This window comes from Pinus tabuliformis, chromosome 5_1 (assembly GCF_031772625.1).
Source record: "Pinus tabuliformis cultivar Carrire ecotype Pingquan chromosome 5_1, CPIR1, whole genome shotgun sequence".
NCBI lineage: Eukaryota > Viridiplantae > Streptophyta > Pinopsida > Pinales > Pinaceae > Pinus > Pinus tabuliformis.
The window spans coordinates 249,360,999-249,505,177 of record NC_142305.1 but is presented as its reverse complement, the minus strand read 5'-3'; positions in this window follow the sequence as shown (position 1 = coordinate 249,505,177).

The following is a 144,179-nucleotide window of genomic DNA, read 5'->3' as shown; positions in this document are numbered from 1 at the left end:
AATGAGGGAAGCTGAGTGGAGATCGAGTAGAGACATCTACTCATGCAGAGACCTCAAGTAGGGGGAAAATTCGAGCCAGGTGGGCAGAGGGATCACATGCAGCCATACCTCCAAGTAGGAGGTGGGGGGATATAGAGTGATTGTCCCAAGGAGGAGGGGAAGGATCCTTGAGGTACCCAACCTCTTGGATGAGACCTTGCTACGGGAGCCCCGATGTGGCGTAGCAGGAATTGGTTGGGTAGAGACAGATGTGGATGGAGCGGCAAAGAGAGCTACAGTGCAAGGAATCCTAGCATAGCGAGGATCATGCAGGTTGTAGCAATGCAAGAGGCACAAGTGTGTTGCACTAGTGCAGGGTAGCACAGAGAGGTGTGCAACGGTGCAAGATGCATGGAGATGTTGCAGTAGCACAGAAGTCAGAGAGGGAGAACTTGTCAGCAGCAGGTAGAGCTTCAACATCAGAGTATGTTTCTAGCCCAACAGAGTGGTCAGTTGGGAGTTTTTTGTTCTGAGTGTTGCTGGAGAAACCGTACTTGGTAAATGTGTTGCATGCAGAACATTCCAGAGTTACACGATCGAGTTCGAGAGGAAGGCTTTCTTATTGAGAGGAAGTGTTGAAAAATGTGTAACAAGAAATGCTAAATTTAGAAAGTTCTAAAAATAGATCTGCTAAAAATATCATGTCTAAAAATAGCAGTTTGGCCACCTTGGGTGAGAGGTGAAACTGCTAAAAATAGAAACTTCTAAAAATAGCATTTCTGGGTCCCTTCTTATTTTTAGCATTCCTTGGTCTAACTATAGGAAGTAAAAATGAATTTGGTCTTACCAGCAGTTTAAAATATTAATTAATTAATCTCCATAAGTTAATTAGTTATGGAAAATTAAACTTGAAGTCTTTGTGAGATCATGCAATTATTTTCTCTCTTGATATAGGAATTTATCCCTTGATTAAAGAAGATAAGGTTCAGTTCTATATTGAGAGGATCAGTTGACTTAGTTTAACTTAGTCAAGTTCAGTTATATTAATTTAACAAGTTGTTAAATTAATGAGATATAGTTTGTTGATGCTTGCATGCATGTGACAACCATTATTTTTAGATAACTGAGTATTCTCTCATGAATAACTAATGCATGGCAGTTCAGACAAAGACCCAGTTGAGATCAGATGAGGTACAGTGTACTATCAGATACTAGGATATTTCTAGTAAGTATTCCTTGCATGAGGAAGGAATCTATTTTCTTCTATGACTATGTAGTTGGACCTAAGGTGACAGCAGGTATGATTAGGCCAATTTACAACCTATATATTGAGGCCTAGGTAGTCCATGATTTTTATCTTCTGATTACAAAGAGAGCAGGATAGTTATTGAGTTGATTCTTTTTGTATGTTGTTGAGGATCTCCACTTGATTGATAATATAGTGTTGGGGTTTTATGCTGGTGCTTTCCCTAGTGATATATTATGTGTTATGTGATTGATTCCTTCTTATCAGATATATGTGTTCATGCTTGATGTTGCTCATGGTTGATTAGCTTCCGCAAATTTTATGGTAGATGTAGATCTAGTATTACACTTTAGTACATTGCATATATCAGTTCGATTTGTAGGTGAAATTTCCACATGATATCAGTGAGCTAACTGATTTGTAGAGAAAATTCTACATTAGGTGTGCTCTTTGCTCTTTGTCAAAGATTTGATTGCTCGATCCCTTACTAGCTACAGTTTTCATTGTTAATTGAATGAAAGAATGTTTCTCATGTTAATTTCATTCTAGAAATTGCAAACATACATCACGTGGTGAACCTTGAAAGGAAAATTCTTAAGAAGATGAACTGAAAAGTTACCTCAATTAACCTAATGGAGCATTGTAACTTAACACATAACATTTAGAGGTCTAGGCTAGAGACTTGTTTTGGTGTCGTTAAACATTGCAACTGTTGCTAATTTTCTGTGATACATTCTGAGTGTGATACGTCATTCCACGTATGTAAGTATATCATAGCTCGTCCACGTACCTTCGGGTATATAGGGTAGTGTTATAGCACACAAAGTATAAAGGTATGCTCTCACTATGCGGTTTCGCATTAGACAACACTAACACAAATTGGGCCTCCACGTATGTTTGGGTATATTTTGGAGGACTAAATTAGGTTTCTATCCATCCATAAGTAACCGAGTCAGCCGCCTTGTACACTGTGATACACCGAACACAACATTTGGGGAGATTGCCTGCATGTATGTTAAGTCCTTGGTTTACTGAGGCAGTATATTGCAGTTCACAGTTACTTGGCAATCCTTTTGCCTAGATTATCCCTCTTTTGTTTTGTTATGTTATTTTGATTAAAATAAAATTAATTGACCACAGATAACATCCTCCACGTCACTCCTTAGTTGATCTTAGGTTGAGACATATGGCAACAACTCCAGAGTCCACTGACTAAGGAATTCCTTTTGATGGGAATCCTAGTCTTTTTCCTCCTTTCAGAAAAATTAGTGCTCCTTATATGGCTACATTGTCCCTTCCGAGACATACCATCAGTTTTCCAATATGTTTGTTTTCAACCTCCTTGGCCCCGCAACTGAATATTCCTACAACTAGACAAAATCAACCTCCAGTTGATCCTAAAGTTGACCCTTTACCTTCTTCGTCGGTTGTTTATTCCTCCCCTTCTTCCTCTTCGCCTAGAGAAAGTATTGACACTAGAAACCTGGTGGATAAGAAGAATAAGAAAGGGAAGAAGAAGAAGAAGAAAATTCCTCTCGTTCTCATAACTCAAGGGGGTAATTCTCTTTTTCTTTCGGTACCCCCTCCAAGTAGTCTCGTCACTTCCTTTGATTGGAATGGACTAGCAAGATGCCATCTTCCTTCGTATGTGCCTTTCCAAATCATAGTACAGGTTTATAATATGATTATATCTAGCACTGTTATAGACGAAGGTGCATCAGTGAGTATCCTTTCCTCCACTGCTTGTCAAGCGCTCGGTTCATTGCCACTTGTGCCTGTTACCCAGAATTTGTTGGCTTTTAACAAAGGAACCAATCAACAATTAGGGATCCTTCCTCAATTTCATATTACTTTGGGAGAAAAAATTGTTTATCTCAATGTGATGGTAGTCCCAGGCCCTTTAGATTACAATTTACTTCTTGGGCATGACTATGTTTATGACATGGGAGCTATTGTTTCAACACTCTTTTGAGTGATGTATTTCTCGCATGTAGGCATAATTGTCACCATTGACCAGCGTTCATTTCTCGGTCCAAATATGGTTTCCAGTCAACCATCTTCCCTAAATGGTCCTTTTTCCCCAATGGTATCTTCCCTACCACGGGTCAATTATGTAGCAACTCATTTCATGCCTACATCAACTGACGATCAATTCTGTGATGTTGTGCATTATGTACTGAGGGCATTGGAACCAGATCTCTCTAATGGATTCCTTGCTACATATCCCTTCCAGAGCATTGTTCTCCCATCTGATGAGAACCTCTTGGAAGTCATGACCTCTTATGGGTCGTGATTAAGGAATCATGAGCATAGTTCCTTGTCTTGTGTCAAGATTCTTAAAAAAATGAAACAAGGAATATGAGGATAGTTCTTTTGCTGTGTCAACCTAATTAAAAAATGAAATAGGTCCCAGAGCATAGTTCCTTGTCTTGTGGCAAGCTCATTAAAAAATGAAACAAGGAATTGGAGCATAGTTCCCTGTTTTGTGTCAAGCTCGTTAAAAAATGAAACAGGGAATCTGAGCAGAGTTCCTTGTTGATCTGATAGTGAGATCTAAGACAAATAATAAGGTATTACAGACTTATCTGCATGGATTTTTCCATGTTATTCTATGCAATGGATCGATAAGATTGTGAAATACACAGACAATGAAGCAGTAAATAAAAAGTAATAGACAACACATAACACAAGAAATCTAATGAGGAGTTCACCCAATACTCCTGGGCTACATCTCCTGGTTTAGTGTTTAGTGGTGGCCTCTCTATTATGTCTTCAAGCAGAGTATTTACAACAGTGAGCTCAATTTGAGCCTCACACACAACAGATGCAATGACAAGAGCTTTACTTGAACCCCTCAAGTTTTCTCTAAGTACACAGACTCCCTCAACACTCTCTGTGTTTGTCCTAACTCTGTCTCAACATTTGCCTACAATACTGCCTCCTTTGTTTTCTCTCTGTTTGTGGCTTTTAAAGCCAAAACTACGCTGCTTGTTTGTTTCAGGTTCTCGGCACTTAGTCTCCATGACCTATGTTCGCTTCGAATCACTCTTCCATCATTATACAATCATTGCGTAACACCTAAAGGGGAGGTGGCCACCTATTCTGTAATGTAAGAGTGCCTCGGGCCTCTAGAACTCCTGAAACAACCGCTCTTTGTTAAACACTGTGAAATGTATTTGAAACCAAGAAAATCTGCCAAAAATCTATGTATCGGACTTCAAAAGTATTTAGATCCACCTCATTCTTATATTGGGTCTACCTGTAAGTCACCATCGCATATCAAAATGGCCTATCCCCTTTGTATTTTGGAAATACATTAAAAACTACAAAAATCCATTAGAATGGCTTTCTTCCGGACTTGAAACTGTATGTAATAGCCTTAAGATACCCTTTCGGGTCCGGCTTATCGCATTGGTGCTTTCTTGTTCGCATTTCATCTAACAAACGAAACTATGAAAATACATTAAAAATGGTGTTTGACGGATCTCAAGATCCATATATTATGGCTTATAATGTTATCAGGTCTGGTCCATCAAATTGCAGATGTATCTTTGTACATGCCCGCTCCTCTGTGTAGTCCCAATTGCAATACCGCAATGCAATCGATCGTAATCGCATATTGCTCATGCCCTAGGCCATTTTCAAGTGCTCTTGGTATTCGCCTATAGCGATACTGCGATGCAACATGGGCCATCAATCTGCGCGCTTGATCGACGGTCCTAGTTGACTCTGCTAATCGTCGTCGCAGGTGTCATGTGATCTGCACCGATACCCACTCTTTGCCTATGCCTATTGCAATTGCTAATCAGATCTAGACCATTGATCGGCCATATCTGACGGCTACTATGTATTCATTTGATCTGCCTCTGATACTCTGTTCTTTTTGCTGTTTTACATGTTTTCTTCTCCCGATAGTGTTTTTTTCCATTAGGAAAGGTTTTCTCATGCAATTTTCTTTGGTCGTTGGCATGATTTTTTTTTTGAGTTTTCAAGACTTAGAGAGTGTTCTTGGATCCATTTGGATCATGCCTTCCCACTGAAAAAGGCTTTTGGACCACCAAAAGTTGGTTTTCAAGCATCGTTTAAGTGAGGATACCGCTGCCTCACTTGCCCAATCTCTATCCATTTGGCACTGCTGGGTTTTGAACCTTTGAGCCCAATTCTTAGGTACTCAACATCCCCTCTGCATGTAGTTATCACCTTCCTATCTAGAACTGTATCTTCCTACAACTCATTGAGGTATTCAGGCAACAAATCATCAATGGAAGGCAATTGACTTTGCTCTTTGGGATCTTCAATTAATGAGGGTTCAAACTGTCTTAAGTTTTCTGCATTTACCACTGAATAGATGTGCATGTAAGCTGGCAAATCAAGGTGGAAAGCATTCTCACAAATTTTCTAAAGTACCTTAAAAGGCCCATAGCTTATTGGCTTCAACTTCTTTCCTTCACCTTGCATTCCGTCCTTACTGATATACAGCCAATCGCCAACTTGGAAGTTGTGCTCCACCCGGTGTTTATCATGCCTTGCCTTGTACTTGGCTTGAATCTTTTCCAACTGTTCCTGTACTACCTGGTGAATTTTTGGATCTGTTTAATAAACTTGGTTGCTTTGTCCACATCACTGTGTCCAGCAATTGCTATGTCTTTTTCAAAAACAAAATCCAAGGGAGACCTTGGTATGAAACCAAAACAGGTCTCACAAGGAGATCTCTGTGTAGAAGAATGTTTAGCACAGTTGTAAGCATGTTGCACATAACATAAATGTTCATCCCAAAGCTCGAGATGCTTGTTGTAATAACCCTTGAGCAACTGGATTACTGTTCGGTTGACTACCTCTGTTTGGCCATTTGTCTATGGATGAAAGGTTGTGCTTTTCTTTAGTCTGGTGTCCATCAATTCCCACAGACTTGACCAAAACTTCCCAACAAATCAGGTGTCTCGATTAGATACTATGGAAGTGGGTAACCCAAAATGCACCCACACGTGCTAAAAGAACAACTCCGTTGTTTTTTCAGCTATAATCTTCTTATTACAGGGTATTAAAGTACACATTTTTTTGAACCTGTCCATAATAACATATAAATAGTCATGTCCCTTTCTAGATTTTGGCAATCCCCCAACAAAGTCCATGGAAACACTTTCCCAAGGATGGGAAGGGACTGGTAGTGGAGTGTACAAGCCTAGCTTTCTATTGTTGGGCTTGCTTTTAGCACACATGGTACACCCTCTTACATATCTAGAAACTGTTTCATGCATTTTTGGCCAATAGCAGTATCTTTGCAGCTATGCAACTGTTTTACTTATACCAAAATGACCTGATATCAGAGAAGTATGTGCCTCCCTAATTATGTTAACTCTTTTTGTTTGTGGAATGCATAGCTTTCCCAAATGATACAAGAGTTGGTCCTTAACATAGTAGTCCAATTCTTCTACCTTTTTTTCATTACTTAAAGCTGCATATACATCTTTAAAGTCTATATCTTGAGCGTATTGTTCAATATAGCTTTCATGCATTACTAAGTTACGCTTAAGTATAGTAGATGCATTTATGATTGGTCTTGACAACATATCTGCAACTTTATTGTGTATGCCCTTTTTATATCTGATCAGTAAATGAAACTGTTGTAGGAAACCCATCCACCTATGGTGTCTTGATTGCTGCAATTTAGTTTGTGAGTGCAAATACTGAAGTGGCCGATGATAAGTATGTATAATTGTTTCTTTGCCCATTAAGTAACGCTTCCACTTTTTCACACTTTGGACTAATACATACAATTCTTTATCATATGTGGGATAATTAACTACTAAAGAATTAAAAGTCTCAGAATGGTAGAATATGGGTTTACCATGTTGCATCAACACTGCTCCCATGGCATAGTCATTGGCATCAGTTTCGATCTCAAATGGTTGTTGAAGATTTGGCAATGCTAGTACTAGTGTTGTACTAATTTTTTCTTTCAAGGTGTCGAAGGCTTTCTGCTGTTTGCCTCCCCATTGAAAGACCTTGTTCAATCTTGTTAAAGCATGCAAGGGAGCTACAATTAAGGAAAAGTTAGCAATAAACTTTCTCCAATATTGTGCTGCTCCTAAGAAGCTTCTAACTTCTGTAGCAAACTTGGGCTTAGGCCAGTTTACAATGACTTCAACCTTAGAGTGATCTATCTTCAATTCGCCACCCCCTATATATGACCCAAATAATTTAAAGATGTTTTTCCAAATTCACATTTTGATAATTTAACATAGAGATTTTCTTTTTTCAAAACATCTAGAGTCTTCTTTACATGCTTTAAATGTTCTTCCCATGTTTTATTGAATACAAGAATGTCATCCAAATATACAATTACAAAATCATCAATAAAAGGCATGAGTACATCATTCATAACTCTCATGAAAGTGGCAGGAGCATTAGTCAAGCCAAAAGGCATAACTAACCATTCATACAACCCTTGCTTTGTTTTGAAAGCTGTCTTCCATGCATCTTGCTCTGCTACTCTAATCTGATGGTAACCACTACGCAAGTCCAACTTTGAAAAATAAACAACTTCCTTCAACTGATCCAATAGATCATCAATGCGAGGAAGGGGATAACGATTCTTGATCATTATTTTGTTCAATGCTCGGTAATCAATGCACATCCTCCACGAACCATCTTTCTTCCTCACCAACACGATTAGAGATTCGCATGGTGATGTGCTTGGCCTTATGAACCCTTTCTCGAGCAGCTCCTGTACCTACTTCTTGATTTCTGCATTCTCTAAAGTGGATAACCTGTACATTCTAATGTTAGGCAATGGAGCATCTTGCTGCAAATTAATATCATGTACAATTTCTCTTTTGGGTGGCAGACCTTTTGGTTCTTGAAATAAGATATCATATTCTGAAACAACTTTTTCTAAATCAGCTTGTTGTTTAGCATCATAGCCTTCAAATACATTGGTTTTATCAAGTTTCTTTCTTTTACAACCATCAGTAAAATTTGCTTGCATGAATTTACAATTCTTTTCATCTGCCCTGAGTTTGTGAGAGTATAATTATTCTTGAGTTTATGAGCTCTTACAATATATTTGATTCCATATTTAACGAGTTGATACTTATTTTCAGCTCTATAGTGTTTCTGGGAAAACTAGTGTTTCTTCGATCGACTAGCCCTCTAGGATTGGAAGCTATCTTAGAAACAAACAATCAAAGAAATTTGGGATTTCTTCTATGTACGATAGATAAGATAGAGGCAAAGGAACCAACATGGATCTTCTGCTTAACTCCTTGCTTGATCTCTCTCCCCTTTGACAGAGCTTGCAACTCCTCTCCTACTTATCTCGCTTAGAGAATACCTGTAGAAACACAATGACAAAACACCGTCAAAGAATCTTCATCTATTATATCATAAGCATTGTAGAATTAGAAATAAATGAACATACAATGGCATTCACAAATAATAACATTCACAATTGCATAGTTGTATCGAAGAAAACTCAAAGAACTTTATTAAAATAGATGGGAGAATTACAACCTAGCTGTCTGATCCAGCATCATCCTACCAGCATCAAATCCCTCTTCACCTCATGAAAAGCAAGATCACACCAACAATACAATGCTCTTTCTCAGCCACAAACTATCAACACTTCCTTGCAAATTACAATGTTCTAGCCTCCTGATCTCTCGGATGAGGGATCCATTTATAGATGTGTGCAAGGGTGTGAGTCATCTCTGGGTCTTTTATTAGTGTCATTCCACTTGTTGTTTTTGGTTCCACTTGGATATTTCTTGGATCTCTTAATCATCCCTAGGCGAATTCAGAGAGGCAAGTGTCATAGGAGAAGTTTCTAGAAGATTCCATGAGCATCCACTTAGCAAACTGTTGCGGACATTTGTCCATCCTCGCTCATTGCACCCTACAGAAGGCCTCATCAGTATGCATCACACCTAGCTAGTGTAGGAGTTAGTATGCATCGCACCCTGACAGTGGAGCAATCAGTATGGTCCTGTTTTGGCCAATTCCTTATGGCTTTTCAGGTGGAACGTTTGGGGAATGATGTAATCAATTGACCATGATCCTTTAGGGTATGAAACAATACTTTTAGGGGTTAAAGAGCCCTAGTTTATCTACATATAAGATTGGGGTTGCAGTGCCCAAATATGTCTATAACAGTTGCCTCCTAAATCATGAAGTCGTAAATCTTTGATGTTGAGTGAAATGCTTTATCATGAGGATCCGAGGTTTTTGAAACTGGAAGGTGACCTGTATAAGATACAATACAATACATCATCATAATATAATTTTCATGATCTAGTTGAGGCAGGCATTCCCATGCTCAACTTTATAAATTCATTTCATGTACATAGAAAAGATAGTCGTCTGCATATGCAGACTGGTGATTCTTCAAATGTAGATTCATCATCCCTGGCTCGGATGACCATCTGTGCAGCTTCTGTGTACATTTGATGTCTTTATATCCCTGAATATATCGCAGCCCGGATGGATGAAACTAGATCCAGGGTCTTCAATCTCGTTCAATCTTCGCCCAATGTACAAGTTGATCCATGTGAAGAGATGTTCTGAAGTCGAACATGGAAAGAAATCGCCTGATTACCAGCCAATAATGTGAGCTATTAACAGACGCGAAAGGAATCACCGATAATGATAATGACCCTCAAGGTACTATAGTACAATTCATGTGGTGTGAATATATGATCCGATGTCGAACACCACGCAAAATCTTTCGGTCGAAGGCCTTTGATGTCAACCTGTCGCTAAAAGTGAGAAACTTGCGATTGAGGCATGCAAGCTTCAAAGTACTGAAAGGGGTGTTTCTAATTCAACTTCTTGGATAATGAGATGATGTCGACAAGAAATGACCCATCGTAGGAGGGCCTCAATGTATCCCACATCTATGACACGAAATGAAGAAAATGATTTTTTGGAGGTGAAAACAATCTGACGACACAAGGTTCAGGAATGGCGGTCATGAAAAATGGAGGGTGAAGGTATTGCAGTGGACGAGGTATTAACTGGATGGTGGTTTCTCAACTGAATGACTTCTCTTGAACATATCGGTGACACTAAGATGGATTGGTAGCATTAACCCCAACAGATGGATGGTGCGGAATACCAATGGTGAAATGACTAGTGAACGGAATAACCCAACCCGACTCAATCAAGGTGATGGAGTGAAAGTGTCATGTTCAAGAGCGACTTGCTACCATAAAATTCTTCAAGTTTCCTTCCCTTTTTCCCCTGTCATTGCTGACCAGTACCTCTTTATTTTTGTCAAGCTTGAGGAGGATAACATATGCTTGTTCTATAATTTGCCCTTCGGGCAAACTTGTCGCTATATTTTAGCAATTATAGCGACAATGAAACTCATTCTTGTCTAGGTGGACAAGTTTGTCGCTATTGTTTTAACGAGTTTAACGACAAAGACAACTCGGTCCTTTTCATGTTTAGGAAACTCTGGCAGTTATTTTTTGGAGCATAATCCCTTAAGTCCGAAAAAGGATAAAATAATACAAAAGGGATGACTTTTTAATCACTTTAGCTAGTTGAAAAGACAAGAACTTGAAATTTTCGTGAGATAATCCCTCAGGTCCGAAAAAGATCAAAATATATAGGAGGGATGACACTTCCAATCACTTTAGTGAGTTGGAAAGGCCAATAGCTCGACAATCTTTTCATATTTAATGAGTCTGAAAAGAGTTTAAAGGAGACTCATTTTTTGAGGAATGAGTGGCATTTAGGGTAGCAACTGGTTTCAGGTAAGCTTGGAACTTCTCAAAACATGGTGATGTGAAGAGGTTGGCTAACAGGACCACTCATTGCAGTTGTTCCTCAAAAGGGTAAACAATCAAGTGGAAGCGTATGATCGGCCAAAAGAATGGAGGTGATGGCAGGAACACAACCAAGGCTCAAAAGGCTGATAGCATTGCAATCACAAAGGTTATTTACCGAAGGCGGGATCATTTTTTAACGAGCTTGAACCATGGGGAACTATGCTCAGTGGTAGGTTTATTTTTTAATGAGCTTGAACCATGCGATAACATATGCTCAGTTGGTGGTCAAAAATGTTTAATTCACTGTTTAGCACATCATATTCTTTCGTCGGTCGTTCAACCTGCTCAATCACTCCATCAAACTGATTAGAAATACATATATACGTATGAAAAATGAATTAAAACTAACATTTTACTTGAAGTATGTGAATAGTAAACATAAAAAGTAGCTTTACCTTTCATTTTCATCATTCTATTTCAAATTTGGGATTTTTGGAGCTCTGGAGTGGTTTTCCCCCTCAAATTACACCAGTTGATTTCGGGAGATCTGGTGGACTATTCTCTGCACTATCAGGACCAGGTAGGAGCTAACCCTGAGCTCTTCATTTTCATTCCATCTTTCTTTGATTCTGAGCAAGTTTTTCATAAATTTCTGGGCCCTTAGGGTTTAAAGATCTCATTCCCCAATCATCGCACCTTGCCAGTAATGAAAGGTATAATTCATACTGAGTTGCCAACTGGCCAGTCAGTATGCATCCCACCTTGCTCAAAGGTAGGATGCGATGGGTGTAGAAGGGCATCTTTACACAATGACTTTTCATCAAAAATTTTCCTGTTTTTGCTCAAATTTGGATCCTAACTCATCTTTTGTTTTCATTTCATATTTTTGTTGGATCAAGATGGTTGTCACATGGCATGAATGCAAACATGAAGAAAAAGACATGATTGCTTTACATGACCTGGGCACAGTTTCTACATTAAGAAACTGTGGCTTGCTGAAGTTCTTCCGCATATCCAGCATGAGGCAACAAATCAGTTTGTTGGAGTATTTTCTCGATGCTTGGGATCCAATTGACCAGGTATTCTAGATTAGAGGTAAATCCATTCCATTGATAGTTGAGGACATTTACTTTCTGACGGGGTTGTCGAGGCGTGGTGCCCCTCTTTCACTTTCAGGATTCGCTCGTGGGGGTGAATCCGTGAAAGATTACATTCGTCAGTTCTATAGAGATGGATCTCAGCCCAGCAAAGATGGAAAGATCAATATCCAGGATGTCATTGATCGGCCCCTGAGGACCATTTTATTTTCCTTTGCTAGATTGGTTGGTAGCAGGGCTTTGCATTTGGCAAATAGATCTTATATGCAGTATGCCCTAGAATGCCTAGAACCAATGGTGTTCAACTGGTTGGAGGTGGTACCTCCTGTCATAAAAGAACAACTCTCCAAAGTAAAGAATGGAAGAACCAAGAATTTTGGCTATGGTTCCATATTGACTACTTTTGCCTTGGACAGGATTCCACTGATGCAACCTCAAAACATTTCACTAGGATTGCTAGCACCGAGGGAACCATAGATGCAGAGATGGGTTGATCTTATGGCCAAACATGCTGGTCAGTCACAGATTTCCTTCTCTGATGCATTTTTCGAGTGGTTCGACCATCAGGAGATGGTCTTTGCAGAGTATCCATATGTCAGGATGGATTTCCAAGGCGACCCGGATTTGGCTCTACCAGCTAGCAAGCAATGGAGTGCTATAGGTAAAATGATCCAACCACATCTTTGCTTATCAGTTTTATAATGTTTTTGTGTTTTTAAATGTTTCCAAGACTAATCAAAATTATATGTGTGTAGATATTGGACCAGTGCAACCAGTGGCATGCCCGTGGGCGGCAGATGATGCTCCAGGAGGAGAGGCTGTAGGGAGGGCCGTCCTTTGAGATCTGGACATATCGGAGACCCTGGTAGTGTTACAGGATCAGATCGAGGGCCTCACTCTTATTATTCAATATTTCAGGACTGATGAGTTACCTTTGAGTTTACAGTGCCATACTACCGGCGTGCCGAGTTGATTGATGTGTTTGATGTCATGGAAGGCATAGTTCATTGCCCTCTGAAAATTTGCCCCTGCGTTCTTCAAACCGAAAGGTAATTTATGATATGAGAATGTTCCCCACAGACATATAAATACAGTCTTTGACTGGCCCTGTGGGCAGATATTGATTTGATTATATCTGGAAAATCCATCCATAAATGAAAATATTTCGCATCCGGCGCATTCATCAATTATCTGGTCAATGAAGGGTGTAAGATAGTTGTCCTTTGGACACACTTGATTTACATCCCTATAATCGATGTACACTCTAATTGTTCCTTTATTTTTCATCACAGGAACAATATTCGATACCCAATCAGTGAGAGGAACAGGGTAAGTGAAACTAGCATGTAAATTTTTTTCAACTTCCACCTTAATGGCAGTGGCTTTCTTCGGATGGACTGGTCAAAGCCATTGTTGTACTGGTTTGACATCTGGAGACATCTTGATTTCATGTTCAACAATTCTCGATTCGATGCTTGGAATTTCTTCATATGACCATGCAAAGGCATCTCTGAATTCGTGAAAGAGAGCATAGTAAATCTCTAGTTTTGATGGAGAACAAGATTTGCCAACATGAATATTCTCTATGACATTAGGTTTGGTCAAAATATTAATGGTGATAGTTTCTTCAATGTTGGACAGATTTCGCTCAAAATCCACTGTATTTATAGTATTTGATAGAAAATCAAAAACTGAAGGATGATTAAGGTCACTTGAATGATCTTCATTGTTATCTTGAAGATGGGAACGATGGTGGCAATCTTCCCACGACATCTCTACTATCATCATCGATTGGATGATTCCTTTGTCTGTAGAATGTATACGAGACCAAGGATAGGAAGAGGTACCATACTCTAGAGACCTATCTATCCAAACGCTTGTTGAGTGTTGATTTGGGTTTGCTGCCCATGCCCAGAAAATTGATTGCTACAAAGATTCTATGGGGCTTGGGGGCAACACTTTGGGATGATCCACACTATCAAAATGGTCGGAGTTCTTCTTAATCTTATATGATGTAGAAGAGATCATATGACAGGTTTCCACCGTGGCCACTTCCGCAAGATCAGTTGGAGGCGGGAGGGCAAAAGTACCCATTAAGGATGGGTCTTTCAGGAGACCTACTCTGACATTTTGAAGCGATTGAGGACTTCCATGGATCACTGGAATGCTTCCAGAAGCTTGTGAACTATTAGGAAAGAAGGCTAGTTGGTCAACGATTGTAATTCCACCTTAGAAGGGAAATGCAATCTTTCTAAAATATGTAGACACAACGGCGGCCATGGCATAAATCCAAGGCCTTCCCAGTAAGATATTGTAGTCAAGGTTTCCATCAATGACCTCGACTTCAATCTCTATTGTCTTGCCCCACAGTTCAACCTGAAAATCACTTAAAATCCCATATGGCATGTATGTCCTTCCATCGAATGCCTTTAATGTTGTTGATGATCGCGACAAGGGTGGTGAACCTAGAGTTTTCCAGCAACTCATCGACATAATACAGGTAGATGCCCCCTCATCAATGATTGTTCGATGAACAGTTTTATTGAGGGCTTTTACCTGTATAAGGAAAGTGAGTTGGGTCGGTAACTAAGGTGCATATCCTTTATGGTTAAAGGCCACAAGATTGGAATCCGTTGGATCAATCCCACCTATTGCTGATAACAAAGCCTGCTTTTGGGAGGGGAAATTCTACAGTACTTCAAGTGTCGACATAGCGGATGGCGATTGAGCCAGGTCCTCTACTATATTATAATTTTGTGCAGCTCGAGCACAAGGATTAAATGTCGATTTCTGTATGACTCCCTTTGGCGGCTTTATAGTTAATTCAGGAATAATTGGTTGAATAACTTCTAGCAAAGTCGTCGTCGAACTACTAGGTTGATTTGTAGCCTTGTTGAATAATCTTTGTTCCTTGTCGAGATCAAAGCATCATTTTTCTATTTTGAGACGGATAGCATAAGCACTTGGGATGTGGAAGCATGATTGATAGCAACCAGATTAGTTTCTGGGTTTGGAAACGGATCAGTCAACACCGCTGAGGTACTTGAAATCTTTAACAATTTCGTAACCTTAGCTCGATGTGTACAATCTCTCATCCAATGGTCCTCGTTACATATGTAACATGGATCACGAGGTTTTTTTCGCCCAGTAGGGTTCTCAGAATATTTTTCAGCCGTTGAATTTTCCTGTTTCTTCTTATTATTTTTCCTTTTCTTCTTGCCCCTTGGTTGCTTTGGATTCTTTCCCTTGTCAGATGACATGGCATTAATCTCTGAGGCAAGAGGTTTGTCACTTGATTTTTGACTGGAAACTGCAAGGGCTTTACCAGATGGAGCATTTGCAGTTTTCGTGCTTTAGGTACCGATCACGCCATCACCGGCGTGAGAGTCCCTGTTCGATTTAGGAGGGGGAGGAACGAAAAATTCTGGTTCGGGAGAGTCAGGAATTTTGTCGTAGAGCATGCCAGACTGAGTATAGATCAAGTCTAAATATTGGGCATGAGCAATGAATTGCTCTTTAGTGACAACTCCTCCTTTTGCCATGTCCTCAGTTATAGGTTATAATGAGGACTTAATAAACCACTCAGCCAAAAGCTAATCAAGAACATATGTCTTTACCATTTGATGACAACGTCACCACTCATGAATATGATCAGATATGTGAGTAGCCATGGTCTGTTTAAAGTTGGTAAGGAGTTCTGTTCCTGTTTCGTACCTTATGGGTAACTGAATGTGGGTTAGAAAAGTAGTGGCAAGGGCGTTAAAGTTATCAGACGAAGCTCTAAGCAATTCAATACATCATTTCACTGCCGGACCAGTGAGCATTCTCTGAAAAAGGTGAAGTCTAATCAAATCATCATTTAGGGTGTTATATGAGCACCACAAATGAAAATTCATTACGTGATTCGATGGACCTTCACCTGGATTTCCATTGAATTTAGGAATATCAGAGGGAAGTTTATGAGGAGTTGTTGGCCACCAAGGGGCGTACACAATTGGATCATTCGTCAGCCAGTTCAAATTTGGTAGTTCTAGAGTTGCTACAAAAGGCAACTATTGATTCAGGTTAGGTGAAGCATACCCAGGATAAGATGGAATCACCTGAGCAGTAGGTCTTTGCAACCAGCATAATGTATATGATGCTGGTAACTTTGATAAGGTTGCTGGACATAACCAGTGTAGTATGGTTGTTGATAACCATTTTGAAAATGCGGTTGTCCATTATGCACAAAGCCTTGTTGCTCAGGGCTTCGGTAGGTTTGCTGGAATTGCGGTTGTTGGTATTATACTAACCATGGTTGTTGGACCATTTCTTGTTGTCTAATACTGGAAGATTGACCAAGATGCGAAGTGATAATACCCATTTGAGCCTGAGTCGTTCCAGGTAAGGAAGCACTAACTTGAGGTTGTGATTGAGCTGTAGAGACAAGAGGCTGTTGTATTGAAACCTGAGAGACTTGAGGTTGACACACAATAGGCAGTGCTTGTACTTGCTACATAGTCACAATAGCAGGTGTAGTGGGAATGTTCAACAAGGGTTGGATTGGTTGCATTGAATATACAACCCTCAGTTATTGAGGCAGTATTGGTACCCAACCGCTGGATGTAATTCCTGTTTGACCTGAGTTTTGTTCTAAACTCTCATACGGTTTTTCTCCAGGAGGGAACAATGAAAAAGCATACCTCCCTCCATATGGCGGCAACCTAGTGTTCAAAGGATATATCGGTCTTTGAAGACTGGTTTGCCCAAATTGATACTGGCATGTAGGATCAATTTGTCGAGTTTCAACATAAGAAATACCAGATGGGACTCCGTATGAACAAATAGGAATATACCATGTCGGCGAAACAACCCCTGAGTGGACTCCATCTAATGATTGATAACTAGATGGGACAGATGGTATACCATCAAACATTGTAGGAATGGCAGCAGGAAGTTCTGTTGTAGTTGTATCAGATGACACAGTCCTAGATGTTGATGGTTGCTTGGACATGTTTAGTCTATCCAAAAGATTTCCTAGCGATTCGACAGGAACTTGCAATGAAGGATGATTAAAAGAACCAACTTCAGGAGTAGAAGGATACAGATGAATCCCAGTTGCAAAATGTAACAGGGTACTGGATGGAGGATCCTCTACTATCTCTTCTATAGCAATCATTCCAGGTGGAAGAGGTAGTCCGTCACGTCCATAAAATATTTTTGGAGCCGAAGAAGGTATAGCTTCTGCAGTGACAGATACCAGAGGGGTGACACCTTTTGAATTATGGAACTTAACTTCCAGATGTTTAGGTAAGTGAACTTCAGTCTCTGGATCAACTCTAGATGGAGATGTTTCAGGTATAGAAGCATCTACCGTTACACTAGGATCAGTTATAATGTCCTCTTGTAACTGCAGAACTTCTTCTCTAAAGGCAGATGTACCAGAAATGGTCGAAGTAACTGTAGTCTTTGATGATGTTGAAACAAAATTTTCAAATAAACCAGACGAATTGGAATCAATTAAACGAGACCATTTTTCCTGGAATGGCTTCGTTTCCTGAGTCAAAGACAGTTGACTCGCTATTCTCCACGAACAATGGGGTTTTGATTGACTTTCTTCCGCGATTGCGAATTACTTGATCAACTCAAAGTTAAGGGGAAAATGATGTTATTACGAATTTAATAAATTTTAATGAAGCTTTGACACAACTTTGCTTTTTCAATTTTTAAGAGTCGAGAAAAAGCTAAAGATGACTCTAGTCCACTTCAATTTTTAATGAGCCTGAAGTTACAAGTGCTCAGATGGACCTTTTCTTTTAAAGAGTCGAAAAGGAACGAAAGTGACTACTCTGGAAATCTAGATAGAGGGATTACCAAACCAATCGCAAAACTACAATATACACCTTGGTGATAAATTAAAGAGAAATTACCAAGGACTTATGTACAGCAGTGAATCTTCCCGAATGTTGTGCTCAGTGCATTGCGATCGATAGGGTGGCAGACACGACTTCATATGGATAAAGGATGTAAGCCTATTGTGATCTCCCAATATATACTAGACGGTGCGGGGAGTACAAGTCTGTGCTAACGCTTGTCATATCAAAGAGGAGGAATCACCCAACCTTCGATGAAAATGATAATTACTAGATTTTATGATGCCAGAACACGTCTCTAGCCTAGACCTCTAGATGTGTTGCATTAGGTTCCAAAGCATTGTTAGGTTCATTGAGATTTATTTTAGAGTTGATCTTGTTTAAAAGTTTGCCTCTCAATGGTTCATCGCATGATTTTGATTTGAAATTCCTAAAAATGCAATCTACAATGATAAACAGTCATTGTTTATTTTGATCAATGAAAATCCTAGCTACTAGGGAAAGAAAATTACGATTCTTTCAAACAAAGAGAAAAGAGCACACACTAAATGCACTTTCCTAAATCATTTTTCGCACACAAGATAAATGAAAATGCAAATGCATGTATTTGTTTTTCATTCCCTTAATGTGAGAAATGCCAAAAAGGAGAAACAAATGTAGCAAAAGATCTGAAATACTTTACTCAAAGCGACATTTCAACAATTTCTTTTTCAAAATAGAAAGGAAGACTAAACGACACTTTTCAATTTCAATAGAAAATGCTTTCGACACTTCGAATAACAACAAATCAAATCAAATACATGACAAAAAGTTCAATCGACTATTTAGAGAAGGAAGACTCAACGACACTTCTCTTTTTGACACAAAACGACAGTTACGACACTCTTTGTACCAAAACGACAGATCGATTTAAGAAACTTTTCAACAAAGGATTGTAAATGATGGAAAAGTACATAAAAACATTTACTAATCCTAATCAATGGAGGATGATCTATGTAATGCAAGCAGGCTTCAGTAATGAGGCACTGTTCATAAGCAGTACATCAACTAAACAGAATTGAAAACAAGGAAAAAAACTCCAAATTTCAATAAGGGAAATAGGCTCAATCAATCATCGCACCCGGGCTTCACAGAAATAGGGGTGAATCGCACTTTACAGGCTCGGGAGGTGTGATGCATACTGGTTGATAGTGACAGATAGGGCGATGGGCCAGAGAGCGCAACTCGGGTGGGTTTTGCCTCAAATTTGCAGCTGATTTCAGTGATTTAAGCTGAGCGATGATGGAAAGTAAAGAGTAAAGTAGAGAGGAATGATCTTGGGAGGTTACTGAGCTACCAAAAGGGCATCTAGAATGCTTGTAAGTCAAATGTTCAATTCATAAACTAAACTAGAGATTGACTGAAGCAACATTCATCTACTATGCAATTGCAGAGCAAGAGCAGTTCGAAGGCTATATGGCTAACTTCAGGCTCCGTCTATAGTTTATAAAACAAACAAACATCTATTCGATCCCCAACAGAGTCGCGATTTTGTTTCCAGGAAAACTAGTGTCTTTTCGATTGACTAGCCCTCTAGGATTGGCAGCTATCCTAGAAACAAACAATCAAAGAAATTTGGGATTTCTTCTATGTATAATAGATAAGAGAGAGGCAAAGGAACCAACTTGGATCTTCCGCTTAACTACTTGCTTGATCTCTCTCCCCCTTGAGAGAGCTTGCAACTCCTCTCCTAGTTATCCCGCTTAGAGAATACCTATAGAAACACAGTGACAAAACGCCGTCAAAGCATATTGATCTATTATATCATAAGCATTGCAGAATCAGAAATACAATGAAGATGCAACGGCATTCACAAATAATAACATTCACAATTGCACATTTGTATGGAAGAAAACTCAAAGAACTTTATTAAAATAGAAGGGAGAATTACAACCTAGTTGTCTGATCTAGCATTATCCTCCCAGCATCAAAGCCCTCTTCACCTCATGAAAAGCAAGATCACACCAACAATACAATGTTCTTTCTCAGCCACAAACTATCAGCACTTCGTTACAAATTACAAAGTTCCAGCCTCCTGGTCTCTCAGATAAGGGATCCATTTATAGATGTGTGCAAGGGTGTGAGTCATCTCTGGGTTTTTTATTAGTGTCATTCCACTTGTTGTTTTTGGTTCCACTTGGAGATTTCTTGGATCTCTTACTCATCCCTGGGCGAATTCAGAGATGCAAGTTTCATAGGAGAAGTTTCTATAAGATTCCATGAGCATCCACTTAGCAAATTGTCTTGGACATTTGTCAATCCTCGCTCTCGCACCCTACAGAAGGCGTCATCAGTATCACACCTGGCTAGTGTAGGAGTCAATATGCATCGCACCCTGACAGTGGAGCAGGCAGTATGGTCCTGTTTTGGCCAGTTCTGGATGGTTTTCCAAGTGGAAATTTTGGGGAATGATGTAATCAGTTGACCATGATCCTTTAGGGTATGAAACAACAATTTTAGGGGTTAAAGAGCCCTAGTTTATCGACATATAAGATTGGGGTTGCAGTGCCCAAATATGTCTATAACATATAGAAAATGGCTTTTATATCATACAAGTAAGGACTTCCTAAAACAATTCCACATATATCCAAGGGAACGATATCTAACTCAACCTCATCTACAAATGCTGACCCAAAAGAAAACCTAAGTTTACATTGTCTAGTCACTTGTAGCTTTGCTTTATCACATACCCAACCTAATGGATATGGCTTCTGGTGAGGTGTGGTTAGTAGTCCCAATTTCTTTACAATTGCTTTAGAAATTAAGTTTACTTATGAGCCACTATCAAACAAAGTATCAATCTTTTGATGCTTGAAAATAACTCTAATATGAAAAAGCTCGTGTCTTTTCCTCTCATTTTCTTCACTATCAATAGTTTGTGCAGAATTACTAGTAGATGCTTCAGAATTTTTACCTTTTATACCTGTGGCTGCAATTGTTGTTTCATCACCTGAGTTTGACCCGAAATCTTTCTGGATAGCAGCAGTAGTCTTCTTCTTCTTGCCATCGAACTTCTTGGGTTTCAGCTCTAGATGCAAAGACCAACAATGTTCATCATCATGTCCATCCTTCTTGCAGTGAGTGCATGAAGGTTTGGCCTTCTGTACAGAATTTTCCCTCCTCTCTTCAATTTTTGCTTCCTCTTTTCCTTGTTTTTGCTTGCAGTGGGTTTTGATGATCCCCAAATTTCTGGGTTCACATTCTTGCCTCTAGCCTCTAGGTGGGTAGCCTGAAAAGATACCTCATCTATGCTTGTAGGGTTAAACATGAGAATAGTGTGCCTTAAATTGGTGTGTAGACCACCTATATACTTCAGCAATGTTTCAAGTGAGTCTAAAGAAATGCCTAGAATTCAAGCTATTTTTCTAAATTCTTGGGTGTAACTTTGTACACTTTACCCTTTTAATTGGCGAAGAGTTTGCCAACTCATCATAGCTTGTTGCATATAAGCTAGTGGATAGAATTGTTCTTTAATTGCATAAACAAATTCACTCTAGACAGAAAGAATTTTACCATGCTTCTTCAAGTCAGCTTGTTTCCTACCTTCCCACCATACCAAGGTAGTTCCTCCAAGGCGTAGGCTAGCCAGCTGAATTTTACTCCTGTCTAAATCAATATTATGCACCCTGCATTACACATCAATCTGTCTAAGCTAGTTATCTAGCTTCTTTGCATTTAATTCTCAATCATATATTGGCAAATCAAATTTAACATCTAATTTAATCAGAGATGTTTTCTTCTTTTTATTTTCAGGGCTATCAGGAACTGTGGATAGAGGAGCCTCTTTTCCTTTCCCTTTGCCTTCGGAATGGCCATCTAGAAAAGATTCTTCTATTCCTTTGTCTTCTTTGGAAGTGGAAGAATATTCACTTCGACCTTTCTTAAATTCTCTATACATTTCTTCTACCATGGCTCTCATGGTCATGAAACTGTCCATGAACTGAGAGTCCGATTCCAAAGGATTTTCTTCTGCCATTTTCCTCCTAGGATAGACTCTACCAATCTCTGGGTTAGTTTCAACCAGTTCTCCTTCTCCCAATTTGAGCTTTGACCTAGTTATCATTCACCAATCTAACACAAGCTTGTCTAACCGTAGTAAGCCTACTGCTCTGATACCACTTGATCTGATAATGAGATCTAAGACAAATAATAAGGTATTACAGACTTGTGTGCATGGATTTGTCTATGTTATTTTATGTAATGGATCGATAATATTGCGAAATACATAGACAATGAAGCAGTAAACAAAACATAATAGACAACACATAACACTGCAAATCTAATGAGGAGTTCACCCAATACTCTTGGGCTACATCTCCTAGTCCAGCCTTCAGTTGTGGCCTCTCTATTATGTCTTCAAGCAGAGTTTTTACAATAGTGAGCTCAATTTGAGCCTCACACACAACAGATGCAATGACAAGAGATTTAATTGAACCCCTTAAGTTTTCTCTGAGTACAAAGACTCCGTTAATGCTCTCTATCTATGTCCTAACTCTATCTCGACATTTGTCTACAATACTACCTCCTTTGTTTGCTCTCTGTCTATGGATTTTAAAGCCAAAACTGTGCTGCCTGTTTGTTTCAAGTTCTCAGCTCTCAGTCTCCCTGGCCTCTGTTCGCTTCGAATCCCTCTTCCAGCATTATACAATCATTGCGTAATGCCTAAAGGGAGCTGGCCACCTATTCTATAATGTAAGAGTGGCTCGGGCCTCTGGAACTCCTAAAACAGCCGCTCTTTGTTTAACACAGTGAAATGTATTTGAAACTGAGAAAATCTGCCAAAATTCTATGTATCGGACTTCAAAAGTCCTTAGATCCACCTTATTCTTCTATCAGGTCCGCCTGTAAGTCGCCATCGCATATCGAAATGGCCTGTCCCCTTTGTATTTTGGAAATACATTAAGAACTGCAAAAATGCATTAGAATGGCTTTCCTCCCGACTTGAAACTGTATGTAATAGCCTTAAGATACCCTTTCGGGTCTGGCTTATCGCATTGGTGCTTTCTTCTTCACATTTCGTTTAACAAACGAAACAAAGAAAATACATTAAAAATGGTGTTTGACGGATCTCAAGATCCATATATTATGGCTTATAATGTTATCGGGTCCGGTCCATCAGATCACATATGTACCTGTGTACATGCCCGCTCCTTTGTGTGGTCCCGATTATGATACCGCGATGTGATCGATCGAAATCGCATATCACTCATGTCCCCGACTATTTGCAAGCACTCTTGGTATTCGCCGATAGCGATCATGTGATGCAACATGGGTCATCGATCTGCGTGCTTGATCGACGATACTAGTTAACTCCGCCAATCGTTGTTGCAGGTGTCATATGGTCTATGTCGATACCCGTTGTCTCCCTATGTCGATTGTGATTACCGATCAGATCTAGACCATTGATCAGCTAGATCTGACAGCTACTGTGCATTCATTTGCTCCGCCTCTAATACTCTGTTCTTTCCACTGTTTCAGGTGTTTTCTTATCCCGATAGTGTTTTTCCCCATTGGGAAAGGTTTTCTCATGCAATTTTCTTTGGTCGTTGGCATGATTTTTTTTTGAGTTTTCAAGACTTGGAGAGTATTCTTGGATCCATTTGGATCACTTGTCTTGTGTCAAGCTCATTAAAAAATGAAACAAGGTCCCTTGGAGCAAAGTTCCAATTCGAGTCTTTGATTAGATCTCATAAAATCCCAGTCCAGTCTTTCACTTGATCTCATAAATGAACCTTCATTTCATCCACCTGATAGCCATGAGTAGTCTACTTAGGTGAATTTAATGAACCTTGGGGGGCATGCACCTAGAATTGAGTCATCATGGTGGGGGCATGTAAACCAATCCAAGCATGGTTTTCATTTTAAGCTTTTGTAAAAATGAAACTGAATCCAAGCATAGTTTTTCATTTCAAGCTTGTGTAAACATGAAACTGAATCCAAGCATAGTTTCCTATGGTTTAAGCTTGTGTAAAAATGAACCCATCTCCATTTTAACCCTCGTGATTGCCTTTATATCAACCTCTTCCATCAGATGAGCCTTGTTTTTTTTCCTTCCGTTGTCACTATCTGCTTGGCCGATCATACGCTTTCACTTGGTTGTTTTACCCTTTTTGAGGAATAGTTGCAACAAGTAGTCTTATTGGCCATCCTCCTCACATAAAACAACATGTTTTGAGAAGTTCCAACATCACTAGAACTAGTTTCTATCCTAGACACTACTCATTCCTCTAAATGGAATCCTCTTTAAGCTCTTTTCTGACTTGTAAAAAATGAAAAGATCGCCGAGTATTTTACTTTTTTGACTCGTTAAAAGAAAATAAAAATAGGGGGCCTGCTTTCAAGCTCTTTTCCAACTCTTTAAACATGAAAATATTGTTGGGTGCTTGTTCTTTTCATCTCATAAATAGATTGGAAATGACATCTAATCAATATAATTTTAACCCTTTTCCAGACTGATATAGATTACTTACAAAAAAGGAATACATTGATCGAACATGGTCAATAGGTTCTCTCTTGTATTATTTTATGCTTTTTTAGACTTGAGAGACAAATTTATGAAAAATAACTTGTGGAGTTTTTTTTTTGTCCCTTTTCAAACTCTCTAAATATGAAAAGGACCGGGTTCTCATTGTCGTAAACTCATTAAAACATCAAATAGCGACAAACTTGTCTATAATGACAAGACCGAGTTTCCCCTTCGCTAGGCTCATTAAAACATCACATAGCGATGGATTCACCCAAAGGGTGGAATTATACTACAAGCATATGTTATCCTCCTAAAGCTTGTTAAAACATAAAGAGGCATTGGTCAATAATGACTGGGGAAAATGGGAAAAGGGATAAATCACTTTATGGTAGCAAGTTTCTCTTGAACATGACACTTTCACTTCATCTCTTTGACTATTTGGGTTGGGTTATCTACTTCATGGTTATCATACCTATAGTCTATCACACCATCCATCACTTTTTTTTTGGGTCAGTGCTGTTAATTCATCAGTGTTGTCGACATGTTCAAGAGAAGTCACTCAGTAAACTTCATCCTTTGCAATACTCATAAACCTTCATTTTCATGATTACCATTCCTAAACCTTGTGTCGTTAGATAAATTTCTCCTCCAAAATCATTACACTCGTTTTGTGTCATTGATGTGGGATACATCAAGGCCCTCCTATGACGAGTTGCTTCTTGTTGACATCAGCACATTAGCCAGGAAGTTGACTTAGAAACACCCTTCTAGTACCTTGAGGCATGCATACATCAATGGAAAGTTTCTCACTTCCGGCGACAGGTTGACATCACAGGCCTTCAACCAAAAGACTTTTTATGGTGTTCGACATCAAAAAATCTATTCAGACCATGCAGAATATATTATAGTACCTTGCGGATCATTATCATTATCAATTATCTCTCTCTCGTCTGTTAACATCTTACATCATTGGTTGGTAATCATACGATGTCTTCCCATGTTCGACTTTAGATCACATTTTCACATGGTTAGACTCATACTTGAGCGAAAAATTGGATGAGATAGAAGACGCCAGATCTAGTTTCATCCATCTGGGCTGTGATTTCAAGATAATACTAAATCATTTGTACATGGCTTTACACAGATAGTCATCCTATCATGGGTCTATATCTTTAGATGACTATCTGATTTATGTACATGTAATGAAAATTTTATATGTTGAGTATGGATATGCCTTCCCTTAGTAATACATGAAAAATTCAAAAATATCACGATATTATGTATTGTAATTGATGCAGGTCACCATCCACTTCAGATCCTCCTCAACACATCATAAAGCATATCACTCAACATTATCATTTTCCACTTCATGCTTTAGGGGGCAACTGTTACAAGTCTATTTGGGCACATCACTCCCGAAATTCAGATTAGTACAATTAGGGCTCATCAAAACCTAATTGAGTTGTTACATGCCCTAGACAAGTCATCAAATTGAATGCTTCCATTCATGAAAGTTTCCTGGCTTGAAACCCTGCTGAAATACCTCCTTGGGACACCAACACAGCCTTGGTCACGAGTAACTGTGCTATAGAGTAGGTAGGCCCATTCAGGATTGCACTGTAGTGCACTTAGGCCCTCTTTGACCTACGTTGGGCGAGAATGAGCGAAATTCACATTGGACTCTAGGAATATTCTCTAATTCTAGAGAATTCTATAAGGATGCCTAGATCTTATCTCATTCTATGAGGTCGAATTTGGATAGGCTATGGATCAATTAACCTCCTATCCTCTCATACCTTGCTCCATGGAAACTAACTCCAATTTTGGAAGGCCATTCAATACCCTTATTTATGACAAAACCACCTCCATTTCCCTATAAATTGAGCACTCATCATAGTGATCAGGGGGCTAGAATCCGAAGTTTGTAAGGAAATTTTGTTGGTTTGGGAATTGAGTTCATGTGAAGCAATGTTATGCTGGTAGATTGGTGTGCTTTTGATGTGGCGAGGTCTGCACTGAAGCTGAAGCAGTGGCACAAGATAAAACTGTATTGGGTGATACTCTTCCTTCTACATTAATAAGAGTTTATTCTTTTTCTCATATTATTGTTCATATCTATGATGATTATGTGTTTCAATGTCTTCAATTCCATTGGTTTATAGTAGATACATCATGTATGCTTTGATCGTTTCTTGTTTTTGTTTCTCTTGATACAGGTACCTTTTGAGCAGATTTAGTTCAAGTGGGAGTGACAGGAGTGATTCAAAAGAGATCAAGGAAGCGAAAGACTACAAGTAAGTTCCTTCATCTCATCTATCTACTATAGGAAAAGGTTAAACTACTTTATTTTTGTTGTTCTAGGTGTAGCCACCCACCTAGGGAAAATGTGTCTATCGATAGATGTAAATTCCATATCACTGAGAGCTTGGATGCACTCTACTGGGATTAACCATGCTTGGCATGGAAGGTGGGTCTCCGAGGCATCTGTTGAAAAAATGAAACAATAAAAATCCTAATTTAATTTTTCCTTGAATTAAATTAGGAATTAAATTGTAATTATAATTCTCATAGCAACATGTATTAGTTAACTAAGTTAAGTTGAATTAGTTGGCTCAGTAAATTTGGGTTGGGAGTCTATGTAGAGTAATGTAGAGTGATCCTTAATTTTTAGGGGCTGAAGTTGAGTTCTGATTGAGTTCTAATTATTTAATTCAGTTTAATTGAGTTAAATTCAATTAAACTAATTCCAACTGATGGAGGAATTAGCGGGAGATCTAGTAGTGGGGTGTAACCAACACTGCTCAACCACTAAACTGAATATTCACTCATAATTAACTCATGCATGTTAGATTAGAGAAAGACCCAGTAGATATTAGAGTTCAGGGACAATGTACTATCAATTGTAAAATCATCTAAATTAAACTGGTGGTGCATGCAATCATAGGAAGGCCTACTTTTGGATTGCGAAGTTATGGATGAGGAATTTCCAAATTAAATATGTTCTAACTCCCTAGGACATTGTGCAAGTAAATAAGATCTTTTTTAGGTAGCATATTTTGTTAAGTATTGTCTTGAGCTCATTTGTGAAGCAGTGAGATAAATTTTACTTATACAGATATTGTTTGGGTTGAACAAGCATTGTATATTCTTCTCAAATTTTCTGATTAATGTAATATACAAATAACAGGGTCTTTTATCTATGTATTTCCCTAGAAAAGTATTATGTTATGTGTGATTGAATTTGTCCTTTTATGCTTCGTGATTTCATCGATCAATTTTTTGTTTCCGCTAATGAGTAGAGTATATTCATGTCAATTTGTTTTAGCATATTAAAATGAAGTTTGAATGTACAAGAAAATTCTACATGGTATCAGAGCTAGAATCACTATAGAAGAGGATAATATGAGTTTGTGTTTGCAGGAGAATTTGAATTTTTAGTTCTACTTCAAATCCAATAGGATCTATTTATATAGATTTAGACTTGGGTATGCCCTTGAGGGTAGCTTGAATTACATATCTTAGAAGGACATGATGGAGGCTATGTTGGAAGACGATGTACTTAAAGAAATCATACACAATGATATTCCTAAGCCTCCAACAACTGATACACAATATTTGGCAGAATGGAGAAAGTATGTGGAAAAGGCGAGAAATATTATCCTAGAAAGAGTTTAAGATCATATTGTCTTGAATATTCAGGATAAGGAAACTCCATTTCTAATGTGGAAGGCCTTGATGGACTTGCTTCAAAACATCAGTGGTCACAGGAAGTTGGCACTAAAGGACACGCTTAGAAAGATCAATTTGAAGAAGGGTGATACAATGCCAAAGTACTTGACCAAGTTCACCAAATGTCACAATGAGCTTGGAAGTGTCGGTACTATAGCTGCTTAAAGAAATCTGGTGAGCCTAACACTTCTAGTACTTCCCAAGAGCTGGCACAGTTACCGGGACTCAGTTAATGGGAGGGAGAAGCTACTAGAGTGGGAGAAATTGTGTTATGACTTGGTACAAGAAGAGATCCGATAGAACACTAGAGATGGATCCTCATCTAAGCATGTTGATGAGGAAAATTGGGCCTTATATGGAAAGGCGAATAAAGGGAAGGGGAAGTCATCCCATTCCAAATTAGATTCTAGTCAGGGTGGCAAGAATAAGTACATGTCAAATCTTAAATGCTTTCACCGTCACGATCTGGGACACCATGCCATAAAGTGTCAGCACAAGAAGGTCGGTAAGAATCCCTCAGGAGGAGTGGTAGGTTAATCTCTTGCTTAATAACTTGAACCAGATTTCAGCTTCATTGCTTGCATGGTGACATCAGTGATGGGTAGTGTGTGGTACCTGGGTAGTGGAGCCTCATTCCATATGACCAAAAAAAAAAGATTTCGTCAATCACTTAGAGCAGAAGGACCTCTACATGCACATCAACAAGGGAGATGATGGGAGGTATAGAATGACCGACATCGTTACTTTTACCTTTCAGATGGAGACTGATTCTACCCTCACATTAAAAGATGTCATGTATGTTATGGGTTTGAAGAAGAACATGGTTTTTCTCACCATGTCAGAGTACCATGGCTACGATGTGATATTTAGCAAGGGAAAGGATTTCCTTCATCACATAGCCTCAGGATAGGTGAAGCAGATTAGGGTTTGGCTGAAGAACCTTTACAAATGTGATGTAGAAGACTACACTTCTTTGAGCACTAGAGTAGAGAACGTGCAGATATGAGACATCAATGAGTTGTGGCATACAAGACTTAGTCACTTTGACCACGAAGAAATATCATATAACAAATTTCTATAGGACTTCACAAAGGTACACTAGAGCATAGAGACACATGTAAACAATGTACATTGGGGAAGTACATCAAAGCTTCCTTTCTTGATAAAGACAGTCGAGTGCAAGGGATCCTTGATAGAGTTCACTCATATGTGTATGGACCATTCTCGACCACATCCATGACCAAGAATAGGTATTATGTAATAATTGTTGATGATTTTTACCGTAAGTCTTGGATTTTATTCATGCAGAAGAAAGATCAAAGTTCACTAAATTTTGTGAATTTAAAACACTTGTCGAGAAAGATACTAGCATGGAAGTTACAACTCTCAGAAGTGATAATGGTGGAGAATATGTCGAATGAATTCTAGAAACTTTGTGTAGCAAAAGGCATTTGACAGGAGTTAATAACACCTCATAACCCACAATAGAATGGGGTGGCTCAAAGGAAGAACAAAAGTATTGTGGGGGCGACACAAGAAATGTTACATCATCATGACCTACCTTTGCACTTGTGGGTTGAACTATGCAACACAACTATTTATTTCTAGAACATAAACACTCATCAAATTCTCAGGATGAGTACACCAAAAGAAGTTTTTTGAAGTAAGAAACTAAATGAGACACACTTCAGGATATTTGGTTCATCAATATATTTTCATGTTACAAAATATGCACAGAAAAATCTGGAGCCAATATTTGAGTTGGGCATATTTATGGGGTAAATTGATACACCTCACAACTATCAGGTGTACATGTCATCTAGTAGGCTAAAAGTGGCTCTTAGAGATGTGAAGTTAGATGAAGAGAAGGTCATGAGATGTTCCCATGAGAGGGAGCTTCAGTTACATGCAGAAGAGGAGCTTTTATCTATAAAGGAGGAACCTCAGGATGATGTGGAACAACCACATAGAGAGGAGCAAAGAGTGGAAGCACCCACTCATGCAGAGACTTCCAGAGATGGAATGAAGAAAACAAGAGAGGGTCACAAATTGATGCATGATTACATAGAGAATGTGGGATAACCCACATCATAGTGTAGGCAGAGGAGGTGACGATATATGTACACTGGCTACATGGATCTTATGAGCGAGAGTGTAGACATTGAGCCATCCTCATTCGAGGAAGAAATGTAGTAACCAATATGGGATGATTCTATGGTTGAGGAGTATGAATCCATTATTAGAAACAATTTTTGGGAAGTAGTACCAAGACCAACACACAAGCCAGTGGTGAGTTCCTGATGGATTTACGAGGTAAAGCAAGTAGCATTTGCGAGTGCGGCTAAACACAAGGCTAGATTTGTGCCCAAAGAGTTTTATTACCTGGAAGAAATTGATTATGATAAGACCTTTGCTCCTGTAGAAAGGTACTTGTCAACCAAATCTATTCTATAACTGCCAACATAGATGTGATGGAAGTAACATCAGAAGGATGTAAAGACAACATTCCCCAACGACATGATTAAGGAAAAGGTGTATATTGAGAATCTGGAAGGATTTGAGAACTTCAACAAAGTCGCATGTGTCTATAATCAACTGAGCGTTGTATGGACTGAAAAAAGCACCCCTTGCTTGGCACACCAGGATTGAGATCTATTTCATTGGATTGGGCTTCACAAAAAGGGAAGCATATGCGAACCTTTACCATATTGTGGTTGAATGTAAATGGTTTATTATAGTATTATATGTCAATGATTTGATTATGATAGGGGATGAGACATTGATAAAATATTGCAAAGAGGATCTTGCAAGAGAGTTAGAGATGAAGGACCTGGGGCTCATGCATTACTTTCTTGGTATGTAAGTATGACAATGAAATGAGGAACTGTTTGTTTCTTAGGGAAATTATGCCAACACGATAATGAAGAAGTTCGACATGGAGAGTAGAAAACCCATGGATACTCCTCTAGAAGTAAACTGGAGTTATGTGGATGCTACTTCAGGTGAAGTAGTGGAGGGTATTATTGATAGACAACTTGTGGGTTCACTTATGTATTTGGTGAACATACAACCGGACATGTATTTTGCAGTTAACCATCTTAGTTAAGCCATGGTTAAGCCAACCCAACTTTATTGGAAGGCAACTACAAATGTGTTGAGATACCTCAGAGGCACCACTCATTTAGTCCTTGTATAAACGGATAGAGGGACTGAAGCTTCAAGGCTTCACATATGCAGATTGGGAAAGGAGTCCATCCAACAAGAAGAGCACATCTAGCGATATCTATAGTATTGGGTTAGCAACAATTTCTTGGTACAACAAGAAGCAAAGATCAGTTGCACTCAGTTCTGTTATCACTCCAAAATTTACCTAGGGTTGTTCAATGTTGTGTTTAAAGAAATAATCGAGGTAACCACAAACCTACTTTTGAGATTAGGATCTATCCTTCCTAATGATCAGAGAGGGCTCTCTCTTAATAATTTAACTTTGTTGAATTAATTGATTTTAGGCTAGTTATTTAAGCTTGATTAGGTTTTGATTTGATTTGGTGGTGGAATCACTAATTTAGATGGATAGATGAATGATTTTTTACCATTGGGCTATGGAGTCAAAATGTCAAGAAAACATGACTGAATCAAGTTCTAAAGATAGTGTCCACAGGGAAAGGTAGCTGAGTAATTTCAGATCTTTTAGGTTGGATTGTGAAGTGGTTTTTAATCGGGATCAAGAAGCAGTTAAGGATTCCTCAAACCGGAAAATGAGGGAAATGAAAGAGGTCAATCGAAACTAGGGAGAAATGAAGAATTCCCTACTCTAGATATCAAAAGAAAGCATCAAAATGAATAATTGTTTAAGATAGAGTGTAATTCAACAAATTCGGTAATAATATTCCAGTTATTACACCCAAATTTGGAAAACATGTAAGTATGTGAAATACTTAAGAAAATAACAATTTAACAAGTAAAGATACTTCACTGAAGTGGCCCAACACATGAATCCTGGAATGAAATGCTTTTATTACTCAGTCCAGTCTGCTGACTTGAAAATGTTACAATAAACCCTTAGGTTGTAGATCAATACAACCATAGAAAATGTTCAGCAATCCACCCCCAATACTTCGAATTGTGAAGTATTTATACAAAAATTATTACAAAATATCTAAAACCTAATTTAGGAATTATTCAAGGAAAATGAAATATCTTCATGCAAGAAGATAGAGATAGCTATCTAGCTAATGCAAGTTGTCCTTGTTTATTTGGATTTGTTGTTTTCTTTCACTGATATTTTGCTGCTTTATCTCTTTTGTTGTTTTGCTTTATGTTTGTTGTCCCTTTACTCTGCCTTTGACCTTTAAACTCTGTCTTTCATATGATACTCCTTAACTTAACTGATCTGTTACTCTTTATTGTTTTACCCTGATTGCTCTTGATTCCTCTGTTTCCACTGTTTTACCTTTCCTTTTAAGAGTAAATCATTCAACTTTTCCCAAGACTCTGCATTTGGTAATTTAATCTTTACCATTCTTCTGAAGATTTCATCAGCCTCTGTGTATTTTTCAAATGTAGATTTGTTGATACAGAGATATTTTACCTCATGCTGGAGATAAAAGAGATTCTCAAACGTCTGATAGAGCACTTTTCCTATTGGAATTCCTTTCATGGCTGAATTTTTTGCTTGTTCCTTTGCCACTTCTCTGATTTTCTTATCATAGTCTTCATGCCTCATCAACTTGTCATTAATGACCAAAGGATTTGGCAGGCCTTTCTGCATCAAAATATCAAATTTCACCATAAATCTGGTTATTTCCAGCTCCATGTTTTCACACCTGTCTTCAAGTTGTACCATCAAGTTCCTATTGGTGATTACTTCTTTACTTCTAGAATTGTTTCAGTCCTGTCACTTATGCCAATCTCTTCAAATTCATGTTTGTTCTTGGAATTAAGAAACTTAATGATTTCATTGGCCTCCTCTAGCTTATTACCAAGTTCTTCATTAAATTTTTGAATAGCTTCAGTTGCTTCCTTGATTAAATCCTTCTGGTCAAAGATGACTTGGATGGATGGCCAAATATCATTAACAAAGTTAATGATATTGGCCCACAACTATTGTTTGTCTTGGGTAAGTGGTTCTTTCAATGTCAATTCTTTTTCTAACTTCGGTATTCTCTCAGTCAATCTATTTGATTTTTTGTTTCATTTTTATGCATGATTTGTGCCAACTACTTTTCATCTTTGAGACCTTTTATTTGATCTTTAAGTCTATTTATTTAATTTGTTTGGATGGACATATCCTGCATAGCTTTGATTAATTTACCTACTTCATCACTAGGATGAGCTGCAGCTTTAGATCATTCTATAATTGATGTAGTTGTTGATGTAGAGGGAAGTGTTGTAGCTGCTAGAACTGTTGCAACTGTTGAAGCTGCTAAAGTAGAAGGAACTACTGTAGTAACTATAGGAAAAGCAGTGACAAGAATTGATTCCATGCTGGCCTTTTTCTCCTGCGCTAACTTAGCCATCTCATTTTCCATTTCTATTAATTGAGCAGTTAACCGAAGAATGAATTCCATCATCTCATCTTTTTGGTTTTGATTCTTAAGAACTTCCTTGGTCTGTGAATGTTTAGTAGGAGACAATTTTAGCTGCTTCTTCAATGCAGCAATGTTTGCATTCTTTTTCTTAATGAGTTATTATGCACCTTTGACATTCTTTGGATAATATCCCACTTGAATAACCAAATCTTCAAGGGATTTAATTCTATTGTCTTTAGCTTGTGAGGATGCCTTTTCTAGTTTTAACTGTGCTTTGATGTTCTCTAGAGAATTTTGTAGTTTTTGTACACTCATAGCTTTGTTTGTCATAGTTGAGTATAGCATTTCTCTAGCTTTCTTATGAAATTCTAATTGGTCTATAGGATGAACATCTTTGGCAGGAATCTCATAATTTGTTTTTTTGTAATATGTTGATGACTTAGGATGTTGTACTATGGGCTAAAAAAAGGTCATCTTCATTTTTCCTGTCTTATAATCAAATGCAGAAAGTAATCTGTTATGGCTGCCAGGAGTTTGCTTCAAGTACTGTGAATATATTTTAGCTTTTATTTCTTCATTTTTGGCCTTAATATCTTTGTATCTTTCTTTGATGTCTATTTCTCTATCCATTGATTCACTTGATGAAAAGCCTTCAACACTATGCTACTTCTGGATGATCTGAGTACTAGAAGTTGAAGGATGATGAGTTTCTTTTGAAACTAATGGAAGTTCATTTTCTTTAATTACAGTGTTTGTATCAATGATCTCAATTGTATCAATTTGCTCTTCTTGCTCATTTACTGGATTCAGCTTTCTCCTTTTTTTATACATAATTTCAAATTTGTTATCTGTTGTATCTTTGTTTGAGAAAGAACCTTCTTATCTAGTCCTTTTTGCATTTCTACCCTATAGGGCTAGAGTATGTAGAATGGAATTAGTATCCATCTGCTCCTCCATATCCATTAAGGCGTTTTTCATCCACTCTGACTAGTTGACATATCTTTCAATATTTGGCTTGGACTCATGCATAAAAGGGCTCAATTTAAACTTGAGTCTCAGTTTGTTTATGACACCCAAAGGATCATACTTCCATTTGAAACTATCACTGAACTTCATTTCCAGTAAACATATTCCTGCTTCCCCTCCAGCATCCCTTATATTGCAAATAAAAAGACCAAGCTGGTTCTTGATTTTAAACTGTGATTTCTTCTTGGCTGATAGAAAATTAACATCATTTGAATTTATGATCTGTGTGATATATTCAAGTGGAAATATCCTCATGGGGAGATATTTGGGCAGCTTATATGGAGTGAGTTAACATCCATACACCCTAATTTCAGTGTAGTTCTGGTATAAATACCAGTCTCATGTTCTACTATGTTTGGACAACTGTAAAACTTTCTTTATTTCATCACTAACACTGGGTTGATTTCTATTGCTTAGCATGTTAACCATTGGGTGAACAAATGAATCAATGAAATTCTTGTAGCTGAAATCAGGTTAATATTTTTGGATAAAGAGTTTCCAAAAGATAACAAATCTAGGATTGCCCTTAGTGTTTAGTTTTTGGAAGTTAACTGTAAACCTTTTTGATTGGAAATATAGAAACATATGGAACAATACTGAAGAGTATTTGAATACTCTTTCATCTAGAAATCTGATCAACTGATCATGGATTTTGTCTACTAAGAATTGGGCAAAATTGAAAATTGTAGTTGGAGGCTTTCCTGGGCAAAAAATAGAAAGGAAACCAAGTATAGGTTCATGTACATGTTCATTAGTAGTATATCCTAGAATATAGGACATCATGGTTACAATCTTTCTGGCTCTCTCAAAGAAAAGGGTGGTAGAATATGGAGGGTTGTCTGTAGGAACTTGAACTTTTTCTAGGAGGAAAGTCTGAAGATTTTGGGATCTCTTGGGAAGGTCCATCTTTAAGTACAAATCAATTAGGTTTTCAATAGAAAATGGGGCTTCATTAGACTTTAGTTGGGGCTGCAACATTTCATTTATTGATCCTGCAGTGATTGTGAACAAAATTTTTTGGTTAGGAGAGACTATGTCTCTTTGACTTGGGAAATAGTAGAGTTGGAATAGGTGGATGATTTTAGGGAACTGGTATACCTATGGGAGCAAGTATTTGGGTAAATTTGACTCCCATAACTGAATATCATCATTCTGGTTGAGGAATTTATATTTGCTCCAGCAGTGGAGTTTTAGCAGATTGGTAGGGCAGGCTATGTCTTTGATCTGGAAGTCTCTATCGGCTAATGGGAGGTGGTCATTATCTAGGTGAGAAGTTTTCAAGGGTTTTGTATTTAGAATTCTTGGGAAAGCCATAGATTTGTTTATGTTATTCAATTTATCACTCTCTGGCTTAAGAAGTATGCTTAGGACATCTAAAATAGTGTGAAAAGATGAATACAATCTGCAAAAAGGGTTTTGGATGCAACAATGGATTTCTTTAGGTCAGAAAGGATTTTAAATTGGTTTAATTGATTAACCTATTAGAAATGTTGTGAAAAACTTAAGTACAGGCCTCCGACACTTCAGGACCTGGAAAATGAAGCTTTGGTATGCAGAAAGGATCTCTAGGGGCAGCAGAGGCTTTCTGAGGCTTCAATGGTCTTTATAGTGCATCAAATCAAAGTCGGTAGCATCTTCTAGTACTAAAATTTTGAATTGTGGTTGTAAAATGGCTCAAAATAGTTCAGTAGATCTTTTGGCACTTTGGAATAGGTCAGCAGAGGTTCTTTTCTACAATTTCTAATAGAATAATAATGAAAGGATTGAAAAGGGTGACCTCTCTTGTTTCTAACCAACAGTGGTTAATCTTTGGGCACAGGGATAAACTTAAATAGTAGGGCGGTTTCATTTGACGCGAGGATGTGGTAAGGTGGTTTATCGCACCGCTTTAGAGTGGTAGGGTGGTATTATTTTAGAGGATGTGATATAAAGTGGGGCTACCACGTAGCAAAATGGTGGGCAGGTAAAGCAACTAATCTCGTGTGCTTTTGTGATGCTAAAAGTCGGACGTCAGAGCATGCGATATGGAATGCGGGCCATTTGATCAGGAGGTGGGTGATTGGAGGGTTATCGAGTGGCGGAGTTGTGAGGGATGAGTCGGGATGTGGGGTTAGATTAATTAACAAGGTGGAGATTAATATATTATTTTAATTAAAACTAAGTTTTAATTAAATTAAATATATGGAGGGATAGAGGTTAATTAAGCAGGGTTAATATGATAGCGAGAGTTAGAATGAAGTGGGACCCAATATATATGAAGTGTTGTGATCTTTGGATAAATGGGGTTTTCCTATTTTATATGAAAAAAGCAGAGTTAGTAAAGGGAAGGAATTATTAGTGATGAAATGGGTTTTAAACTAGGGAAAGGAGTTTTAGGAAGGGGGAATGTGTTTTTTAGGAATGAGGGAATGTGTGGAATAAGGGGAAAAGGTTAGCCTGAAGGGAAAGGTATATTTTTACAAGGGAAAATACCTTTTTAGAGTGTCATTAGGGTTTTAAGCAAGGGGAAAGGGAATTTTAGGGATATTAGTGATATGAAATGACCAATTTGATGCTCTCCACGCCTTGTGAAAGTGCTTCTACCTACCCTTCTTTCATCCTAACACTTTATCTTCATTTACTGGGTGCATTTGAGCTTGCTGACCCTTTTATTTATTTTTCTTTTGTAAGCAAATTATCTAATTCTAACCTTATAACTTTCCAATGGCTCAGATTTAACTGTTCAACTCATTTTTATTCTCTACCTAACTACTGATCTGCCAAAATTAAACAACTTGTCTAGATCTTTATTCTCTATCTATCAGCATGAAATTTAAAGCATGAATGAATCAAGATTAAACTATTTGACCATCATGGATTGTGCCATTTTTGACAAGTTGCACACAATCTTATTTTGCAAAGTAAAGTAAAAAGTAGTGGCATTCGAATTTGCATCACTTTCAAAATCTATTTTTCATCTCTTTTTGGTGGGGTCTATACTTTATACCATTTTTATCCTTTTATTTTATTAGTCCTTTAATTTTTCTTTTAGGACTTCACCCTCTTTACATTTTTTATTTTTAACATGGGAAAACATTTTGCAGAAAGCAAAAGTATGTACAATATTACAAGACTAATCATAGTCAATTCAAAATTATGAATCCTATTATTATAGGATCCTAACAGTGGCTCCACATGGGGATGGCATTTCCTGGTGAAATGTCAAGAACTTTAAGATCAATAGCCTTTGAAACTTTGACTGTGCTTTCCTTGTAACTAATTTTCTGTTATCTGCTTTTTTCATACATATGATGCTATACCTTTCAAAGCTTAGGGCCTTCTCTTTGGGCTTCAACCTCAAAAGGTAATCATCCAATCCAATCTAAACTTTGCAATATTATGTACAGTGATCAAAGTAAACAAATGAACTAATGTTAATCTGGGGAAAAGTAATGCTTCAACATTCTACCATTGACTAGTCCACCTGGTAGATCTGTTCCATCTAACTGCTTGAAGAAAATGCATTATTACCTCTATAACCATAAATGATATAACGGCCTTGCCATAGGAAATCAAATTTCCCATGTTTACCTTTTTCTTCTCTTCCAGAATCCCATTTGAGTACTTTGTCACCTATGTAAAAATCATTTGCTTTGGTTTTCTTATCAAAAAGCTTTTTGATTTTATCTTGGATCACTTGGGATTTGTTATAGAATTCTTCCCTGGTTTGCTACAAATGTTTTATTTGATTTATCCTCCTTTGGATATCATTTGGTTCTACTTTTAATTCTTCAATCATTTTCATCACTAGTACTCCTAATGAGGATGGAGAAACAACATCCATTCCATATACTAGTTGATAAGGAGATGTACCAATGGACTTTTTTGTAGTTAGTCTGTCTGCCCATAAGGCATTAACCAACTTTTTGTTCCAGGTCCTCTTATTGTCTTCTAACAGTTTCTTGATGATATTAACAAGGCTTTTGTTTGAAGATTCTGCAAGTCCATTACCTTGAGGGTAATAGGCCATGGAATGACCAAGGGTAATGTGGTATCGGTTACAAAAGTCTACCATTTTCTTGGATTTGAAGGCAACAACATTATCAGTGATGAGCTTTTGTGGGCATCCAAATCTAGAAAGGATGCTTTTCTCAAGGAATGAAATGACGACAAAATCTGTGGCTTGTCTAGAATGGATGGCTTCTATCCATTTAGTAAAGTAATCAGTGGCTATCAAAATCTATTTATGTTGGGCTGAGGAGGATGGGTGAATTTCACCAGTGAAGTTTAGACCCCATTGTTGAAATGGAATTTTTGTGGATATGGGTTTGAGGGGTAATGGTAAGAGTTTCTTCTTGCCTTCAAATATTTGGCATTTATGATAGGAGGTCACCTATTTTCTGACATCTGCAAAAAGGGTGGGCCAGTAAAAACCTGCCCTTAAAATCTTATCAACAGTTGTTTTCCAGTATAGGTGTCCCCCACAATCCCCTGCATGAAATACCTACATGACATTGTGAGCTTCATCTTTTAATAAAAATTTTAACAAAATGCCACCATTATCCTTCCAAAATAAAACATTGTCTAAGATACAATATTTCATTTCTTTCATCTTTAGGAATCTACTTTTAGTTCTAGATAAACCAGGAGGAGATTGTAAGTTGAGTAAAATGAAAATAATGTCTACATACCAGGGTGAATCTATGAAAGCTTCACTGCTTTGTGGAGTCACCATCTCTTCCTGATCATCTATAGCAGCAATGAAATTTATGTCTAAGGCTCGACAGTTCGATTCAGCCATGAGTTTGGCTAAACCTTGGCCTTTAATCAATTTTGTAGGCTTGATCTCAATGTCATATTCTAGTATGGTGGAAATCCATTTGCCTCTTTTTCCATCAGGCCCATTTTGAGTTAGAATGTCTTTTACAACTTAGTTTGGAACATATGCTATTATGTGTGAGTACATAATATATACTCTGAAATCCTTTATGGCTTTCACTAAAGCAAGAGCTTGTTTTTCCATTATATTATACTTTAGAGTAGAATCTCTCAAAGCTTTATTGAAGAAGGCGATGGGTTGTTCATAACCCTCATCATTCTTTTGCAACAAGACTGCTGTAAAAAAGTGTTGAACTAAGATTTGGTTCTAGCTAGAAAACCCATTAAGTAATGAGATTCTAGATGATCCTACCACCCACTGTAAAATATGGTCCATTTTGGGGAGAGGATAATTATCTTTTAGTGACACTTTGTTTAAGTTTCGGAAATCAACACAGAGTCTAATTTCCCCTATATTTTTCCTAGTGGGAAATAAGTTAGAAACCCAATCTGAATATCTAATTGGTGCTATGATTTGTGCCTCATACATCCTTTTTACTTCTTTTTCAATCAATGGCTTAAGAACTGGATTAATCCTCCTAAGCTTTTTGTTTAAAGGGTTTTTGATCTTCTTTGATGGGTATTTTATGTTGAATAATGCTGGTATCATAAGATTTGAGGTCTTCATAACTCTAGGCAAAGACATATTGAAATTCTTTAAACAGACTTATGTATTTCATCTTTTCAGCTGGTGGTAATGCTTTGGATAATTTAATAAGCCTAGGTTTTTCTTCTATTCCTATATTACATTCTTCTATGTCTGATCTTAAAGGATTCATTTTGGTTTTCTAGCTACATCATTTGAATCAAACAAATATTCTAATGGGGCTAATCCCTTAGGCAAAAAGTTATTTTTAAGGTTTAAAATCTCAGAATCATCATTAACTATTTATTCTATTTTCACTTTTTCTAAGTTATGTATTTCTACTTTAGTGAATTTAGTGGGTTTATTTACATCTACAACATTTATATCTATCTCACTATTTATGATGTCATCTATTGTACAATCAGTATCTATGTTATAGTTTTGGAATTCTCCCTCAGCATTCATAAAATTATAGATTTGAGAATCTTGTGAAAAAATCTGCCAATATTTCAGATTATCAGGTATAACTGGCCTGTGTCTTACTTCTGCAGTGTACTGGTGATTGGGCTAAAAAGGTAATCTGTAAGTGCTACCAAAAGTAGCCAAACTACAAGCTTCCATGTTTTGTTTCCTAGGAATAACAACAAAATCAATTTCAAGAAGTATTGGCTAAGTCTAGGATTATTCACAGAATACTCTCCTTTAATTTGTTTTATGATCAATTCTGAGTCTCCCATGATAGAAACTCTCTTGGCTCCAAGGTTTCTTACAATTTGCAATCCTAAGATTAAAGCTTCATACTCTGCCATGTTGTTTGTGCATTTAAAGTTTAATGTAAAGGCATGACCTTCATAATGATTATTTTCCATGTTATGAAGCCAAACTCCTGCACCTGCTCCTAATCTGTCCACTGAACCATCAAAATCTAGGTGCCACCGAGATTCATGAAATATATTATCATTGTTAGGTTCTTTATGTTTTTCTTCTAAATTTGAGATTTCATCTTTGTCGTTGTTTGAATTATACAAGATAAATGAGTCGAGATCAGAATGCATGGAATAAATAGGGTAATTATGTGGTTTTTCTGAACTACTTACTATGTATTTCATCAAGGTTTCTCTGTAAAGCTTTCTTTGTTTTCCAAATACAGAAACGGTAGCATATGACATGTCTAATTGCAGAGATCCTTGTAATTTTGCTCTCCATGAGTGAGGTAACAACATACCATATTTAGGTGGAATATCAACAACTACTATGTCCATAACAATACTTTTTGCTGGGCACTGGACTAGAGTTACACAAAGGCCTTTTATCAAGCCTAGGCATTTGACTTGACTAAAATCAAAGGAAAACAGGTCCTTGTAGGGTCTAGTGATGTCTAAGTTTAATATTTCCATGACTGCTTTAGGAATTAGGTTATGAGATGCTCCTGAATCTAACATAGCATTATGTAGGATTTTATCATGAACGTTTAAGCTAATGTAGAATGGAGTAATACCCCCTTGCTGATATTTTCCATTCACTTCTGGACCAAATAATAACTCAGGTTGATCATCATTAAGGTTTACAGCATCTTCTCATCAATGTAAACTTTGAAACGGGAACTGGTACTATTACCCGTTTCATAGAGATAGCAAAAAAGTGACCGGATTTTGAAAAGGGGTGATGCAGAACACATGTTTTTTTAGAGCATAGTTTTGGAACTTTAATTTTTTTTATGTACATTACATTTTAGAATGGTAGTGATTTTCATGCTGATTTGAAAAAGTGGGTATTCTGCATCAGACCCTTTTTTTAAAAGACCTGTTTTTTGGCTCTAAATTTTCTAATTTATAAAATGTAAATAATTATTTTGTAAATTTGATCCTTTTTGAAGTGGTCATTTTCTTCATATTTTCTTTCTTTTTTATTTTAATTTAATTTTTTTGTAGTGAGGTTTTTATTTTTTTGCATTTTTAAATTAGAATGTCCATATTTTGAATTTTCGATATTCTACATATTTATACATCCTTAATTAAATTTTCAATCCACATGAAATAATTGTTTCTAAAAAACAATATTTTTTAACAATGGACATAAAAATAACCATTTTTAACATAAATATAACTAAAAAACTACACATTTTGATAATTTTTTACTAGAATTGACATGTCAAAATCACAATTTTTATACGAAAATTTTAACTAAAAATGGTTAAATAATAGTTTTTTTTTATGAATTTCATGTCAAAAAATAATAATAATCACTTTTTTTTTCAAAAAATAATGATTAACTTAAAAATCAATGCGAAAATCACATATTACAAATATTGAACACATAACAACCCTAATTGAGTGTTTATTCTTCTCATAAAATGTCAAAATCAAAACATTGCAAAGCTTGATTTCCAAGCATAAATTAAATTTAATCAACAATGTCACATAATCCAAACTCTTCGTCCTCTAGAGTTTCATCATTGTCTTTTTCCACAATATTTTTTGTTTCCTTTTGCTCATTTTCCTCTTTTAATGGATCGTTGATGTCTGCAAATCTCCCAATGTATGTCTTTCCAAACATTCCAATTAATGGTCGTTGGGGTTCCTTTGCCTTTTTTGCCACATGTGATTCGCTAAAGTCCCCTTTCTTCAACCCAATTTCTTGAATTGCATCTGGAAGAAATTGAAGAGAATTAATTCTTTGCTGAATGAAATTGCACTGTACTGGATCTTTTTCAATTGCAATGCAATTTCTTCCTTTTTGAAGGCAACATGCTGTGTTGTACCTAATTATCAAGCACAAAAGAAATAATGAACTAATGACATATTAATTAAAAAATAACATATTGAAATTCAATTCCATATAATAAAACTTACCTGAGCTAGAAAATAAATCCAGAACCCAATCTCCTTCATTTGAACATATGTCTATAAGATAATTAATCAATAATTGTGGTTTTTGATAAATGTTAACTATCTCTCCTTTTGCTTCTTTGTCTTCATATGTTAGTTTTCTCACAACAGCATCATAAGTCAGTATTTGGCTATGACTCTTTCCGTCTACCCGATTAAAAATCATAGACATATGGCTATCATCTTTTGCCCAACTATCATTATGAATGAACTCACCATCATTTATAAATTGTTGATCTTCATTGTTAAGAAGATTTGACTTTTGCGTGTAACATAAAATAGTAAAAGTTCAATTAACTTGTACATAAATAAATTTTTCAACATTAATCAAATATACATTTTAAACGTCTTACCATGTAAGCTGCATCCTTGAATTTGTTTTCCCCTTGAAGCTTGACAATATCATTGCCAATTGTGTGTCTGAATGAAATGTCACAAATCTCCATAATGGTGATGATGTGACTTCTACAAATCCCTCAACCACTTTACTAAGAGCTTGATAAGTATATGGGTCACTATCATAGTCAATGTTTGGAATATATATATATATATTTTTTTAACAAGATCGGGTACTTTTCTATTATAAAAAACTGCTAGGAGCAAGTCCTGTTACAAAGAGTGGAAGAGGAAGAAGAAGAGAAGTCCAAAATGGGTGCGCAGACCCTGACTTCTTGGGAGTAAACTTGAAGAGGATAGATTGAAATAAAAAGCGGCTGTATTGCCTTACAAAGAGACCTGCGAGAAAGCAAAATTTACTAGACATTTGACTGATTACATAAACTGATTGACAGAGTCTTCGATCTGAGGTTCCTTCTTGATGCTTGCTCTGGTTGATGCCTCAGCTTGCATGCTCTGAGTGATATTTTTGATGTGAGATATGGCCTCTTCCATATGATTACATTTTTCTTTTAGGCTTTCAATCTCAGCTCTTTGTTTTTCCAGTTTCTTTCTCTTGGATCTACTGTCTGCCTGAAAATCTTCTTTGAGTTCATTGAAATGTTTAATGAACCTGGCTATCATGAAGCAATGCTGTTTACAAAGCGTGCAGGTATTGTTGCCGAGCACTCTGTCCAGCGGGTTCTCAGGTTGGTCTCTGCCTTCCTGATTCGCGTTCTGCATTCTGATGTCTGGAGTCTCTGCCATGGCTAGGGAGCTAAAAGAGAAGAGGATACGGGCCAGAAGGACGGGGGAGAAGGAATAAGAAGGGGCAGAAGATGGAAAAGGGAAGAGGTTAACGCCGAGGGAGCTGACCACGGGGTCTAAGCAAATAGAATGCACAGGAATGATTGGAGCAGCCGAGAAGGAGAAGAGCGACCAGACTTGGAGACAACGAAAAATATACCTGAAGACTTTAGAGGAAAAGCGCGCTTCTGAGATGCTCAGGAAACAGCCTCGCTTGTTGCAGAGCTTCTGGGACCGATTGCATGAAGGAGGGTCTCTGTTCTCCAGGAGGAAGACGAGCGAAATACTGAGGCGCGCAAGGTTGAGAGGGTTGGGGGGGGTATAAATCAGAGCGGAAGTGGAAGGGAACGATGGGAGTGATGTGAAATTGTAGATTTGCACTGGATTAAGATCAGGGGATGGATCTTTGTCGCAGTTTATGAAGATCTTGAGTTGACTGATATCAGGAGGCCGCTTAGTTAAATCACGGGAAGAGTGAGAGATAAGGGTCCTGTTTGCAGGCCAGTACATTCGGATGAGGCACGATGCAAGAGGAGGAGCTTGGTTCGGGGCGGGATAGACTACTTGCGGCATAATTGAGTATGGCCTGAGATCACGAGAAGGTATGCAAGAAATGATTGCGTTAGAAATCAAAGAGGAGCTGATTAGACTTGTCTGAAGGATTGACTGACTGCTGGATTGGTTACGGGATTGGTTTGCCATATGTGAGCTCGTTTTCCTTGACTTGACCGATCTGTCTGGATGTTGCCATGGAGGCAAAATGGCCTGCTTCCTTATTATTGTCTCTCAGAACATGTTTGAATAACGTATCCCCCAGTTCTTGGATATTATCTAAAATTATGGTTTTTACGTTGTTGAGAACTTCTTTTTTGAATTGTGTTCCCGACACCATGGCTGCGATAACAATGGCCGAATCTCCAACTATTATAGGATTCCTGAGTTTTAACCTGTTCAAAATGGAGGTGCCTAAATAGAGACTGTATGCTTCTGCCAAATTGTTGGACATTTGGCCCAATCCCCATTCATAGCTCACTAAGGTTTTCCCTTGGCTATCCTTTATGATACCCCCGGCTCCTGCTTTCCCTGGGTTGTTCTTGGAGGCACCATCGAAGAACAAAGTGTGGCGTTTTTGGTCAAGGATCCACTGACTTACTTCTTCCTTTGTGCCCCTGATCTTCCATTGAGTTCTTCTCATGCTGCCTTTGGGATAATCCGAGCATATTTTGCTGAATTTGATATGGAATTTGCTGAGCCATTCCTCCTCTTCTTTGTGCCAGTTGGTTCGCTCTGGGGGAGCTGCTAAATTTGCGCTTACTGTTTCAGAGATGAGGGCAATTGTTTTGGCCAAAATTCGGGCAGGATTGGGCTTTTTGTCATTGAAGATACAGTTATTCCTGGCAAGCCATATTTGCCAGCAAAGAGTGGCTGGGATGCATTTCCAAACTCGGGTTATGATGCCTTTGCCTTTCTTGGAGAAGGGGTAAAGTCTTGCCCATTTTTTTTGCAGGGATGGAAGCTGATTATTTGTTTCTTCGATTTCCAAAGGGTTGGCCATCTGTTTCCAACAGCTTTGAGCAAGAGGGCATTGGAAGAACAAGTGGTGACTACTTTCCTCCTCAGTTCGACAGAAACAACAAATTGAAGGCCCTACGATGCCTCTTTTCCTTAAGTTTTCAGCTGTGAGCACTTTACCTTTGAGGAGAGTCCAGTTGAAATGTTTGACCTTAGGAATGCATTCTGTTTTCCAAACCGTTGTGGAGAGATTCCAGTTCTCTGTTGGGTTGAGAGTCTGAAGGAATTTGTATCCATCTCTGACCGTGAATTTGCCTCCACTTGGTTCCCATATATACTTGTCTGCAGCCACTAAATTGGTAGGAGTGGCACCTGAGAGAGAGGCCTTGAGATTGAGCCACAAATCTTCAATATCTATGGGAGGCTTTATGTCCTTCCAGCCCTGCCAAACATTGTGCTCCCAGGTAGAGATATCGTACAAGGTGTGTAAGTTTTTTGTTTCCATCCAAATCTGCAAGGGCCTGAGATTTTGGTTGAGGTTTCTCGGTTTTGTGCCCATGATTTTGTCCTTCCATATGTTAATCTCCTTGCCGTTGCCAGGCACTTTCGATATGTTGTCCCTAAACTGAGGGAGGACCTTTTTAATGAGCTTCCAGACTGAAGTGCAAGGCCGATCAGCAATTGTTTCTGAAAGAAGATTTGAGTTTGTTCCATTGAGGTATTTCTTTGAGAGAACATCCACCCACCAGGCACCTTTTTCAGTGAGTAATCTCCAGATCAGTTTGAATCCCATGGCGCGGTTGGAGAGGCTTGGAATTTTTATGGCTAGGCCTCCCTTTTCATAAGGAAGAACGAATTGCTCCCATTTGACTAGACTAAATTTTTTTGAGTCTTGCCTTCCCCCTTGCCACAGGAAGCTTCTCATGAGCAGTTCCATATGCTTGTGGATACTGGCTGGGGCCAAGGTGACCGCATACTGATAGATGGGGAGGGCCGAAAGGATTTCCTTTATTAAGGTTGATCTGCCCACTAGGTTGAGCCAAAAAACTCCCCAGCTCAGAAGCAAGCCTCTCATTTTTTCAATATGACTGGTCCAAATCTCTGCCTTGATTGCTGCTTTGGCTAGAGGCAAGCCAAGGTATGAAAAGTAGTTCCAATTCCCTTGAATTGGAATGTCCAGGATATTGGAGATTCTTTTCTTGATTTGGTCAGGGACATTCCAAGTGTAAATCTTGCATTTTTTGTTGTTCAATAATCCTCCTGAGGCATCTAGGAAGGCGTTCAGGACTTTCTTAAATCTTTTGGCCATTATGCTTGAGGCACCCCCGATGAGGAGGGTGTCATCCGCAAAGAGAGAGTGATTGATCTCTTTAGTCCCTCTTTCTATGCCAATTCCAGTGATCAGTTTTTGTTTGCGGAGTTTTTCCAATTGAGCGCTCAAAGTTTCTGCCATGATGATGTACAAGAACGGGGAGAGAGGGCAGCCTTGCCTCAGCCCCCGGGTGCTTCTGAAAGATCTGCTCGGGCGGCCATTAATCAGTGGGGCAGTCCATGGATTGGAAATGCAACCAAAAATGATATTTATGAAATTGTTTGAGATCCCAAATTTTTTGAGGACAGCTGATAGGAAATGATGGTCGACTCTATCGAAGGCATTTGCCATGTCTAGTTTAATTATCATGCCTCTTTCCTCTCTGCTGATACTGCTGTGAATTGCCTCTTGGATGAGGATGACATTATCAGTGATCTGCCTGTGGGGGACAAAACCTCCTTGATTCTCAGAGATAAGATGGGGGAGAAGCTTTTTAAGTCTGTTGGCTAGGATTTTGGTTACAATCTTGTAAGAGACATTGCAAAGGGAAATTGGTCTAAAGCGGTCAAAGGAACGGGGATTAGGGTCCTTGGGGATAAGAGCAAGGTGGGAGGATTTAGTGTTGTCTCCCATCTTGGAGTTTTTGAAGACATTCTTGACCATCCTTACAAAATCTTTCTTAATGGTATTCCAATGATTTCGAAAAAAGGCCACCGTGAAGCCATCTGGCCCCGGGGCTTTGTCCTGTTGCATGCTGAATGCTGCGAGTCTGATTTCTTCCTCTGTGATCTCCTGATCCAGCTCCTGGTTTTGAAGATCAGAGATTTTGTTCTCTACCGCGCTGAGAAAGTCTGAGCTGTCCGACTGCTGAGGGGCTGCTGTTAGAAGGGAGTTGAAGTGGTTGAAAGCTGCCTCTTTGATTTCTTCTTGCTCGTTGATCTCTCTCCCATCGACCACTATTTTATCTATCTGATTTCTTGCACGCCTGAGCTTTATATTATTATGGAAGAAGGATGTATTTTTGTCTCCAGCCTTTAACCATAAGCATCTTGATTTCTGCCTGTGGTCTTCTTCCTCAAGTCTGTTTTGCCTGTATAATTCTCTATACATTACGTTTTCATGGTTTATGTCTTCAGTTGTAGGCTGACTGTTTTCTTTTTCTTTCTTCCACTGTTCCATCTACTCTTGCAGATCCGCCTTTTTCTTCTTCTCCATTGTAGCATTTTCCTTGGCCCACTTTTTAATTACGGTTCTCAAGTTTTTTAGTTTGGTTTCCCAGACATAGTTTGGGGATCCCACAACTTCCTTTGCCCACTGAGTTTGAATGAGAGAACTGAATTTTTCATTATGGTCCCACGATTTGTTGTATTTGAATGGGAGAGGTCCCAGATTTCTCCCTTTTTCCATATACAACACCACAGGTTTGTGGTCGGAGGCCGAAGCCTGAATTATTTTGCTTTTGATGAGAGCATGGCTTGCTGTTATTCCTTCCTGTATTAGAAATCTGTCAAGCCTTTCTTTTATGTTGTGACTGCCTGTTCTTTTATTACTCCATGTATATTTCCCGTTGCAGAGAGGGATGTCGATGAGGTTGTGAGTCTGGATTATGGCTTCCAGCGCTTCTCTTGAAGGGTCCGAATGAAAATTTCCTCCAAACTTTTCATCCGTGTTTCTTATAAGATTTAAATCTCCTCCCATGATTATGTTCCTATCAGGAGAGGCTAGTAATTCAGAGGATAAAGAGTCCCAGCAAGATGCTTTGTCCCGGTAGTGATTAGGTGCAACAATGTAAACTTTGAAACGGGAACTATAAACTCAAAACGGGAACTCTGGCCAAAAAACCCCAAAAAAACATCAAAAACAGTGCTAAAAATGAAAAGTGTGTATACTGGAACGATGTTTTTTTTTTAGGTGTCAATTTTGAACGTGTTTTAAAAATGGCAGTGACTACGAAATTTACTACGAAATTTTCGTGCAAAATATAGCTTCAAAACGAAAGTGTTGATACTGGAATAATGATTTTTTTTTTTAGGGTCAATTTTCAAACTTTTTAAAAAATGCTAATAAAACCAATTTTTTATGTCTCAAACAAAGTTAAATTTTAAGGAAAAAACACATTAATGTTTCTGGTAGAATATCATTTTTCTTTCCTAAGTATAAATTTAAGATGTTTTCAACCACAACATGCTAGATACAAAAGAAATTGAAATTTTTTCAACTATAAAACTAAAAAAACATGACATTATGAACAAATTATATCACTGAATGAATTCAAAAGTCTTTATTTGTATACTGAATAAAACAGACATTATATCTCTAATTTGATATTGCATTGTATATATTTAAACAATAAAATTTATCATACTTAAGACATAATCCAACAACATAAAAATGCTTCATAACTTCTCATTTAACAAAATATGGAAAACATTAATTTTATTTGAAGATACGATGCATACATCAGTTATATAAATTGTCTTAAACAATTATTCAAACTCAATCACCCAATAACCGTGGGTAGGCCGTCGTCATGCCCCCTTCCCCCAACCCATTACCGATCTTTCCCATTCACCCATGCCCTCTTCCCCCTTCTGCCCTACCCATGCGCCAGCCCTTGCTACCCCCAACTCACCCACCCATGCACCATTTCCCCAACTCTTCCTTCCCTACCCCACAACTCTCCTCCCCATAAGCCCACCCCCTAACTCCCATTCCCCTCCAATCTCAACTCCTCCCCCCCTTCCTTAACGTCGGCCCCATGGGCCTCGCGCCCTAACCCCCTCCACCCTACCCTTACCCCTACTCCCTACCTTCCCCCACCCCCCACCCTTACCTTACCCCCCGCCACCCCCCTACCCCTTACCCCTACCCCCCCCCGCCCCCCCAACCCCTACCCCCCCCCTCCCCCCTCCCCCCCCTACCCTTACCCCCCCCCCCCCCACCAACCCCCTGCCACCCCCTACCCTACCCCTTACCCCCCCCCCTACCCTTACCCCCCCCCTGCCACCCCTGCCACCCCCTACCCTACCCCTTACCCCACCCCCCCCCCTCGCACCCCCCTTACCCCCCCCCCGCCCCCCTACCCCTACCCCTACACCCCCCTAACTCCCATTCCCCTCCAATCTCAACTCCTCCCCCCCTTAACGCCGGCCCCATGGGCCTCGCGCCCTACCCCCCTCCACCCTACCCTTACCCCTACCCCCTACCTTCCCCCACCCCCCTACTACCCTACCCCCCCAACCCCCTGCCACCCCCTACCCTACCCCTTATCCCCCCCCCTCCCCCTCCCCTTACCCCCCCCCCCACCAACCCCCTGCCACCCCCTACCCCCCCCCCTACCCTTACCCCCCCCTGCCACCACCTACCCTAACCCTTACCCCCCCCGCCCACCCCTCCACCGACACCGCCCCCTCCCCGCCCACCCATCCCCCGCCACCGCCGCCTCCCCGGCCCCCCCGCCCACCCCTCCCCCGCCACCGCCCCCTCCCGGCCCACCCCTCCCCCTCCCCCTCCCCCCCCCCTCCGCGGCAGCAGCACCCCCAGGCCACCCCGCCCATGCACACCGCCCCCTCCCCGCCCACCCCCCCTGCCACCCCCTACCCTACCCCTTACCCCCCCCCCCCCCCCCCCCCCCCCCCCCCCCCCTACCCCTACCCCCCCCCCATTCCCCCCCCGGCATTTCACCTGAGTTTTTGTGATAGATCCAAAAACTCAGGTGAAATAAAATCATTGATTCTATTAGGGATGCTCATAGTTAATTTGTTCATATAAAAAAATAATGCCTCCAACAAATGGTGATTTCCTATCAATGTTCCCAATTAAATTATCTGAAGACAAAGTTAATCTCTCTAATAAATGGAGTTTTACAGTCAATGCTACATTACTCCTAGTTAAAGTGTTTGAAGATAAAGATAATACTCCCAACGATTATTTTGCATGCCAGCTTTCCGCAGAGCGTGAATCTTTCAATTGCCAGGAAATAACAACTGAATCCGAAGATTAATCTTGTGATTACGACGAAATTGTAGTGATATTCAAAGTTATTATTTCGGTGATCTTGGTGTAACAATCACTAGTAACATAGTTAGTTTTCCTGAGATTTGGTGTTGCCATTGTTGGTATGTTAAAATCTAGTCGATCTTTCCTTCGTGATTTCAGCTTTGGGTGACACAATTGTAGTTGAATGTTTAATCAAACCTCGGATGACAGGGACCTTTTGCAAGAATTGGTTGTGTTTAAGAATGGGTTGTATTTAAAATTAGTATAGATTTATTTTTGATTTCAGCTTGGGGTGACACAATTGTAGTTGAATGTTTAATCAAACCGGAATCGACCCGCAGGTTTGATTAAACATTCAACTACAATTAAGTTAATAATAAATAGTATGTTTTTTTTTCCTTCCAGAATATCTCATCCATACTGAACTGTATAATTTTATTCTTCGTGTTTTTAAATTACTCTGGGAATGTTTGACCGAGCTTATTCCAGCTAACTGTACATGCAAAAACGAATAGCCATGACTCTTAACCAATATGAAATTCCCAACTCACGCCTAAATGATTTGTTTTTTCTCTTTATCTTACACGAGCACGTATGCTCTTATCATAATTCTATTTTTCAGTTTATTGGATGTTTGTTGGCGAATAGTTATAAGCGAAACAAAGGTAGTTTAAAAGGAACCTTTTGCATCCAAGGCTTTCATTAAGACATATATTTTCAAAATTTTGTAACATGGATGTTTCGGCCTACTTTCAACAATGATAATCTACAAAATTCTGAATATGGGGAGGAGATTTGTAATCTCTCGTTTCAATAGGTATGCTCGGATTACTCTTATAAATGCTCACATATTGTCATTAGTTTCACATTGTAATAATAGGATATTAACTGTGAAATTCCTTGTGTTTTCATTCGCGGGTATCTGTATAAGTTGAATATAAAAGTGAATGGCTGTATATTTTGTGATGGTTTTTTTTTTTCAATAAATAAGCATGTAATCTTGGAAGGCTGCAAGTTTATAAGATTTTGAAATGTCATATTTTTTCAAACGAATTTCGAATCTTTTCTAAAACGATGTTAAAGTACCTGATTCTTTATTCTCGAAGAGAAAACGTGAAGTCAAACTCAAACAAATGATTTCCGGCTGAATATTAAATGTATCGGTTATTTGTATAATTGCAAGAGATTTCAAACAGAGGAGTCTGATGAACAAAACTTTTTATTTTTGTTAAAATATGGTGATAAAGTATTTTTACATAATAAAAGAAACTAATAATTTTGATCTAAAATAATTTTGTGTAAGTGTTCTGATTTGGTTTGATTTAGGTTCCTGTAAATTGTTTCCACTGATTCAGAGTATTGAGAAAGTTATTTTTACACAAATTGAATTAATACTTGTGTTGGAGTTTTTAATTTATTATTTCATTTCGTTATTGTAGTAGGAGTTTTTAATTTATTATTTCATTTGGTTATATGTTTATTGAATTGTTTCATAAATGAATAATTGAAAGATAATTCAACTATAGAAATTATTACTGCGGTCTTTTTAATTTACCTCACCAAGAAATAACAACTAGATAGTAATTCTTGATGTGAAATCTAAAAACAACTCTAGATTATTCTGTATTTGTTTAAAAGATCGAAGGCTTTCATTATTGTAGTTTTTAATATATCTCATTAAGAATAATTCATATTCTAGATTATAATTGCATTTATAATTTAGCCATAGTATTTAGTTTGCATCTTGAACATTCAACATTTTATGAAGAGAACATCATTCATCCTTTATTATTAGCACCATTTACATGTGTCTCTTCTTTGTATCATATTTTACTAATTATTTAACTGGTAGTCTAGGCATACTTAACATAGAACATAACTTAGGATTCATGTACATATAACAATAGGAAACTTTAGGATTCCATGGTTCCTTTCTTTACAAGAGGAAGACATCCAAATGCCAACAAACCCTTTAAACCTGTCAAGAGTGACTATTCCAAAAGACTTGGGCTATCTAAATATCCTCATTCCAGGCCACATCCCCCTTCTTGACAAAGGGGCCAAAAACCCTCGTGTTTCATATTCTCTACATTCAGTACTAAGTAAATGTGCATGTATGGGAGTACACTGAGTCTATATGCATTCTCTCCAACATTTTCTACTATCTCAATGGGTTTAAAGGAACTATTTGGAAAGGCATTGGAAAACTTCATTCTTTGGGAGTATTATCTTTATCTTCAAACACTTTAACTAGGAGTAATGTAGCATTGACTGTAAAACTCCATTTATTAGAGAGATTAACTTTGTCTTCAGATAATTTAATTGGGAACATTGATAGGAAATCACCATTTGTTGGAGGAATTATTTTTTTATATGAACAAATTAACTATGAGCATCCCTAATAGAATCAATGATTTTATTTCACCTGAGTTTTTGGATCTATCACAAAATAACCTAAAGGGGTTGATTCCTAAGGGTATTGGTAGATGCACTTATTTTTTTCACTTCAAGTTTTAGATCTATCACACAAAAACATAAAGAGACCAATTCCTAAATGTTCTGGTAGTTGCACTTCTTTGAATGATCACTTTTCCAATCTAATAACATCTCTTGGACTTGTACATCTTTGGTCCATTATAATTTTGGATTAAAAAAATATATTGATTTGTGAGATTCTTTGATATCTTGCATTTTCATGACTTAAGAGTTTTAGGTGTTGCTTATAATTTTCTTCATGGCGTTAATCCTCAATTTGTTACAAATCTCACTGAGTTGTATATGTTAGATTTGTCCAACAATAATTGCAATGGAAACATGACCTTTAATCTTGATAAAATTCTTGGATATACAATCAATGTGTTTAGGTATGGTTCAAATATTAAGCTATTTCATCAGGAATAAAGTATGATACAAAAGGAAGTGGGTATTCTTCATATATGATGCATGCATAACACCAATTTTGACTTGTCTAGAAAACATATTAATGGAGAGACACTATAAGTATATGATGTATAGGTAGCTTGTGATTGTTGAATTTGTCTAGTAATCAAATGGAAGGGTTAATTCCTACATCTCTCAGTAACATATCCACTTTGGAGCACTTAGACTTTCCCAAAAAAGGAAGTGCGAATAATTAATATAATGCATATAAACACCGTATTTGTTTTGTTTTGCAAAAATCTTAATGGAAACATACCCTCAATTATGGGAGTATGAGTAGTTTGTGAATGTTGAATTTCTTTAGTAATAAAGATGAACGGTTAATCCCTATATCTCCTGGTAACATATCCACTTCGGCATAATTGCAATAGTAATAATAATTATAATAATAAAATATAGTTTTAACTACATATCTTTTAAAAAGTATGTCCAATTCACTAACTATAAAATAGAATTATGTGATTTTATTTAATTTCCTTAAACTAACACCAAAACAATTTTTTATTTAAACATTATGTGAGGGGGGGGTAGGGGGTAGGGGATGGGGGGTGTAGGGGGTAGGGGGTAGGGGGTAAGGGGGGGTGCGCGGGTAGGGGGTAAGGTGGGGAGGGGGGTAGGGGTGGTGGGCGGGGGGGCGGGCGCGAGTAGGGGGTTGGGGGGGGGGGAGGTGGGTAAGGTGGGGGGTAGGGGGTGGGGGGGGGGGGGGGGGTAAGGGTAGGGTGTAAGGGGGGGGGGGTATAAGGGTGGGGGGTAGGGGTAGGACATGGGGGTAGGGGTGAGTGGGGGCTGCAGAAGGGTACAGTTGGGCGAGGGGTGGGCGCAGTGGCGAGGGGCGGCCGCGCGGGAGGGGTTGGGGGGTGTGGGGGGTTTGGGGGGACGGCGGGGGTTTGGGGGGATGGGGCGCGGGAGTGTGGGGGGACGGTAGGGGGTAGGGTGAGGGAAGGGGAGGGGGGCCGGGGAGAGGGGGAAGCTTAGGAAGCTTCGTTCAAACAGAAAATTCAGCTGAAAACAAACATCTAGCGTGGCATGCAAAGGATGGACCACGAAGAAATACAGAGTTGGCGAGCGAAACAAAGAGAAAACACAGATTTGATGGATGCAGGGAGTATAATAACTTGGTAATCATATCGAGGGATTTGTCATCATCATCATTTTCGGAGATTGGATCAGGCGTGTTACTTTAATTATTAATGTGTAGTGAATCCAGACAAGAGATCTCTCGTGAGAGGAATAAGTTAATGGGTTCGGGGCTTCAATGTAGTCGTCAGGGGGTTGTGGGGGGCGCATGGGTAGGGGCTCGCCCATACTTGCCTAATTGTGCACTTAGCCTCATTATCCCTCACCTGACCTCCCGCTCGCCCATCGACCTGCCTGCCCGTTAGAGGTGGCTGGGCAATTCTGATTATACAAATAAAAAATTTATGGTATATTTTTGTTGTTAATTTAAGTTAATATGTTTTTTTATTTACTAATTTATGTGTTTTTTTTTAGGAAAATGGCATCAAGGAAAATTTATGTGAATCTTTCTGGACCAAAGAGTCTTAAAAGTGTATCTTCAAAAAACATTGGTGAACGAACTCCACCTGAGCTCATGCCTACAAATATTTCAAGTGCTTTAAGTGATAAGAAGCTAATCTCAGATTGGAAAAGTTCAAAAGAGGTGAAATTTCCATCAAGAGTCTGGTATGTGAAGGAAAGAGAGAGCACAACTGTGATTTTCGCATTGATTTTTAAGTTAATTATTATTTTTTGAAAAAAAAAGTTGTTATTATTATTTTTTTGACATGAAATTCATAAAAAAAACTATTATTTGACCATTTTTAGTTAATATTTTTGTATAAAAATTGTGATTTTGACATGCTAATTCTAGCAAAAAATTATCAAAACGTTTAGTTTTTTTGTTATATTTATGTTAAAAATGGTTATTTTTATGTCCATTGTTAAAAAATGTTGTTTTTTAGAAACAATTATTTCATGTGGATTGAAAAATTAATTAAGGATGTATAAATATGTAGATTATCTAAAATTCAAACTATCGACTTTCTAATTTAAAAACGCAAAACAATAAAAACCCCCCTAAAAAAAAATTAAGATAGAGAACAAGAAAATATGAATAAAATGACGACTTCAAAAACTATCAAATTTAGAAAATAATTGTTTACATTTCACACACTAGAAAATTAAAAGTCAAAAAATAGGTCTTTTAAAAGAAGGGTGTGATGCAGAATACTCACTTTTTAAAATCAGCATGAAAATCACTACCATTCTAAAACTTGATTTCATCCTTGAACATGAAAAAAAATTAAAGTTCCAAAAACCATGTTCTAAAAAAAACATGTGTATTCTGCATCACCACTTTTGAAAATCGGGTCATTTTTTTGCTATCTCTACGAAACGAGTAACAGTATCAATTCCCGTTTCAAAGTTTACATTGTTGTGCGTAGATGTTGTAAATTCTGAAGACTTCTTGTGAGACTTTGTTTCTGAGATCGGATTTGATCCACCAGTTACAGGACTGGAGGTTGGTGGGAGTCCATTTATTTTTGTTCCAGAGTGTTCCTATACCTCCTGAGGCACCTTCTGAGCCTGAAGAGAAGCCTTCAAAAAATTTTATTCTTTTGATTTGGTTTTGGAATTCTTGGTCTGATAACTTGGTCTCCTGGATGAGGAAAATTTCTAGCTGCTCTTGGCTTATTAGATCACAGACTGCATTTATTTTTGGGGAGGAGCCCATCCCCCTACAATTCCAAGAGACCAGATTCATCATTTCCCAGACTTTGGATGAGTCCCACTCCTCTCCTTTGATTTTTCTCCACTTCCTTTTTGCTTATCTAGGTAGGAATCCATTGGTTGTTGTGCTCCAGTTGCCATCTCTTTCACTGTTGCCTCGTCTCTGAGCTCTTTATTTGATTTTCTGCCTACCTTTCTTGGGGGATCTGAAGGAATATTGGCTTCTTTCAGTTTGTTTCTGGTGAGAATTCTCTCTATAGTTGGGAGGGGGGAGGGAGGAGGGATTGAGGGCGAGGAGATTACAGCGAGAGTGGCTCGGGGGGATGGAGGGGGGGAGGGGAGGTTTTCGACATCCAGAGATTCGAAAGGGTTGGAGGAGGATGGAAAGGAGGGAGTGGAGCTGGGAGGAGGGGGAGGAGGAGGAGGGGGGGTTCCTGAAGGGGGCTTTGAGGATGTCCCTTGGTTGACTGAAGGTTTTTTCCTCTTGACTTGTTCCCAGTGACCTTCTGTTTGTTCTTCATTTTCAGTTGTTTCATTTATTTTTAGCTTGCTACATCTATTTGCAAAATGTCCATATTCATGACATACCTTGCATTTGAAGGGAAGCTGTTCGTAGTCAAGTTGTTGGATGTGTGTCCATTGATCGAATTTAATCTTGATGGCTTCCGACAAGCCTTTCCCGAGGTCTACTTCGACGCAAATCCTGGCGCATGCATGCATATTCTCCCTTGGCTCAGATTTGTCAATGAATTTGCCTACTGCATTCCCTATTGCCTTGACTGATTCGTCCCCCCAGCAGTGGAGCGGAAGATGTGGGAGGCGGACCCAAACCGGGACTGCGTTTGGGATGTCCATTTCCAGATCGAAGTCTGGAGTCCATATGTTTAGGTAGAGGCCTCTTGAGTCCATGAAGTAAGGCCCATTTCTGAATATTAGGTTCCTATCTTCCTTGGATTCAAATATGAAGGTATAATAGCCCCTTCCGCAGAATCTGATAGCTATTTTCCCTTGGATCATTGCGTTCCAGTTGCGCTCCACCCATTTCTGCATTGTTCTTGGAGATGGCCATAAACCTGTGAACTGTCCAACCAGGCCTCTTTCAGCAAGTGTTATTGCCGATTTTCGTGGAAGGGATGGAGGGAGAGAGACCTCAGGTATTTCATCGAGACGCTTGATGAACTTCGATTCAGAGGGACGCGATCTTGAGGCAGCTTTCTTAGGGAGCAAAGAGGCGAAAAGATCTTCATAGTTTTCAGGGTCCGGAGGAGGGGGGGGGCGTTCCCAGCCATTTAGAACTGCGAAGCCAGGATGAAAGAAACAAAGGCGCAGGGGCCCCAGAGCAGCACCGGCAGGAGGCCCGTGTCAGGAGCAAGCAGATGGGAGGGCAGGGGCTGTCGGCAGCCCTGCCAGCCAGGCCTGAGGGGCAGAACCAGGCGAGGGCGGGAAGAAATTTGAATCAGGCACGCGCGCAGGGTCCTCGGCTCTTCCGTCTGGTGAATCAATTGTTGGCAATCTCCAATGTTTGGAATATTGAAACCATGGGGAATATCTGCAATGACTAGGGCATAATCCCTTTTAGGTATGAGTTTAGCAATGTCTTCACAGTCGTCTTGTATTACTTGATATTGAATAGTGTTTAGCCTATTCCAATGAAATGATTAAGAGTTGGATCAAGTTGAACATTCTTAATACGTTGCTTCCTCAGTCTTTTGATCTTTATTTTTTCAATAAAGGTTTTGAAACTATCTGGCACTCCATTATCATCCTTCCTCATCTTTTATAAAATAAATAAATATATGTGTAAGTTATAAATTAAAAACAGTACACAGGTGAATAAAAATGAATGTATAAATCAAGATACCTTTTTAAATGCAAGATAAAAAGCTTTTAATGTTGATGTAGAACTTGAATCTGGATAGTTGTGTACAACATCATCCCAACTATAGAGTTTTGTGAACCCAACGTTTCGGACTACCAAGTGAGTCCATCATCAGGGGATGCGACAATAGATATTCTTCAACATTAATGATGAATCCCAGAGCTATGTTAGGGTATATATATAGGTTATTAAGGATTGATGTGAGGAATTAGGTCGGCCATTTATTTATTTATTAATTATTGTTATTTATTTATTTATTTATTTTATTTATTTATTTATTATATTTATTTTTTTATTTTTTTTTTCAAATACCCTATATTATTATTTCTATTCATATTACTATTATTATTATTAATTAATTAATTTTTATTTTTATTTTATTATGTTTAATTGCTATTATTAAGTTAGGTAGGTGGATTAATTCCTTTAATAAATAGCTTAAAGGGATAAATAGATTAATTGATTAATTGATTAATTTTATATTTTATAGGTTTAACTATTATGTTTACTAATTTCTTTATATCAAATTAATTATTTTGAATAATGATTTACTTAATTTATTAATGTGTTTTAAAATATTTATTTATTTATTTAATTGTTTTAAATTATTTATTTATTTATTATTGTTATTATTTATTTATTTTATTTTATTTATTTTATTTTATGTTTATATATATATATATATATATATTTAGATTTTATTTATTTATTTAGTTATTTATTTTATTTTATTTTATTTTATGTTATGTTATGTTATGTTATGTTATGTTATTTATTTATTTTCTTACCCATTAAAGTTTTTATATTTCGTTAGTTGGGAAAGAATATATATATATATATATATATATATATATATATATATATATATATATATATATATATATATATATATATATATATATATATATATATTTCCCAACTAACGAAATATAAAACTTTAATGGGTAAGAAAATAAATAAATAACATAAAATAAAATAAATAAATAAAATCTAAAAATATATGATGATGATGATGATGATGATGATGATGATGGTTACCGTCCGCTGAGACCAAATAATGATCTATCGGACCTAAAAAGACAAATTATTTATTTTGATTTAAGATTTTATTCCTATGCTCAAAAAGCTTGGAGAGAAGCCTCCCGAGCTCACTATAATTTTGGCATTGTAAAAGGCTAGGAAGGTCAGTATTGTAACAAAGGTTGTGAAATTGAGATCTAATGTGGTTGTATGCAGGGCACTCTAAGAGGAAGTGGTTTTCATCCTCGATGCTCCTATTCTCACAAATATGGCAGATCCTTTCCATCCATGGCGTTTTAGGAACTGCCCAGCAGCCAGTTTCACTATGGAGCTCATGTGAATTCGTTCTAATCTTTGCTATATTAATTTTCTTCTTTGAGCTAGTTAGAATAGAGAGATACTTTTGATCTTCAAGGGTGGGGTTGATGACCTTCTTATAATAACTTAATTTTCTTTTAGACGCTAAATCTTTCTCACACCACAATTTTTCTTTGAATTTAGAAGTAACAATATCTTTAATGTTATTTATGTTTTTCAAAGCATCATTCTCATTGATCTCCCAATAGTTTAACCAGGCCCTTGTGTCCTTATGCCATCCTCGGTTAAGCCTTAGGTGGTTTTGGCTGGAATTTAAAGCTAGCTTAGGAAGTCTATGATTGTCTATGTTATTGAGCTTGTGCTTGTACAACAGAAACCTGAGCATAGCTAGGCTCTCAATAGGAGAAAGACTCGCTTCTATAAGGAGAATAGGATAGGGTGTATTGCTTTTAATTTTCAGCTTATAAGTTATAAAACGCTTCTAGATTTGCTCAATCTTCCTCCATGATTCTCTGGAGATGCTGCAGCCCCAAACTTCACAGCCATATAAGATAACAAGAATGACTAAAGTTTCAAAGAGGAACTTCTTTTTATCCCACATTACGAGGTTTGCTGTTTTACAATTATTTTCAAGACCAAAATAAGCTTTCCATCCCCCATTGATCCTTTTCTCAATGCTATGGTTCCAGTTGAGCTTGTGATGGATATCAATTCCTAGGTACTTGTAAGAATACACTTCCTCCAAGTTATTATTGTCATACATAAAATTAGCGCAAGTGTCCTTCTTGGATTTGATAATCATAACTTTTGTTTTGTCTGTGTTAACAGTCATACCCATGGTAGAGCAGAAATCCTTAAGAAGCTTGAGTTGCTTATCAAGATCAGAAGGGCACCTTGCCAAAAGAACAATATCGTCAGCATAGAGAAGAAGGATAATGACTATCCCAGCTAAGATTGTGCCACCACATCCTGCTTCTTCTAAATAACCTTCGAGCTTATCGATGTAAATGCCAAATAGAGTAGGGGAGAGGGGGCAACCTTGTTTAACTCCGATGTTACACTTAATATCTTTTGACCACCCCTCATTGTTCTTTAGCTTGGCAATTACATTCTCGTATAGCCTTATAGCAGCAGCGCTTAACTCAAGAGGAACCTTTAGCTCTTCTAACCTATTCCAAAGGTTGTATCTAGGAACCGTATCGAAAGCCTTTCTAAAGTCTACAAAGCAGCAAAATAAATTGGATTTATCATTACGACATTCCTCCGCAATGATCCTTAGCGTAACAAGGTGGTCTGTTGTTGAGTGATGCCTTCTGAAACCTGCTTGGCCTTTAGCCCGCTTACCTTCACTTTCAAGCCATATGCTTAACTTTTTTTCCAGAATACTACCATATAATTTGGCTAAGAGATGGCTGATCATAATTGTCCGATAATTAGAGGGGTTATTTGTATCTCCACTTTTAAAAATAGGGATAATGAGGCTCTCAGTCCAAGGTTTAGGGAACCCTTGCTTAACAACTTGATTGAAAAGCTTGTGGATGTGGGGGATGAGGACAGGGCCTCCAATTTTTAAGATTTCTGCCTGGTAACCTTCAATGTCCTTAGCTTTCCCATTCGCGAGGCGAATAACCCCAAACTTAATGTCTTCTAAAGAGAAGACTTCTTTCGTTGTGAGCAGGCTTTCCAAATTATCCATGACATAAAATAAAATAAAATAAAATAAAATAAATAAATAAATAAATAATTTAAAAACACATTAATAAATTAAGTAAATCATTATTTAAAATAATTAATTTGATATAAAGAAATTAGTAAACATAATAGTTAAACCTATAAAATATAAAATTAATCAATTAATCTATTTATCCCTTTAAGCTATTTATTAAAGGAATTAATCCACCTACCTAACTTAATAATAGCAATTAAACATAATAAAAAAAAATAAAAATTAATTAATTAATTAATTAATTAATTAATTAATAATAATAATAGTAATATGAATAGAAATAATAATATAGGGTTATTGAAGAAAAAAAAAAAGTAAAAAGTAAATAAATAAATATTAATAATATTAATAATAATAATAATAAATTAAATAAATAAGTAAATAAATAACAATAATTAATAAATAAATAAATGGCTGACTAATTCTTCACATCAATCCTTAATAAGCTATATATATACCCTAACATAGCTCTGGGATTCATCATTAATGTTGAAGAATATCTATTGTCGCATCCCCTGATGATAGACTCACTTGGTAGTCCGAAACGCTGGGTTCACAAAACTCTGTAACAGGTCATTCCTCCTCTCTATCTAAAACCATCATCACCTGTATGGATTCATTATTTAACATCATCCCAACTATCTTCATTCAACAATCTAACCATTTGTTCTTGAATTTTCATGTAAACTTTGTGACTGCATAGATAAAGTAACAAAAAGTTAATATAATGATATGTATAACAAATACTACCAAGAACAACATGTTTTATTTAAAATAAAATTATAATCTAGAAATAAATAAAAATAATTCAACAAACTTACTTTTGAAATTCTTCAGACATTTACTCCAATGATAATTCCCCTGACCTCACACGAGATAATATTGTTTTGACAATTTTTTCATCTTTCACTCCTTGCATCGCCCTCCAAGGTGTGATAGTCATATCGTCTGGAAGCTGCTTCATTTCAGGAGCTGATTTACTGTTGCTACATATCAATGGCTTAGACATTTTGACCCTCTGGTTTTTAATGGCAATGTCTTCCCACATGCTAAAAATCTCATAAATCAACTTCCAAACATCTCTAGTTCTAAATTCCAATTGAAAAATGTTATCAACACCTCTGAATAAATCACTATTTTTGTTGCCTTTTCCACCTTTTGAATTGGTTTTCTCTTCAATTTGATAGCCTATTTCCATACAACATTCCTTTCAGAAATCTGCAGTAACATTTATCCTATCCCCACCACATTTTTCTTCAAATTCACTATGAATAAATCTAACCCTTTTGATGAAAGTCATAGACATCCTATATTCATTATCTGAATTATGATCCCATGCCACTAAATTTGCTTTTGTATCTGATAAACCAGCGTAAATGATACATTTCATTATTTCAAAACGTGGTTTATTAGGATATTCCTCCTTCAATTGTCTTTGAGCTTCTACAGAATGGTTCCCCCCAAGCACATAATAATTGTATTCAAAACATTTTGACTTATCAAATGCTTCTCTGTTGGGAACTTGAAGTGGATCAACAAGAAGCACATAAATAACCACATGAGCATATGGATTGTACCTCATCAATGTCTTCAAGTTGTGAACATGCAGATGATGTGGCTTTCTAACTTGATATTGACATTGTCCTTCACTTGCCGTATAGGTTTGCCTGACATTAAGCTGAAATGTACGACCACCATTAATTAAGTTTCTCTTTGTCAAATTCTCTCGAATGGCATTTTGTTTTGTTTTGATAATGCCATCCTCTAAATCAGCTCCTGGTGTAATGATTTCTCTACTTTCTTTTGAAGTTTCACTAGGTTCTTGACTGCTGGTAATGATTGCTTCAAAATATTCAACTTTACTTTTCTTCGTCATAACATTCCCAACAGATTTATTCTTGGGCATTGTTACGTTTGGCCTTTTACGGCTCTTCTCAATTCCAATGTCATCTTTAGTAATGGCAACATATGCTTCACTATCAGTTTCAACTTCATCGTCCTCAAAAGTAACTTGTTTACCCTTGCAAGATTTATCTACCATAGGCCTTTTTTTCTGATTCTTTAGATGTAGTTTTGTAGCATTATCAATTACTAATTTTGCTTGTTTTCCATATCTTCTTTTGACACTGAGTAAAAACTGCTGACAACTTTCATGATATCATGCTCTATGAAATGAATGCCTCCCAACCTAATTGAACAACTTTCAACAAAATTTTGCCAAACAAAATATCATATGTCAATAAAAAAACAAAGTTACAAAAATATGAGACACTTTCAAGAACGCAAAATACAAATATAAATAACAATACTTACGACGTTTTGTGTCATCTCATTTACGATTTGTTTACACAACTTTGTAGATACCTCTCTCGTTTCATACAATGAATATGATAGTCGGTATTTAATCCTTTCATGTGACTTGGGAGCTTTTGTAAGTATGTAAACAACTTCAGTGTCCAGTACCGAACACATATCTATGACTCTTCCCATCACCTCAAAAATTCCATTATCATTCGGTATATCAATATATAGATATATATTCACATTTGTGATTTCTCTTTCTTTCACATACTAGATTCTTGATGGAAATTTCACCTCTTTTGAATTCTTCCAGTCTGAAATCACCTTCTTATCATTTGAGGCACTTGAAAGATTTGTAGCCATGAGCTTAGGTGGAATTCGTTCACCAATGTTTCTTGAAGATGCACCTTTAAGAGTCTTTGGTCCAAAAAGATTCACAGAAATTTTCTTTAATGTCATTTTCCTGAAAAATAGAAACACATAAATTAGTAAATAACAAAAACATATTAACTTAAATTAACAACGAAAATATATCATAAATTTTTTATTTGTATAATCAGAATCACCCAGCCACCCCTAACGGCCATGCGGGCGAGTTAGCGCCGGTGGGGTCGGTGGGCAGGCGGGAGGTCGCGTGAGGGACGGTGGGGCGGGGTGGACAGCCGGGCGGGTGAGGGCGGGCGGGGTCGACGGGCGGGCCGGGTGGGTGTTGGCGAGAGAGGTGCGCGGGTGTGGACGGGCAGGCAGTGAGTGGGGGAGCGAGCGTGGGGGGGGGGGGGGGGGGGGGGGGGGGGGGGGGGGGGGCGGTGGGCCGGCCCCCAACCTCCCCATCCTCACCCGCACCCGGCCCCCTTGACCCGCCAACCTCCCGATCCCCACCCGCACTTGGCCCCCTTCCACCCTCACATGCCCATGTTGATCCTCTTCCCTCACACCCACCCGCCTCTCCGCCACACCTCTCGCCCCCCCTCATACACTCCCTCACCCCCTCACACAAACCCGCCTCTCCCCCACCACTCTCGCCCCCCCACCTACCCGACCCGTCCCACACCCCCTCACACACTAGGCACTCCCGCGCACCCTCACCCACCCGACATCCCCACACAGCCCCGCCCACGGCCTCCACCTCCCTGCCCACCCTTCCACCCGCCCTCGCCCTCCCTTGCCCTCCCCTTCTCTACCCGCCCCCTCACCCGCACGCCCTCCTCGCCCATGCCCACCAATGCCAGCCCCCTCACCCACACACTCTCCACCCACCCTTCCACCCGCCCACACCCTCCCCCTCACCCGCACGCACCCCCCCCCCCCCCCCCCCCCCCCCCCCCCCTTCACATTCTAAAAGGGTATGCATTAACATTTTAATGTAGAAAAAGTAAATCACGAATAAAACATTCCAAAATTAACTATGTATATATTATATGAAAATAATAAAATTATTACATTTTATTATTTTTTTAGTCAAAACCTTCATAGATCTATATTGATTCTATATCTAATAAAAATGTAGAAGAATAAGAAATCATGTAAACATTTTTTAAACTTTATGCTCAAAATGATATTTACATCTTGATATCTACTAAACCCAAAAATCTAATATTTTCAAATTTAAAACAATTCATTTTAATATTTCATTTAATATATGTCTGATTTTTTTAATAAGTACAAAAAATATATATGTAATCAATAAAAAAAATTGAAAATAAAAAATTATTCGTTCGAAAGTAATTATAATATACCGCCAAAGATTTTAAATAAAAAATATATCACCCAGTTAGGCACGAAACAAAATGAATCGTGCACATTAAAAATCTTTGAAAACTTAACCATGAAAGAAGTGAATAAAATTTTTTGTAAACAGAAGGTGTATAACAGAAGTTTCCATTAATTCAAAATGATTAACAACCATCGTGAGTGACAATCCTCCATCACCCCCCCCCTTCACCCTTCGCCCTCGCCCTCACCGACCCCCCCACGCCATCACCCTCACCCACTCCCTCACCCATGTTCCCCCGCTCCCCCTCACCCGACCCCCTCCACCTCACCCTCACCCCCCCGCTACCCCCCCTCACCCCCATTCACCCCCCGTGCCCTCCCCCTCACCCACTCTCCCTCCGCCTCACCCTCCCTTGGCCCCCTTCACCACCTACCCCCCTCACCCCTCCCCCCCTGCGCCATCCCCCTCAGCCATGCTCCCCCGCCCACGCCCTCCCCCCTCCCTCCCACCCCGCGCCCTCCCCCTCCCTCACACCCCCTCCCCCCACACCCTACCCCCCCCCCCCCCCCCCCCCGCGCCCTCCCCCTCCCTACACCTCCCCCCGCCCCGCGCCCTCCCCATCCCTCACCCCCCTCCTCCTCCCCCTCCCTCCCGTGGCCCGCCCTCGGCCGACGGCTCGCCCCCCCGCCCGATTGGCGGTCGAGTGATTCCCAGAATCACTCGACCAGCGGCAGGGCGATTCCCAGAATCGCCCGGTCGCCAGTCAAGCGGGGGGGCGTGCCGCCGGGGTGGCGCAACCGAGGAATCGCCTGGCCGCCAGTCTGGCAAGGACACGGGCCGCTGGGGTGGTGCGGCCGAGGCTGGCGCCACCCTGGCGCCCCGCCCCCTTGCCCGACCAGCGGTCGGGCGATTCTCAGAATCGCTCGGCTACAGATCAGGTGGAGGGGCGGGCCGTCGGTCGAGCGTCGGCCGAGGGTGGGGCGTGGGCAGGGAGGGGGAGGGGGGGCCTAAGGGAGGCGGCGGGCGAGGGGAGGGTGCGAGGGGTGAGGGGGAGGGAGGGGGAGCATGGGTGAGGGGGGGGAGGGGGAGAGGGAGGGGAAGGGCGTGGGGTGGGTGAGGGAGGTGGAGGGAGACGGGGAGGGGTGGGCTGCGAGGGCGAGTAGCATGGGGGAGGGGCAGGGGGGGTGAGGGAGGAGGAGAGAGGGCGCAGGGCAAGGGAGGGTTTGTGAGGGGGAGGGAAGGGGGGTAGGGGAGAGGGAAGGGGAGGTGGAGGGGGCATAGGGGGAGGGGAGAGGGGGAGCGCGTGCGTGGGATGGGTGAGGTGGAGGGCATGAGGGGTGGGGAGGGCGTGTGGGTGAGGGAGTGGGGAGGATGGGTTAGGGGGAGGGCGCGTGGGTGGGAAGGGTGGCTGAGGAAGAGGGGAGGTGAGGGGGAGGGCGTGCAGGTCAGGTGGTGGGGAGAGCATGGGTGGGGAGGGTGCATGAGGGGGAGGGTGTGCGGGTGAGGGGGCGTGGGTGGGGTGGTCGATGTGGGGTGCGGTCGGGTGGGTGTGGGGGGATGAGGGTGAGCGGGAGGGTGAGTGGGTGAGGATGAGGGGATAGGGGCGGCGTGGGTGCGTGGAGGTGGAAGGGGGTGGTGCAGGTGGGGATGGGAGAGTTGGCGAATCATGTGGGGATGTGGGGGTGAGGGGTCTGGGGGGTTGGTGGTAGGGGATGAGGGTGGCATTGAGGGGGCGGAATGTGGAGGGGGGTCAAGGGGGCAGGGGCATGGGGTGTGGGTGAAGGGGCTGAGGGTGTCAGGAGGGGGGTGGGAAGTAGGAGGCGAGTCGGGCTGCGGTGCCCACCTTGGGAGCTCGCCCGTTTGTCGCGGGGTTGGGCGATTCGAAGGGGGTGAGGGTGGGAAGTAGGGGGCGAGTTGGGCTGCGGCGCCCACCACGGGAGCTCACCCACCCGCCACGGGGGTTGGGCGATTCTCAGAATCGCCCAACCCCGCGACAGGTGGGTGAGCCGTCGGGCCGCCCCCACACCCCCTATCGCCCCCCCACGCCCTCACACCCCCCCTGCTCGCCTGACCTCCCCACCCACCCCGCGACACCACGACGGCCCATGCACAGCTATTGTGTGATTGAGTTTGATCGGGCCCACCATGCTCATGACGGACGTAATTGTTATTTTGGCTCAGAAAAATTATTAATTAAAATAAAATAAAATAAAATTTCTTTTTCATTAAACTAATTTAATATGAAAATTTTCAAGGAAAAAAATTTAACTTACCTTTCAATTGCGAGAATTCTTCGTTGAATATGTTGTTGATAGCAATGTAGCTACTCTACAAATTCATGAATCTTGCAATGATTTTCAGAAAACCTGGATGTGATGTGAGTAATAGTGATAATAAAATTTTAATATATAAGTGAAATTGGAGATGTTTTACCGTACGATTAATGTGGGATAATTTGTTTTAAAATATTATAAAGCGAATATTGTAGAATTGTTTTACAACGGGTTGAATGTGGAATTAATTTTTTTTAGAATATATTAAAAAAAAAAATTAATTGTTTAGTAAATATTATATACTTTAACTATTAAAATAATTAATGTAGAAGTTGTAGTTTACAATTTTAATTTTAATGATTTATTTCAATAAATCAGTTTACATTTTTCAATAAATTGTAGAATAAAATAATGAAGGTAAATAAATCTAACAAACTTTTTGGAAGGAAATATTTTCGCGAAACTTTTTGGAGGGAAAATTTCATTCTTTAAGCTATATAATATCTTTAGGAGACTCCATTTGTATCATTCAACATCTTCTATTTGAAAGTGATGGGTTGTTCTGATATTGAAGTTTCAATTTATACACCATCAACATCTTCATCGCGTAACAACTTTATTCATATTGATGAATATAGCGGGAATTCTCCGACTATGAATAGAAAGTCAATTCTTCCACTTAGTCCTGATTCTAAGGACTATGAGAGCAGTAATGATGAAAGAGGGGATGGAGAATTTCAAATAAATAAAGAGTCACAGATTCCACTTAGTCCTACTTCTAAGGACTATGAAAGCAGCAGTGATGAAGAGCATGATGGTGAAGTTCAAAAGAAAGGAGTGTCACGATGTCCACTTAATCCTAATTCTGAGGACTATGAGAGCAACAGTTTTGAAGATCATGATGGTAAACTTCAAAATAATGGAGTGTCATGGTGTCCACTTAGTCCTAATTCTGAGGAATATGAGAGTAGCAATTTTAAAGAGCATGATGGCGAATTTCAAAAGAATGGAGTGTCACGGTGTCCACTTAGTCCTAATTCTAAGGACTATGAGAGTAGCAATGATGAAGAGTGTGATAACGAATTTCAAAAGAATGGAGTGTCAAAGTGTCCACTTAGTCCTAATTCTAAGGACTATGACAGTAGTAGTGATGAAGAGCATGATGATGAATTTCAAAAGTATGGAGTGTCACGGTGTCCAGTTAGTCCTAATTCTAAGGACTATGAGAGCAGTAGTGATGAAGAGCGAGATGATGAATTTCAAAATATTGGAGTGTCACGGTGTCCACTTAGTCCTAATTCTAAGGACTATGAGCGAAACAGCTATGAAGAGCGTGATGATGAATTTCAAAAGAATGGAGTGTCACTATGTCCTCTTAGTCCTAATTCTAAGGACTATGAGAGCAGCAGTGATGAAGGATAGGATGATGCACTTAGTCCTAATTCTAATGAGTATAAAGGTAGCAGTGACAAAGGACAGGATGTAGCATCTTCAATAAGTAAATAGTCACATTTTCGACGTAGTCCTAATTCTATGGACTATGAGAGTAGCACTGACAATGCACATGAGGAAGAATATCCATTAAACATCGAGTCGGATTTTCCATTCAGTTTGAATTCTAAGGACTATGACAGTAGCACTGAAGAAGGGGAAGATGAAGAATATCCTCCAAGTCAATATTTGAAAAGCAGAGCTGATGATAGTGTGGATAACATTCCTCTTAATGATGATGAAAATCCTTATACAAATGATGATCCAATGATGGAGATGTTGCCAAAAAATATTGTATCGAGGAGTGGGAGCAAACCTTTTCGTATCAATGCAAGCTGTTCTAGTTATACAAGGGGTATAGCAGAATATCTGACGAGAAGAAGTTCTATCAGCGCTCTCATTTCAAGTGAATGTTGTCAAAAAGATTGCTTGAAACATATGGATTTCAAATTTGCATTAGAAAGCAAGAAGAGATATTTATCAATGAATAAAAGCATGCAAAATTCATATTTAGTTGGGTGCATGCAATCTACATTGTCAAGTTATGATTATCATATTGGGATTTTATTTATCTGTAGAAAAGCTTTCAAAATGTTTCATTCGATTGGAAACTTTCATCTCTCGAGAATTCAAGAAAATTTGGAAAAGGATCCCACATTTTATTCAAAAGTACGTCATAAAAGACAGTTTGGGCCATTATCAAATACTGCAATGTCATGGATGAAAGATTTCTTTTCAAAGCATGGATAGTGTATGCCAAATAAAGAGACAGTACATATTCCAGATAATTTTTCAAGACGAGAAATCTACAACTTATACAAAGAATATGCAGAAGGTGCTGAGGGACATGGCCGGTTTATTACATATCGATATTTTGTGAAAGTATGGAAGAAAGAATTCAACAATGTCCGTATTCCTAAGAAGACAAGGATGGGGATTTGCAGTACATGTGCTTCTCTTAAATCAAAAAGGGACAAATGTGAAGGGTCAGAAAGAGGTAAGAATTCATAACTTTAACTTTTAAAATTGTATAATCATCAACTATGAAAACATATTTCTTAATGAATTTCTTTTATGTTGTGTAGATTTAATTGTCAAAGAATTTCAAGATCATCGCAAACAACAAACAAACGAAAGGAAGAAGTTGTACAAGCATCGAAAGAAGTGTTATGATAATCCAAGTAAATATTTGGGTTTGATAATTGATGGTATGGACCAGAAGAAAACACTTTTACCACATTTTGTTCGCACACCCAAAAAATTATAGGAGGAAATTTTATTCAGTTTCACTTGGTCAGTTGTATGGTCTTCAATGGGAAAATGTTTCCAAGGGTGTACTTCACAGCTCCAAATATTCATAATGATGCAAATCTGACCATAACCATAATTCATGATGTGATTTCTCATTGGTATGGTAATCTTCCTAAAGTTTTGTATCTACAATTGGACAACACTTGTCGTGAAAACAAAAATCAGGTTGTTTTTGGATATCTAAACATGCTTGTTGAATTGAGAATTTTTCAAAAGGTAAAGGTTGGTTTCCTTCTTGTTGGGCACACTCATGACCATATTGATTAGATGTTCAGTCGTTTTTCAGTCATATTGAAGAGGAAGCAAGTTGGGAGCTTGCCATCACTAATTGAATGTCTTAAGAAATCATACATGCCAAAGCCTACTTTTGATGTGTTGGAAGAAACTGTTGACATGTGAAGGGATCATATGGTGAGGGGAAATGCATTGAACAACTTAATGACATTAGCTTCCAACATCAATTTCGTATCAAAAAAATTGATGGGAAAACACTAATATGGGGCAAGAAGTATTCAACTACTACAGAATGGGCACCATAATCAGGTTTGCAATTTTTGAAGTTCATTCTAGATAATCCAATATTTGCATCAAAAATATTGTTATTACAATCAGTTGGTGAAGTTCAAAAATGGACGCAGACAAAATAGAGATATAAATTATTCTAATTGCCTGGAAGAAACTAAAAAATGTATTAGATATACATATGAGTACTTTGACATTGCTGATTTAGTTTGGTGGGAGTCATTTTTCAATAATCAAAGTGATATCATTTCAACAACAACAAATGAAGATATACCTTTGAAAAATCCATTTATTTGGCCACAAAATGTGTCGAATGAACATGAGGAAATAAACATTGTTGAACAACAATAATCTCAAGGTATTATTAATTCTTCACAGGTAGAGGAAAGAGAGATGTATATTGGTTCCAGAAGATCTCGTGCACAACGTGAAGCCATGGAAGACCTTTACAGGGATTCAATACAGGATATTAAGGAGGGTTGCATGATTGCAGTGCTAGTAGATGGAGATCCCAATGGCTATCCATTCTGGGTTGCTAAAGTTATAAAGGTCTTTACAGAAAATGAGGATGTTACAAGTGTTGAAGTACATTGTTATGCCACAAATACACACCCATTCAATGGTGTGTATAAGCCAGAGATGGTAGTTGACAAAAAAAATGGTGGAAAGAGAAAAAGAAAGGGTACACATATAAATCGCCACCACACAGACATATTAAAATTGGAGGATGTTGACATACTTGTTTATGACTTCAGTTTAAAAAAGAGAGGAACTCTTCGCTTCAAGACAATAGAGATTCTGAAAAGGTTGTTACCAGAAGGAATAGTGTTGAGATGGGAGTCTGCTGAAACCAGTCGTAGATCTAGAAGAATTTTGAAACCTGAAGTGTTGGGCATGCATGTGGACTCACATGGGGCACTAGTTGATGAAAGAGAAGAATATGGAACATCTTCGTCAACATCCAATCACTCATCTGAAGATGTGAATTCTGATGGTGTGCAAGAAAATATGAGTGATTTTGAATAATTGTTTAAGACAGTTTATATAATTGATGTATGCATCGTATCTTGAAATAAAATTAATGATTTCCATATGGTGTTAAATGAGAAGTTCTGAGGCATTTTTATGTTGTTGGATTATATGTCTTAATTATGATAATTTTTATTGTTTAACATATTTACAATGCAATATTAAATTAGAGATATAATGTATGTTTTATTCAGTATACAAATAATGACTTTTGAATTCATTTAGTGATGTAATTCATTCATAATGTCATGGTTTTTTAATTTTATAGTTGAAAAAAATTCAATTTCTTTTGTATCTAGCATGTTATAGTTGAAAACATGTTGAATTTATACTTAAAAAAGAAAAATGATATTCTACCAAAAACATTAATGTTTTTTTTCCTCATAAACAACTTTGTTTGGCACATAAAAATTTGGTTTTACTAGCATTTTTTAAAAAGTTTGAAAATTGACCCTAAAAAAAGAATCATTGTTCCAGTGTCATCACTTTCGTTTTGAAGCTATATTTTGCATGAAAATTTCGTAGTCATTGCCTTATTTAAAACATGTTCAAAATTGACCCGTAAAAAATAAATAATCGTTCCAGTATACACACTTTTCATTTTTAGCACTGTTTTTGATGTTTTTTCGAGGTTTTTTGGCCAGAGTTCCCGTTTTGAGTTTATAGTTCTCGTTTCAAAGTTTACATAGTTTCTCCTTCACCTATGTCAATTGTTTCAATAATTTGTGATTTGTATGATTCATTTTTCACCAGCTCTGTTAAAGGAATTGGTATTTTGAATTTGGCTATCTCAATTTTGATATTGAATGGCATTTGCTTTTTGACTAGTTGAATGACTTCATCTTTATCAATTTGGGTTTGTGTGTTTTTGTCTTGTTTACCAAGACTTGGTAATTTAATTTGTGTATCAATAGTTTTGCTTTCAATTTTCTTGTTTGGAATAGTTTGAGTAGCAGTTGAAGTTTGAGTTTCAGCTAAATTTATGTCTACGATTTTTGGGCTGGAAGCCTCCTAAGCTCCTCTAGGTAGAATTTGTAGAACTTTGGTCAGAGGAGCTTCTGCTATTTTCTTAGTTTGGGTTTGGACTAATTTTTTAGTAGGAACTCCTATGTTCTTTTTTCTTCTAAAGCTATATTGTTTGTGAACTTCATAGATAGAAGATTCATAGCCTTGCTTAAAGTCAAATGACTCTCTAGATTCTAATTGTAATTGTTGTAACATGTACAAATCCTATTCTTCCTCGATAAGAAAAATGGCATCTTCATTGTTTACTCCCATCAAGTTTATCTGGGTGTCCTGGTCTTCTTCAAGCTGTTGTGAACCTTCAGCATAATTTTCCTAGAAATGTGGCCTAATTTGTTGATTGAGTGTACCTTCTTTAGATTTTCAACTCTTAGGATTTTTCCTAAAGTTAGGGTTTCTGATTTGAGGTCCTTGTTGATTTTCCCACTGAGGTTTTCTTTCCATATTCTCTAATCTATCCATTAATTTTTCTAAACTTTTAGCCAAAGTATCTATCTTAACATCTGAAGTGGATGGTTCTTCCTTAATGGTAACTCTCCTCTCATTCCTCATTCTAGCTCTTTTAGCCAACAAGTTAGCTTCTACACTAACTGCATCACTCTGTATCTGTCCTAAATTTGGAGGGTTTCTTTCTCTCAATTGGTAGGACATACCAGTGTCAAAACCATCAGGAAATTTGATTAGTGCCAAGTCTGGTGGAGGTTTGATATTTGTACGGATTGCATTATAAATACTGTTAAACCTAGTACAATAGTCCTGAACAGATTCATTAGGAGCTCTTCTAATGTTTTCATATTCAGACAAGATTTTTCTTTCTTTCCCATCTATTGAGAAACAATCTATGGAAAACAGTTAAATCAGCAATATGACCAGCAGGTAAATATTTAAACCATTTCTTGACATCTCCTGCTAGTGTTTGTGCAAATAATCTCATATGTACATCTTCTTCATCATTTTCATGTAATTCAAAATAATCATTCATTTTATTTACATGTTGTTGTGCAATATATTGACCAGTACCATCAAACTAGAATATTATACTCTCGCAGTCTTGGGGCATGGCATGTACTTGAGCTGGTAAGGTCAAAGGAGCATATCTGGCGAGCATAGCTAAGATTCTAGCTTGGCTAGGAGGTAAAGTGGTAGTGCTTGAAGATGAACTTGAAGTGCTTGCAGATGAGCTTGAAGTGCTAGAAAATGTAGCAGAAGTGCTAGAAGAGGAACTTGAAGTGTTTGGAAATGGAAATAGAACTCTATGCTGAAGAGGAAGCTTGGGGATGAACGATTCTGTGGAATGAAGTGTAGTGGAAATAATAGATGAGGTTGTACTAAATAAATATGAATTTATAGACTCTGAAGGAATGGTAGAAGGTTTAGGAGTAGTAGCAATTAGAGCAGCTAATTCAACTAACTGTTGAAAATAGGCTTTGTCTATGTGCCTTATCAAAGTTGAGGTTAAAGCATCAAGTTTGTCAAAAGTGTCTAGAACATGTTGATCTAAATCAGGATGTATAGTATTCTTCTTTGATTCAATAAATTGAATAAAAGTAGGGTCTATTACAGTCTCATGGACTGAATTTTTCAGATTTGGTATGAAAAAAGAATGCTCAAATGATAAATCAAATTGATAATCCTCTAAGTTTGTTAACTCTTTAGGAAGTGAATTTGCTTTGATTAGCTGACTAATGCTTTCTTGACTTTCTACTTTATTGTTTTTTCTTAAGATTCTGTCTGGATTATCAACAATTATAGTAGGGTTTGGATCTGGATGTGCCTGGGTATAGTATGTTCTTTTGGAAGCCAGAATTTTAATTTTTTAATTTTTTAATGAAACTTTTTGACAACCCTAAAATGGCCTTAAGGTGAAAAGATGAGATTTAGGATTACCTTTAAGTTTTATTAAACTGAGGACCGATTTCCCCAGTATGGTTGCCACTATGTTATCACTCCATTATTTCCCTAGGGTTGTTCAATGTTGTGTTTAAAGAAATAATAGAGGTAACCACAATCCTACTTTTGAGATCAGGATCTAGCCTTCCTAATGCTCAGAGAGGGCTCTCTCTTAATAATTTAACTTTTTTGAATTAATTGATTTTAGGCTAGTTATTTAAGCTTGAATGGGTTTTGATTTGATTTGGTGGTGGAATCACTGATTTAGATGGATAGATGAATGTATTTTTTCCATTGGGCTATGGAGTCAAAATGTCAAGAAAACAGGATTGAACCAAGTTCTAAAGATAGTGTCCACAGGGCAAGGTAGCTGAGTAATTTCAGATCTTTTAGGCTTGATGGTAAAGTGGTTTTTAATTGGGATCAAGAAGCGGATAAGGATTCCTCAAACCAGATAATGAGGGAAATGAAAGAGGTCAATTGAAACTAGGGAGCAATGAACAATTCCCTACTCTAGATATCAGAAGAAAACATCAAAATGAATAATTGTTCAAGACAGAGTGTACTTCAACAAATTCTATAATAATATTCCAGTTATTACATCCAAATTTGGAAAACATGTAAGTATGTGAAATACTTAAGAAAATAACAATTTAACAAATAAAGATACTTCATTGAAGTGGCCCAACACATGAATCCTGTAATGAAATTCCTTTATTACTCAGTCCAGTATGCTGACTTGAAAATGTTACAATAAACCCTTAGGTTTCAGATCAATACAACCATAGAAAAGGTTCATCAATCCACCCTTAATACTTCGAATTCTAAAGTATTTATACAAAAACTATTGCAAAATATCTAAAAATTGATTAAGGAATTATTCAAGGAAAATGAAATATCTTCATTCAAGATAGAGACAACTATCTAACTAATGCACGGTGTCCCTATTTATTTGGCTTTGTTGTTTGCCTTCACTGATATTTTTCTTCTTTATCTCTTTTGTTGCTCTGCTTTATGCTGGTTGTCCCTTTACTTTGCCTTTGACCTTTAAACTTTGTCTTTCATCTGATACTCTTTAACTTAACTCATCTGTTACTCTTTACTATTTTACCCTGACTTCTTGACTGCTCTGTTTTCACTGTTTTACCTTTCCTTTTCACAGTAAATCATTCAGTTTTTCCCAAGACTCTACATCTGGTAATTTAATCTTTACCATTCTTCTGAAGATTTCATCAGCCTCTATGTATTTTTCAAATGTAGGTTTGTTGATAAAGAGATATTTTACCTCATGTTGGAGGTAAAAGAGATTCTCAAACGTCGAATAGAGCACTTTTCCTGTTGGAATTCCTTTCATGGCTAAATTGTTTGCTTGTTCCTTTGCCATTTCTATGATTTTCTAATCATATTCTTCATGCCTCATCAACCTGTCATTAATGACCAAAGGATTTGGGAGCCCTTTCTACCTCAAAATATCAATTTTCACCATAAATCTGGTTATTGCGAGCTCAATGTTTTGACACTTGTCTTCAAGTTGTACCATCAAGTTCCTCTTGGTGATTACTTTCTTTACTTCTAGAATTGTTTCAGTCTTGTCACTTACGACAATCTCTTCCAATTCCTATTTTTTATTGGAATTAAGAAACTTAATCATTTCACTGGCCTCCTCTCGCTTATTACCAAGTTCTTCCTTAAATTTTTGAATAGCTTTAGTTTCTTCCTTGATTAAATCCTTCTACTCAAAGATGACTTGGATGGATGGCGAAATATCATTAACAGAGTTAACGATATTAGCCCACTACTATTGTTTTTCTTGGGAAAGTGGTTCTTTCAATGTCCATTCTTTCCCTAACTTTTATATTCTCTCAGTCAATCTATTTGACTTCTGTGTTTCAATTTTATGAATGATTTGTGCCAACTTCTTTTCATATTTTAGACTTCTTATTTGATCTTTAAGTCTATTTATTTCATTTGTTTGGATGGACATATCCTACATAGCTTTGATTAATTTACTTGCTTCATCACTAGGATGAGCTGCAGGTGTAGATGATTATGTAACTAATGTAGTTGTTGATGTAGAGGGCAGTGTTGTAGCTGCTGGAACTGTTGTGGCTGCTGAAGCTGCTAAAGTAGAAGGAACTACTGTAGTAACTGTAGGAGTAGCAGTGACAGGGATTGATTCCATGCTGGCATTTTTCTCATGCACTAACTTATCCATCTCATTTTCCATTTCTGTTAATTGAGAAGTTAACTGAAGATTGAAGTTCATCATCTCATATTTTTGGTTTTGATTCTCTAGAACATCCTTGGTCTGTGGATGTTCAGTAGGAGGCAATTTTAGCTTCTTCTTCAATGCAACAATGTCTGCATTATTTTTCTTAATGAGTTCTTCTGCACCTTTGACATTCTTTGGATCATATCCCACTTAAATAACCAAATCTTCAAGCGATTTAATTCTATTGTCTTTAGCTTGTGAGGATGCCTTTTCTAGTTTTAACTGTGCTTTGATGTTCTCTATATAATTTTGTAGTTTTTGTACACTCATAGCTTTGTCTGTCATAGTTGAGTATAGCATTTCGCCATCTTGCTTATGCAATTCTATTTGGTCTATAGGATGAACATCTTTGGTAGGAATATCATAATATGTCTTTTTGTAATGTGCTGATGACTTAGGATGCTGTACTGTGGGCTGCAAAAAGGTCATCTGCATTTTTCCTGTCTTATAGTCAAATACAGAAAGTAATATGTTATGGCCGCTAGGAGTCTGCTTCAAGTACTGTGAATATATTTTAGCTTTTATTTCTTCATTTTTGGCCTTAATATCTTTGTATCTTTCTTTGATGTCTATTTCTCTGTCCATTGGTTCACTTGATGAAGAGACTTCAACACTATGCTACTTCTGGATGATTGGAGCACTAGAAGTTGAAGGCTGATGAGTTTCCTTAGAAACTGATGGAAGTGCATTTTAATTAATTACAGTGTTTGTATCAATGATCTCAATTGTATCAATTTGTTCTTCTTGCTCATTTACTGGATAAAGCTTTGTTCTTTTTCTATACATAATTTCAAATTTGTTATCTGTTGTATCTTTGTTTGAGCAAGAACCTTTTTCTCTAGTCCTTTCTTCATTTCTATCATGTAGGGCTGGAGTATGTAGAGTGGAATTAGTATCCATTTCCTCCTCCATATCCAGTAAGGTGTTTTCCAACCACTCTGACTGGTTGGCATAGCTTTCAATCTCTGGCTTGGACTCATGCATAAAAGGGCTCAATTTAAACTTGAGCCTTAGTTTGTTTATGACACCCAAAAGATCATACTGCCATTTGAAACTATCACTGAACTTCATTTCCTGTAAACATATTTCTGCTTCCTCTCCAGCATCCCTATTATTGCAAATAAAAGGACCAAGATGGTTCTTGATTTTAAACTGTGATTTCTTCTTGGATGATAGAAAATTAACATCATCTAAATTTATGATCTGCCTGATATATTCAAGTGAAAATATCCTCATGGGGAGATATTTGGGAAGCTTATATGGAGTGTATTGACATCCATACACCCTAATTTTAGTGTAGTTCTGGTATAAATACCAGTCTCCTGTTCTACTGTGTTTGGACAACTGTAAAAATTTCTTTATTTCATCACTGACCCTGGGTTGATTGCTACCTCTTAGCATGTTAACCACTGGGTGAACAAATGAATTAATGAAATCCTTGTAGCTAAAATCAGTGGAATATTTTTGGATTAAGGGTGTCCAAAAGATAACAGATCTAGGATTGCACTTAGTGTCCAGTTTTTGGATGTTAATTGTAAACCTTTCTTATTGGAAATATAGAAACATATGGAACAATACTGAAGAGTATTTGAATACTCTTTCATCTAGCAATCTAATCAATTGATCATGGATTTTGTCTGCTAAGAATTGGGAAAAATTGAAAACTGTAGCTGGAGGCTTGCCTGGGCCAAAAATAGAAAGGAAACCAAGTATAGGTTCATCTACATGTTCATCAGTAGTATATCCTAGAATACATGATAGCATGGTTAGAATATGCCAGGCTCTCTAAGAGAAAATGGTGGTAGAATATGGAGGGTTGTCTGTAGGAACTTGAACTTTTTCTAGGTGGAAGGTCTGAAGAATTTGGGATCTCTTGGGAAGGTCCAGATTTAAGTACAGATAAATTAGTTTTTCAATAGAAAATGGGGCTTCATTAGGCTTTGGCTTGAGCTGCAACATTTCATTTATTGATCTTGCAGTGATTGTGAACAAAATTTGTTGGTTAGGAGAGACTATGGCTCTTTGACTTGGGAAATAACAGAGTTGGCATAGGTAGATGATTTCAGGGAACTGGTATACATGTGGGAAGAAGTATTTGGGTAAATTTGACTCCCATAGCTAAATATCATCATTATGGTTGAGGAATTTATCTTTGCTCCAGTAGTGGAGTTTTAACAGATTGTTAGGGGACATTGTGTCTTTGATCTGGAAGTCCCTATCGGCCAATGGGAGGTGGTCATTATCTAGGTGAGGAGTTTGCAGGGGTTTTGTATTCAAAATGCTTTGGGAAGACATAGATTTGTTTATTTTATTCAATTTATCACTCTCTGGCTTAAAAAGTATGCTTAGAACCTCTAGAATAGTGTGAAAAGATGAATACAGTCCACAAAAATGGTTTTGGATGCAACAGTGGCTTTCTTCAGGTCGACAAGGCTTTTAAATTGGTTCAATCGATTAACCTATTAGAAATGTTTTACAAATCTTAAGTACAGGCCTTCGGCACTTCAGGAATACCTAGAAAATGAAGCTTTGGTATGTAGAAGGGTTCTATCAAGGCAACGAAGGCTTTCTGAGGCTTCAATGGTCTTTATAGTGCTTCAAATCAGAGTCGGAAACGTCTTCTGGTAGTAAAAGTTTGAATTGTGGTTGTAAAACGTCTCAAAATAGTTCAACAGATCCTATGGTGCATTAAAATAGGTCAACAAAGGTTCTTTTCTGCAATTTCTAACAGAATAATTGTGAAAAGATTGAGAAGGGTGGCTTCTCTCATTTGTAACCAACAATGGTTAATCTTTGGGTGCGGGGTTAAACTTAAACAACAGGGCGGTTTCATCTGACGCAAGGAGGTGGTAGTAAGGTGGTTTATCGCAACACTTTAGAGTAGTAGGGTGGTATTATTTTAGAGGACGCGATATAATGTGGGGTTGCCACGTAGCAAAAAGGCGAGCGGGGAAAACAACTAATCTCACAAGCTTTTGTGATGCTAAAAGCTGGACGTTGGAGCGTGCGATATGGAGTGCGGGCTGTTGGATCTAGAGGTGGGTGATCGAAGGGTTATCGGGTGGCGGAGTTGTGAGGGATGAGGCAAGGTATGGGGCTGGGTTAATTAATAAGGTGGAGATTAATATATTATTTTAATTAAAACTAAGTTTTAATTAAATTAAATATATGGATGGGTAGAGGTTAATTAAGTGGGGTTCATATGATAGCGGGAGCTAGAATGAAGTGGGACCTGATATATATGAAGTGTTGCGATCTTTGGATAAATGGGTTTTTCCTATTTTATATGAAAAAAGCGGAGATAGTAAAGGGAAGGAATTATTAGTGATGGAAATGGGTTTTAAACTAGGGAAAGGAGTTTTAGGAAGGGGGAATGTGTTTTTTAGGAATGAGGGAATGTGTGGAATAGGGGGAAAATGTTAGCTTGAAGGGAAAGGGATATTTTTACAAGGGAAATAACTTTTTAGAGTGGCATTAGGGTTTTAAGCAAGGGGAAAGGGATTTTGAGGGATATTAGTGAAATGAAATGACCAATTTGATGCTCTCCATGCCTTGTGAAAGTCCTTCTACCTACCCTTCTTTCATCCTAACATTTTATCTTCTTTTACTGGGTGAATTTGAGCTTGCTGACCCTTTATTTCTTTTTCTTTTGTAGGAAAACTATCTAATTCTAACCTTATGACTTTCCAATGGCTCAGATTAAACTGCTGAGCTCATTTTTATTCTCTACCTAACTACTGATCTGCTAAAATTAAAGAGTTTGGCTAGATCTTTATTCTCTATCAATCAGCATGAAATTTAAAACATGAATGAATCAAGATTAAACTATTTGACCATCATGGATTGTGGCATTTTTGACAAGTTGCACACAATCTTATTTAGCAAAGTAAAGTAAAAAGTAGTGGCATTTGAATTTGCATCACTTTCAAAATCTATTTTTTATCTCTTTTTGGTGGGGAATATACTTTATATTCTTTTTATCCTTTTCTTTTATTAGTCCTTTAATTTTTATTTTAGGACTTCACCCTCTTTACATTTTTTATTTTTAATACGGGAAATTTTGCAGAAAGCAAAAGTAAGTACAATATTACAAGACTAATCATAGTCAATTAAAAATTATGAATCCTATTATCATAGCATCCTAACAGTGGATCCACATGCGAATGGAATTTCCTAGTGAAATGTCAAGAACTTTAAGATCAATAGCCTTTGAAACTTTGATTGTGCTTACCTTGTAACTGCTTTTCTATTATCTACTTTATTCATACATATGATGCTATACCTTTCAAAGCTTAGGGCCTTCTCTTCAGGCTTCAACTTCAAAAGGTAATCATCCAATCCAATATAAAATTTGCAATGTTATGTACAGTGAGCAAAGTAAACAAATGAAGTAATGTTAATCTGGGGAAAAGTAATGCTTCAACATTCTACCATTGACTAGTCTACGTGGTAGATCTGTTCCATCTAATTGCTTGAAGAAAAATGCATTGTTACCTCTGTAACCATAAATTATGTAAGGGCCTTTCCATAGGAAATCAAATTTCCCATGTTTACCTTTTTCTTCTCTTCTAGAATCCCATTTGAGTACTTTGTCCCCTATGTAAAAATCATCTGCTTTGGTTTTCTTATCAAAAATCTTTTTGATTTTATCTTGGATCACTTGGGATTTGTTGTAGACTTCTTGCCTGGTTTGCCGCAAATGTATTGTCTGATTTATCCTCCTTTGGATATCATTTGGTTCTACTTGCAATTATTGAATCATTTTCATCACTAGTAGTTCTAATGAGGATGGAAAAGCAACATCCATTCCATATACTAGTTGATAAGGAGATGTACCAATAGAATTTTTTGTAGTTAGTCTGTCTGCCCGTAAGACATTAACCCACCTTTTGTTCCAAGTCTTCTTATTGTCTTCTAATCATTTATTGATGATATTAACAAGGATTTTCTTTGAATATTCTACAAGTCCATTACCTTGAGGGTAATAGGCAGTGGAATGGCCAAGGGTAATGTGGTATCGGTTATAAATGTCTAGCATTTTCTAGGATTTGAAGGCAACAACATTATCAGTGATGAGCTTTTGTGGGCATCCAAATATAGAAAGGATGTTTTTCTCAAGGAATGAAATGATGACAAAATCTGTGGCTTTTCTAGAAGGGATGGCTTCTATCCATTTAGTAAAGTAATCATTGGCTATCAAAATCCATTTATGTTGGGCTGAGGAGGATGGGTGAATTTCACCAATGAAGTCTAGACCCCATTGTTGAAATGGCATTTCTATGGAGATGGGTTTGAGGGGTAATGGTAAGAGTTTCTTCTTGCCTTCAAATATTTGGCATTTGTGATGGGATGTCACATATTTTCTGACATTTGCAAAAAGGGTGGGCCAGTAAAAACCTACCCTTAAAATCTTATCGACAGTTGTTTTCCAGTATAGGTGTCCCCCACAATCCCCTACATGAAATTCCTGCATGACCTTGTGAGCTTCATTTTTTAATAAACAATTTAAGAAAATGCCACCATTATCTTTCCAAAATAAAACATTGTCTAAGATACAATATTTCATTGATTTCATCTTTAGGAATCTACTTTTAGTTCTAGATAAACCAGGAGGAGCTTGTAAGTTGAGTAAAATGAAAATAATGTCTGCATACCAGGGTGAATCTATGAATGATTCACTAATTTGTGGAGTCGCCATCTCTTCCTGATCATCTATAGCAGCAATGAAATTTATGTCTAAGGCTCGACAGTTCGATTCAGCCATGAGTTTGGCTAAACCTTGGCCTTTAATCAATTTTGTGGACTTGATCTCAACATCATATTCTAGTATGGTGGCAATCCATTTGCCTCTTTTTCCATCAGGCCCATTCTGAGTTAGAATGTCTTTTACAACTAAGTTTGGAACATATGATATTATATGTGAGTACAAAATATATACTCTGAAATCATTTATGGCTTTCACTAAAGCAAGAGCTTGTTTTTCCATTATATTATACTTTAGAGTAGCATATCTCAAAGCTTTACTAAAGAAGGTGATGGGTTGTTCATAACCCTCATCATTCTTTTGCAACAAGATTGTTGCAATAGTGTGTTCTGAAGCAAATGAAAAGGTTATGAAGTATTTATTGAAATTAGGACTTATGAGGACAATTGTCTTAGTAAGGGCTTCTTTGATTGCTTCAAAAGACTGCTTAGTCTCTACTATCCACTTAAGCATTGAATCTTTTTTCAACATGTTATTCAAATATCTAATTACTTCTGCTAAGTTAGAAATGAATCTTCTAAGGAAAATTATTTTACCTAAGAGTGATTGCAATTCTTTAATGTTCCTAGGATGACTAATGTTTAGGATTGGTTCTATTCTAGTTGGATCAATTCTAATGCCCTCTTTTGAGATTATGCGTCCTAAGAGTTTACCTTCTTTTAGTCCAAAGAGTGTCTTTTTGGGATTCAAAGAAATGCTAAATTTTCTACATTTAATAAAAACTCTTCTCAAATGATCTAGATGTTCATTGATTATTTTGGAGTATATTGTTATATCATCTAGATAAATGAATAAAAAGTCATGAATCTCGTCAGCAAAAGCTATATCTATAGATCATTGAAAGGTAGCTCCTGCATTCATTAGTCCAAAAGGAATTTTCAAATACATGAAAGTAACCCAAGGAGTGGTAAATGCAGTCTTTGCTTGATCCTCTACTTGAACTAAGATTTGGTTGTATCCAGAAAACCCATCAAGTAATGAGATTCTAGATGATCCTACCACCCTCTGTAAAATATGGTCCATTTTGGGGAGAGGATAGTTATCTTTTAGTGACACTTTGTTTAAGTTTCAGAAATCAAAACAGAGTCTAATTTCCCCTGTCTTTTTCCTAGTGGGAAATAAGTTAGAAACCCAATCTGAATATCTAATTGGTGCTATGATTTGTGCCTCATGCATCCTTTTTACTTCTTTTTTAATCAATTCCTTAAGAACTGGATTAATCCTTGTAAGCTTTTGTTTAAAGGGTTTCTGATCTTCTTTGATGGGTGTTTTATGTTGAATAATGATTGTGTCATAAGATTTGAGGTCTTCATAACTCCAGCCAAAGACATCTTGAAATTCTTTAAACAGACTTATGTATTTCATCTTCTCAACTGGAGGTAATGCTTTGGATTTAATAAGCATAGGTTTTTCTTCTGTTCCTATATTACATTCTTCTACGTTTGATCTTAAAGGCTCCATTATTTATTTTCTAGCTAAATCATTTGAATCAAACAAGTATTCTAATGGGGCTAATCCCTTAGGCAAAAAGATATTTCTAAGGTTTAAAATCTCAGAATCATCATTAATTATTTCTTCTATTTCTACTTTTTCTAAGTTATCTATTTCCACTTTAGTGAATTTAGTGGGTTTATTTACATCTACAACCTATCTCACTCTTTATGATGTCATCTACCATACAATCAATATCTATGTTACAGTTTTATAATTCTCCCTCAGCATTCATAAAATTATAGATTTGAGAATCTTGTGAAAAAATTCGCCAATATTTTAGATTATCACGTATAACTGGCCTGTGTCTTACTTCTGTAGTGTACTGTTGATTGGGCTAAAAAGGTAATCTGCAAGTGCGAGCAAAGGTAGCCAAACTCTGAGCTTGCATGTTCTGTTCCCTAGGAATAACATCAAAATCAATTTCAAGAAGTTATTTAATCAGATATAGGACAGTTTCTATGTATTGGCTAAGTCTAGGATTATTCACAGAATACTCTCCTTTAATTTGTTTTATGACCAACTCCGAGTCTCCCATGATAGAAACTCTCTTGCCTCCAAGGTTTCTTACAATTTGCAATCCTAAGATTAAAGCTTCATACTCTACCATGTTGTTTCTGCATTTAAAGTTTAATCTAAAAGCATGACCTTCAAAATGATTATTTTCCATGTTATGAATCCAAACTCCTGCACCTGCTCCTAATCTGTTCACTGAACCATCAAAATCTAGGTGCCACCTAGATTCATGAAATATATTATCACTGTCAGGTTCTTTATGTTTTTCTTCTAAAGTTGAGATTTCATCTTTGCCATTGTCTGAATTATCCAAGATAAATGAGTCCAAATCAGAATGCATGGAATAAATAGGGTAATTCTGTGGTTTTTCTGAACTACTTACCATGTATTTGATCAAGGTTTCTCTATAAAGATTTATTTGCTATCCAAATATAGAAATGATAGCATATGACATGTCTAATTGCAGAGATCCTTGTAATTTTGCTCCCCATGAGCGAGATAACACCATACCTTATTTAGGTGGAATATCAGCAACTACTATGTCCATAACAATACTTTTTGCTAGGCATTGGACTAGAGTTACACATAGGCCTTTTTCAAGCCTAGGCATTTGACTTGACTAGAATAAAAGGAAAATAGGGCCTTGTAGGGTCTCGTGATGTCTAATTTTAATCTTTCCATGACTACTTTAGGTATTAGGTTATGAGATGATCCTAAATCTAACATAGCATTGTGTAGGATTTTATCATGAACGTTTAAGCTAATGTAGAATGGAGGAATACCCCGTTGTTGATGTTTTCCATTCACTTCTGGACCAAATAATAATTTAGGTTGATCATCATTAAGGTTTACAACATCTTTGCCTTCACCTATGTCAAGTGTTTTAGTAATTTGTGCTTTATATGATTCATTTTTCGCAAGCTCTGTTAAAGGAACTGGTATTTTCAATTTGGCTATCTCAATTTTGATATTGAATGGCATTTGAGTTTTGCCTAGTTGAATGACTTCATCTTTAGCAATTTGGGTTTGTGTTTTTTTGTCTTGTTTACCAGCACTTGGTAATTCAGTTTTGTATCAACAGTTTTGCTTTCAATTTTCTTGTTTGGAATAGTTGAGTAGCAGTTGAAGTTTGAGTTTTAGCCGAAGTTATGTCTACAATTTTTGCGTTGGAAGCCTCCTATGTTCCTCTAGGTAGAATTTGTAGAAATTTGGTCACAGGAGCTTCTGCTATTTTCTTAGTTTGGGTTTGGACCGATTTTTTAGTAGAAACTTCTATGTTCTTTTTGCTTCTAAGGCTATATTGTTTGTGAACTTCATAGATAGCATATTCATAGCCTTGTTTAAAGTCAAAGGACTCTCCAGATTCTAAATGTAATTGTTGTAACATGTACAATTCTTGTTCTTCCTGGGAAAGAAAAATGGCATCTTCATTGTTTACTCCCATCAAGTTTATCTGGGTGTCCTGGTCTTCTTCAAGCTGCTGTGAAATTTTAGCATAATTTTCCTAGAAAGGTGGCCTAATTTGTTGATCACGTGCACCTTCTTTTGATTTTCCAGTATTAGGATTTTTCCTAAAGTTAGCTTTTCTGATTTGAGGTCCTTGTTGATTTTCCCACTGAGGTTTTCTTTCCATATTCTCTAATCTATCCATTAACTTTTCTAAACTTTTAGCCAAGTATCTACCCTAACATCTGAAGTGGATGGTTCTTCCTTAATGGTAGCTCTCCGCTCATTCCTCATTCTAGCTCTTTTAGCAAACAAGTTAGCTTCTACACTAACTGCATCACTCTGCATCTGTTCTAAATTTGGGGAGTTCCTTTCTCTCAATTGGTAGGACATATCAGTGTCAAAACCATCAGGAAATTTGATTAGTGCCAAGTCTGGTGGAGGTTTGATATTTGCAGGGATTGCATTATAAATACTGTTAAACCTAGTATAATAGTCCTGAACAGATTCATTAGGATCTCTTCTAATGTTTTCATATTCAGACAATATTTGTAAAGGATTTTTCTTTCTTTCCCATCTATTGATAAACAATCTATGGAAAACAGTTAAATCAGCAATATGACCAGCAAGTAAATATTTAAACCATTTCTTGGCATCTCCTGCTAGTGTTTGTGCAAATAATATCATATGTACATCTTCTTCATCAATTCCATGTAATTCAAAATAATCATTCATTTTATTTACATGTTGTTGTGTAGTATATTGACCAGTACCATCAAACTGAAAGATTTTACTCTCGTAGTCTTGGGGCATGGCATGTACTTGAGCTGGTAAGGTCAAAGGAGCATATTTGGCGGCCATGGCTAAGATTCTAGCTTGGCTAGGAGGTAAAGTGGTAGTTCTTGAAGATGAACTTGAAGTGCTTGTAGATGAGCTTGAAGTGCTAGAAAATGTAGCAGAAGTGCTAGAAGAGGAACTTGAAGTATTTGGAAATGGAAATAGAACTTTGGGCTAAAGAGGAAGCTTGGGGATGAATGATTCTGTGGAATGAAGTGTAGTGGAAATAATAGATGAGGTGGTACTAAATAAAGATGAATTTACAGACTCTGAAGGAATGGTAGAAGGCTTAAGAGTAGGAGAAATTAGAGCAACTAAGTCAACTGACTGTTGAAAATAGGCTTCGTCTATGTGCCTTATCAATGTTGAGGTTAAAGAATCAAGTTTTTCAAAAGTGTCTAGAACATGTTGATCTAAATTAGGATGTATAGTATTCTTCTTTGATTCATTAAATTGAATAAAAGTAGGGTCTGTTATACTATCATGGACTGAATTTTCGGATTTGATACGAACCAAAGAATGTGCAAATGATAAATCAAATTGAGATTCTTCTAAGTTTGATAACTCTTTAGGAAGTGAATTTGCTTTGATTAGTTGACTAGTGCTTTCTTGACTTTCTACTTTATTGTTTTTTCTTAAGATTCTGTATGGATTATCAACAATTATAGCAGGGTTTGGATCTGGATGTGCCATAGTATACTATGTTCTTTTGGAAGCCATAATTTTAAATTTTAAATTTTTTAACGAAACTTTTTGACAACCCTAAAATGGCCTTAAGGTGAAAAGATGAGATTTAGGATTTCCTTCAAGGTTTATTAAACTGAGGACTGATTTCCCTAGTATGGTCGCCACTATGTTATCACTCCAAAATTTCCCTAGGGTTGTTCAATGTTGTGTTTAAAGAAATAATCGAGGTAACCACAAACCTACTTTTGAGTACTGGATCTAGCCTTCCTAATGCTCAGAGAGAGCTCTCTCTTAATAATTTAACTTTGTTGAATTAATTGATTTTAGGCTATTTATTTAAGCTTGATTGGGTTTTGATTTGATTTGGTGGTGGAATCACTAATTTAGATGGATAGATGAATGACTTTTTACCATTGGGCTATGGAGCCAAAATGTCAAGAAAACATGACTGAATCAAGTTCTAAAGATAGTGTCCACAGGGAAAGGTAGCTGAGTAATTTTAGATCTTTTAGGTTGGATGGTGAAGTGGTTTTTAATCGGGATCAAGAAGCAGTTAAGGATTCCTCAAACTGGAAAATGAGGGAAATGAAAGAGGTCAATCGAAACTAGGGAGAAATGAAGAATTCCCTACTCTAGATATCAAAAGAAAGCATCAAAATGAATAATTGTTTAAGATAGAGTGTAATTCAACAAATTCGGTAATAATATTCCACTTATTACATCCAAATTTGGAAAACATGTAAGTATGTGAAATACTTAAGAAAAAAACAATTTAACAAGTAAAGATACTTCACTGAAGTGGCCCAACACATGAATCCTAGAATGAAATGCTTTTATTACTCAGTCCAGTCTGTTGACTTGAAAATGTTACAATAAACCCTTAGGTTGTAGATCAATACAACCATAGAAAAGGTTCAGCAATCCACCCCCAATACTTCGAATTGTGAAGTATTTATACAAAAACTATTACAAAATATCTAAAAACTGATTTAGGAATTATTCAAGGAAAATGAAATATCTTCATGCAAGAAGATAGAGACAGCTATCTAACTAATGCACGTTGTCCCTGTTTATTTGGATTTGTTGTTTTCTTTCACTGATATTTTGCTGCTTTATCTCTTTTGTTGTTTTGCTTTATGTTGGTTGTCCCTTTACTCTGCCTTTGACCTTTAAACTCTGTCTTTCATATGATACTAACTTAAGTGATCTGTTACAGTTTACTATTTTACCCTGACTGCTCTTGACTTCTTTATTTTCACTCTTTTACCTTTCCTTTTCACAGTAAATCATTCAACTTTTCCCAAGACTCTGCATCTAGTAATTTAATCTTTACCATACTTCTGAAGATTTCATCATCCTCTGTGTATTTTGCAAATGTAGGTTTGTTGATAAAGGGATATTTTACCTCATGCTAGTGGTAAAAGATATTCTCAAATGTTTGGTAGAGCACTTTTCCTATTATAATTCCTTTCATGGCTGAATTGTTTGCTTGTTCCTTTGCCACTTCTCTGATTTTCTTATCATAGTCATCATGCCTCGTCAACCAGTCATTAATGACCAAAGGATTTGGCAGGCCTTTCTGCCTCAAAATATCAAATTTCACCATAATTCTGGTTATTGCCAGCTCCATGTTTTGACACTTGTCTTCAAGTTGTACCATCAAGTTCCTCTTGGTGATTACTTTCTTTACTTCTAGAATTGTTTCAGTCCTGTCACTTACGCCAATCTCTTCCAATTCCTGTTTGTTCTTGGAATTAAGAAACTTAATGATTTCATTGGCCTCCTTTGTCTTATTACCAAGCTCTTCCTTAAATTTTTGAATAGCTTCAGTTGATTCCTTGATTAATTCATTCTACTCAAAGATAACTAGGATGGATGGCCAAATATCATTAACAGAGTTAATGATATTGGCACACAGCTGCTGTTTGGCTTGGGTAGGTGATTCTTTCAATGTCAATTCTTTCTCTAACTTTTGTATTCTCTCAGTCAATCTATTTGATTGTTGTGTTTCATTTTTATGCATGATTTGTGCCAAATTCTTTTCATATTCTAGACTTTTTATTTGATATTTAAGTCTATTTATTTCATTTGTTTGGATGTACATATCCTGCATAGCTTTGATTAATTTACCTGCTTCATCACTAGGATGAGCTACAATTGTAGATGATTCTGTAACTGATGTAGTTTCTGATGTAGAGGGAAGTGATGTAGCTTCTAGAACTATTGTGGCTGCTGAGGCTACTAAAGTAGAAGGAACTGTTGTAGTAACTGTAGGAATAGTAGTGACAGGGATTGATTCCATGATGGCCTTTTTCTCCTGCACTAACTTATCCATCTCATTTCCATTTCTGTTAATTGAGAAGTTAACTAAAGAATGAAGTTCATCATCTCATCTTTTTGGTTTCGATTCTCTAGAACTTCCTTGGTCTGTGGATGTTCAGTAGGAGACAATTTTTTATGCTTCTTCAATGTAGCAATGTCTACATTCTTTTTCTTAATGATTTCTTCTGCACCTTTGACATTCTTTGGATCATATCCCACTTGAATACCCAAATCTTCGAGGGATTTAATTCTGTTGTCTTTAGCTTGTGAGGATGCCTTTTCTAGTTTTAATTGTGCTTTGGTATTCTCTAGAGAAATTTTTAGTTTTTGTACACTCATAACTTTGTCTGTCATAGTTGAGTATAGAATTTCTCCAACTTGCTTGTGAAATTCTATTTGGTTTATAGGATGAACATCTTTGCCAGAAATCTCATAATCTATCTTTTTGTAATCTGTTGATGACTTAGGATGCTATACTGTGGGCTGCAAAAAGGTCATTTGCATTTTTCCTGTCTTATAATCAAATGTAGAAAGTAATCTGTTATGGCTGCCAGGAGTCTGCTTCAAGTACTGAGAATATATTTCAGCTTTTATTTCTTCATTTTTTGCCTTAATATCTTTGTATGTTTCTTTGATGTCCATTTCTCTATCCATTGGTTCACTTGATGAAGAGACTTCAACATTCTACTGCTTCTGGATGATCTGAGCACTAGAAGTTGAAGGCTAATGAGTTTCCTTTGGAACTGATGGAAGTGCATTTTCTTTAATTACAATGTCTATATCAAGTTATTCTTCTTGCTCATTTACTAGATTCAACTTTGTTGTTTTTCTATACATATTTTCAAATTTGTTATTTGTTGTATCTTTGTTTGAGCAAGAACCTTCTTCTCTAGTCCTTTTTGCATTTCTGCCTTGTAGGGCTAGAGTATGTAGAATGGAATTAGTATCCATCTCCTCCTCCATATCCAGTAAGGTGTTTTCCAACCACTCTAATTGATTGGCACATCTTTCAATCTCTAGCTTGGACTCATGCATAAAAGGGCTCAATTTAAACTTGAGTCTCAGTTTTTTATGACAACCAAAGGATCATACTTCCATTTGAAACTATCAATGAACTTCATTTCCTATAAACATATTTTTTCTTCCTCTCCAGCATCCCTATTATTGCAAATAAAAGGACCAAGCTGGTTCTTGATTTTAAACTGTGATTTCTTCTTGGCTGATAGAAAATTAACATCATCTAAATTTATGATCTTCCTGATATATTCAAGTGAAAATATCCTCATGGGGAGATATTTAGGTAGCTTATATGGAGTGATTTGACAACCATACACCCTAATTTTAGTGTAGTTCTAGCATAAATACCAGTCTCTTGTTCTACTGTGTTTGGACAACTGTAAAACTTTCTTTATTTAATCAATGACCCTGGGTTGATTGCTACTTCTTAGCATGTTAGCCACTGGGTGAACAAATTAATCAATGAAATCCTTGTATCTGAAATCAGCGGAATATTATTGGATTAAGGGTGTCCAAAAGATAACAAATCTAGGATTGCCCTTAGTGTCCAGTTTTTGGATGTTAAATGTAAACGTTTCTAATTAGAAATATAGAAACATATGGAAAAATACTGAAGAGTATTTAAATACTCTTTCATCTAGAAATTTGATCAATTGATCATGGATTTTATCTGCTAAGAATTGGGAAAAAATTAAAACTGTAGTTGGAGGCTTGCCTGGGAAAAAAATAGAAAGGAAACCAAGTATAGGTTCATGTACATGTTCATCAGTAGTATATCATAGAATACAAGATAACATGGTTACGATATGTCTAGCTCTCTCAGAGAAAATGCTTGCAGAATATGGAGGGTTGTCTGTAGGAACTTGAACTTTTTCTAGGAGGAAAGTCTGAAGAATTTGGGATCTCTTGGGAAGGTCCAGCTTTAAGTACAGATCACTTAGGTTTTCAATAGAAAATGGGACCTCATTAGGCTTTGTCTGGAGCTACAACATTTCATTTAGTGATCCTGCAGTGATTGTGAACAAAATTTGCTGGTTAGGAGAGACTATGGCTCTTTGACTTGGGAAATAGTAGGGTTGGCATAGATGGATGATTTCAAGGAACTAGTATACCCATGGGAACAAGTATTTGAGTAAATTTGACTCCCATAGTTGAATATCATCATTCTGGTTGAGGAATTTATCTTTACTCCAATAGTGGAGTTTTAACAGATTGTTAGGGGAGGTTATGTCTTTGATCTGGAAGTCTTTATCGGCTAATGGGTGGTGGTCATTATCTAGGTGAGGAGTTTGCAGGGGTTTTGTATTCAAAATGCTTTGGTAAGCCATAGATTTGTTTATTTTATTCAATTTATCACTCTATGGCTTAAGAAGTATACTTAGGACCTCTGGAATAGTGTGAAAAGATGAATACAGTCTGCAAAAAGGGTTTTGGATGAAACAGTGGCTTTCTTTAGGTCAACAAGGCTTTTAAATTGGTTCAATTGATTAGCCTATTAGAAATGTTGTGCAAAGCTTAAGTACAAGCCTTCAACACTTCAGGAATACCTGGAAAATGAAGCTTTGGCTTTCTGAGGCTTCAATGGTCTTTATAGTGCTTCATATCAGAGTCAGGAGCATCTTCTGGTAGTAGAAGTTTGAATTGTGGTTGTAAAATGGCTCAAAATAGTTCAGTAGATCTTCTGGTGCTTTAGAATAGGTCGGTAGAGGTTCTTTTCTGCAATTGATAACATAATAATAGTGAAAATATTAAAAAGGGAGACTTCTCTCGTTTTTAACCAACAATGGTTAATCTTTGGGTGGGGGGTTAAACTTAAACAGTAGGGCAGTTTCATCTGATGCAAGGAGGTGGTAAGGTGGTTTATCACACTGCTTTAGAGTGGTAGGGTGGTATTATTTTAGAGGACGTGATATAACGTGGGGCTGCCATGTAGCAAAAAGGCAGGTGGCAAAAACAACTAATCTCACGTGCTTTTATGATTCTAAAAGTCAGACATCGGAGCATGCGATATGGAATGTGGGCCACTGGATCTGGAGGTGGGTGATCGAAGGCTAATCAGGTGGCAGAGCTATGAGGGATGAGTCAGGGTGTGGGGTCGGGTTAATTAATAAGGTGGAGACTAATATATTATTTTAATTAAAACTAATTTTTAATTAAATTAAATATATGGAGGAAGAGTGCTTTTGCATGATCAAAGGGGGTTCTGATTTTCGGCAAGAGGGTTTCGTCTCTATGATAGCAATGGCTCCTTCTCACGTCGACCAACTCTCAGGAGATTCCAAGAAGCCAGAAGTCGTACGACCTGTGTGGGACATCTTTGGTGCGCAGAGAGTAAGGCTCATATGTTATCTGCAGCAGTCGAGGTGTATAAGGAAAATGGAGGTGCGAACTTGCCCAGATCTGGTGTATACAGGTCTCCCTCAGGCGGCGAAGACAGCCGATAAACTCCGGATCGGCAAAAATGGTTTGGATGAGCTAAGGAAATGTACACGGATCGGCCATTTGACAGTCTGCCCTAAGGCCGTAGCTGCCTGCGAGATCATGCTTGGTGAGGGAGCTGTCTCTAGCAATAATGGAGCCCTCAGGACGAAAAATCGCCGACTCTGTCAAAGGTATGAAGAAAAACTCCAGATCTCTGCTTATCAGAACGCTGATCTGTTTTATTATGATGCCGATCTGGACATCCATCTGCCATTGAGCCCTGATTGGGCACCATATCCATCGCTCCGCGGCATCGAGTACAGATCGAGTCTTGGGCTTTTAGATCCAGACCATCTTGTGGCAGATCGACCCTCTTTCTGGTCAGATCTGGAAGCCCCCTCACCGAATAAGTTGTGTCGATATGAACAAAAGGAGCAGAACAGAATCACAGGGTTAGATCTACCAAAAACAAGATCTGGAATCCTTGTAAGAGACCACAGTTTCCAAGTTTTTGTAAAAAACCTTGAAGGAAAATCGAAAATAATTTGGGTAAAAGAGACAGATACTGTCGAGAAAATGTAGGATATTATTATGCAACAGTTGGGTTACCCCATCAGAACACAAAACCTGATACATGGGGGCAGAGTGTTACAAGACACAAAATACCTTTGGGAATACAGAATCGCACCTTTGACAACAATCATCCTCAATCTGAGGTTAAGAGGAGGTGCAACCAACAATAACACGAATCCAGACAGGGCGGGAGGAAGTGGCACTGGTTCAATTAGGAAAAAACCAGGCAGCATTTCCTTCAAAAATGTCATACAAGGGAAAAACACAGAAGGAACAGCACCAAACCAAACAAGTATGGACGCAAGGCCATACATTGTGGAACAACTGAACCACACCCCAGAATACAACATAGATACACCAGAAATAGATGAGCAATGCACCATATATGAAAGACAAGCAATAATATGCAGATTTAACTGCTTTTGGCCCAAACCGGCTGATCTTTTTCTTTGGATCTACATGAACTGGACCACGCACTGTGAAATACATCTCTGCTCCAAGGGGTTTTTCATAGTGAAATTTCTATCAGCAATAGACAGAGACATAGTAATGCAGGAAGGACCTTGGTTTTGGGGATCCACTGGACTCTTCATCACACCATGGTTCCCAAATTTTGATGCAAACACAATGGTTGTCTCGAAGATGCCAGTTTGGGTGCGGCTACACAACCTCCCAATACATCTCTGGAATCAGCAAGTACTCACTGGAATTGGAAATACAATTGGGCGTTACATTAAAATGGACACCCAACGAGTGGAGGAAAGAATATATACTTTTGCATGAATATGTGTGGAAGTAGACCTCAGCAAAGGCCTGCCAGACCAAATTCAGCTGAAGCATAAACAGAGCAGCTGGACACAAGTATTAGATTATGAAAACACTGCATTCAGATGCCGAATATGTAGACAAACAAGACACCTACAAAGCACGTGCCCAGCAGTCAAAAAAGACAATCGCAGAAAGAAGAAAATGGAAAAACAAGCAAAGGGATGGTATATCCCACCACCTCCCCCGGATGACGAGGAGGAAGAAGAGATGGATTATGCCAACCCAAATGAGAACAATCAGATGAATAAAGAACCAGATGCAGAAGACACAAATCCATAGGAAGATATAGAGACAACATTAGCAAGAAGATCAGAAATGGATATGGGCAGAAATAAACGCCAACACACATTAGACACATCAGATTCTAACAACCCACAACCTGTGGCTGAAAATGCATTAGCACTCATAACTCCCATAGAATCACAAGGGGTTTGGAGAAAGGTTGAGAAGAAAAAAGGGCGAAAAGTCTGACTTTTCCCCACTTGTACATCAATTTTTTCTTGCTTTTACATGTTTATTTCATGAAATCCATACACCTTGCATGGTGTGAAAGGATCTATGCATCTTTTTGAGCATCTTTTTGAAATTTGTTTACAGCATATGCCAAGAGGCATCTACAACATGTAATTTTTCAATCATAATGAAAGATTACGATTTTTCCAGGGGAAAAAAAAATAAAATAAAAAAATATATATGGAGGGGTAGAGGTTAATTAGGCAGGGTTAATATGATAGTGGGAGTTAGAATGAAGTGGAACCAGATATATATGAAGTGCTGCTATCTTTGGATAAATGTTTTTTTCCTGTTTTATATGAAAAAAGTGGAGATAGTAAAGGGAAGGAATTATTAGTGGTGGAAATGGGTTTTAAACTAGGGAAAGGAGTTTTGGGAAGGGGGAATGTGTGGAATAAGGGCAAAAGGTTAGCCTGAAGGGAAAGGGATATTTTTACAAGGGAAAATACCTTTTTAGAGTGGAATTAGGGTTTTCAGCAAGCGAAAAGAAATTTTTTGGGATATTAGTGATATGAAATGACGAATTTGATGCTCTCCATGCCTTGGGAAAATGCTTCTACCTACCCTTATTTCATCCTAACATTTTATCTTCATTTACTGGGTGCATTTTAGGTTGTTGACCCTTTATTTCTTTTTCTTTTGTAAGAAAACTATCTAATTCTAAACTTATGACTTTCCAATGGCTCAGATTAAACTGTTGAGCTCATTTTTATTCTCTACCTAACTATTGATCTACCAAAATTGAATAGTTTGGCTAGATCTTTATTCTTTATCTATCAACATGAAATTTAAAGCATGAATGAATCAAGATTAAACTATTTGACCATCATGGATTGTGGCATTTTGACAAGATGCACACAATCTTATTTTGGAAAGTAAAATAAAAATTAGTGGCATTTGAATTTGCATCACTTTCAAAATCTATTTTTTATCTCTTTTTGGTGGGTTGTATACTTTATACTCTTTTTATCTTTTTCTTTTATTAGTCCTTTAATTTTTCTTTTAGGACTTCACCCTCTTTACATTTTTTATTTTTAATATGGGAAAACATTTTGTAGAAAGAAAAAATATGTACAATATTACAAGACTAATCATAGTCAATTCAAAATTATCAATCCTATTATTATAGGATCTTAACAAGTTCAACAGATGCAGAGTACATGGCTACTAGTTAAGCAACTTGTGAGGCTATCTAGATGAGGAAAATATTTGTTGGGTTATTTGGTCAATATATGGATCCTGCAGTGATTTACTGTGATAATCAGAGTTGTATAAAACTCTCTGAGAATCTAATTTTTCATGATCGATCCAAGGATATCGGCATCCGGTATCACCATCTATGTGATTGTGTGCAAAGGAGAATCATGTTGCTGGACTACATTCCTATAAAGGAACAATATGCAGATATTTTGACAAAGGAATTGTCAAGATGGAAATATGAGTTCCACAGAGGTAGGATTGTCGTAGCAGATAATCCCTTTCTTGTTGAGAGGTTGTGTTGAAAAAATGCAACAAGGAAAATCCTAATTTATTTTGTCCATAAATTAAATTAGGAATTAAATTCTAATTCTAATTCTCATAACAACTTGTAGTAGTTAACTAAGTTAAGTTGTCGTAGCTGGCTCATTAAATTCGAGTTGGTAGTCTATCTAGGGTCATGTAGAGTGATCCATAAATTTAAGGGCCCATGTTGAGTTTTGATGGAGTTGTAATTATTTAGTTGAGTTTAACTGAGTTGAATTTAGTTAAACTAGTTCCAACTGATGGAGGAATTAATGGGAGATTCAATAGTGGGATGTAACTTGCATTTGTGGGGTGTAACCAACACTACTAAACCAGTAAATTTAAGATACGCTCATAATTAACTCATGCATGTTAGATCATAGAAAGACACAGTTGAGTTTAGAGTTCATGGACAATGTACTATTAGATTTAAAATCATCTAAATTAAGCATGTGGTGCATGCAATCAGAGGAAGGCCTATTGTTGGATTAGGTAGTTGTTTGTGGAATTTCCCAATTAAATATGGGCTAATTCCCTAGGAAACTACACAAGGAAATAAGAGCTTGGCAGGCATCATATTTGGCTAATTATTGGCTTGAGCTAGTTTGTGAAGCAGTGAGATAGATTGTATTTATGCAGAGATTGTTCGGGTTGAACAAGAATTATATTTTGTTCTCAAATTTTTTTATTAATGAAATCTACAAATAGTAGGGGTTTTTTAGCTATGGCTTTCCCCAGAAAGTTATTATGTTATGTGTCATTGAATTCTTCCTTTTCTGCTTCGTGATTTCATTGATCAATTTTTTGTTTTAGCTGATGAGTATAGTAGATTCAAGTCAATTGTTTTAGCATATTACAACATGTAGTTTGAATCTTCAATAAAATTCTACAACATCCACACTTAGATTGTCTTAAAAGGGTGCTCACGATATCAATGATAGATTATTCACCTTTCTTATGCTAAGATCATGTCGATTTCATATGGAATAAGAGTGCATACACACACATACAAATGTTTGTTTGTAAAAACACATTCTATTGATGTTAACAAGAAAAAAATATAGATGGTTCACATGGCTCTCTGCCCAAGCACTTTGTCTTCTCTGTTAAGTTTCCTTTACTGAGCTCTTACATTTTACAACTATATTACATCTCTTTGGGCTCTACCTCCCCCTTCCCCTTGTCTTATTCCAAGTGTTAACTATATAGAGGTATACATATCTAACTACAAGAATAATATATTTTAGTAGAATCAAGGTACTTTTGACTCATGTCCCAAGTCCTAAAGTTGCCTAAAAACTCATATTTGACACATTTTATTTTTACAAAGTCCATTTGGCCAAAAATAGAAGCTGACATAATATCCTAACACCACATATCCTCCTACAAACTACACACCTATAAACCCACTATTTCCAATTATATACATTACAATGGAGGGAAATTTCTTTCCATTTGGAAATTTCATGACCCCTATTGGGTCTACTATAAAATGAATTACTAAGTGTTAATGATCCTACAAAAGTACCTTAAATTTGTTCATTTATTTCTCTTATACCATTTTTCATATATGAATGTCTCAATAAGTGAATGTCTTAATTCTCATAGGCGAGGGATTTTAATTAGGATTTTTCCTTTCATGTACATGAATAAGGTTATATTTTGTTTGAAGGCATATAACCAACTCATTGATATAGCTTTATCAATGATAATACAAGATACTTACCTTCTTCTGAATTCCATCTAAGTTAAATCATCCAATAAAATGACCTAAAACTACTAATTGGTTAAGAGTTTGTGTTCATCAACAATAGGGAAACATGTTAATGATCCAAGATGCAAAGAAATCCAGTAGGAGTTAAAGTCTTCCCCATTTGTAACCACTAAAAAAAGAATTAAGTGGGAAAGTTTTATTTTTATAGGATGATATTGATATAGATCAAAGTTCTGATAATGTAGAAAAAAAGGCTAATAAATAACCATCAGTATTATATTTTTTTCCTTAAAATAAAATTATAATTTTTTTCATTAAAAATAAAATCCTTATAAATCATCAATGTTCCTTTATAGTTACGTAAAATTCTCTTCCAAGTATTTGGGTGCATATTAATTGCATACATTCCATAAATATTCATTCTTTCATGTGTATATTAAACACTATAAATCACCTAAACATTTATTCTACCCTCAATATGCACTTAGGTTTTGAACTACATAATTCCTTATGTGCCATGACTAGACTAAGTGGTTAATAAATATGATGTTGATGCCATCCATTTTAGTTTGAATCATGATTAACCCTGAACATGTGATGTTGGGATTTTCATGAAAAAATTGGGTTATAGTGGCATCCCAAAGAGTTTTGACATCATGTTAAGTGAGTGAGGTTTTGCCTACATATCGATTCTTCTAACTAGTTCATATAGTAAATAAAAACTACACACTTTCTTCATGACGTAATGTCATATAATATTAATCTATAAAGTTTTCATACTTCTCAAACTTAACTGGTCGTGATCTATGACTCTATGTGGAGCCAAATAATAAAGTTTTGAATCGATGTCTTCTAACTAAGTCATCATATAACTAAGTTTTGAATTGATGTCTTCTAAAATTTTTGTATACTTTTGACCCAATTATATAAGTTTTTACCTTAGCAACCAAATATGCAATGTAAATAGTTTACATTCATTGAGTTTGTATCATTTTACATTGAATTTTATTGGAGAAAAAACCATATAGAGTTACTGTTTGCATCAAAATGTGTATGGTATTTTGTGTGAGAATCTCCATGCATCAGTCTAAGGTTAAATTCTACATAATCATCAGTGTGTTTTTCTCCAACTAGTTGTACTATCATCATGTTAGATTTAAAATACAAAAAAATGTACCTCTTTCGTATTTCATTTATACTACACTATTATGTTCATGGAAATATCATTTTTTACTAGGCTTGCATCATATCAAATGAGATATCATTTTAGTTAAGGAACCATCATAGGCCCATGATATTCTACATATCTCCCTATTTATTTTACACAATTGTATGGTGTCATGTATTTAAGTAATTATTGAGGTCAAGGATTGTGATGAGATAAATATCCAATATCTTTCTGATATCCTATCATGTGGAACCATAAATCCCCTTCCCATTTATATTAGATTCAATATGGATTCATGATTGTGTTTTGATGGATGTTCTTTAGATCTGAGGAAAGAATATCAGAGGTATTGTCTGAATTCTTGGAGGAATAAGGTGTTATAGAAGTAAGAAATGGTTGTTCTTGTGTGAGGATATTTTTCTTTAAAGGTATATATTTCTTCCTTCCCTATTTTTTTTTTAACAAAATTTCCATTTGGAAAGTATGGAAACAATGCAAGCATCAATTATGTTTCTTCCATAAAAAGGAAGACAAAATTTATCACATATTTTATTGCAAAAGCAGAGACCTAATCAAGAACAATTCCTAGCTTAATTAATTCTCTAACTATTTTAACAACTCCTAGATGAATGAAGTTATAGATTTTAATGTATTCAATCTATATGTTTTATTTTATGCTCAATTTATCTCTATTGGATGCCCTAAGGAATTCAATAGAGCATGAGTACCTAATGAAGGAGAATATTATTGTAGAAAACATGGGGATAACATACCAAAAGTTAAACAACCAACTTTTGAGGATGATGTTGACAGTTTTATGAGCACTAGTTATCCATATAGGAAGAAAGGATAGACAAGTAATCATAAGGAAACAAATCTCTTAATTATCTCAAGGAAGTAGTTATATCTCCAGAAGTAGGACATGATATTTGATACTAATCAAAGGAAATCAACAATTGTTGGTTCTAGAGATGGATAAATTGATGACTTCACAAAGAAACCATTTGTGAAATTACATATGGTATCTTCAAATTCAAAAAGAAATGGAGATGATATTGGGAAGTATAATTATAAATTTTATGTTCACAAAGTTATTGCCAATAAGATATAAATTTGTCACTTTTGAGGAAAAAATATATTACACTTCATCATGTGACTTTAGCCAAAATTAAAAAATGTTACAAAATTGAAAATGTCAACCCAAAGAAGAAAAAGATTGCTAAAAAATGGAACTCTAAACTTTATTTTGTAGTGGTGTGACCTTCAATGACATTTGAATTCCATGAATATACTAGAGATGCACTAAAATATTATATTGTTGATTAACACAAAGAGAATATTGAGTTCAAGAAACAAATAAAATAATTGGAGGATGATTTGTTCCCTAGAACCTTGTTCCCAAAACCCCATTATTCTATGAAACTTATTTACAACATTAAGGAGATGCATAAATAAAGTATGAAGTTAAAAGGATGAATACACCCACCCAATGATAAAAAAAAATATGTTACTAATACTATTTATAAGATGGTTTAGATAATCCTAGAATTCAAAAGTTGGTGTTATAGGCCATTTTCCCACATCTGATCAATAGGCCTCCTAATGGGATCAATCAAAATCCCATTCTACCTTTTCATCATCATTGCAAAAATCCCTAAGCATACATTTTTCATTCCCCAGAGTTTCTACGTGAAATTGCATCATCTGAGGTACTTTTAGGACCAACGAAACCTGTCCTCTTATTGGAAAACCTTCACCTATAGGTTTTTCCCCTTTGCACCTATGTTGGTTCTAGAAATTTGGGAAAAAGAGATAAATTTCAGAAGCCTCATATTCTAGAAGCTTCCAAAATTTGTTATAGTCATTTACCTTAGATAAAACATTCAGATTCTATCCAACCCTACTTTGGAGTTTCCATCCCTTATCCTTTGATCCCATCCTCCTGTCAAAGGTGGATCTAAAATTTTATATTAGTAAATGGACAACAACTCCCAACTTACCCCACTCCTCCATATATTTACAACCTTCCTTATGCAAGAGGTTGGATTTTGGAGAGTGATGTTACCCTTATGCTGTTGTGGTGAGACGTTTCATTTCATGCATTTAGGGTGATTGGAGGTGCACATTGTGACAAGGAAAGGAAAAGTCAACCTTTGAGGAGATCTTTTACAACATTAATGCCTATTTATGGTTGTAAACTTGTTCCATTTATATTAATGTAAAGAATTCCTTGTTTTCCTATATGTTATGTTGTTATTTCATATATTTCAATACCATATTGATATATATATATATATATATATATATATATATATATATATATATGATACTATATAGATATTGTAGCTTCTTGGCTTGTGTTATATGACTGTGTAGATTCTCATTTCAACAATCAATGCTGGAATTGGAGCATTCAAGCTAAAGAAGGATCTAAGCCCATGACGTATTCTAGGTGGGCTTCATATTTTCATCTATTTATTTTAAGGAAAGCACTATATTCCTTATCTCTTTCTTGTTCTAGGTTAGCCATCAAACCTAGGGGAGATACTTTTTCTCGCAATCGTAAATCCCGTATAATAAATTAGTGACCATACTGGGGATATGGTGTACTCCCTTGGTAGTTGCATTGTCCATTGTGTTTGATTACCTCCTTGATAGACCTTTTATGCTTTACCTAGCCAAGAACAGACCTAGGAATTCATTTCCTTGAGTCTCTTTTACAATTGTTGTGTTAGAATCCTCTATTCCTAGACTGACACACTCCTAGTTCCTCTGACAGAGTGTTGCACTCATCTAGGTCCACTCTGTTCCTGTGTTGCAAAGGTGCATCTTCTGCACTAATGTTGGTCCCTGTTTTTGCACAAAACTTTCCCTTGTTTTTGAGTCTCTCTTTGAGCAGCCTACTTCCAGCTGACCTTCCCTATGTCTTTAGTGTCTTATGGTTTCTCTAGAGCCTCCATTTGGTTTGCATTTGTGTTTGAGTGCCTTTGGTAAGAATTGGTTTCATTTTTATTTGTTTTTATCATTTGGTCACTTGCAAACTAATTTTGTTTGGTCATTGTTCGCTTGGATGAATTGTTGTTTTATTCCTCATTCTAAAAACTGAATTTGAATTAGTGATTAAACATTTGCATCGTAGTTTTCTTCATTTCGAAAATTAAGTGTGTTGAAAGTAATTTTTTTGCATTAACATTTAGGGTTTTGTATGTGCATTGATATATGAACAATTTCATTCAAGAGGGAAATTGCATCTTTCATCTTGTTTGTTTCATGTTGTGTGCAACATACTGATTGTTTCTTCTCTTCCTTAGCTAGATTTTCATTGAAAGATAAATATTTCCATTTTCTCATGCTAGATTTGCATTTTAGAATATTTAGTGACATTCTTGGTGAGCCCAAAACTAAAACTTAATCAAAGATAAATAGTAAAATTTATTGAATCAACCTAAGGAGCATTTGTAACATTAATGAAAACATTTAGAGGTCTAGAATAGAGACATGTTATGGAACCGTTAAATGTAGGAGATGTCATTGTTTTCAAGTGTTGCATCTTGTGGGTGAAATCTCGTTCAATGTATGTGAGTGTAGAGGATTGTTCTCCACATACCTTTGAGTATATTGGATGACACTCCATGCATGTAAAGTCTGTGGGAATGCTCTCATAGAACATTTACGCAATACAAAACACTACAATGGACTGCACTCCCACGTAGTGTCGAGTATATTTTGGGAGTTCCCTATAGGTTGCTATGTAGCCATAGATAACTGAGTCTGCCACCTTGTATACCATGATACACTGAACACAACATCCATGGATATTTGATGTCGTATGTTAAGTCCATGGTTCACCAAGGTATATATTTCAATCCATGCTTTCTTGATAATCCTTTATGCCTAGATTACCGTATTTTTTATTTATTTATTTTTGTGTTAATAAAATTCATTATCCAATGTGGAAGAACAAAATCCCCCACCCCATCATTTGTGTAGAATGAAAATGAAGCCTCCTCTTCCACCAGAGGCTACTCCTGGCCATCTTCAGAAGCATAAGAAGATGCAAACTATTGAATCTAAAACTTTGGGAACTACCTTTGGCCCTCATGATATTGATCCTCTAGAGTCATCTATCCCTTTGAGTTCTAAACTTGAGATCACATCTACTCTTGACAGTGACACTGACACAATCAAAACAGAAGTTCCTAAAACCTTGTTGCCTAAGGACATTGAACCTGACCTTCTTGAGTCAAAAACTTTGATTCCCAAGGTTGTTGAACCTAAGGAGCCTCAGTGATCTTCACCTATTACTTCATAACCTTCCTCCTCTCTTCCTTTGTCTTAGACATAATCTATATATCTTGGACTTGATGGTGAACCATTTCCATGCAAACTTGCGAGTATTGTAGAGATCCCATAGGAAGAGCTTCATCCTTCTACCCCTCTTCATTGGGAAAGACTTCATTTTTATCATATTGATCCTTTTCCTCCTCTTTAGACTCTAGTTTGGCATCATCTTCATCTAATCCTACTCCACCTCTCATTCCTATGGAATTGACTATCAAGCCTCTCAAGGGTGTTATTCATAAGTATTCTTTGAACCCTTGTTTAAGAGCTTCCCAAAATTATAATGTAGTTGAAGACTTGGCTCAGTCTCCATCAGCTATTTCAACTCTTGAAGTGTTGTACAATTAGCCCACCCAAAAGAAGGCCTTGTTATTAGCTATCTGATGTGTGGATCCATCATATTCTAACCTAGTGATTTTATCTCATGAAAACTATACCCCTCGAATTCCAGATTAGTTAGCTTTTATAATTTAGATCATTGTCAATGGTAAGAACATTCATCACTCTATTCTGGACAAGCAAACCTTGACCTGTATTATTTCCATGTCCTACTAGAAGGCGATTAGTTAACCTAAATTGAGTTCAATGGAAGAATGTAGAAATCTCATGCGATTTTGAATTCCCTTCAAGTAGAACTTGGGGGAAAAACCATTTCAATATAAGTCAAATTTATTGACAAACCTATCGATTATAATATTCTATTGGGATGTACATGGGTTTATGTCATGGCTAATATCATTTCAACTTACTTATGTATGATCTCCTTTCCTCATAAAGGCAAGATTGTAACCATAGATCAACTCACCTTTCTTTCCTTTGATTCTCATGTTACTAGAGGTGTTCCTCTTGTAGGGGAAACTCTACATTCATATCAGCATGTCAGAGTTGGATTGTTGAAGGATTCTTCCCTTATGGGAACCTTTTCACTCCCTCCTCTTGTCCTTATCGACAACTCACATTCGATTTCTTTTATTAATATGATATCATCCTCTACTATCTTGGTTGATCCTTAGATTGTACCTGATGAAACTAGCATCCAAAGTTTTTGTGACCAAATGCCACTTAGCCCCATTGAGATAGATTACGAAGCCATCTATTCGTCTTGTGAGGCTTATACCTTTTCTTTGATTAATTGGGTAGATCGATCACTGGATTATTGCTCGTCTTCTGATCCTTTTTCTTGAGTATTCTCTACTAACGAGAGCATCATGGATATCATGATGCCAAATCACAGGCCGTGGGACCAACATCACCATCATTCCTCCTTACTATAACACATTGAGGATAATCTCAATCATGTATATTAACCTAATTTTGTTGAGCCTTTTATGAATTTTGTCTCTATTCATGAGGTCAACTCTGAAAAGAGCCTTTCGAATATTGAAGTGACCATACCTCTCAATATCTCGATTAAACTAGGAATTGTTGCAAATATATACATTGGAGCATCTTATTCTATAACACAGATCGAGATTTATAGAACCCTTTTATGTGAGTTTTGAGATGTCTTTTCCTGTACTTATGAAGAAATGCTAGGTATCAACCCAAACATAGTAGTGCACGAGATTAAAACATATCCTAATGACAAAACCATTCGAGAACACCTCCATCCAGTCCATCCCAAGAAGGATGTAAGGATTAAGACTAAAGTTGAAAATATTTTACCGTCCATTTTCATATACGCCATTCCTTTAACTGATTGGGTATCGAACATTCTCCCTGTAATGAAGAAACAAGGAACGATCTGGTTTTGTGTTTATTATCAGGACATGAATCATGATTTTCTAAGGACAACCATATGACCCTGTTTATTGACCAAGTTGTTGATGACTGCGTTGGCTGTGACATTTATTCATTCATGGAAATATTCTTGGGCTATAATCAAATCAACATTCTCCCAATGGATGAATCTAAGGATGCATTTATTTATCCCTGGGTTACTTTTTCTTATCGAAATCTCCCATTCGGATTGAAGAACTTTGGGGCCATGTTTCAATGTGCGATGGATTATGATTTTCATGACATTAAACATATCATCCAACTCTGCTTAGATGATCTCCCAACTCATTCCAAACATCGGGTCGGTCAGTCGATGCATTTGAGGGATATTTTCCTCCATTGTAGACATTATAACATTTGACTTAACCCACAAAAATGTGTGTTATGTGTTGGTTTTGGTCGAATCCTCATTTTTTTCATTTCAAAACAAGGAATTCGTATTGATCCCCTAAAAGTGGGAGCAACCATTGATTTTCCTACGCCTTCTTCTCTTATTTAGTAATAAAGACTCCAAGGGAAAGCTAACTTCCTATGGAGGTTCATCCCTAATTATGTTGAGCTGACCAAAGGATTCACTCACTTACTGAAAAAGGGGTTCCCTTCAATTGGGATGATGCTACTCAGAAAGTGTTTGATGCCCTGAAAGATTTATTGGTTCAGGCATCTCTTGTATATGCCCCTGATTATCAACGCGACTATTTCTTGTATCTCGTTGTTTCCATTTCTACTTTAGCAATGGTACTGGTCCAAGAAGATGATATAAGGATTGAACATCCTATTATTCCATAATGGCTCATGAAGCCTATGGTGAAGAATCACTCCTCCATTCCACAAGATGATGTCACCGTTCACAACTCTAGTCTCAAAGCTAATCCAAATTTCTATTATAGTATATCATCTACATATATTGACTCTTTGTACAATGACCTGCTTGATCAATCTACTCCACTAGCTAGTTCTTCGCATTCTCTTGATTATGAAGTTGTTGGCTCAAAATTTTGATCAGGTACAAAAAAGTCACATTACGCAAGTAGAGGAGCAGGAAGGTGAAGATGATTTCAATATTTCCTCTCTTTTTCAGAATGTTCCGTGTCAAGACAATGGGTTTCCATTCATGGATGATTATCAATCCGCTAATCTTGGTAATGAATCAGATACAATCAATTCTTCCAATCAATCTCTAGCCTTCATAAATAATCATTCCAATGATGATGACTTCATTGATCCATGTAATCACAAGTGCCCAGGTATATCAACTGATCTTTTGGTTTCTCAAGAAGATCTTACCCCAGATCCAAAATATGTTTTGGTCAAAGAAGATGTACTTACCGTAACTTCCTCTTCACCTCACTATCCCTTGTGTTATGTCAATTTCAATGCACCTACCTACCACGAAGATACTCCATTCTCTTCAGTTTCTTCATCCGATGAGTTACCTTCTTGATTGACACAAGGCAGTGAGGTTGTCCATGATGAGATAGAAAATAGTCAAAATCATAGAGAACCCTTCCCACCCCTCATCATCTCTTATCTTGCATGAAGACAACTCTTCAAATCTATTTGTTCATGAGATTTCAACAATTCATTTATCTTTGAATTTGTTATCACAAGAGCCTCTACACTTGAGTAATCTTATTGTTGAAGTTGAAAAATACAGTGAAATATGTGATAGAGATGGTTGCCATCAGGTGAGCATTATTGAAACCAGAAACAAAAACTATCCTCAAACCATGCATGATCTGGTTCAAGCTTCAAAATGTGATTCTACAATCTTGGAAAGTTTTGGAACCTACCAAGGAGTCACGACACTTCAACTTTCGTTGATAGTTATGGTAGGATCTCGTGATTCTGGTAAGCCCCCAAACTAAATGAGATCTAGCTTCTCTCACACAATAGTTCTTGTTTCATGGTTTCATACATTGTAAATATGTTTCTCAAAGATGTTTGGTATTTCAGATGTAATCCTTCAAACTCTCAATATTTTACTTCTAACTAGACTCAAGAATAATTTTTGGTTCATTCGTCTTCATGCATGTCTCTTGCAGCAAAATTGAAAAAGCTGAAAGAGACGCGATGATCAGTCCCACTGCATCTTCATCATGGAACCCTCCATTCCTGTAAATACCAAAAGTCATTTTTTAGACCTACCGCACATGTCAGTTACTTCTCCAGCTCTCTAAGTCCATAACATTCATTACTTATTTATGCCTTGAACAATGCTTTCACTTTGGGTTTTGGTTGTATCCATTGCAGGAATATCACACATGGTCAGCTTCAACCAGCACCTCGATAAGTGAAAAAAGAGAAGGTATCATTGTCCACTCAGGATGATAGGCTCCTCCCTAAAAAGCTTTGCATATCCTAACATAATTTCTCCAAAATTCACTATAAGGTCCAACATCCCGACCATGTTTATCACCATCTCACACTTGTACATGATAAGAATTCATGCTGGTCGATAGAAACCCCCCCCCCGCCCCCCCAACCATGGCTTCCTTCATCGTTGTCGATCCTTCTTCACATAAAGGAGCCATGACCACTCACTTTAGCCTGGGAACCATCTCACATACATATATGAAATTTTAGCCTCATTATGCTACATTCATTTATGCATTCACCCCATTCTTCTGGTCCCTTGCATAAATACTAATAGATGTACCTCCACATCCTACATTTGGCCTATCATTCATTTGCATCATATAGCCCATTTGTACCACCCACACGACACGGAGACCAACCAATGGGGTCCCCACACTCAGCAAATACATTTCACCTTTGCATAACTTACTATCATTGCTTCACTGGGATATGCATAGGAAAATAAGATTTCGCCTATTTGACCAGAAAGTGCCCCTGAGGGCGTCAACAATGTTCGTCATCAGCTATCAGTAGGTCAACCACCAAAAATTTTACTGGACACAAATCAATTGTTTTACAATTGTAATCAATTCCAATTAGCCATCATAACGAACATGGGACATACCCCCCTCATATAAAACACACCATTATTGAAGTTTTCCCACCAGAGCATGGGTATCATTTATACTCAGTCAAGGATTTTTCTCTACTCATCTCCGAAACAAGTTATCCTCTCTCTCGAAAAGATAATCAGAGTCTCCAAAGAAAATGGAAACATGATTTATTTAGGCCATACTTCTGCTTCTAACCTCATACGTCATGGGGCAACTGTTAACACCGAAAAATCATACACCTACTAGTACAATCTAGAAGACATTAAAATTTTCCAGCAAAATGCACAGGTGGACATTTTTTCTAGCCAATACATTATAAAGATTCAAAAAATCAAAGGTTCTCCTAAGGTCCAAAGTTTATAAAGGAAATCAATTAAGGCCACGTGTATATTTCTTCGATAAATGTGTGTGCACAACATATCATCAAAAATTTGTGCGGTTGCAGAAAAGGTGACTCAGGTGTCCATGACCACTCCACACACTCGGAGCATATTTCTTAATATGAGGTCATCCTAGTATAGTCAAATTCCAGTTGCCTTGGAGAAGTGCAGCCCTTAATGGAATCCTCTTGTCCTACTCATGTGTCTTTATTGTAAATGTACCAAGAGATGGAAGATGGATTAAAAAAACTCTATATATAGAGGTCGTGGGAAAGCCAAAAGAATAGACATTGTTATGCTAACCAAATTGCTTGTAAGCAAACCACCATTTCATTTTTTGAACCAAGGAAGTGAAGAGCACTAGCATGTTGGCTAAATTGCTTCTAAGCAACTGAACATCCTAGTGAGTGAAGAGCAATCCAACCTTTGGAGAGTCTTCACACTTCTTTGAGAGAGAGGAGAAACTTGCAAAGAGATTGAGGAAAAGAAGCATCCTTGCTAAGCATTTTTTAGCTCCCTAGCTCAAGGAATTCTCTTCAAGTGTTCTAGTATTCTGATTGTATTCAACCTCTACCACTAGAAAGCAATAAAGGGATATTTTTCCACATATTATTAATGTGTTTTCTCCATTCGAGCATTGTTATGTTCATGTACCTCTTTGTTTAAGTTTATGTTTTTTATGCATTGTATCCATTCTTTACAATGTTGTGTTTATTTAAGTTTTTCCACTAACAACACCAATTTTGACTGTGATCCTTTTCATGTAACAATCCACTGCTAAGGGAGTGTTTTTTGGTACACTTGTGATCCAAAACCACTACAACACCCAACATGTTGAGTATCTCAAACAACCCATAAAGTATAGTTAGAAACATGGTAGAGTTCCCCAAATTTCACCAATGTAGTAAATTTGCATTTCATAAAATGAGTATTAACTCAACTTATCATGAAGTTGATGATCCCTTAGCACTCACAATATTATCCTAACATGTTTTTCATGGTTTTCTTGGACACTCGAGTAAAGGAAAAACTTATCAAAATGGGAACACTAAAAAGTTCCAATGCAGATGCACTTGCTTTTTAGGAAAGAAAAAAGAGCAAGCAAAAGAAGAAAGGAAAGAAGGAGTGTGATGACAAAAAAGGACCAAATTCGAGATCCAATGACGAGTCTTCCAACTCTAAAAATTGGAGAACGAAGAAGGAAAAGAAAAATGCACTTATTGCAATAGAGGCTTTCATCTTGAATCTGCATGTAAGAAGAAGAAGATTGACATCATGGTACAGATAGTTGAATAACACAATTGTGGAGATTACATTCCTGATGGTGCCAAAAATAAGGAGAAAGCATCAGATGATCAAGGTAAATATCATGCACTTATAACAATTTCATCTTCTTATAGTTCTTAGATTATTGATTGTGAGACATCACAACATATGGCTACCTCACGAGATTCCCTTTGAACCATGGAAACATACTTTAGTCCTCCCATATTGATGGGAGATAACACCCTTATCTAAGTATATGGAAAAGGAAGAGTAGATATGGAAAGCGGCTCCTTTTAGGACGTATTGCATGCCCCACAACTATCCATAAACCTACCATCAATCTACTAGATAATGCATTTTGACAGAGGAAAGTAGGGGGGATTTACACAACAATAGGTTGTGCTTGTGACATTGCAACATTAATGTGCACTTGTGAAATTGTGACATTAGGATATGTTCATCACATTGAGAAATCAACATATGTTTAAGACATTACGACAGTGGGTTATGATATTCAACATTGTGATATCAAGTAATGATTGGGTAATGGGTTCGGTTATGTTTGTCACATTGTGATGTTTGAAGTTTCTTTTCACATCACAATGTGTAGTTATGTTCATGAGATTGAAAGGTTAGTCTATGGTCAATGCATTGTGATGGAGGGCTATTTTCATCACATTACGACATCAAGAATTATTCATTAGGCCATGACATCTAGTATTCTTTGTTAGATTACAATTTCAAATTATGTTCATCGCAGTGCAATGTGAATCTATGATTGACACGTTTCAATGTTAATTTATGTTCTTCATATTTGGACTTTGGGTAATCTTCACCACATTGCAACATTGGGTTATGTTTGTGAGATTACAACAACAAGATTTGTTTGTCACATTTCAACATCAATATATTGTTCATCACGCTACAACATTAGTGTTGATCAACATTGCTACATTGAGTAATGTTTGATTAATGTGTTGGGTTATGTTTGTCACAATGTGATATTTGTTTATGTTTTTCATATTGCAACCTAGGTTATGTTTATCACATTATAAAGTTAATTAATGTTAAGCATATTGTAAAAAGAAGTTAAATCATGAATCTTTTTAGAAAAAATCTAATGAAAATTTTCTTTTGTTGGAAAGTAAGAACTCTCTATTAAAACAAAATATCACATGCAAAAAAACTTCATTACAATGTAATGTAAACTAAAACTTATTATAATTACAATTGAATGAGAGGTAATTAAAACTTTATCGTATTTTAAGATATTTACATAAAATATTTCTTCAAAACCTCTTACATAAATGTTTCATCAAATACAAGACTCGAATATACACATACAAATATGATGTTTATTGTGACTCCAAAGAATGTTTATTAGAACTCCAAAGAATTACATTCACTATTTTCTTGACTATTATTGGATAGATATTAAAAAGTAAGAAATAATAAAAATATTAAATCGATTTATTCAATTTATTATATATGAGACAAATAATTTATATTTTTAATCAAATATTTTTAATTTTTTATTAACATTTTTCTCTTTTCTAAATTTCCTATATAAAATTAATAATATACACATGATATTAAAAAATATACAACATAATATATATATCCATTTTGAATATATAAACATGGAGCATATTCTTTGGGATTACATTTAAAAGATTTATAAATTTGAAATTAAAATTGAGGAAATTTGATGCCTTCATGTTTAATAAATCTGATTGACAAATTAGTATTTATTATTTTATCAGTAATAATTAACTTTTTTTGTGGGGAGAAAATTGTTCATACTCTTGAGTTAGAGGGTTGGAATTTCAAAATAAATTTATTTTTCAAATTTAACTTTTTTTACAATTTCTATTTTTATAGTTTTTTTTCAGAAAAAAAAAGCTTCATGATTTATATTAAGAGCATATAAAAGTCCAGATACAAGCGAAGGCATAAGGCCTTTGATGCATAACATACAGAGACCTGCTACTGTCATAGAATCAGCACCACCGCATGAATCTCTGAGATAAAACAAAATATTGAGCCCATGGCACTACAGAATCTTCAGAAAGAAGAAACAGTTTGATAATTTTTTAAACTGTAAAGACAAATTCCCTTCACCCTCACCCCTCATCGTGACAAGTAATTCCCATCAAATTCCAACCCTGCTGCCTTTGACAGCAATGTACATAAAAATCTGGAGGTAAAAAAGTAGGGTGATTAAAAGTGATTGAGATGAATCTGCTTGAGCTACCTTCATGGATGTCGGCTACCATTATGGATGTCGGCTTGACTGAGCTGAGTGACGAGACGGAAACGAGCAGGCAAAATAAAAGTATTAATATAACGCTGGACGAGGCAAATTTGTATTTTGATTATCGTTCAAGCAACTAAAACCAACTATAGCGGTGGCAATAAATAAGAGTCTCACCTCGTTGTAAATCGATCTGTGTGAGAGGCAGGTGAATAAAAATAAAAATAAAAATGGCATTGTTTGAAGGACGAAGAGAAAGAGACCAAGATCGGTGGGGTAGCAGAAATAAAAATAGAAATGGAAATGGAGGTCCGTCTTCGTCAACTGCCCGCGTACTAAGGGACGTCATTGTCGGAGGCGGTTTGGGTGACGATAACAATTATAGCACTAGCACAAGAACAACCGGAAGACGAAGAGGAAGTGGGAATTTGTTGCGCCAGCGCGGTAGTCAAAACAACGTAATTTCTGCGTCTGGCAATGATTCGGCTGTCCAGCTTGGAGCTGGAGTTGCAGATAACAGCACGAGGAGGAGGAGATCAACATTAAGAGGAGAAGGAATTAATTCTGTACAATCCTCCCCTCTTCGTAGCGCTGTCCTCGTTCGGCACACAAGCATCAATTCAGTTGCTGCTGCTCGTGTTGAGCTTGAACGGGAAGAAGATGAAGGTAGAAGATCGTCATCATTAAGAAGAAGAACATTAAATCGAAATTCGGCTGCTGCTGCTCCTGTTGTGGTTGAACATGTTGGAGGAGGTAGAAGGTCATCACCATCAAGAAGAAGACGACAAAATCCAAATGATGAGGAAGAGGAAGAGGAGCAGAATAGGAACAGCACAGGGAGGATCGTAGTTAGTGGCATTTCTTCGTTTCATAGAAACATTCGTCCTACTCCTCGTGTAATGACATTACCACTAGTCAATGAGGAGGAGGAAGATGAAGAATTCGTTCCAAGCCATCCGGCGAGCAGAACAGCCATCCGAAAGTTGCGTCGCATTAAAATTTCAGAGAATGACAATCATGTGAATAACGAGTGCCCAATTTGCATCGAGGTATTTCAGTCCGGCGAGAAGGCCCGCCAGATCGAATGCAACCACGTCTACCACAAAAGGTGCATAATACAATGGCTCAAGATGAGATCTACATGTCCAGTTTGCCGATTTCGCCTGCATCCTAATTAGTATGTAAATGTTGTGCCACTAATGTTTGTGCCACGTGTCCGTTTGTCGAAAGTTTTTTTTTAGAATTGTTCCCTTGCTTTTTATGTTGGGTTGGCTTGCTAGGCTGTTGAGTAGCTAGATATTGGCATTATTGTTGGTTAGTTTTGGTTTAGTTTTATGTTATTTATTGAAAGTGGGTATCTAGAGAGAATGGTTTTGGTTTAGGGCCTAGTGATTCGGGATTGGATTGTGGTAATGTTTGAAAGACAAAGAGACAGAAAATTCCTCAATGATAGTGATGGATTCTCGATGGATTCTAAGTTCAATTCAGTTTTGTGATCAAAGCACTAGCTTTGGTGTGACCACGGTTTGGTGAGGGTGGAGGTGGTTTAATCTCTGGATTTTTTTTTTTATTGGTTTATCCATAAGATCCCACATTCATGCTTGGAATATGGCACGATGGTGATTGGTTGAAAAAAAGATTTGGTTCAACCATATCTACGGTCGGGTCGTACATGGAAGTCTTGAACCTGGTCAGATTTACCTATGATTAATGAAAACTAATTTCTCTTACTTTTGTACTTGTTTATATGTAGATTTAATCACTGTTATATCTTTGTTGTTTCCATGGTTTTATGCTGGTTATAACCATGGTTAATTGACTAGTTCATGTCATGGTTATTTCATGTATTTACTTGTAATTGTGAAAATGATGGATGCAAGATCTAATTCATGTCATAATAGTTCAAGGGAGAAGGTGGTTATCCTTATTGTCATGTTTCAAAATATTTTTCGGTATGCTTTGTATTGTATTCTTAACCTGTGGGTTTCATTAACGTCAAGTGTTTGACAAAATGTCAATGCTGGTTGGGGATGGTCAGGCCTAGTAATGTAGCTGAATTTTGGTTTATTAGTCCTTTCATCATGTGTTTAATGGATTCTAAAAGTTACAACATATTTTGGGCAGTGGCCGAAATTTTGGGCTAGAAAAGTGCCTTAAATTCTAAAGACACTGGCACAGGTCTGCTAGGAAAATTCCCTGGACTGAGTTATGCAGGCTGTTGAGAGCGTCCAGCGGTCCTTGGAAGCTGGCATGCCCATAGAATGAGAGTATCTAGAGGTCAATAGGTCTAAAAGTACAATGGACCGAGGGGCAGTATGTCTGAGTGGTTGGGATGTCTCCTGGGGGTGTTGTAGCTAATGTAGAAGGTATGGTTGATGTGTTTATGTAGATTCCATTTCCTTATGGTCATGAAGGAGGTTGAATAATATTATAGTAGCCTCTCATCGTATGTCTACAATGGTTGGTCAGTTACTTGGGTAGATGTGGGTGGAGGGTGGTTACTACCTATGACAACAACCAGACTATCCCACGAGTCTGGTAGAGAACACAATAAACTGATGCACTTATCTTTATCAAAAATTTTAATATCAATAGATAACAATTGACTTACGAGAACATTTGAAGGAATTCAAATGATCTCTTACCTAGTCTCCATCCCTCATCATGAGGTTATACAACATTTTCTGTAGGAAAAGTTTGTTCACTAGGGACTTAGATTGATACAAATCCCCTAACTTGTCCCACAAAGCCTTTGTTGTAGTTTCTCCTAAAACATTCAACAATATTGAATCTGAGACACACAGTCATATCATTCTATTTTTCTTCTGGTCCAACTTGGTCTAGTCTTCTATCGACATTATTGTTGGTTTAGTACCTAGATGTATTGTGATCCACAGACCTATATACACCAAAGTGATCATCCATCTTGCTTCCACAACTCAAACCTTTGTTCATTGAATTTCTTGATCTCTATCTTCCCACTATTCGCCATCTCCTTTCATAGCAAGAATCGATCCCAAAAGTCTTCCCCGGTAATAGGGTTTACTTGTACATGTATTGGTATATGTATTCTGACATAATAATATCAATATATTTATAGGTATATATATTGACACACACACACACACACAGAGATATATATATATATATATATATATATATATATATATATATATATATATATCGACACATATAACTAGTATATATACCAACACATATATTGAATAAATATTTATGTATGTATGCCAGTGGTGGTCCTCATTGACAACTTTCTAAAATGAGGATATCTAGCCTTTAAGTGGAATATAGCTTCTGCTATAATGCCTTGGATTGTATAAATGGGTCTCAAGGCCTTTCCAATGGGAATGAGAGGAAAATAAGACCCTTAGGATCTAGATGAAGCCTCTAGGGACCAAGGGACATGAACAAGACCTCAACTCACAAAACATACCTTATATAGGATATCATCATTCCTAACTTGGGATATGGGCATTAATATGGGGCTTTGTGCACTAGGGATAATTTGAATTTTTGTTAACTATGGATTTTTGTTAATATATATAATTATATTCATATATATTATTATATCTATATAGGTTTATGTTAATGTGTTTTGGTATGTATACTAGCATAATATGTTGGTATATATACTAATAAATATATACCTCGTATATGTGTTGATATATATACTAGTATATATATTGGCATATTATATGTTGGTATATATACTAGTATATATACCGACATACTAGGTTTGTTCCACACAATGATTGTACTGCTAAAGTATACAAAGAAATACACACTCTATCCCCCTCTAGATTTGAACATGTGACCTCTTAGGAGGAAATACATGCTCTTAAACATCATGCATACTCAACCTATATATAACATCATACCAACATATTATATATAACATATAACTTCTAAGATCCATTCCACATTCTTGATATATAATAAATCAAACTTTGAACCTTATTACTTCCATAATTGCCTAATTTAATGTGTTAGTCTTGACTTCTTGCCTTAATAATGGAGTGGGAATCATGTGATGGAGAGATATAATAGCATGGGAAGCATCCTGGATGGGGCTTGGAGTGAGATCATGAAATCAAGAAACAATTTCCTCCTAGCAGTGGTGGACACGTGATTTCCCTTGAGAGGTCGATTCCTAATAGTAGGCTACTACTCTGTAAACACATGCATGCTGAAGAGGAATAGTGGAGGGCCCAGTGGAGATATTGATCTAAAATGGAAAAGATTAGTAATGTTGTGTTAATTCCCCATTCAGAAATAAACCCAAGATGCTTATCATTTTCTTTTCAAGTTCTTAAGGATTCAAGAACTTTTGCAATTAATAGATTCCCGTCAGAGTTTCTTATGTAAATGTTATAAATAATTTAACATAACAAAACATATGTTGAAAAATAGCAATATAACAACAATGAACATCAAAATATAACACACAACAAGCACATGATAAAGGAGTTCACCCGTCCTTGGTCCAACTTCCAATGGCTTGAGCCTCTCTATTATGCACAAATTACATCAAAAGTGTGTTTTCAATGCTCATATGCCTTTGAAACCTCTCTCAATGAGTTCAGAATACCAAAAACTATTAGAATAGATTACTTTTGCATCCAATTTGGTTAAGAACTAAAGGAATTATGACTTCTCCCAGTTCGTCCACTAATTGCTCCACAAAATGCTCCAAAACTGACCAATTTGATACAAAATGTATGTTATTCATTGCGCAATTGGGTTCTTATTTCATTTGGGCATTTGGCAAGGATTATTAGGTTTCTTCAAAAAAGGAAGGGCAGTGACCATGGTTTTGTTACATTGCCTTAAATGGGAGGCTAATCTCCAATCCTAGTCCAATGCGATTTGCCCTAATGGTCGAAGACTTTAGGAAGGGAACTACTTGGGAAACCCTGATTGAGATAACATGGTCCAATTTTCCCATTCCATACTTATCACTTCCCTGCATACATTATGAGCCCAATACTCCATCTCCCATCTTCTCCACTAGGTTCTAGCACACCCCCCTCCCCTTGTTTACATTTCTTGGTCGAGCTTGGAAACTTTGTTCGAGAAGTTGACGTAAACTAAAAGAAACTCTTGATGGTCCCCCCTCTTCATTTGATGGTTGTTATAAGAATGCTCAGTTATTCTCGATTAATGACGAGAAAATGTTTGAACATCACACAATAGAAGAGAGCCAATTAAAGTGATAGAAAAGAGCCTAAGAATGGAAGTGTCATGCTACATGGTAAGAACTTAGCAGTGATCCAATTTTTGGAATATATAATTCCTACTTGTCTCAGTTGTGATTCTTTCTATCGAGAGGATTCTGTTCCTATTTTGTTTCCTAGATTTTTGTGTGGTTGAGATATTCTCTTAACCAATAGATTGTGTGTCTAAGATAGTTTCCCTATCTTGAGATAACACTTCATATATTTATTTGTAACATTATTTGGTTAATGGAATACAGATTTCCTAATGGAAATTTAAAACGGTATTAGAAATGGTACGGGCTTGGGCATGGCCTCCTTTATAGGAGTGTTGGGGAATAAAGAGTATATTTTGATTTATTTTTAGTTTGTCCAGGGTAGTGTTCTGAGAGTCGAGGGAGTGTAATGTTGTGTGTGGAGCATCGATTTAGCCTATCAATTAGTTGGATCTTGGAACAGAAGTGGTACATGTTTTTCTTTGGGATCTGTTCGTGGGTTGTGTTCTGGTTAATTGAGATTTCAGCAGTCTACAGAGCTGCCTATTCTTACCTTTGCAAGTTTTAACAGCCTGTGTTCATGCCTCTGTGGAGTAGTCTATTCGTGTTTTCGTCAATTCTTCAAAACTGATGCATTCATCGTTTTTTATTAAAATTGGTGCAATGAAGCCAGCGTGAGATTTGTGCCAGCCAAGGATGTTGAAAACACTCAAAATATTTTTTTGGTTTCACAATACCTTCGAGAGATCCATTCTGCCGGATATCCATTCAGGCTACTGAAATTGAATAGTTGAAGAGAGAGATACACTGAGATTGAATAGTTGAAGAGAGAGATACACTAAGATACAAGATCTTCGGTCGCAATTGCAGTCATATTTGGAGACCAGTTCTCCAAGATCTATCAGGAAAGTCAATGTTTAAATCCGAGAATCTTGAATCTGATCATCACCTTTTCGCTTTCAAGGACGTAATTCCGTGGGTAATGGAATTTCTCCAAGTCGTTCTCGGGATGGAAGAGAAAATATACCACTTAGCCCTTCAAATTTAGGGTTTCAGCAACCATTTGGACTTGCACAAAGCCTTGTGGGTGGAAGTGTGCGACATGCTGATTCTCTCAAGCATCAGTCAATTGTGTAAGTTGGATTGTGTTTTCCAAGCAAGTTTGGGAAAATACAAACTGATATTGGACCCTTGTGAAGACCTCACATAGGTAAAATGGAGTTGCAAAGTCAAAGATCATAATCAAGAGAAGATCTCATTTTATCAGTTTTAGAGAGCCATGTCATTAAGTTGTGATGGCTAGAAGCTGTATATAGATTTTAGAGAAAGGTTGTGCTTTTCTCAAAGGTGTACAATATAGGAGAAGTGTGAGAAGAGTAGAAATTACATTAGTCTTAGGGATGGCACAAAGAGCAAGGCAATGGAAGCATAAGACAAAAGTGAGTGAGGAGACATGTGTAGAGTGGTCAGTCACATGGAGTTTCCTTGAACCAAGCCGTGAAGGAGGTAGGATCAGATCGATTTAAATATATTTGTTTGGCATCTTCTGCATCGGTGACATCAACGACATGGAGTTTCCTTCAACCAAGATGTGAAGGAGGCAGGATCAAATCAGAAGCAATGGATTTGTGGAGCAGATCGTGGCAATCGTCAAGATAATTGATATCTACTAAGGTCTTAACAAAGTCAACATAGCTCGATATTTCACTTACATTGATGATATTGTGAAAGGATGTGTTGCAGAATTCCATACTGCAGAGAAGAGTATTGGTAGTGCAAGGATCTGCCTAGTCCAAGGTTAACTCGTGACCACCGCATTGGAGGTGTTGAACATAGTTTGTGTGCTTAAGAAGGCATGGTTGTGCATGTGGCCAAGTGTGAGCCACTATTATTTGCTTTTTTTCAGTTGGGGCTTCGTTCGTTTCATCACCATAAACTTCTGCTATTGTGCCAATGGATTTAATTCTCTGGTTTTGTAACCATTCATTTTGCAAGTTGTTGCAAAATCTAAGTTTGCAATGAATTTTTGTGTATTAGTATGTCGTGTTATGGTATTTTTGCTCATCATTGAAGTGGCATTGGTATTTTTGGTCGTCATTGAAGTGACATTGGTCTGACCAACTATTGTCACAATTATGAGTGTTTTTTGGAACTGGTCATTCCAACAATACACAAATTTACAAGAAAATTACCAGATATGATGAAGACATGACATTGAAGATTGCATTAGAGGAGTTGCATCAAAGATTAAAGGATGATGGACAATCTAGTTCGTGTGTGAGTTTGTGGAATAGACTCATGATGATGGTGTATTATGTGACATACATTTATTAGTAAGCAAGTCTAGGATGTTTTGTACTAGTCTTTGTAATGTTTGTACCTGGTAACTCAAAAATTTGGAGTTGTGTTGTAAGCCTTGTAAGGCATGTGTACCCCCATACAATTCATGGTAATCTAAAAACCACTTTTTATTTGCAGTTTTGGTTTGTGGTAAGCCAAAAACCATGTGTGAGAGTGAAGTGGAGAGGGATTCTTGTAGGCATGGTTTAGGGTCAGCCGAGAAAACCCTTGGCCTGGTTGAGTCCGCTCATTGGTGAGCCTTAGTTGCTGGAGTTCCCTAATGGCAGGTTGGTAGCCCAGAGTGGCTGGAGTGCCCTAGTGGCAAGTTTGTGGCCCAGAGTGGCTGGAGTGCCTTAGTGGCAGATTTGTGGCCCAAAGCAACTAGAGAGCCTTCGTGGCTGTGTTGAGCCTTCATGGCTATGCTGAGCCTTCATGACTAAGTTAATCCTTGGTGGATGTGTTGAGCCTTGATGGCTGAGTTGAGCCTTGGTGGCTGAGATCCCTTGGTGGCATGGTTGAGGGTGATCTGATAAAACCCAGAGCATGGTTACGAGTAATCCGATAAAACCCATGATGATGATGGATGGGGATTTGCAGGTACAGGTACATGTATGAAGTTATAATGGTTGACTGAACCATGTATGCAAAGGACATCCTACAAGACTAGCGGTTGCAGCAGTTAGCACCCATGCATTCTAGTGGATGGTTGCTCTTTTATATGGACATCAACATATTCTTTTGTTATGTTTGACCACAACTAGACTTTGCAGATTGATATCGAGACAAGTACTCATTAAGAGGATGTGTTGGAATATGTAATTCCTACTTGTCTCAATTGTGATTCTTTCTATCTAGATGAGTTTGTTCCTATTTTGTTTCCTAGATTAGTGTGTGGTTGAGATATTATCTCAACCAACAGATTGTGTGTCCAAGATAGTTTCCCTATCTTGAGACAACAGTTCATATATTTATTTGTAACATTATTTGATTAATGGAATATAGATTTCCTTATGGAAATTTAACATACTTATCACTTCCCTCCATACATTACGAGCCCTATACTCCAGCTCCCATCTTTTGGGTCCACATGACCATGGGTCCACTAGGTTCTAGCACACCCCCAGCTCCCCTTGTTCACATTTCTCGGTCGGGCTTGGAAACTTTGTCCCAGAAGTTGACGCAACTAAATGAAACTCTTGATGGTCCCCCCTTTTCATCCGATGGTCGTTATAAGAATGATCAGTTATTCTCGATTAATGATGAGAAAGTGTTTGAATGTCACACGATAGAAGAGAGCCAATTAAACTGATAGAAAAGAGCTTAAGAATGGAAGTGTCATGCTACATGATAAGAAATTAGGAGTAATCCAATCACATCAATACTCAACTACTACATGGTATCAATTGGCTACAAAGAAAAGCTAAGTTGGGATCAATTTCAAAGAATGGAGAAGAATGAAAATCCCATGCAGGAAGGGGAAGTTAAAGAAAAACGTTTAAGCATTCAAAATGTCTTAGTAAGAATTAGTGACCACATCACTTACCTAACCACTAAATTGTAACTGCACATTCATATGAAGAATCAAAATGTAATCTAGAAGTATCCCCAGGCACACATTCAATGGGAATGCATGAGTTTTTGACAATGTTAAAGGAGAACTCATGATGCTCAAGTTGCTCCTAGTATTTGATGGAGAAAGATAATTTATGGTTACATGGGATGAGAAATCTAATTCATGGTTACATGGGATGAGAAAGTAAATGTAGCGACATAATTATTCCTTCAATTTAGAATCTTTTATTTCCATTTACCACTTCAATTAAAGGTTTTTTTTGTGGTAGAATCAAAACTATGACCACTCAACCATTTTAATAAAGACACTTTTTGGAAGCAATTTGAAATTGTGCTACAATGGGTATAGATCTATTTTAAGAATAGATCTAGGAAGAGCCAAGAGGGATCTAATCTCTTGAAATTGAAACATTTTTAAAGTGCAAAACTTGAATAAAAAGTTTACACCTCCATAAATCTGATCTCTTTGGATGTTTGATAGACCATGGTTAAGGTGGATCTATGTTGATTACACACACCATGTGTAATTATTCATTGTATAATTTGCATTTTTAATGTAAAAATGGATTCAACATCTTCAAAGTTTCCTTTCTTGAGAATTTACTTAGACATTTTGATTGTACTACACAGGTTAACCTTCAAATTCTTTGTTCTCAAACAAAGTTGGTTGAAAAAAGGCCATGCAACAGAATAAAGATACAAACATAAACACTAAGATGTAGCGGAAACAAAACTTCATTTCATTAATATAAAAGAATTGAAATGTGCTTACATATAAAATGGAAATAAACTAGCTTGAGTAATGGTAGATTATCTCTGAGAAGAGATGTGGCAGCTACATGTCTCTAGACTGTGTTACAATGAGGCTTAAGGGCCTTTTTATTATTGAAAAATAAGGGGAAACCCTAAACAACCATAACCCTAACCCCAAGAGATGGAACACCAAGAGTTTGTGGGCCCCATTAGGGTTAGTTGGGTAACCAACTTCCTAGGTTTGTAACTTGGTCATATGATCTTTATTTTGCATGTACGATACCTCGTTGGAAAGATCTTCCTGAGTACTATAGGATTTGTCATAAGATCATTCCTATGGCTATAGGCCTACTGCTTCAGAAGTTTAAGACCTGAAAAACTACTAAAAATAGTAAATGTTGATATAATCAAGGAAACAAATGAAACCAATTGGAGGTCTGGGTGGAATAGGTGGGTGGCCACCAATATCCACCTAGATTAATCCTCCCCACTTAGGAAGAAATGTTCTCCATTGCATGCAGAGCCTCCATGAGGTGAGGAAATTTTTGTTAAACCTAGTCCTTCATGAACCACTTGCCCTGGTGAAGGAGTTGGCCTGCTTTGACAACTCGATATAGTTGGATCCTCTGCTGGTGAGTGTTCTTGATCTTTGTGTCCATGATACTGTCAGTTGTGGCCTGTTTGGTGCAGCTTGGGTTGAGCTCTGTTAGTGTCAGCTGCTTAGCAATGTTGGATGTGTCCAACAATGGGGGAAAGTATGGTTGCAACCGGTCCACATTCAATACTGGGTATAGGCCAAGTAATGGTGGAATGCTAAGCTTGAAGACATTGTCTCCTACAACCTTGGTGATGGTGCATGGACCAAATCAGAGTAGGAGAATTTTGCGGTGGGGCCCAACAAGGCGCTCCTTCTGCAGATGTAACCAAACTTTGTCACCCACATGGAACCTATGTGGCACCCAATGTTGATCATGACGTTGCTTGTACTTAGCATTAGCTTTGTCCAATATGTCATGGACCTGTTGAGGAATGTGTTAAATGTGATTAATGAAGTTGTTAGCCCTGTCAACTTCAATCTGGACATGAGTCGAATCTTCCCAAGTAACCGCAAATGGTATGACCACATCAATTGGACATAGTGGCTGGAATCGTAACCCCACTTGAAAGGGATTGTGGCCAGTTGAGCTATCAAGAGCTCTGTTGTAATTGTGTTGGACATAAGGGAGGCTTTCATCCCATGTGCATGGATGCTTTGAGTTGTACATGCGCAAAATGTTCACGATCATCCTATTAACGACCTCTGTTTGGTCATCAGTTTGGGGGTGGAAGGTCGTGAACTTAGTGAGCTTGGTATCCAACATCGGCTAGAGGCTTGAAAAATTTTTACTCAGGAACCTGATGTCCCGATCTAAGATAATGGACTGTAGATACCAAAGTGTACCCACACTCGTTCAAAGAAGAGTTTAGAAGTGGCTTCTGCTATGATACTCTTCTTATAGGTTGCCAGAATGGCCATCTTAGAGAATCTATCGATGACCACGAAAAGATAGTCATTGCCATGCGTAGTAAAAGGAAGGCCCAACACGTAATCCATGGGGATGGATTCCCAAGGCTGACTAGGAGTAGCTAGAGGAGTTTATATGCCTTGCTTCTTGATGGTCAGTTTGGTAATGGCATAGGTAGTGCAGGATCTAATGTACTTCCCAAAATCATGTTAAAGGTTCGACCAATAAAAATACTTCTACAACACTGCCATTGTTTTCTCTATCCGAAGCATCTAGTGACCCGATTGTAGTGTGCCTCACTTGAAGGAACACAAAGGTGTCCTAGGTGGCATAACAATGCACCTTGGAGGTGAAAATCAAGAACTTGCTTGCCTTCGCTCTTGTAGATATACAACCACCCGAAAGTCTTGTGTCCATAAGAGTCGAGCATAGTGGTCAGTGCCATGACCGACGATCGGTTGAGGCAATTCACAACATTTTTGGTGTTTCTTGTGCTTAATGTTCAAATAGAATTGTTGCGGGTATGTGGACCATTTCTTATGGAAATCGTTCAGCAACTTTCTTTGTGTCTATCTTTGTATTCGTGGTGTTTTTCTTTACCTGCAGCTTTGGTGGGTTGTCCTGGGTCACCCCGCCTCAGCTTTGTCCTTTATTCTGCAGTTTGGGCACCTTTCCCTTGCTTCATATTCACAGATCCAAAATATCTCTTCTTATATTTAATTTTTTGCTCAATCTTGACAGTGTATCGATAGGCGATGCCAAGAGAGGAGATGTCTAGGAAATCCACCTCGTCCTAGATGTACTTGTATAGACATTCGCGGTACTTAAGTACCAAATTCTGCTTAGAATCCTTGATATCCAACTTCGTGTGAAGGGTATGAAAAATATTTGTAAGCTTCGACATGTCTTGGTCCCTTCACTATCGCAACATGGTCCACTTTATGTATTTATCTTCATAACTTATGATAGGGTAATATTGTTCCTTGATGGCATCTCGGAAATAATTCCAAGTGGGTGTGAATGGAAGCAGTGAGGGTTCCCTCTCGTCCTTCTATTCACAACAGGTTTCCCACCAGTCCTTGACATGGGGGGTGGCTTTGAGGAGTGTAAAAGTAATAATTTCCCAATTAGAAAAGTCATCAACCAAAAAGTATCCTTCCAATAGATTTAACCATCTATCTACGACGTCTACATCTATCTGACCTTCAAATATGGGAATGTCAAAGTTAACTTTGTACCTTAAAGGGAGTGGTGCCTCCAAAGTGGATTTCGATGAAGATGTGTTGCCTGTGGGTAGTTGCCAAAGAATTTGAGCAAAGTTATCCATAATCTATTCCTCTGTCACTCGAGGGATTCCTTGAGAAATATTTTGAAATGATCTCCTACTACCTCATCTTTCTCTTCTTCTACTATGGGAGGGTGTCGGGGTTTGCGATCCTGGTCTTGCAAAGGTTCAGCCAGTTCCATCCCTGACTCCTTATACCCTGACCTCGGTGGGGACATGCAAAGAAAAATAGAGAAAGAGCAAACCGCTCTAATACCACTGATCCAGACTTATGCAAGAACACAACATAATACATATACAAACATAAAAAAATGAGATGCAACAAAAATTTCATTTCATTTCATTAATATCAAAGAACTGAAATATGCTTACATACAAAATGGAAATAAACTAGCTCGGGCGATGGTAGCTTATCTCTGAGAAGGGATGTGGCAGCTACATGCCTTTGAACTGTGTTACAATGAGGCTCAATGGACTTTTTATTATTTAAAAAAAAGGTAAAACCCTAAACAACCAAAACCATAACCCCATGAGATGGAACACCAGGAGTTTGTGGACCCCGTTGGGGTTAGTTGGGCAGCCAACTTCCCGGCGTCGTAACATGGTCATATAATCTCCATTTTCCGTGTATGATACCTTATTGAAAAGGTCTTCCCAAGTACTATAGGATTTCCCTAGGCCCTTGCCTATGGTTATGAGCCTAGGGGCTTGCTGCGGACCTCAAGAAAATGCATTTTAGGGGGTCAAAACAGCTCCAAAAGTTCAAGACCGAAAAACTGCTAAAAATAGTAAATGCTGCAATAATCAAGGAAATGGATGAAACTAACTAAAGGTATAGGTGGAATAGGTGGGTGGCCACCAATATCCACCTGGATCACCGACAAAAAAATATAGTAATAAAAATATAATAAAAAAAAATATATGGCTTAATGAGGCATTTTATGGTTAAAATGGGGGCCACCAAGACAATGCATTTTTAATTCTCATTTTTACACTTTTTCTCATTTGTGTGCAATTTGTGTGGTAAAGTGACATTTTTAGTGAGAACCATAAAAATTTCCATACAAAAATTCACATGAAACATCATTGAAATGTTTATGAATCTCTTTTGCATCCATTCAAACATCCATATCTACATCATCTACAACATCCATAAGTGTAATTAAATGCATCCAACCAAATATCTATATAAACATCCATATTTTATTGCTTAATTGTCTTTAGTTGCAACTTCAAGTAAGGATGTTTCTTGCAAAATCATTTAAGAATGTTATACCACTAAGGTAGTATAACATTATTCAACCTGATGGAACATCAAGAAGTTGGACCTACCACCACAAGTGGATGTCTTGCATTTAGACCCACGTACCTATAATTATTCATATCTACCAACATTGGATTCATGCCATTTTTCTTAGGCTTTGTGTACTTCATTAGGATACATGACATTGCATTTGAATCCATGATAATGCATCAGGTGATGATGGGGATTCCACATCATCATGTTGACACATGGACCACTTCGAGATGGCCCTCTTTCATAGTTGGATTCCTCATTAGCACACATGCATGATTATTCCTTCCTAGGACCACATGTGGGAGTTTGTTGAGGAATTTGAGGACTCCTAGGAGGTGGTTGAGTAGGGTGATAAGTTGTTATAATAGTTATAGATGACATGGAAGCTAAGACCTTTCTTTTGTTTGAGGAGTTCCCACTGGAGGAGCCACATGTGTAATCTCACATTTGATTCTATCTTGGATGTAACACACATGTGGGGTGATGTCATGCAATTTTCAAGTTATTATTTCATGTTTTTTTCCACCTACTCACTCTTGGGAGTTTGTTGAAGGGGTGCTCTAGCCTTTGGGCCTTTGGTTGACCACATCTTCACCTATTTTGATGGATGTTGGTTACATTTGAGGGAGGCACCCTTAACTTATCCCTTTTATGCTCATGTATGTGACCTTTGGTTACATATTTGACCACATTTTAAGGGGGTGCTCACATGTTGGATGTTTATGAGGATCATTTGTGCCCACTTGATGTATTTTTCCCATTTTTTGAGTTGGGTCAATGGTTTTTTCCCATAGTTTGATCTAAACACATTGTATTACACCTTGTATTGAGGAGGATATCTATCTATATAAGGAGGATATCTCTCACATTTTCATTTGTTGGAGATTAATGAGAAAAAATGTTTAAAGAGTTCTTGTGCAATTTATTTTTCTAATAGATATATTTTAAGGGATAGAGTAGGAAATTAGTCCAAGTTTATTATAGGAAAAAGCTATTGTAATGCCAAATAAGGCTACCTTGCTCCACTTGGATGGGTAAAATGAGGTATAGTCTTCTTTCCTTACCCTTTTGACCATTAAAGAATTATTCCATTGCATTTAGGTAGGACACCTTAGGGCTCTTTCCTCTTTCCATGGCACAACTTTGCAATCACCTTGCTAGTATTTGGAGAGGATTCCTAGAGGACCAATGCCCCTTTCCATCCTTGAATAAAACCTAGTGTTACTAGCTAACACTTTAGAGATAATCCTCATTGGTGCCCTTAATGTTGGCTCATCCTAATCGTTAAGATTCACATATAACTTGCATAGAGAGACTATAACCCTATAAAGGCACTAATCTTTCATCTTCTTCACCAAAAAACCAAAAAAACTTCAATATTTTCCCTTTATTTTTTGTTTCTCTTACAACCTGGATTTTTACTTGTTTGATCTCTTAATTTAGGTTGTTTTGTTTAAGTTTGGTCCCATTTCTATATCATTTTTCCTTAGATCTTCTCATGCTAATTAGTATTTCAATGTTTAGCATTTAAACTTAGCATTAACGATTTGGTGCTTTCATTGCACTAATTTTGGATCTAATTTTAATGGTAAGGTGACTTTGAAGTTGTTTGGTATTTTCCACACCTATTTGGTTGCTTTGAATGTTTCGTTCTTGATAATACATTTTGAATGAATGATCTTTGCATGATTATTTCACATACATACTTGCACAAGTTTTGAGATGCTTTTGTGGCATAAAGGTTTATACTAATTAAATAGAAACTTAAAACTTAAAGAGGTTGAATGACCAACACTTATGGTGAAACAATTTCTAATTTAAGCTTAAATGTTCAAGGTTCCTTGAAAATGAGATGCCACTTTAACACTTATGGTGAAACAATTTCTAATTTAAGCTTAAATGTTCAAGGTTCCTTGAAAATGAGATGCCACTTTGTCCCTCAAAATCACAAGTTTTCCTTATCAATTATATTGGACCATGGTTTTAAAAAAAGTTTTCATAAAAGTCAAAATGTGACTCATTACTCCAATGTTTCTATTGCAATGTAAGAATACATCCATAAGTAAGAAAATGCGAAACATTATCGTATTGAAGTCGAAGGTCACATGTGTTACAAGTTTGTCCTAAATATTTGACATTCGTATTATTACAGAACTAAGACAAACTTATTCAGGTAGTAATTATTTTCTTTCCGTGGCTTAAACGGACATGGTTCCAAAGGAACCTTGCATGGCCAGAGAGAAAGTCCAGGTTTCCAAGAAGGATGGCACCCAGAAGCATGCCAACATAAGCAAGGGCAAAGACAATACAAGCAAGGGTAGCAACATTGTTGGACATATGGCTGAAAGGAGAATTTACTGTGTTTCCAATAGCACAGAATAGTGAAGTAGAAGTCCACCCTGGTTCAGAAGAAAATTGGCCTCTTAATGATTGTTCACAACGAACATAGCTTTTTGGGAATCTCTTTTCCACCAGTTTAGGTACAGTGCTATTCAATCTCTTCAGACCTTCAACTCTATTACGTGCAAAAGAAGTTGCTTCCAGACTTTCCATTGGCTTGTAGTTCTTCTGAGGGCATTCTGATAGATTTTCATTTCGTCTGGAATGTTGACACAAAGCATTAATTCCCGGGTATGGAAAAGACAATTCACCTTCTTTGCAAGCGGTGGAATAACCCCTGTACATTTTGTTTGACGAAGAGACATCCCATGTGACTTCTGAGGTGCTTGGAATTTTTTTGTCACTGCCTTGCTAATACTCTTTTGATAGATGCCAAAAGGCTAAAACTGTTTACATAAATCATAACTTATGGTTGGTTTTTAACGGGAAAGTAAACAAATGAGCACTGGGTGGAATCAGGCCCTCACCAAGCGAGAAAGAAAGTGTAGGCCCTTCTGTTGAAAGCAAACTGGGATTGCTCACTGGGTCAGATTGGAGCAATCAATCTATTATCCATCTTCTAGATTAACCATCATTGTTGGACGTTGCACACTTGAAAAACACGATCAATTTGATGACTAGGAAAACGAGGTGGAGCGGGAGATAGATAAAAGATGAACGAGTTACAGTCAAACAAACCATACATGTAGTCTTCTTTCAGTGTCCAGGCCCTTCACTACTGGATATCAGATCCTAAACCTTTCTCTCATGAATAAATTTTCAAAATTGACCTTCATGTAACATTGATTTGCTGCCAGCAAGTTGTGTCTGTGGCATGGTATATCTGTGATTTCAGTTAGAACATTTTTTTTATTTTTATTTATTTTACAGTGATATCAATTTTAAGCAAACCGGAATTTTTGCTTGCCAGAATCAGTTTTCATCACTTGAAAGAGGGAGGCCTTCGGATTCTTTGTTGATACCTGATCAGTACTAGCATGGTTCAGTAAATGAAGGCCTTTAGAATTCAACGTCCCATCCAGAATCGCTTCTGAAAGGTTTTCAACTGCCAAATGCATCACATTAACATAATCATGCGGTAAGGATGTAGAATCATCCACCATCTGTTCATTTTCCACCTATATGGTATCATCAGAAATGAAGAACCAGGCGCAGTTCACATTGCTTCCCTATTTTCCAGTGAAACAAAGCTATTTCCTGTTTCCACCCTGCAAACTGAAATGCCGGTGCCAAAGACGTCAGGTGGACTCATAACTTCAGTTGCATCTTCTCCTTGTCTTGGAAAAATTCTCCTTTTGTCTTGGAAATAATAGTGAAAGAAGCTCGGTCAACTAACTAGAGATCTTTATGCCCATATAGAGGATCTGTATGTGACAGCTGGAACTTCCTTTACTTCTTTTGCTTCTTATGATAAAACACCTACTACTGTTTTGACTGGTGTTACTTATATTCCTGCTTGCTATGAAACTAGTTGTTAGGCTTTCTAGTTTTACATTTAATAACATCACAAGCTTTTTAGTTTTACATTGTTTTAAATAATTTTCATTTGTCAATAAATTTAACTAGAAGCGAAATGATTTAGATCACATTAAGATCTCTCTAATCAAGGGGACCATTTGATGAATATCACTATAGTAATTGGATAAGGCTTTTTCCAGCAGCCTGGCCCCAAGTGTTTAATTAATTGGTTCATCAACATTTAACAAATTTATGCAGAAGTTCACTCCAACTTTCTTGATCTCTTCCATGTCCAACTTTCTTGATCTCTTCCATGTCTTGGGTGCATTCGTCGTTCTCCTTTGTGATTTTCGTGATTCTATTAGCCGCCTATGGATCACTTGAGTAAGAATTACAGTGACCTTGGGTCAGCGGCTGGAACCACTGCGATTTTCACTATGGATGCCCAATTAGGTACTGCTTATGAATAAACTGGATTATCTGCTGGTGAATCTGTTCGAAGCTGCGAAGCAGCTTGTGCTTGCTTCCGCTCACTAGCAACTAGGACAGGACACCCAAACCTCAATAGCAGGAAACATTGTCTAGACAATAGTAGAGTGCATGATTCATATTATCTTCTAATTCAGTTTCCACCATTTGGTCTCAGATGGTAAAAGACCAAATGGTAAAAGAGCAGTTTGTAGCGGACCTTGAGCTACTCTCATTCTTTGTACTCCAGATTTTGGGTTTATCTCTCCCTAGTCTGTGTTGCTACTCTCATTCCTTGTACTCTAGATTTTGGGTTTATCTCTCCCTAGTCTGTGTTGCTACTCTCATTCCTTGTACTCTAGATTTTGGGTTTATCTCTCCCTAGTCTGTGTTTTTATATATAAGAGTTCTATTTAGATCTTAGATCAGGGCACTTCCCGCTTCTTGCTTGACAGTGAGGTTGGGTAAGACAAGACCCCTTCTTTGAGGCACTAGTGATGTTTATCACCACACCCAGGCCAAACAAGGCCAAACAAAACCATGTAACGAACGCCTACCCTGCACTAGGCATATGCTCCTCTTTGGTCAACCTGCTCTTTGGTCAATAATAATAAAAGGCATAGATGATGAGGGCACATGTACAATCCTTGGGATTGGCGGTTAGTGAGTAGCTCTTCTTATGGGTCATTCATCCAGACCTTGTTGAAGGTAAATGACATTCAACATGCCTCACTATACCTTTTTTTTTCTTCTCGCCTCCTTAAGGCCTACAACTCTCCTTGTTTGCAAGTGTGATTGGTGATTTTCTTGCTACGACTCATGTGACAGTGCCACTATGGTTGATATATGCTTGTTCTTAAGTTTTGTTGTTATAAAGCCCAGGTGAGGCATTCCAGCGCCACTATGGTTTGTAATGTTTGTTTCTAAGGTTTGTTATTATAAATCCCAAGTGAGGCATTTTAGTTGGTGATGGTGGAGTTAGCGAGGACGCTGGTCCCTCAGATTTCGGGTTCAAGTTTTCCTTGGGTGAAAAAATGTACTCCAAGTGAAAAAAAATGAACAAAATGATGACCAAGGGTCAACCTTGGTAGAGGTACTCGTTACTCTAATGACCCACTATATAAACTGTTGGAGAGGTAAATCCCCTCTGCGAACAGAGGCGATCCCTACTAGCCCAAAATGGGTCTAGCAACAATCAAAGAATGCTATCACGCAAGTTCCTAATTGCAAATTAAAGGTGGATTATGAGAACCTACTTGGATTCCAACGCTAGTGTTGTAGAAGAGTTGACACTCCCATTCCTTTGCTCCGGCCGGTCACGATCCTCACGATCTCCGTGAATGGACACCTGAACATGCAAAGAACGACACGAATACAAGCATAAAATCCAATAGATGCAATTATAAATCCAATAGATGCAATTATATATCGGTCAGAAAAGATATAATTCAAACATCATCACAATGAACAACAAGAATTGAACCATAATGATAGTCATCTATTATTGATAATCAACAAAGGAGTATACAACCATAGTTCTAACGTCAAATCCTCCTTTCGCTGGGTGATCAGCTACATATGTCTTGCAAAGCTTGTCGGGATTGGGAACAAGCTCCTCTCTCTCTTTGATTATGAATGCAAAGAAGACTCTTACAGCAATCTCTCAGACTTCTGGCAATATAATTCTCCCTATGCTCTCCAAAAAATAGCTTGTCAAATGCACCAGAACAAGCTTTTATAGATGGAGGAGGAAGAGGTACAATGAATCCAGACATCCATGGGATTAGCATTATCCTCGAAAAGCTATTATGGATAGAGATACGATGAATGTCGACATCCATGAGATTGGCATTATCCTTGAAAAGCCTCATGAGTCGAAGGGAAAAAAATTTCGGGCGTGCGTTTGTTAAAAAGCTTTCCCAAACTTGGTTGGCACGGGTAAGACTCTGAGACAGAGCGCCAACGGGCGCGCCCTCTTTGGAGAATTTCCCCCATTGGCGCAGGTGATACACTGTGGATCCGCACTAATGGAAAAATGGGACTTTTTAAGGATATTCTGCAGGAGATGTCTTCAAGGCATATGAAGTCCATACTTAGGGGAACATAATGCAAGTGTTTTCAAGTTATGTCACTGCTCATAGGTCCCGGAATGAGTCCTCCAAAGTGCAGGAAAGGGGTAATCAGAGACGGTGACCAATGGTGACAAATTACTGTGTAACAGATGCCCCCTAAAGCATGAGGCCCGAGAGAGAGAGAGGGGTGAAATGCTTTACAAGAACACATGCAACTGCCGCCGGAGAATCTGCATAGAGAGGTACCACTGATAGCTCAAGTACATGATATATGTGGTATGGGCGCAACCATCCAGTGAATGAGTCATGTAACAATAATCCACAAAATCGCAGCCTGGATTCCAACAGACAAAATCCAGGGTCTTGCGCTCCATCTCGACCCGAACAAAGTACAAGTTCAAGCATGTGAATACATGAGTTGAAGTCGAACATGCATGAACATCGTCTGATTACCAGTCAATAATGAAAACTGTTAACAGACGCGAGAGGTACCACCAATAATAACAATGGCCCTCAAGGTACTATAGGTACAATTGATCCAGGTGGATATTGGTGGCCACCTGCCAAGTCCACCTGGACCCCCACCATTGTTTCTCTCAGCATTTTCAGTTTCCTTAATTGTAGCACAACTTACTATTTTTAGCAGTTTTTCGGGTCCTAAACTTCTGGAGCCGTTTTGAGGCCCTAAACGACGTTTTTTGGGAAATCTCAGGGCAACATGGGTCCATGGAGCGATGTTTCCCTTCCCAAACTGGTAGTGCTCGGATAGATCTTTCTAACTAGCTATTGTATGCATCAAACGGAGATCATATGCCAAAGTTACGACCCCGAGAAGTTGATGTACCAATTTACCCAAACGGGGCCCACAGTTTGGCGTTTCATCTCCTAGGGTTAGGTTTTGGAATGTTAAGGGTTTTCCATTGGTTCTCAACAATAAATAGGCCTTCGAGCCTCACTGTAACACAGTTCAGAGGCATGTAGCCACCACATCTCTTCTTAGAGATAAGCTACCATCGCCCTAGCTGGTTTATTTCCATTTCTGGTTGTAAGCATATTTCAGTATTTTCCATTAATGAAATGAAGTATTATTTCCACTGCATCTTGGTGTATATGGTTATCTCTATAATTTGTTGCGTTCCTGTTTAAATCCGGATCAATGGTATCAGAGCGGTCTGCTTTTTCTCTGTTTTTCTTTGCATGTCCCCGACAAGGTCGGGATATAAGGAGTTAGGGCTTGAACTGGTCGAACCTTTGCAAGACCAGCCTCGCAAATCCCGACGGCCTCCCATGGCGGATGAGAAGAAAGATGAGGGGGCAGGAGATCCCATCAAAATCTTGCTCGAAGAAGCCCTCGAGCGACAACGGAATGCGATGATGGATAGCTTTGCCCAGATCCTTCAGCGGCTACCCAGAAGCGACGCATCGGCTTCCAACAGCTACTCTGGAAACGCCACACCCTTTAAGGTACAAGTTAATTTTGAAATCCCCATATTCGAGGGTCAGATAGATGCAGATGCCGTACATAAATGGTTAAATCTGCTAGAGGGTTATTTTTCTGTTCATGAATTTTCGAGTCGGGAAAAGATTGTTTTCGCTCTTCTCAAAGCAGCCCCCCACGTCAAGGACTGGTGGGAAACCTACTGCGAGCAGAAGGATGAAAGTACTGGCTCACTATTTTCAGCCGCACCCACCTGGAATTCATTCCGGGATGCCATCAAGGAGCAGTACTACCCTGTCGGAAGCTATGAGGATGAATACATAAAGTGGACCACGTTGCGGCAGGGAAGGGACCAAGACGTGCCGGAGTTCACCAATCTTTTCCATACCCTTCGCACAAAGTTGGGTATCAAGGATTTAGGGCAACATTTGATACTCAAATACCGTGGCTGCCTGCACAAGTACATCCAGGAAGAAATACAATTCCTAAACATCTCCTCGCTCGTCGCAGCATACCGATATGCCGTCAAGGTCGAGCAGAAGTTTAAACGAAAGAAGCGAGACTTTGGATCTGCGAATCCAAAGCAGGGGAAAGGTGCCCCTAAACCACAGAACAAAGGACAAAGCCAAGGCGGGACAGCCCAAGACAACCCACCGAAGCTGCAAGCAAAGAACAGCGCCACGAAGCCGAAAAATGACATTGGAAAATGGTGTGAGTTCCATAAGAGCTCCACTCACAACACAAGTGAGTGTCGGGCCAAGCAATCACTGGTGGCTGAGTTAAAGGTTTCAGAATCAGATGCATGTTCCGACTCTGAGTCAGAACCCGATAAGGGGAATGACAAAGGGAAGCATATCATTGATGCGGATCCCAACGCCACTGTTGCTACCGCCAAGATCTAGAAAAATGGACCCGAAGATCCAGAGGAGGAGGAGCGTCTCTTCCACTCCCAGATGTGGGTAAAGGGCTCCCCGATACAGTTCATTGTTGATAGCGGGAGTCAAAAGAACCTCATTTCAGCAGAGGTCGTGAAGCGGTTGGGTTTACCGACCACAGCACATCCACAACCATACACCATTGGGTGGCTTCACCAAGGACGAGATATTCGCGTGAGCCAGCAGTGTCGCCTTCCATACAACATCAAGCCCTTCACGGATGAGGTATTGTGTGACATTGCTCCCCTTGAAGTTTGTGATGTATTATTAGGACAACCATACTTGTGGAAGCGACATGCTGTGTATGAATCAAGGCCCATGATGTTATTATTACATTGGGAAATAAGTTGTACAGGATACCAGAGGTAGCACCACCTACCACCATCTCTTTGATTACTGCAAAACAATGCAGTAAGATCATTTCCAAAACCAGGAAATTTGTTTTCCTGATGATACGCCCTTAAGGAAAGAAGAAGACGGTGGCCGCGGCCTCTAGACAGGGTCCCTCTGCACGACAACTACAGATGGACAAGGTTGTGGAGGAGTACGAGGACATCTTCACCTCCCCTGCAGGGGTTCCTCTGCACTATCAGGTCAAGCACTCCATCGATCTGACCCCAGGTGCGCCGCTACCCAATGGACCAATTTATCGGCGCTCCGTTCTGGAGAACAATGAAATCAAGAGGCAGATTCAGGAGCTCCTGCAGAAAGGTCACATCCGTCCGAGTTCATCACCTTGTGGGAGCCCGATCGTGTTGGTACAGAAGAAGGATGGGACGTGGAGACTCTGTATTGACTATCGGGCGCTGAACAAGATCACTGTCCGTAATAGGTACCCGATCCCGCGGATTGATGACCTCCTAGACCAACTAAAGGGGGCGAAATATTTCAGCAAGATCGATCTGAAGTCAGGATATCACCAGGTACCAATCGAACCCTCTGATGTGTGGAAAACTGCCTTCAAATCCAAGGAGGGCCTTTTCGAATGGTTGGTTATGCCTTTCGGATTGACGAATGCTCCTGCAACCTTCATGAGGCTAAGGGATGACATCTTGCAGCCATTCACCAACTCCTTTGTAGTAGTATACTTGGATGACATTCTGATCTTCAGCCAGAGTTGGGAAGAGCACCTCCACCACATCCGACAGGTTCTCCAAACACTGCGGCAACACAAGCTATGTGCCAATTTGGAGAAATGCACTTTTGGCATGACCCAGGTTCAGTATCTGGGATACATCATTGATGAACAGGGGGTGCATGTCGATCCAGCCAAGATCCAAGTCATTCGAGATTGGCCATCTCCAACCACTCTAACAGAGCTCCACAACTTTCTAGGTCTTGCCAACTTCTACTGCAGGTTCGTGTTGGGGTTTTCTCATATTACTTGGCCCTTGAGTCAAGTCACCAAGGGAGGGGCGAAAGAAAAATTCTTTTGGTCTGAATCTCAACAGAAGGTATTCATGGAGTTGAAGGATCGCCTCTGCATGGCACCAGTGCTCGCGTTACCAGATTTACAACAACCATTTGAGGTCGAGACAGATGCCTCTAACTATGCTATTGGGGTAGTCCTTACTCAACATGGACACCCAGTGGCATATCACAGTGAAACACTTTCAGACACGGTCCGGAAGTACCCCAGTTATGATAAAGAGATGTATTCCATTGTACAGGCCTGCCGAAAATGGAAGCATTACATTTTGGGGAAGGAAACGGTCATCCACACAGACCACCGACCCCTGCAGTTTATACAGACCCAAGGGAAATTGCAGAATGATCGCCATCAGAAGTGGTCTACATACCTGCAACAGTTCCACTTGAATATCAAGTATAAGAAGGGCAACACCAGTAATGTTGCAGATTGCCTCAGTCGACCACCGATCATGGCGTTAACCACCGTGCTCAACTCTTGTGGGCACGAGACTTCTGATTGGCCACTTCTCTACAAAAGCGACCCAGAATTTGACCACACATACCAGACACTCTTGGAGGGTCAGCATGTTCCAGATTTTCACCTCCAGGATGCCCTGTTATGCCACCTGGGTCACCTTTGTGTTCCTTCAAGCGAGCGTGCCAAGATGATTTGGGAAGCACACTACAGTTGGGCTGCTGGGCATTTCGGGGTCGAGAAAACAGTGGCAGTACTGCAAAATTATTTCTATTGGCCGAATCTTCGACAGGATGTTGGGAAGTACATCAGATCATGTACTGCCTGTGCCATTGCCAAACCGACCATTAAGAAGCACGGCCTCTATACCTCGTTGCCTACCCCTAGTCGACCTTGGGAATCCATCTCCATGGATTACATGTCAGGCCTTCCTTCCACTAAGCATGGAAATGACTTTGCTTTTGTGGTCGTCGACAGGTTCTCGAAGATTGCCATTATGGTGGCCTGCAAGAAGAATATCACAACAGAAGCCACTGCTAAACTCTTCTTTGAACGAGTGTGGGTGCACTTTGGGATCCCACAGTCTATCATCTCAGATCAGGACAGTCGGTTTCTCAGCACATTTTGGTCCAGTCTCTGGTCAATGCTGGACACCAAACTCAAGAAGTCCACAACCTTCCATCCTCAAAGTAATGGCCAGACAGAGGTTGTCAATAGGATGATTGTGCACATTCTGCGCATGTATAACTCAAAGCATCCACGCACATGGGACGAGAGCCTCCCCTATGTTCAGCACAACTACAACCGAGCTCTTCACAGCTCCACTGGCCATAGCCCTTTTCAGGTGGGTTTGGGATTCCAACCACTATGCCCCATTTATGTGGCCATGGCACTTGCAGCTACTCACATAAATTCAGCTCATGTCCAGTCCGAAACAGATAAGGCCACCAGCTTCATTGAGCGCATCCAACATATTCGCCAGCAGGTCCATGACATTCTGGATAAATCAAATGCCAAGTACAAGCAGCGACATGATCAACATCGGGTGCCACACAAGTTTCAGGTGGGCGACAAAGTCTGGTTGCATTTGCAAAAGGAACGCCTTACTGGAGCCTATCGGAAATTGAGACCACTCCGATATGGTCCTTACACCATTACTAAGGCTATGGGAGACAATGCATTTGAGCTCAGCATTCCCCCATTCCTTGGCCTACACCCAGTGTTCAATGTGGACCGCCTTCGGCCATACTTTCGACCATTGCTAGACACATCCGACATTGCAGAACAGCTCAAACCCACAGAATTAAATCCAGATTGCATGGAACAAGCTACAACTGATCGGATCAGGGACACACAGATCAAGAACACTCACCAACATAATATCCAACTATATCGAGTTGTCAAAGCAGGCCAACTCCTTCAGCAGGGCAAGTGGCTCACCAGGGAACAAGTTCAGCAAAAGTTTCATCATCTCATGGAGGAACTCAACGCAATGGGGACCATTGCTTCCTAAGGGGGGAGGAATAAGCCAGGTGGATATTGGTGGCCACCTGGCATGTCCACCTGGACCCCCACCATTGTTTCTCTCAGCATTTTCAGTTTCATTAATTGTAGCACAACTTACTATTTTTAGCAGTTTTTCGGGTCCTGAACTTTTGGAGCCGTTTTGAGGCCCTAAACGACGTTTTTTGGGAAATCTGGGAGCAACATGGGTCCATGGACCATGTTTCCCTTCTCAAAGTGGTAGTGCTCGGATAGATCTTTCTAACGAGCTATTGTATTCGTCAAACGGAGATCGTATGCCAAAGTTACGACCCCGGGAAATTGATGTACCAATTTACCCAAACGGGGCCCACAGTTTGGCGTTTCATCTCTTAGGGTTAGGTTTTGGAATGTTAAGGGTTTTCCATTGTTTCTCAACAATAAATAGGCCTTCGAGCCTCATTGTAACACAGTTCAGAGGCATGTAGCCACCACATCTCTTCTCAGAGATAAGCTACCATTGCCCTAGCTGGTTTATTTCCATTTCTGGTTGTAAGCATATTTCAGTATTTTCCATTAATGAAATGAAGTATTATTTACGTTGCATCTTGGTGTATATGGTTATCTCTGTAATTTGTTGCGTTCCTGTTTAAATCCGGATCAACAATCTACGACGTGTGAATCAGTGAGCTGGCGTCAAACACCCGTAGAATCATTCGATCAGAGGCCAATGATGAAAACCTCACATCGAACACGAAGAACCTGCCATTGAGGCATGCAGGCTCCAAGGCACCGGAAGGGAGTCTCTAGATCAGCTTCCTGGATAATGAGCTGAAGACGACAGGAAGTGACCTTGATCGAAGGTGGGCCATAGTGTTTCCCACATCATCGACACGAGACAGAAGAAGAATGTTGTGGTGAATCAGAATTATGTGAGCTATCAGAGGGAGGTTGTTATTCTGCAGAGGTTAAATTCTCTTGAACATATCGGCGACATGACAGTAGACTTGGCAGTATTTAACATCAATGGATCAAAGGTCGTGGTGACGAGGCAATGAGAAAATGAGAGGTCAAACAGGATCACCCAAATCCACGGAGGCAAGTGAAAAAACAAGATGAGATGTCCCCACCCAGACACGAAAGCAGACAAGTGCCATGTTCAAGAGCGACATACTGCCGACACGACAATAATTATGGTTCTATTTTCCCCCACCATTTCTGGCGAGTACCCCAGTTATTTTTATTAACAAGCTTGACGGGGATAGCATATGCTTGTAAAGCATCATCTCGACAGACTCCAATGTCATCAAGTTTTAACGAGTCTGACAGAGGAAGAACTCGGCGTCTTTTCATGTTTAGAGAGTTTCAAAAGACAGCAGAAAAGAAAACTCCAAGGGTGTCCTTTTTCGTAAAGTTGTGTCTCTTGAGCCCGAAAAAGTATAAAACCATGCTCAAAAGAACCACCCGACCATTACGATCGAGGAGTACTTTTCATGAGTAGTGATTTCGACCTGAAAAGGTAAAAAAACGATCGAAGCCACGTTGATTCGTAACCGTTAACGAACCTAAAATGACAAGGGTCTGACGATCTTTTCGTTTTTACACGGTCGGAAAAGAGTTTAAAGACAACCACCTCTTATTTACGTTTAATGAGTCAAGAGGAATAACTCGGCAATCTTTTCGTCTTTAAACGGTCGGAAAAGAGCTGAAAGCAGACCTCCATTTTTATTCTCTTTAACGAGTCAAAAAGGGAAAAATACTCGGCAATCTTTTCATTTTTTATGAGTCAGAAAAGAGCTTAAAGGAGACTCGTCCTGGAGGAATGAGTGGTATAAAGGGTAGCAACTGGTTTCAGAAATGGTGGAATTGCTCAAAACATATAATGGTCAAGAGGCTAGCTAATAAAACCACTCATCGCTGCGGTTCCTCAGGAAAGGATAAACAACCAAGTGAAAGCATATGATCGGCCAAAGAGATGGTGGCGATGGAATGAAACAACCAAGGCTCATCTAACAGAATTTAGCAGATAAAAGGCAATCACGAGATGTAAATCAGGTATGGGTTCATTTTTACACAAGCTTGAACCATGGAGAACTCTGCTTAGATTCGGTTTCATGTTTACACAAGCTTGAAACGAAAAACTATGCTTGTTATAAGTTCGCATGCCCCCAACATAATAACGCAAAATGAGGTACATGCCCCCCAAGCTTCATTGCATTCAACAAAGCGGATGGAATGAAGGTTCACTCTAGAGATCTAGGAAAGACTCGACTTGTATTTTACGAGATCTTAATCAAAAGACTCGATTTGGAAAGGGGAGTTGTTTCGTTTTTTAATGAGGTTGACGCAGTAAAAGAACTATCCTCATAACCCTTGTTTCATTTTTTAACGAGGTTTCCACAAGATCAAAACTATCCTCGGCCAGACCTAGTTTCAATTTTTAAGGAGCTTGACATAGGAAAACGAACTATGCTTCGCCAGACCTAGTTTCATTTTTTAAGGAGCTTGACATAGGAAAACGAACTATGCTCCGCCACCTAATTTCATTTTTTAAGGAGCTTGACATAGGAAAATGAACTATGCTCCGCCACCTAATTTCATTTTTTAAGGAGCTTGACACAGGAAAATGAACTATGCTCCGCCCAAACTTCATCATAATGAACAAGAAGTCAGGGCTTCCAAGAGTGCCACTCCCGGTGGAAGGGCAACATCTTGGAAGTCAGGACCCAATGCCCCCAGGACACTATGCACAACGACGGCATCACTGGATACAGGCTCGGGATAGGTGGTCACGTAGTTGATCTGTGCTGGGGCAGATGCAACTGGTGGATGGAAACCAGGAGGGGATGTCAATTGCGCAGGAGGGACCTGGGGACGAACGAATGATAGTTGATCTATAGTCATGATTTATCCATCGTGTGGAAAGCAAACCACATGGAAAAGTGAAGAGACAAGGGCCCCCATGGCATAAACATAGTCACGACCAAGGAGAAGACTGAAATCTAAAGCACCTTGGGTAACCGATACGTCTATATAGACGGTTTTGCCTCCCAAAGTAATAGGGAACTTTGGAAGGATCCCTAATGGTTGACTAGTTCCTCCGTCAAAAGCCGTCAGATTCGGCGCGATCGGCACAAGCTGTGGGGAACCCAAAGCTTGCCAAGTAGTGGTAGGCATAAGACTGACAGATGCACCCTCATCCAAAATAGTGCCAGGTATTTCCCTATTATAGGCATGTACCGTGACCCGGAAAGGCACATGGGATGGAAGGCAGGAGGTGGTCAAACGACTCCAGTCGAAGGAAACGACTGAACTACTTGGTGGGGGAATCGTATGATTGCCCCCTTGCTCTAAAGGGACCGAAGCAGGACTCTCGGGAGCAGCTGGGATAGGAGAGTCATTTCCGGACTCAGGAGAATCTGAGGAGACAAGAAGAACATGGGAATGATGCTCTTCCGAAACAGAGTGGTCGACGGGTGGTGAACTCGAGTCGACACTCTTTCCGACCAATGGTTGGTCTGGAACAGGCTTGGCACAGCCAGGTTCGGGAAGAGGAGGCTGGACAAGAGAGGAATCTTGGTCGATCTCTTTGTCAGCAGGGAAACGATCTGCGCTGCAGAGAGACATTGATAGCCAACGGGTAGTTGGGGTGAAGGAGCTGTGAGACTTTCCAAGACAACGGAGGCTTTATCCATGAGTGGACAAAGGTGAAGGGGATGATTGCCTTCACAGAGTCTACAGGGGATTCGAATTTTCCCTTTTCCCTTACCATTTCCAGCTGAAAGGGTAGCATCGTCGTGAGCTCCAGAGGACGATGAGGGGTGGGCTGGATCACGAGACCATACTTCTAAGACCCTGGGAATGCCAGGACAATCACGAAGAAGATGGTCCTCCTTACATAATCTACAAGGAAATTTGACCTTCCGCGGAGGAGTAGAAGATGGCCCGATGGGAGGTGTACTCGAGGGACTAGCTGCAGTTTTAGCCTCTCCCTTAGGAGACTTCTTCTTCTTCGTCTTCTTCTTCTTCTTCTTAGTCACCTGGTTACTCGAATCTAGACTTTCACCAGGCGAAGTAGAAGATGAGGACGTAGAAACAGGCGAAGAAGGGGGGAGGTCCACCTTAGAATCAACATGATGTTGTTCAGGTGGAGGGATTGATTGACCAGAAGTTGAGATGGCAGGGACCAAAGAGGTTGGGAACAACCAAACAGGCAACCCAACAGTTAACCCTGGGAGGGACAACGTTGCCATGTAAGGAGCACCAACATTCCCAAAAGGAGCGAAATGACCAGGGTTTCCGTCAGAGGGGATCTCTGGGTTGGTGAACCCCGGAACGGTTGCCATCGAAAAAGAAGCCTACTCAAGCTAACGCAAACAAGATCTAACCGGGTAAATGTGAATCGCGGCCGAATAAATTTTAAGACAAAGGAACTGAACTTGACCTTTTCATGTTTTAAGAGTCGAGAAAAGGACGAAAAGGTGACTCTAGTCTCCTTCGAATGTTTAGTGAGCCTGAAGTGACAAATGCTCAGGTGAGCCTTTTCTTTTAGGGAGTCCGAAAAGGATCAAAAGTGACTACTCTGGAGAACTAGGCAAAGGGTTTACCAGACAATCCATAAAACTGCATATACACCTTGGCAATCATATGAAAACCAAGGACTTCTCGTACGGCAGTCAATCTTCCCGAATGTTGTGTTCAGTTCATTACGGATTGTAAGGCGGCAGACATGGCTTCCTGTGGATAAAGGATGATAACCT